Below are 134,446 nucleotides of genomic sequence, written 5' to 3' on the forward strand. Positions count from 1 at the left end.
TGGGGAGGGGGAGGGGTAGGGGTAGGGGTAGGGGTAGGAAGGCTAAGATGGAAACACCTGAATCGGACGAGGAGGATGAGTTGAACAGAGATGTATTTGAGGAGGTGGAGGTAGAAGAGGTGGAGGGAGAGGAAGATGAAGAGGATTCTGATGATGCTTGAAGGTTGACTCCAGGAAATCGATCAAAACTGAAAGCTTTGATTTTGTTTGGGATGGATGGATTGATTACATTGGGTGGACTTAAGGCATACATGTATCCATCACATTAAGTACATGAGTACCTTCACGCCTAGCCATAGCCTTTGACTAGTTTTCTGTCAAAATCACAAACGCGTTAAACAATACTCCCTGTCACGCTACCAGCGTACTATACCTTACCGTGCTCAACAGCCTTGAATGCCGAGATTCGAGACTGAGGCAGGTTATTAAACGAGGCACTTAAGACGCTGGTGGGAATGGCGGCATATCTATTAATCATTAAAACTTCGAAGGTTGCTGGTATTAATAACTAAGTAAATAATCCCAGTGATAGTGTTAACCAATTCCAACAAGGGAAGGGGGGTTCTGCCCCTATTACTCGCTTAACGAGGTAATAGTGGAGTGTATATCGTTTTCAGGGGCTAGGTCGCTAAACCTCCAGTGGCTTGAGGATCCCGAGCCCGAGATTTCCACAACGAAATTTGCCAGTGTCTCACACAAACACCAAACAAATGGCAAGTTAGAAAGTGTACAATTAGACTGTGAATCTGGCTACTAGTCATAATACTTCTGATGCACTCCAGCAATTATCTCAGTCTCTCTCGTCTTCGCAAGGCCAGCCCGAAATCGATGATCCTTCGCGATCCTCGCTCTAGCCCACTCTTCAGCAGTGACACTGGCAACACCCCCCTCAGTCTCCTTCTGCAAGCCCAACCTCTCAAGCAACGGACTTTTCACTGGCTCCAGCTTGATCGCCGCCTCTGGCCTTGCAAAATAAATTAAGCTCAGTCTTGGCTTCTCAGCCTGGTCTGGCGGTGGTCGGATGACCCGATGCACGGTCGACTTGAGATATCCGCCACTGAGGAACTCAAGTGCATCGGCGACGTTGACGATTATTGAGTCTTCCTTGGAACGTACGTATCTCCAGCCCTCTTTGGTTTGGACTTGCAGACCGGCGACTGGTTGGTGGAAGAGAAAGGTGAGGGTGTTGTAATCCGTGTGCCCGATAGCCCAGAGATCTTTTGGATCCGGGTGGTATTTCATGTATCTGAGGTACTCCAGACCTTCAGCATCATATCGGTGTCGGTTGACGAAATAGTCTTCGTCGATCTCCAAAGCAAAAGCGAATATTTTGAGCAGCGGAAGAAGGATCTTGTTGTGGATGTGCTATTGTCTGTTAACGAACCATGAATAATGTGGACACATAACGCTGCCAGGTTACGAACGAGGGAAAAGTCTCTGATCTCTTTGTAATGATCTAGGATTATTTCAGGATGAGGACGTTCATGTTCTGGCGTAAATTTGGGAATGTTATATCTTTCGTCATTGTCTTTGCCCGCAAGTTTTCCCGTTGCCTTTGCTTTGTACCCGCGGAAGTCGCCAGCTGCTGTATTGGCAAGATACTTGGTCTTTTCTTCTAATGGGAGCTCAAAAAGCTCATTTGCAAGCGCATATTGGCGTCTAATTTGCTCGTCCGAGAGGCCGTGCCCGGTGACATAGAAGAAGCCTGGAGTTTGTGAGATTTTAACTAGCGGTAGGATATGCCAAAGGAGAGTCTACCATTTTTGTCGATGAAATTTAGGACTTGAGTGGCTAAAGCTTCCTTGCCGCCGGGTTGTTCAAGTTTTGAGATGTCTAAAGCTTCGAGATCGGCCCACTCAACTGTTTTGTGCAGTCAGCATTGAGTTTCGGGAAGTCAAGAGATCGATTCAGACTTCTCACGTTTCTCGTTGGTTTGCTTAGGATATCTATAGTCTGGAAGTTCTTTCGATGACGTAGTCGGGGCCATTGTGTCTATTCAGTACATTTGAATTTGAAATGGTCGATTCTGAATTTTTAATGGAGATGGAAATCGGACGTTTTGAATTAAGACAAATATGCCTTGTACCTGTATCTGGCTAGTTGATCACCCCGCACTGACCAAATCATATTCCACCTAGAATCCAAATCCCATGGGCAACTTCACTGAAAGTGGGATGTGAATAACGATTCGGTTGATTATTTGAGCACGTCTTATAACATCCAAAGCACCTCATCAGAACACAAACGAGAATTATCGCAATTTCAAAGGCTCTATTGGTTCTTCTGTCCGGTTCGTACTCTGCACCCAGCGCTAGTGTTATATGAACCAAGAAGTCTTGTCGTAAGAAGCTCAAATCTAAGTCCATATCCACGTGACTTATGTACATTTATCATGCAAATGCTCGACCATCTATATGCTTCGTATCTATTCTCCACTTTCTACTCATGCAATCAAGATGTTGCCATTAATGCTTGCAGGAGCGTGCTCGAGAGACTGTCGTCGAACAAGGTTCTGAGATGCAGATCGAGTACATCTAAGAACCACGGCAGCGGTACCTTCCACTCCAACCTCAGGAACTCGATAGCTTTTGCTGAAATGTCTCATAGTATCCAAAAGAATGGCATCCAAGCTGAGGCCACAACTCCTGACTCCAGCTCACTATCTCCATCATCTAAGAAGACGTCTCTCCGGCTTCGAATTCGAGAGATAGTATGGGACAGCTTGGACCGCTCACCAGAAGAGCGGAGATTAATCTTCAAACTTGACATATTCATACTGTGCGAATTATCTTTCTTATTCCTTAAGCTTCGCTAACAGCATAAACAGCACATGGGCAGGCTTTACCTATTTCTCCAAGAATCTCAACTCCAACAATGTCTCAAACGCCTACGTTTCCGGCATGAAAGAGGACCTCCATGTCGTGGGAAATGAATACCAAACCTTCACTACAATGTGGACAATTGGTTACGTGCTAAGCCAAATCCCTTCTCAAATAATCATCACTCGTATTCGGCCTTCCATCTGGTGTCCAACCTGGGAGTTGATCTGGGTTCTGGTCACATTTGCAACTGCTGCTGTAAAAACTCCTCATCATCTTTACGCCTGCCGATTTTTCGTAGGGTTCGCGGAAGGAACATTCTATCCTGCTGTTCATACGATTCTGGGAGGGTGGTATACGAAAAGAGAGCTGGCTAAACGGGCTTCTATCTTCTTCGCTTCTGCGTTTGTGGGGTCGATGTTCAGTGGGTATTTACAGGCTGCGCTGTATAAGGGTATGAATGGAACCGGTGGTTTGGAGGGCTGGAGATGGTTGTTCATCTTTGACGGGATCATCACTTTTCCCATGGCCTTGTGGGGTTTGTTTCTACACTTGAAGGGAAAGCTGGATGCTAATTTCTTCTTAGCATATTATGCCCTTCCGGACCTTCCAAGCAACACTCGGGTACGTTGGTTAACCCAAGAAGAGAAACAATTGGCTCGGCAACGAATGATAGATGCAGGAAAAGGGCAAGACGAGCCTTTCACCTGGGTCGGCATCAGGAGAGTCCTCTGGAAGTGGCATTTCTGGGTCTACACAACATACTACACGTGAGTCAGGTCCTCATTGAGAGGTCCACCCATACTGAACTCCGTAGGTTCTTCATCTGCAGCGAAAACATCGGACTATACATGAACCTCTGGCTCAAATCCCTCAAACACTACTCGGTCCCCCAAGTCAACACCTACCCCACGGTAATAAACGCCATCACAATCGTCACCACCCTCTCCTACGGCTGGACATCCGACGCCCTGCAACTCCGCGCTCCCATCGTCTACTTCTCACTCACCGTCTGCCTCTTCGCGGCCCTCAACCTCGCAATCTGGGACGGCGTCCCCTTCGGCCTGAAATGGGCTTCCTTCTACCTAACGGGCTTTGCGCAAGGCTCTGGTCCCATATTCCTCACCATGGTGAATGAAATGTGCGCCGGCGATACGCTGGAGAGGAAGTTCATCCTAGGCACGACGAATTCGGTGGCTTATGCTTTTAATGCGTGGATCCCGCTGCTGACGTATAACACGACGAAGGCGCCGAGGTTTATGCTGGGGAATTCGGTTACGGTGGGGTTAATTGTTTGTGCGGCTGTGACGCTGACGGTTGCTGTGGTGCTGCAGAGGAGAGATGCGTAAGTATTGCTAGCAGGTGTTTGGGTTGCAGTTACTGATGTTTGGTGTAGTAAGAATGAGAGCGATTCCGAGAGCACGGGAGGTGAGGATGGTGTTGTAAGAGCGTGGACACCGAAGACCCGGGTATGAGAACGGGGAGGGATCGATGCCAGACAGCATAGTATTCCCACCCTTTGTGGACGGCGCGTTCAATTGGATCGAAATCAATATCGAATTCCGTCTTTTTGTACGACCCTCGTAACATTGTCTCTACTTGTCGCAAATTCGACAGCTTGATCTTTACTTGCTGTGCAACTTGCCCTCGTTACCTTATGATGGTTGTCTCTCGCTTAAACAATCAACAATTCACTCCCCCCTTAACATCCACCTCCCACCGCCGACCATACTCCCACAATTCACCGCTGGCTAGGTCCCCAGATAGGCAAGTATATTCCAATTATTCGTTGCACGTCGCACCAAGATGTCGTTGAAATAAGGTTTTGGCAAAAGCTTAAATGATCAGATGAAGATATATTTATTACCAAAGATGGAAAGGCTGCAGCATCCGCGCTAGGGATTGATATCAAACTTTAATTGCAGTTGCAATGAATGCATAGGTGGGAAACTCAAGGGCGCTAAGGAATGAATCGTATGTATGATAGCTTTGGAAAGTAGGAAAGTGATATCAAGTTTGCGAATATTCAGCAGGATTGGGTTGGATATATGGAAAGCACAGGAAGCTCTGCACTCCCACTCCAGTCTACGCATTTGTTCGACAAACTGAAAAGTAGATTATACTCCGATTCATCAACCTATCTTGATTACTGTAGATACACACACAACTCAATGTCCACCCCCAACACGATCCACAACGCCCCTCCCCATATCCATACCCATCCTCGCACACACCACCACCAGAACGCCCAACATCACGGCAGCCAAAAACAGCGCCGTGACCTCAACCGCCATGCGCATTCTCTTCCGCCGCCGCACGCGGCTTTCCTGCACGCCCCAGTCGTGCGCTAGCAGGCCTTCGTCGGGGTCTTCGCTGTGCTCAGGAATGGTGGAGAGGGAGAAGGGGAAAGGCTTGTACCAGGAGGAGGTGGAGGTGGAGGTAGAGGTAGAGGAAGGGGTGGAGGTGGCGGGGGAGGCGTGGAAGGGGGAGGGGAGGTCGAGGTATTCGGAGTCGAAGGCCGTGTCCATGAGGCGAGATTGGAATTTGGAGGAGTGGAAAGGCATTTTTGGCATTTGTTTGGTGTTGTGATTGGTGAGATGCTCTAGGATGTTTGAAGGACTCACGTTTGGGGTTTTGGTATGGTAGTGATTCAATCTTGTGGTGATCCAAGATATTAATGAGGTTGGGTGCGAGCCCTTTGTTTGACCAGAGCATTTTGGATATCGGGAAAAACAACGGGTTTGGAACAAAGAATCTGTCGTTTAAAACCATCGATGTTCTCTACTGTCTGCATTTGGCAGTGAGAAGTGAGACATGTCGTTCCTTAAAGGAACGCCTGCCGCCGAAGCGCATTTACTCCGTCAACATCAACTCCTCGCCCATTCTTCTCGCTTCGCCTCCAGAAACTCCCCTTTCTCTATCCAACGTGTTTCCAACCATTTTGACAATCCCGCATCATCTTCTGGGAGTTCGTCTAACGGTATCCTCTTTACGTCCACGTGGAACTTGTATCCCCTCTTGCCACTCAAATCTCCACAACAGATAGATTCCCATATTGTAGGCGCCTGTAGAAATTTGTGGTGGTGCTCGTAAGCGATCGTCATATCGTAAACGGCCTTCATATGCTCTGCCTTTCTTAGATGTTGTACTGTCGTGACAAAGCCCTTCGTTCTTGGGTAAAGTAGATGTTTCGGAATTGGTCGACCATTCCCCTTGCACCACACCTTTGCTTCCTCGTATTTCTTCGGTGTGAATCGCGTGCCCTCAGTGAAACTGATGAGCCCTGTAGCAATTAGTATTTGTATCTCTGCAGACGGTCTTGCACTCACATGTAGGCCATTTCTTGACTACCACGCCCGCAAATACCCTATCCAGCTCCGCCCTGTCTTTCAACCAATTCCTACTAACCATAGGCATGCCCATACCCCAGATACCCCAGCCCAGCAATGGAACCCATCGGAGCTCTATCTTGGAGAACCAGCGACATCTTCCTAGCATGCCCGCACGAACAGCCAAGGCTTGTATCATGTAAAAGTCGGTCCAGCTGACATGGTTTGCAATAACAATGGCGGACTCACCCTCTGGTAGCACGTCGCCAGAGATCGAGATCTTGCCGCCGTTGAAGATCTCAAATATGCATTGGATCCAGTTCCAGCAGGTGAAGGCGACGAAGGACGAGGCATTGTAGACGAAGTTGGGGAAGAAGTAGCTAACGGGGAGGAGGGCTGAGATGATCAGGTCCATAAGAATCAGTTCGATAGTCCATGGTGCGATAATCAATATACCTCGCAAGGTGATGAAGAAGTCGGCGATAGCCATGTGAATATTTGGGTGAGGGGTAGACAGACAGGGAAGAAAGACTGGTACTCGTAACGGACGGTCAGAAGAAGACGCCCGGAAACACAAACTTATGCCCCACTACCTATGTACGTTATTCACCCCCTGTACAGCCAGGTCCAGCCCCACGGGATTCATCCTTCCCGACGGCCTGTGCCTGACAGAATAAAGTACCGTAGTACGGTCAGCACCTAGGGGACTGATGGACCAGTTCGGCCGAAGTCACGATTGTGGTGATGCGTTTAAACCATATTTTGTGAAGCATGACGATACGAGGTACCGTACTCCGTAATCCGAACTTCTAGGATGTGTAAAGACTTATATTACGATCATATAAATTATATGTCGGAGATTGACCTCGCCGTCTCCGGCAGTTGTTACAGTAGAACCCTAGGGTATAGGTACATAAGTACCTACCTAGGTAGGTAGTATGTATTCGTACTCAACAGTACTCAGAGTTTAATTTTATATCATTTTAATAAGTAAGATCTCCATTGGGTCTATCATAGCCCTCGGAAAGTTACCTATACTTTAACTTACGTAGTAATATTATAAGATACGAAGTAATCTTCAACTCTGCTCAGTGCTCAGTGCTCAGCTCAGCTCACATGCATCGTTGTGTGAATGTATTATTGGCTTCTCCCATGAAGTATTGCGTGTCTATGGTGGCTCCCCTTCTTTACCCTGTATGTTGTTAAGTTCTTAATAAGCATGCCCTGCATATCGTAAAAATCACCTACGTATTTCGTACTGTATCTAAACTCTTGAGATTCTGAGGGCACTGAGCAGCTGGTGAACGGGACGTTGTCGCTGCTGGATCCATCCCATCGGCACAGCCCCACTTGAGCCCATTACTCCCGGACTTGCCTTACTTCAGCCATTTCCTAACCTCACCTCTACTTTAGTGCGACATCTCCCGCATCTACTCTAGATTCAACACTCAATCGCAAAGCTTGATCCTCATACAGCCTGCAATCCATATACTCAATACCCAGAGACTTGTCTCTTCAACGTTACCTACCTTTCCATCGCGCAATAGCTTGTCTAACCCAGTGGCGGTCAAGCCTTTCAGCCAGGCTTACGCACTTTTCAATTCCAAATACCTCACCCCCCCCCGCATAACAGTGATTCCCCACAACCCACAACCCAAAACCTAGCTTCAAGCAGGTCCACACTCTTGGGTAAGTCACAGCTCTAGATACGCTGCGAATCGCTCTCCAGAAAGGTGTTTCGTCAAACCAACCTACATCGTTCCACGTTGAAACAATGTGCCATGGCAAGGCTAATCGGTGACCGAGCAGATCAAAAAACGCCTTTCGTGCACGATACCTGGCCGTGCTTCAACCTACTCTCCAGCCAGAGCCTGCAGCCATGTCTTTAGCATCCCCCGTCGACCAATACGGCAATAAATTGAGTGGAAGTGGATATGGAAGCAGTGGCCAGTCAGATAACGGCAAAGGAGGTAGCCCTCTCTCAATGAGTTTGGGGTTTCTGAAGAACCTGACAGAAAAGAAAAGCACTCGGGGTACGTTTAATTTGCATTTGATGCCGACTCGGGAGTGCTGACGATTATTTAGTTGATGGACAGCCACCGAAAAGAAGAGGCCCTAAACCTGATGCTAAGCCCGCTCTCACCAGGAGGCAGGAATTGAATCGCCAGGCCCAGCGGTAAGAGATTCGCTCCCATGCATCGATATTTACATTACTGATGTCAAATAGCACGCATCGTGAAAGAAAGGAGCTATATATCAAAGCCCTCGAGCAAGAAGTCCTCCGCCTGAAAGAAAACTTCAGCCTGGTGACACGGAATAAAGACAGCCTAGCCGAAGAGAACCGCCAATTGAAGCAGCTCCTTGCCAAGCACGGCATCCCCTGGAGCGGTAGTGGTGGTGTTGATGAGTTGGCCCTACCCACTAGCGCTGGCTATACTTCCAGTGGCAGCATATCAGGATCCTATGGCCCAGGATCTCAAGGCTATAGCCCTCCATTGACGAACTCATCGAATTCAAATCCTCAACGTCAAAACCCATCACCCTCAAACGTCCCAATGAACGGCAACAATGGTCGCAGCATGGCGCAACAACAGGTTCAGACAGGAGTTGACTATGATCAAGCTGGCATTGATTTCGTCTTAACGTACGCCGATCCTTCAAGAGCTTACATGTCGCCTCCCCCGCATTAACTGACGACAATTTCGACGTAGTCTCGAACGGCCCTGCATGGATCATCTGCAGTTCCTCGTTGAGCGAGCCAGTGAATCAGAGGGCGAATTTTGCGGTCATGCTCTGATGGCTTCATGCCCTCCGGCACCAGAACCAGAATCCGAAATCCCGTTTGGACATGGTCCCAGACAGAATGGAGATGCACAAAAGACTTGGGATCTGTCGAAATCGGATCTATCGAATTTGCTAGACTTGAGCAAGAGACTTGACCTCGATGGAGAGATTACCCCTGTTATGGCGTGGGGTATGGTGTTAAGCCACCCCCGGTTTGCCGAATTGAAACTTGAAGACTTTGAAAGAATGTCCCACGAGCTGAAGACGAAGATTAGGTGCTATGGGTGAGTTTGTCCTGCTCTTCACCTACAAACTTGCTGACTCTCTCCAGCTTTGGTGCCGTGCTAGAAGAATTCGAGGTTCGCGACGTGTTAGCAAGCGTATTCAATGTCAAGTCAGAACTTGATATGGTCTATTGAGGGCAGTGCACCTATAGTACCTGCATGTGATTTGGTGGTTGAGTAATGATTTTGGACTTTGGATCTGTTTGAAATTGTACAAGGTCCCTTGACGACTTACTTGTTTAATAAGTGTAAAACCCGATTAGCACATTCAATTCAATGATATTAGAAACTCCCCAATTCTCAAACCCTTGCTTCTCATATATCAAATTTCGTCCCTGGTATATGTCAGCACGTGATTAGTACATAGTGCAGGGATGGTTGCGGCTTTGCCCCGCGCCTACTCCCACAGAAAATCAAATTTGAGAGCGCCGTCAACGAAATTCGCAACTTCCCCCTCACAACAAACCGCAATCATGGCATCACTATCTCTCTCAGATATAATTGCGGCCCTTCCGTCGGGCGACTCATGGGGCCCCCCAACTTCAACAGAAACGACTTTGAACGGAGTTCCCTATGCTCCCTACTCCAAAGGCGACAAATTGGGTCGCATGGCAGACTGGACCACCGAGGGCAAGGATGGACGAGATGGCAGAGGTGGGAGACAACAATATCAAAGAAACTACAGAGGTTTGATCTTATGCCTCATATTTAAACTGCCATATATTACTACTCGAACAAATATGACGGGGCGAGAAAAGGACTGACTTTTAGAGTAGATCAACAAGTCTACGGCGCTGGCACATCTTCGCTTTTCGCTGTCCAGGTTGCGGAAGACGAATCTTCTTTCTCCGTCGTCAGCAATACTCGCGATTCGACAAAGACAAGGTTTGGACGTGGTGGAGCCTTCGGTCGAGGAGGACGGGGCCAACGTGGTGGGCGAGGAACCGATACGCGAGGCGGGCGCGGACAGTTCCAGAGAGTTGGAGGACGAGGTGGCCAACAAGGATACAACAACTACGATAACAGAGGAGGCCGAGGTGGTGCGCGTGGGGGACGACGATTCGGATGGAAAGACTATGATAAGCCGCAACGCAATAGGGATGCATCGGTCAATATTAAGCCTGATTGGAAGATGTTGGAGGAGATCGATTTCAACCGTCTTGCTAAATTGAACTTGGATACCGACGACGGAGAAGATATTGACAGCTACGGTTTCCTTTACTATTACGATCGATCATACGACAAGCAGGCCGTTAAGACTGCAGAACGCAAGTTGAGTGTCGTTGACCGGGCTGCCTACAACGTCACTACCTCCTCCGACCCTGTCATCCAAGAGCTCGCTGAGAAAGATGAGGCTACTATTTTTGCAACAGACAGCATTCTTTCTATGCTTATGTGCTCGCCCCGATCCGTTTATCCTTGGGATATTGTCATCGTTCGACAAGGCAACAAGGTGTTCCTCGACAAGAGAGACAATGCTACACTCGACATGGTCACCGTCAACGAAAATGCAGCCGATGCCCCTATGGATGCGTCTGAAGGCAGTAAGGATGCCATCAACCAACCTAGTGCGCTGGCTGACGAAGCTACTTACATCAACCACAACTTTGCAAACCAAGTCATGGTGGAGAATGAGAACCAGAAGGTTGAGATGTCCCACGAGAACCCCTTCTACAACCCCGCCGAAGAGACCGAGCCAGCTGCTAGCAAGGCTTACAAATACCGCCGCTTTGATCTTTCGCTCAATGATGAGGATCCAGTTCACTTGATTGTCCGAACCGAGCTCGATGCAGTTCAGAAGAACGCCATCAGTGGTGAGGATCAATACATCACAGTCAAGGCTTTGAACGAGTTTGATCACAAAGCTCAAGGAAGTGGAGGTGCTCTGGATTGGAGAACCAAGCTGGTCAGTCAGCGTGGTGCTGTTGTGGCTACGGAAATGAAGAACAACAGCTGCAAGCTTGCTAGATGGACTGTTCAGAGTATCATGGCTCGTGCGGATGTCATGAAGCTTGGGTATGTTGCTCTACTCAAACGAGGTTAACTTTTACTAACATTTCTAGATTCGTTTCTCGCGCAAACCCAAAGACAAACGATAAGCACGTTGTCTTGGGAGTTGTGGGCTGGAAGCCAAGAGATTTTGCCTCTCAAATGAACCTGAGCCTTTCTAATGGATGGGGTATTGTTCGCACCATCGCCGACATGTGTCTCAAGCGCGAAGAGGGTAAGTACGTCTTGGTCAAGGATCCCAACAAGCAGATCTTGAGGCTGTACGAGGTCCCTGCTGGCTCTTTCGAGGATGATGGCGAGGGTGAGGTCATTGAGGAGGTTGAGGAGACCGACGAATAGATTGTGTATGAAAAGCAATGATCAAGAATCTTGAATTTGGGGCTATGGAGTTAAGATGCATAGCTTAGATGGCATTGCAAGGTTATGACCCTTGAAGAGCAAAAGAATCCACAAAAATTATATTTCCAACTTCAGCGTGTTTTTGGATTTGCAAAGACCCACCAAGAGAAATGCGTTTTAATAACCTGTCATGCAACCTCACGGCTACTGAATTGGCCTGCGTTTCATGCATTCGCATTTTCTTATAAGTAGGCTTCGTCGCACAAAAAACGCCTAACCAACCAACTCGCTAGACCTCATCTGCAACCCCTCATCCACAGCCTCGCTCGCACCTGTCTCTCCTCTTATTCCAACATGACTTCTCGCACCTATTTCAATTCTTCCTCTTCCTCTACGATCTTCACTTCAACGAAATGTCCAAAAACCACACTTCCAGAAGCAGCTCTCCCCCGCCTGCCTACACAGAACGATCACCCCTCATCCAACGGGATGCTGTCGAGGATGTTGAAGCATTTACAACCATCCCCAACCGGCAAATAATATGGCGTGATATAATTATGACTTTCATATCCGATATGTTGGTTCTCACATGCTCGCTCGGTCTTTTGTTACTGCTTATCACGGGCTGGAATGCATGGTTCGCTTCTCCGCCCACGGCTCCTGCGCCGACAGTGCGGGAGGAGAGTATAGCTGTTATAGGCGCTGGGTATGTACATATTATCTCGTTTTTTGTTCAGGACTTGACCGGATAATGAATTCAATGAATGCTAATTCTCGAACTTGCAGTCCCGCTGGTATCAGCACTGCGTACACACTTGCGAAACGCTTTGAGGGCAGGAAGGATGTTAGGGTTAATATCACGGTTTTTGAACAGTCAGACAAGATAGGTGGGAGGATGGTACTCTCTCCGAGTCAGGAATTCGGGATAGCTGTGCATGCGGAGGATGTCGCGGGTGGTTGTTTGGGACATAATCGGCTTTTTGCCAAGCGAGCGAGCTCGGGTCTCGGTGTGAAGTTTGGGATGAATGGGGCGAAATCGGTGGCAGGGAAGAAGGATAGTGTTGGGTTTTGGGATGGTGGGAGTATGGTTACTGAGATGAAGAGACCGAGGGTGGAGATCGGGTGGGAGTTGTGGGCGAAGCTGGTTTGGAAGTATGGAGCGAGCTTTTGGAGGGCTGGGGACTTGCCCACGGGGACTATGAAGGGATGGAAATCGTTCTTGAACAAAGGCGACGAGTTTAAGGGGCTAGGTGACTGGATCTCTGGAAGGAGCGTGAGTGGAGCAGTAAGTTTGAGTGCAGAAGAGAGGTTGGAGAAGAATGGTGTTGAAGGCGATTATGTGCGGGATATCTTGCGAGCGCAGGTTAGAAGGCAGAGTGGTTGTGAGGTGGAAGAGATGAGCGATTTGGCGCTATCGATGGCCCTGGAGAGAGAAGACGAGGGGTTTTGTGTTGAAGGGCAAGGCGGTAGGCTCGTGGACGTCTTGGAGAAGTTCCTCGGCGAAAGTAAAGCCAAAGTCAGACTCGATACCAAAATCACCAGTTTGAAGAAGGAATCTATACAAGAGAGCAAAGAAGCTTGGATTCTCGAACTCAACGGCACGGGCAAAAAAGAGATGGCCTACGAGGTCTTTGACAAAGTCATCCTCGCAGCACCTTGGAACACGAGCTCGCTCCTATCCGCAGATGAAGCAGAGGCGCAGGAGCAGATCATTTACCACTCCCTTTGGATTACTCTCGTCTCTTCAACGTCGAAGCTCGACTCTTCCAGATTCGGCGACTCTACCTCCTTACCCTCTCAAATCCTCCCTATTCAATCATCCAATTCCCCACAAGATATAAGCGGCATACACGAAATCACCCACCTCCGAAATATCTACACTCCAGTTCTCCCCTTTTCCATCCACAACTCGTCTCTCTACCGAATCTTCTCCTCCAAACCCCTACCCCTCGAAACTCTTGCGACACTGTGGGCTGAGGGAGTAGAAGAAATCTATACGCAGAAGATTGAGAACGCTTACCCTATGTTGTATCCAAGGACCGATGGCTTTGGGAAGTTCAAAGTTGGCGAGGGGTTGTGGTGGACAGGTGACATGGAGGCGGTGGGAAGTGATGTAGATGGGGCTTGGATTGTGGGAGAGAAAGTTGGAGCGTTGGTTAGTGGTAATATTGAGGGATTGCTGAAGATGTGAGGGGTCTTTGGAGATGGGTATGTCATGTGTTTTTTATATTTCATGCTCGTTCTTTCTCAAGCAACGGTTAATGTTTTGGGCGGCGTTCTCTATAGTAATGAACGAATGAACGAACTTTACTCTTCTTTCCATGTCATCTCTTCTACTATTCTCAGGGAAGCGAATATTCTCAATGTAAGATATCACTTGACCCCTTTTATTACCAGTTTCTAGTGAAAATTGCCTAGGTGGGAGAGAAGTTAGTTGCCCTATCCTGCGTGGGTTCCCATTGATTTTCTATCTCCACACTTAGGACTTTCGCCCGCTACATCTATCGCTACACAGTCCCGAGATATATAATTAAAATTGAAGAGCTTCTAATCTTAGTTTCATGATTCCAAACTAATACTATGCTGGCTAAGGCGTGTAATAGTGAAGTGTTATAGGTGAAGCCGCGCTTCGCTTACAGTAGTGACCCCTATTTCACGAACTGTGGTACACTAACAACCTCGCAACAGTGAAATCTTCATTTATTCTCTTGATTCTTTTTGATGCTTGATACTTGATATCTAACGTCTGATGCTCGATGAAAGCTAAGCAAAGATGTTAGAAATTCCAATGATTGAAACAGGATTAAGTTTTCCCTTCTCCCTCAAACACCAGACATCGATCAGACAGCAAACACAAACAACAAGTAACCCAGCACACACCACACACATTCACAAAGTCAAAGATGGCCCCCAGAGTCTCATCACCAATGGACTGGCGAACATTGAAATTAGCTCGCCATCAACTCTACCTTTACCTCCAATACTTCCTCAAAATAGCCAGGAGGTATATATAGCGCCTAGCTTTGCACGAAATCAAAAACCCCCGACATCCTCAATTCTAGCATCGAAGAGGATGGAAATTCCATATCTAATCGGATTGAGACGGCTAAAAACCCTTCCCAACGGACTTCTTCAACTCATTGGAGAGCGTTTATCCTGTTATTCGGAAGCTTTGCTAGCACTATGTTCAAAAATCACGAAGTCGAAACTCGGCGACATGGTTATAGCAAGACTCAATTTCCCTGCTCCAGAAGTCTTCACTTGGAAAAGCTTGAATTTCCAAGGAACGAATTTGCAATTTCAGCCTTCTAAATACAAAAAGAACGATTGAAGCTTATCGAGTTGCTTCGCATAGATTTATGTCGGGACGCTCCGGCTGCCATGACAATCTGTCACTATTGCCAAACCCTGCACAAGCCCGAGATATACATCGTCTGGTCTTCTAATGGCGACAGATCCGAGCTCTCAAACCGTGGTGCTGCATTAGCTTACGGTCTGCTTTTCCCATTCATACAAACATCGCTCGAACGGTGGGCGACAACGCCATTCTCTCAAAGTGCCGATATTCAGGTTTTCATCGACGGCTTTCTGAGCACCTGGACGTTCAAATCCTTTGACGGGAATTCAGTCTATACGAGAAAACTCACCGGCTACATTGTCGACGGTATCTTCTACCTTCGAACTCAACACCTAGTATTTCTCCCCAGAGCGCTTAAGAAGCTTGGTTCGGAGCCGCCAGCACTGTTTAGAAGCATCAAGCTCTGCAGCGCCACGCATTGCGCAGTCCTTCTCCGCGTCCGGGAAGCGAAGCTCTGGAAGCGTCTCGGGTGTCGTCTCAGCCACGCAGTGAAGAACGAGGCGCCATGTTCGATTTGTTACGCGGTCCAGGGATGTCGAGAGTGTAATACTGATTCGCAGGTTGGGATCGTGGAGAGGGAGGGGGTGCCGTGGCTTTCTGTTACCACGTGGGAGGATTTTGCGGAGGGGACAAGTCTGTTCATGAGCAAGGTTGCGAGGAGGGGTGTTGGGAATGGGGAGGAGACTGTGGATTATGATGTTTGGTTTGCACCGGGAGGGATTAAAAAGGTATTTGATGGGGCTCATGGAGCTAATGCGACGGCGTCTTGAGATGGGGAGGGATGAAGGGTGGGAGCTAAATTGAGAAATGATGGAGGTTTGTGGAGGGATGGGGGAGATGTATATCACTCTTGAATAGGGATTGGATGATTATACCACTGCTTCCAATGCGCCACAGCTGATGATTGCTTGATTGAAATACATTCAAAGGGTATTCTTCAATTCTAAATGCTTCAATGCTTTTATTTAATAGGGTACGTACTTGATGGAACACCATAAACGCAAATGCTGTCATGTCACCCCACAGTCTATTTTGCTGTTGGTCACTACTTCAGACATCAGCTGGGTTGAGCCTGAAAAGAAGCTAATCACCACAGTCCAATCGATCTAATTACTCACCGAACCGTTGGATGTCTCCTGTCCGCCTTCTACTACTTTCTTTCCCGCATTTTGGTTCTGCACGAGACGTAGTAAATTCCTCAGCAGAACAGCGATCGTGACCTTTCCAATGGCCGGAATGTAGATGCTAGCCTTCTCCTTCACTGCAGGGGAATCAAAGTTCTTCTCACTGCTGAAATTCACACACACAGCTCCGTCTCGAACAAGGCTCAGGTCCACCTTGTATTTGTCCCCGGGCACCCCGCTAATAACAACATCGCTAATTGGTAGGCAATCTTTGATTGTGAAACTCTCATCCTGAACATGGACCTCGTGGTGAGACTTCTTGATTCCCTGACCCCGCGTGAAGATTTGGACGCCGTCCAAGTCGACCGAGAAGACCTTCGCGCCGTCGTTCGCTAGAAGAGCGGCAAGTGGTCGGCCAACCACTTCGCTGCGGTTGATAACTGTGATTGTTTTTCCGAAGAGGCGGTTTCCGTAGGGAAGTATGGAGTTGTAAATCTGCAAGTATTCGAGAACTTTGACCACTGCGAGGGGCGTGCAGGGCAAGATTGACTTGAGCGAGTTTGTGGGGAGATCCAGAAATCGTATGTTTTGGTACATGTTGAACACGTATCTATGTGAAAGACCCTCGACATCCTTTTCTAAAGCAACAATTTGCTGGATGTATCTGTCTTGGCCAGACGGGCGTGGAAAGATTGGGTAGTAGACGATTATGCCGTGAATAGTAGAATCGGTATTAGCTGCGAGGATGCGCTCTTCGATTTCCTCCTTGCCAACGATTCGGAGGTCAAAATCAAAGCCACTAAAAATATCAAATTAGCCTATCATTTACGGAAGTGTATGAGAAATACTGATATATTACTTTTCTATGCATGTCTTCGCCGACCAGTCGGCGTACATTCTAGCTGCCGGATCATCATTGGCTAAAAACCCTACGAGCTTCGGCTTGGTATCAAGTTTGGAGAGCCCTTCTGCAACCTCTGCCAGTAGTCCCTTGGCTATGGTTCCAGCCAGAAACACCTTGCAGTTAGGTGCTGGTTCTTTGGATGCCATTGTGGAAATCGTGTGGCCGAAATTCGTAGGAGTTGGGACGCTTTGGAATCGAATTGGTTGCGTATAAGTACGAGTAGCAGGACAGACAGGGAATTTCACCCGCGTCTGATTCAATTTTAGAACTACTAGCTGAGGAGAGTACCACTCAGAAGTCCTGGGGTGCAGCCAGCCCCCAAAGCAGCTTCAAGGTATTTGTGACAAGGTATTTATTCCTGGATGACTGAAAAACAAAGCGCAAGTAGTTTTAGAAAATTTCCCGATAACGATAAGACGAGGGGCAAATTTTCGAGGGGCACCACACTCGGTTAAACTTACTAAAGAAGCATCGCACTCGCGGGAAAGGGGGCGGTGAAGTGGCAGAATTATTTTCTGATATCCATCCTATGAATCTCCGCTTCGTCCTCTGCTTCTGCTTTCAACCAGATCCTTGCACAACACCCAGGACATTCTTTTAATCTACCTGGTACACTCCTTGCTATTGGCTTCTATTGTCTCTTTGCAACATATATTCTAGCGCCAAGCATAGACGTCTATACGAACTTACTTTTACTGGCAGCCGGCTAGCATTATTACTCTGTAAGTTGTTATTCCCTTTCTCACTTGAACTCAGCGACTCTTCCTTTGAAATAAATGCAATACCATGGACAATTCTGGACTATATATCACCGAAAAGTCTGAATTGCGCTCCCGGGCGCGAACATTACACGTGCCCAGAAATGAGTGCTCTACTATCATCATTCTCCACCATGGAAGACCATCTTACCTGCTTTGCATGAATGACTTCCCTACCAAATAATTGTATTGGACACTTTCCAAACCTTGACAGGATTCCTTGGCCACTTGTCATTCATCCCCCGCTTTACTCAACTCAAAAATATCTTGTTCTTGCGTATCTAAGAATCACACTTTGACTTCCCTATCAATGCCTTCTTAGATTCATATTATCAACTTCACCAAACAATCTTGCTAATAAACCTGCCTCACAGTGCTCGTTTGAGGCTTTGCCTTGGAATTAGTCAAGCCTGCCCAGCATGGCGAACAAAACGGTTCAAGATTGGATGGTTGCAACGTCAACCGAAGGACAAGCTCATGCAAAGCAGGAGATAATCAGAGATATGGCTGGCAGTAAGACTGATGACGAAATCTTAGAGTCTTTGCTGATCACAACAGGTATTGATCTTGGCATTTTAACGATCCCAAAAGTAATGTCGGATATGGGTCCATTCCTCGGACCAGAAGAAGACCTGACCATTGTTGCTCGAGGTAAACGTCTCTTAGACAGATGCTTCTCCAGTGACTAATTCTATAGCTTTGGAACTATTCCCTGCTTTGTTGAAAACTATGCAAACACAACCAATATCGAGACAGGATGGTAAGTGTTACGTTAAATAACCTTTTTCAATATGCTGATTGGAATAGTGCATGCTCTCACAGAATACTTTTGTGCAAGGCTCCAAAACAGAGACTACGTTCCCAGCTATCATGCTGGTCTCAAAGAAGTTGCTAATTCGCTGTCAATTCTGGCCGCCTGGAGAAATTTCCCACCTGGAGATGCAGCTGTGGTTGCACAATCGGTCTTTGGGCTGTGTCAGGGTCAAGGCAACATATTCATTTCACAAAAACCAGATACACGTTTAGCTTTCTATACTCTCATTTCACTTCTATTTGAAAAGTTCAAGCAGCCATTAGAACGCGATCTTGGTCTGCCATTACTTGTTACTGGAATCGCTGATTTGGCGGAGCTTGAGAAAAATCCAGCTTGTCTGAAAGTTCTATTTCTTCTTTATGCTCATATCAGCAAAGACTGGGCTCTAGAACCGGTCGAAAGCAATAAGTTATGGGAGCTTTTTGTTCGGTACTTCCCGATTACTTTAGGAGGTACTGCTACGGACCCCAACAAACCATCACCAGAAGAGTTGAAGAGCCTACTGCTGCAGTGCATCACCTCCAGCGACAAATATGCCGATGACGCCTTCACTCTTCTTCTCAGCAACATAGACACTGATCAAGCTGCTAACAAGAAGGTACGTGGCATCTCCACGACCATTGCTTTTCGCTTGCTAATGAATACTAGCAAGAGATCATGTCCACCATTTACGAATGCGCCATATCATTTTCAAGCCCTACACTTTTAAAGCACGCTCCAGAGATATGGTCTGCAATCAAATATGAAGTCTGGAATGGAGAAAGTGAAGACTTTATCGAAGAGTCTCTGCGCATTCTCAGGGGTCTGTTCCATTCCTTGGGAACCCAAGCTGGAGAATTGGATGAAAATACTCTTGCAAATCTGGTTTCAGATATTTCAAACGAAATATTCGACAAGATGTCTGACAACAGACAGTTCTTGAAGCCTAGTGGAAGAATACTTCGAGCGATTGGTTCGAGCTCCAGCCACATATTCCTTTTGGTAACAAAGGCTATCCTACCAAAGATAGATGTTCTCGCACAATCAGTGGAATTGCCGTTAGAGAAGAAGTCGCTCCTTAGTGTTTTTAATAACCTTCTCCAAGCAAGACTTGACCTCGAAGAACAGGCCCTCCTATTAACGACAAACGGTAATGACAAGCCAGAAGTGGCAATTTTCGATGCTTTCCTCAAATTTCGACAAAGTATCGTTGATATTTACTTCGCGGCCATGTCCAAAGTGGAAGATGGCTCAGGTTCCGTCTTTGGAACCGCTGCGATAGAGGGTCTTGTGCTACTAACCAAAATCCACGAATTTTTATCTCCGGCAGAGAAAGCAATGGTCTTGGAAAAGATCGATGCAGTTATGCTGAGTTCCAGCCGTGAGCAGGAGATACACGTAGCGGCTCTTCGTGCAATCGAGGACATGTCCAGTCGAGATCCAACGATATTTAAAGATACAACTTTGCCGAAACTCATGAAAAGTTTCCCAGAATCACTTTCCACGAGCCAAGGAACGTCACAGATCACAGAAATCGTTGATTTACTTCAGGACCTGATAATCGTCTCCTGTTCTTCCTTTACTGGGCTCAATGAAGTCCCAACTCCTGGATTCCGGCAACGCAACTTCGATGCGTGTATGGAGAGCCTCCTTCAGCTATGGCAAAACGTGGTTGGTCAAAACGGCGGGCTTGAGTACTCCAACGCGATCCTCGCCGCTATCTTCCGAGGCATGGAATTGTTTGATTCTGCTGTCAGTCGTTCTAAAATTAAACTTGGTTCAGATGTCAGTGATCTAGGAGTTGCACGATACTCTCAAATCGTCTTGCCGCTATTGGCTCGTCTTATAAAGCTGGAAAACCACACGAATGTATCGTCGATGCCTGGTAACCTGCATTATATCGGACTGGCGAAGCCCTACGACATCGATCAGATCACTCTCAAGTTGGTTGGAAAGATTGCAACATTGGCCGTTCGCTCCGAATCAGCCCATCTGACACGAGAAGATAACTTTTTGTTATCGTGGAATCAACACCATGAGCCTTCTGCTATTTGGTCTCTATTTTGTCCTTCGGCTGAAGGACTTACTCTTCCGCAGGCAGAGCTACGCTTCGGTCCCGAAGAGAAATGTTCGGTGAACGTTCTCTCTGTCTCTTTGCTCGCCGGAATCAAGCCTAAGGTAAATAACTATTCTTAGTAATTATTTGATAATTTGCTAATATCTCCAAGGATAAGGCGAAGCTAAAATTCCGAGTTGGGGATACCGCGTTAGCGATGCTACTCAATGCCCTGAGCACTGATAATAATGCATCTATACTCGCACGCACCTCAATGCTGTGGTTCCTGCAGCTGCTTGTCAACAAGTTTGGTGCTTTAGAAGAGCCCCTTGAGAATGAATCTCGAACGCTGGTTCAAGTTATGGTGGACTTAGTTGAAGGGTCTTCTCCAAATTCAGAAGCAGAAGTCGACAGCATTTACCGTGCTTTAGCATACTTCACAGCAGCCACCGTCGCTGCTCACAAGCCCCAATCTTCGATTCTGCTGGACGTCATGATTAAGGGAATCTCTAATACTCGCAACGGCCGAAAGGTTGCTCAAAGCTTCCGAGTTCTTCTTGCGCCTTCGGAGCTCATGAACGAGCAGAATTTTTGTTTCGTCCGCCGCCTTCGCAAGCAACGAGTGTTTACCATCGCCGTTACCCCTCTCGTAGAGCTATGGCGAGCATCTGAGACAAAGAAGGCCAAGGAAAATGCTTTGCTTGCTCTCGCTGGTCTGCTTGCCTTCATGGAGCCCGCAACTTTGAAAGATAGCGTTGAGTCTCTATTGCCACTTGTCCTTGAGGGCACGAATGTGCAGAATGACGATTGGGCCAAGCATTCGTTTATCCAAACAATCCTAACACTACTTCCACTTTGCCCCGAAGTTATGGAGAGCCATTTGGATAGTCTGATCAACCGGATGACTGATCGCACACACAACACCCTCGACTCGCCTTCCGATAGCTCTGTTCGCTGCCGTGCGGCCGCATTGGATGTGTTGGCCCTGCTTGTCCAGCATATCTCGCCTGCTGTTCTCACTCTTCGCAAATCTAAGCTGATGTTTGAACTGGATGTTGCATTGAATGATTGTTCAAGTACTGTGCGTAGTCGTGCCGATAAATGTAAGATGGCGTGGTTCAATCTCGAGGACTGAATCATATGGTGTATTTAATTTCTGTGGGAGTTGAAAGAAAGCATAGCGTGGTGTTCGGGTGCATTGTCTGGCGCTCCTTGGTCTCTAGATTTGAATTACTAAAAAGGCCGAAGCCTAGATGAATAGATGACAATAATTGTTGTTAAATTCACAAGAGTTTTTTCGATATAACCGCCTTACTTGTGGCGTAAGCTTTCCCCCATGCACGGAACTCCTCGTATTAGGAAACCTAAACGCCTAGCAATCCTTCACTTATGGACTTTTATTCGCATCGTAGCATACAGTTCACCATCCAGCCATCTAAAACAACAGACTAAGCCTTCTTTGCCCTTCTCTTTCCCTTCCCCGGCGTAGGTGTGCTCGTACTCGCGCCATTGCTCTCAGGCTCAACAACCACATTCCCCGCACTCTCCGCAAGTAAACTGGCCCACTTCTCATCCATACTCCTATTGTCCTCCACCTTCTCCTTCTTCTCCTTCAACGGGAAAGCATTCTTTGGATCCACCTTCCCTATAGCTGCCACACTGCTAGCCAGCATCCTCTGAAATGGCTTCGTGATAAATGCCCCCTTCTCATCAAACCACTCTCTAAACTCCATCTTCAACTTTTTCGTCTCCTTCTTCCCATCCTTGCTCTCCGTTGTAACCGTAAGTTTGTACATGGGTACAAACTTGTCCGTCCTACTCTGAATGGTGATCTTGTCTCCGGTCTTGGAGTTCGTGCCAACGTACACGGTGCCTTTCTCAACGCCCCAGATCCAGAAGGTGAGGGCGCCGTTGAGGAGGCTGTAGAGGATGACGGCGCCGAGGGTCAGCAGTTTGGTGGATTCGAAGCCGTATGTGTAGTCCCAGTAGAAGGTTGCGGCGCAGATGCCAAAGGCTGTGTAACCTAGAGCGAGGCGAACATCTGTGAGAGTGTGGGATTGGGCGAAGGAGAGGGAGTTGAGGTAGGCTGGGAGGGCATCGTCGCTGGTGTTTTTGAGGTCTAGGATGGGTATTAGCTACTGTGTATCTTGAGGAATGGGACATTTCAAAAAGAGAGGGTTCCAAAAATAACACATACCAGCCAACGAATAAACCGAGATTTTCTCTTCCGAAGCCATCTTTGCTGTAAATGTTGCAAAGAAAGACAATTAAGGTGTAGGATAGCTTCAGTTGTCGCGTATAGAAAAGGGGAACCGTGTCTTGTTCCGTGGCAGGAGTGATCCTTAGATGTGTCAATATAAAACCTTCATCCTACATCCGCACCACCACCATCAACGTCGAGCTTCACGCTCCGTAATTTGTGCCAGCAACAAGAATACGATAACTACCGCAAATATGGCGCAAGTCCCTGTGCAAACGATCCATAGGGATCCCCAGCTCTTGTAAGACTTCAACGATGGAGAAATGGGAGATTAGTGCTGATGATGAATTCCTAGCTACTGGATTCTGATCCCCATCACAGTGGTCATGGTAAGCTCTCCACGCCAGCATCACCTCCTCATTACAGCTGTTGATATCTATAGATCTTAACAGGTGTTCTCCGCCATTATGCAACGGTTCTCATGGCCACAGCCCCGAAGAAACAAGAACTGCCAGCCATCAAAGAACAGCGCTCCCTCCTTCGCGGCGTCAACCTCCGCGCCAACGCGAATGTCATCTCCGCTCCCTCATTCCAAGCTCGAAAAGACTACCTTGTCGCAGCATATGAAAGCGGGGCGTTCTTAAAGGAACCAGATAAGAAGGGCCAGGCTGCGCCGAATCCCATGACGGATCCGGCGGCTATGGAGGGCATGATGGGTATGATGAAGGGGAATATGGCTATGATTGTGCCGCAGACATTGATTATGGGGTGGATCAATGCTTTCTTTAGTGGTTTTGTGATCAGTGAGTCTTCCGGGTTGAGACTGGCAATGGGTCATGCTGACAGATATAGTCCGGTTGCCGTTCCCCTTGACTATTAAGTTCAAGAGCATGTTACAGGCAGGTGTAGCAACCAAGGATATGGACCCGCAGTGGATGTCTTCCATTTCCTGGTATGTGCTGTGTATCTTTGGATTACAATCGGTGTTCAACTACCTTCTGGGAAGTGACAATGGTAAGCACTGTCTTCGAACTCATAGTTGAACCATAATTAATAGTGAAATTTAGCTGCAAGCCAAATGCAACAGCAGATGGGACAGATGGGTCCAGGTGCTGGAGCTCAGATGTTCGGTCCAGGTGTCGATCCTGACAAGCAGTTTCAGGCCGAGATAGAAAATCTGAACGTGTTAGCTCACCACTATACCTTGGAGGGCGTTGAGGATAGACTGTTGCAGACGGTGGTGGTTTAGGGTTTGGTATAGATTAGGTATGCCAGATAAGCCCGTGTAAATTTATATGTAGCGCTGTTGTGCTTAATGCTCGTCTCTGTTCCATCTTGTTCTTGTAAAGCCACCCAGGAAAGTTCCTCACTTCTGACAATGCACTACTGTAGATTACCTTCATTTTGCAAAAGTTTCATCTCACTTCATGTTCTTTTAACTGGAACCTCGTGCATCTCATCAAGCACCTCACTTCCAAACCACCTCGACCTACTCTCAAGATGATTGATGCATTAAATGTGTCAGCGTTGAAGGTAACACCAAGGACGGAGGAGTAGAAGCATGTTGAGGTGGTATAAACCTCCTTTTGATTCTGCTATGGACAAGGCTTGGGCCAGTCTAGTCTTAATATGAATACAATCGGGTTGATTTCCACCCAGATCCTGTTTTAAACTGAGGTCACCTCGAGTTTAAGTCTTTTTAGAGGCCCAAATCTGCAGTCGATCCAAGCTGAGTATAAATTGTGCAAGCCTTAGTCGTGGGTCAGGATTATACTTTCGGAACCTTTGCTGGTCTAGCGAAACTTTTAAAAGAGCAGGCACGATCAGTGAACCTTTGAGTTGCGTACTGTTAGCCTCCCCGTAAATCGCATTCACCTCAAATAATTACGTCCGTTATTCTCGGGTTCACAACCTCTCAGTCAACACAAGGTTGGCTTTGAACCTACACCAAATAGGGCTTCAAACCCTCAAGATGGCAACTAAGACCGAAGAGCGTCCGTATAAGAAAATGCGCCTCATGGGGTGAGCTCGCAATTTTCCACACGAACAAAGAACTTGAAACTGATCACATGTCACACATAGGTCCCTTCACCAAACCGTTACTCTTGTGGTCGGTGATGAAAAGCAATGCTTCACGGTACACCAAAACCTACTCTGCAATGCGAGTCCGCTCTTCAAAGCTACCTGCAAAGCTGCCTGCAAACCTTTTTGGATGAGTCCAGACTACAGGGTTATAGAGCTTCCGGAGGACGACCCGACAGCCATTCAAGTCATGGTTTACTGGATGTGCCACGACGAGATCTGTGTACCTCCTGCGGTCGTCAATTACGAGGCACAGGGCAACACCGAAGAGGATGCAATGAAAGATATTGAGGGATTATTCGTGCATCTCTACGTCATTGGTCAGAAATAACAAATCGAGGAATTGCGGAATGATTCTATTGATGCCTTTCTTGGGCTTCGCCAGGGGCGATACCTATTGTTTGGCGTTATACCCTACGTGTACCACAATACACCGGATGGCTCGCCTCTACGTGGTGCCCTGGTCAAAGCTGCAAGGTCCGAGATGTGGACACAGGAACTTGATAGTTTAAAAGGCGTTCTATGCAGCCAATCTCTTTTTGATGTCACAAGATTGTTTTTCGGTGATAGAGACGGATTGTCTACATATAAAGATGAGGAAATCTGCAAGAATTTCCATGTCCACGACAGCGGCAACAACCAAGTATGCCAAAAGTCGAAGAAGGTTACATACGCTGCTAAAGAAGACTTCCAGTTGCTAGGGTGGAGGCGAATATTTCCAGATGAGGCATGGACAACACCATGTGAAAGGGGACCAAGTTCTTCATCAACGTTAGTCGCATTCAGAACGGTATACAACACTTGTCTTGCAGAATTTCATACTTTGTACATATATCCTTCAATCAGTTTCTTATAATCCAGTGTGCATCCCTCGAATTGCTGCACCTGCATGTACCTTATTGCAAAATATTATTCGGGTGATTATTCAGATCCACCGTCGTCCTTATTTCAGCCAAGAACGTGGGCTTCTTGATGGGAGGTTCCTTCCTCATCAAGAAATAGGGATTCAGAGAACGTCGCCAGCTATTGCGTGAAAATTTCACTTCCTTATTTTCATCCCGCGTTTTCGAAATCCCGTCTATTAATTAGTATTGCAATAGCAAGATATCAGGTCCGTTCTAATGCTCAAGTGTAAAGAGAGACAGACAATCGTAGTTTGGGTTCAGAATGGTAAGCAGCTATGTCAGGCACAGACATCACGTCAACGATAATGTGTGCTCAGAGGCTGCGAGAGTCCGGCTGCTTGACACCGAACCTGGTCAGACTCCTCAATTCCAGTACAATCATGCCATAACATGAAAACAAATAATATAACTCAAGAGATATTAGGAACGACCTTAGCAGTTTGAATCAAACCCCTAGGTAGCATTGGTGCAAGCGGAACAAGTGAATGACACTTAAAGTGTTTGCGAAAATCGCAACCACTTAGGACGAAGCTGCTAGTCCTTCATCGAATATTTACCCCAGACTGCCTGTTTGAAGCAGCTTCCATCTTTCTTTTTCTGCAGCTCTTTGCTAAGTAACGGTTTGCTTGTGTGGAAGAAAACCGTGTCTGATTGCATGGGTTTCACAGATACGATCTAACTTAGACATATGCCTCCTCTCATCCATATTGAACGTTGACAATGTTTTCGAGAGCAAAGGTTTAATGAAACAAGAGTGTGAGATGGGTAAAGATGTGTAACTGAATTGATGTGCAGGCGGGCTTAGTCTGTCTTCATATGGATGGGCAAATATAAACTAAGATTGAAACCCAATCATGAGAAGAGTCAGCGACTGCTCCGGGTCCTGTGCTCACTTGAGAGGGGGCGTTGTTGATGGGAGCGCATAGCTGGCAACAGTAAAACTATTTCATACAGAGACTGTACTTGGTTATTCTATATGTGAAGGGGTTGCGGATATCAAAATAGCCCGCGAATTGACCCCAGTTGCAGTTTTCCATGTCCATCCATACTCCAAACACCGGTTTTATGCAGACAGACATACCACGTTCTAACAGGAGACATAACTCAAACCCGCTTCGGCTTCTTCACAGGCTCCTCGTCGCTGATCACATCTTCCATCTCCTCATCCTCTGAATCTGCGATGTCTCTACTCCTCTTCAACCCCTTCATCTTTCTGGTTTGCAACTCTTTCAAGTCTTGCTTGCCCAGATGTATCCTACCAATCTTATCACCCACGATATCGGTCGAGATATTCTTCTTCGGTCTCTCTAGGGTATTCTTGGCTCTCCGCATTGCCTCCTTCAGCATACTCTCGTCGGCCTCCTTGACTCTGCCCACTCTGAAGTCCATTCTGGGACCCATCTCCTCGACCTCAACCCTTGGTAACTTCTGTCCAGCCTTCTTCGTCCGGATCAGGTAAACTCTCAAATGCACACTTGGCTTCGAATCCTCTCCCTCTACCGGTTCTCTTGCGCTGATAGACACAATGTACTGTAATCCCATCACATCGACCTTATCGGCGGGCTCTCCCTTGAAAAAATCTGTAAAGAAGCTCTTTACCAACGTATACTCATTCTGTACTGGGGTCTCAAATGGTGTTCCCGCAAAAAGTAACATGGGCTTTAGTCCCACCGCACACTTCTTGTTCTTGAATTGATTCAATCGTCTGAAACTATCAGGATCTAGATACAGCTCCAGCATGTCAAGCACCTTGTACCCAAACGTTCGTACTAGGTTGAGGGCATGCGGGCGCTTCTTGCTCGAGCTTCCAAAGACTAGAAGCGAGGCATCATTTTTCTCAGAAAAGAATTCGAGGGATGTAGCATCCTCAAAGGGGTGGATCTCGTTCTTCTTGGTGAACTTCTTGGCGAGGGGAATGCGCAGTTGATTGAGGTCGCCGAGAGCATCTTGTACGATTTGAGAGCAGGTTGTGTAGCGGAGGAAGAGGGTGGTTTTGGGGTTCTCGATTGGCTTTGGGGCTTTTTTGTCGAGGGCACGTTTGCTGCGCGCATTGCGAGGTTTGCTGGAATATCATTAGCATTTGAAGGAAGACATATTCCAAGAAACATTACATTTGTCGCAACATGTTGGGTTACTGGCACAATTGTGAAATTGTGGTTGTGGTGGATAGATAGCAGCAACTTTTCGGTGGAGAAAAATAATCACAATCGATAAAAAAAAGTCTCCTTATGTAAGCACGTAACAACCTTCTTCCGTTGGCTCCGATTCATCACTCACAATTACATCCACATCTCACATGCAAAACGAAAGTATGGCGCAAGGCTACTTTACAGATCCCTGAAATCGTGGGGTACCAGTACAAAAGCCCAAGACGTACTTCCCGAGGCCATTCCTCCGGACTTCAACCCTTTACTAAACCAACCAACCCCCCAGACAGTTACCTCTTGCAGCTTCACCTTGATAGAGAAGCTACATACACCGATGATAATACGGCGGTAGCATAATTTACCCTTTGTGCTCTTGCACTTCTAGGAGTTCCTCCCAGCGCGTTGCCGAGGCCGAGGTTGGAACCGGCAAGATGTCAGGAGTCGAAGCTGTAAAGGTACGTTTGAATACCCTCACCAGGACGCGCAAATATACTAATATAAATGCTACATAGAAAGCACTCGAAAGTGTCATATTAAACCCAAAATATGCGGATTGTTTAGCTGTACTGAAAGCTGCTCGCAATGGCGCAGTCTACGGAGCCAAAGTTCGGTTTCCGCATGCGCTGGTGTAAGTCCTGCTCAACGCTCCCTTTCAAGAACAGGGAGCTTTTGCTAATCCAATGCGAGTCTAGTATGATAGTTCTATTCCGCTCGGGCACAATACGAGAAAAAATCTCCTTGGTATTACGAGCAACGAAAACACATGCCCAAAACTTGGCCAGATACGCGACGGTATACAAGTTGACGATGCTAGCATTAAAACATATGGGCTCCAGTCCAGGGAAAGAAGGGCCATATGATACTTTCTTTGCTGGATTAATGGGAGGATATTTGGTTTTCGGCAGACGGTCGAAGAAAGGACATGTTTCGTCGGTCAGCAAGCAAATCGTTGTTTTTGGTAAGTTCTGCTCGGAGCCTCTAAAAAGCAAGCTGTTAACTGATGTCGCCGTTTAGTATTTGCACGAGTGTGTCTCTCCCTAGCACAGCTGTCCGTCATGCCCCAGGCAGGAATTATAAAAAGCCACAAGCTCTCGAGGCGGATAGAACACGATGCGTGGCCGGTGTTTGCAGCTTTAAGTTGGGGCTCGGTCATGTGGCTGTTTAGGTGGTATCCTGATACAGTGCAGACCGGGTTAAGGAGTAGTATGGACTATATATACGTCCAGAGTGATCATTGGGATAGCTTGAGGAACTTTTTGATCTTTAACAAGTAGGCGTTTGCTTGGTCAGGCCAGCGGGTACTCGCGGGCAAAATCGTATAGATTTGTGGCTAGCACTCGTTATAGTCGCTAAATGTTCAACTCGGTTTGGGACATTGTAAGTCAGTGCCGCATCCAGACGATGGGAATAGAGACGAGGAAATATAATACACGGCAAGGTATGTGTAGAACTCTTGCATTGCAAGCGGACTCTAGGAGAGGACCTATAGAATACACGATATCATGATTTCATATCAGTTTTATTCTGCTTGCATACGTTGTCCCACTTTCACTCCTTATTTTATCTTCTTCACATACTTATCGCAGTTCCATCTTTCTTCCAGCGTCCAACGTCCAGCGTCCAACATTTTCAACAGTTCAAAACCTTAACACTTCAACACCTCTGACGCAACCTCCTTCCCCTCAATCTCACATCTTAAAATCAACATTTCTTCTCTCTCCCTCCCGCCCCCTCTCTTACTCTTACCCTTACCCTTACAACACCACCCCTCCCTCACAGCATCCCTCACACACTCCCACCAGCCCGCAAAGCAATCACAATCCGTATTCGCCTCCCCTTCCCCCAAGTTCACACATCACCTCCTCCAACCCTTCATAACACACATTCACCAAATACACCCAATCCCAATTCCTTGCTTCCTTCCGACACACAACCTTCACCCTCCTTACAACACCCCATCCATCTATTTCCGCCGCGAATCCCCGCATAGCTTTCCCCGACGGAAAGGAGAAAGTACAGCAAGAGTAGAATAAGCTAGCAGGGACATCGTACTCGAAAAACGGCGATGCTAGTGCGAGTGGAGTATATAGGTGGTACCTATACGGCGAGTTGATATTCGTGTTTTCAACTTCAACGTTAAGAGGCGGAAGACTTTCAAAATAACACGCGTAGATTTTATGCCGCAGCTCAGGTGGAAGGCGGGAGATTGAGAAGGATGCTTGCTCGTGCTTGTTCGTAGATACCGAAACGACCGGGTGTTGGGAAGTGGTGCTCACGCCCTTTTTCATAATGCCTTCCGTTGTTGTTGTTTGCGTGATACTCATTTTTTGGGCTCTTTGACTCCGTACTTTATTCCTTTTTCAATGTGTAGGATAGATAAAAAAATATAAATCGGTGTTTTGCTTTTACATTTTTTAAGGTAAATGGAGAAGGGAAGAAGAGAAGAAGAAAAGAGAACAGCAGCTGATAAATATGTTTTTGATTAGATGGAGCATTGGAGTTCCACGGCGTATTATTTGAGCAAGTTTGCGTTAGAATCTTCCCAGGAGGTAATGATGTGACTAGTCTGAGCATATATCATGCAAAAATGGCCTCAAGCCAACAGAAAAAACAAGAACAGAGGATTCAAGTACGCAAGGTAAATGAGAAAGGGGGAATAATACTGTTGGATAACCCTATGTAGACTTTTGGTTTGTCTCGTCATCACGTGCGCAGGCTTGAGGGGGGTATCAAACTGTATCTCTCTGCAGTGCCGCATCCTTACTCAGGATAGCAAAGAGTGATGATGACTTACCTCCTTAAACATTCAAGCAAGCAATGAGGGGACAAGGTAAATCAATAATGAATTATGGCACAGGAACACAATGCATTATACATACTCAACCCATCTTCTATAGGCGAGGCAATCAATACACAAAAGAATCATGAACGTGTAGCAATCGCTCAAATACCGAGGGAGAATTCCACGCCAACATCAATGTCACGAGCTACTTTTGTCAGCAAGGGTCAAATATGCAGCCAAGCGAAACTTACCCATCTTCACAACCTTTGAGAACTGCACCGCCTTCTCTGCCGCGCTTTGTAAATCATCAATAGAGAAGATCTTAAGACCAGCCTCGTTGATCAACTTGTGTGCTGCTTCCATGTTTGTTCCTTGTAGACGAGCAATGATAGGGATACGGAGATTCATGCTCTCGACAGTGCTGATGAGACCTTTAGCGATAGCATCACATCTAACGATACCTCCAAAGATGTTGACGAAGATGGCTGTGACCTTAGGGTCGCTCGTGATGAGTGTAAACGCCTCCTTGATAGCTTGAGGAGTAGCTCCACCACCAACGTCGAGGAAGTTGGCGGGTTCGCCTCCATTCAGCTTGATGATGTCCATGGTAGCCATAGCAAGACCAGCACCATTTACTAGACATCCAATATCACCTCCAAGCTTGATAAAGTTGAGGCCTGATTCGGCCGCGCGAACCTCTTCCGCATCTTCCTGAGTAGTGTCTCGCCATGAGAAAATATCCTTTTGACGGAACTCTGCATTGTCGTCAAAGCCAAGCTTAGCATCCATAGCGAGCACCTTGTGGTCTGAGGTCTCAGAGAGAGGGTTGATCTCAATTTGAGTGGCATCCTTCTCCATGAAGATCTTGTATAGCTTCTGAATGGTGTCCTTTGCGTCTTCGATGCATTGTTCGCTAAACCCAAGGTCAACTGAGATCTTTCGGGCGATATCGTCGGTAACACCCTTGTGGATGTCAATATAGGTAGTGGTGATAGCGTCGGGGCTCTCCTTTGCAACAGTCTCGATATCCATTCCACCCTGCGATGAAGAGACGATAACGGGTCCTTGGGAACCACGATCCATAAGAATAGCCAGGTAGAATTCCCGACGGGCGAATTTGCGCTCACAGATATAAACAGAGTTGCAGAGACGGCCTTGAGCACCCGTCTGCTTCGTAACGAGCTTATGTCCGATCATCTGGTCTGCGAACATCCTAGCCTCCGTGGGAGAGTAGATAACTCGGACACCTCCCTTAAGGCCATTGTCGAATGTACCCTTTCCTCGACCACCGGCCAGCACCTGTGCCTTGATAACCATATCATCTCCACCAATCTTCTTCGCAATAGCTTCGGCTTCCGCGGCTGTTGTCGCAACTGAGCCTTGGGGGACACCGATATCGTACTGTCAAGGTATAAGTTTCATAGCCATCGAGAGTAGTGATTTCAGCATACTTTTCTTAAGAGGTCAGCAGAGAGGTATTCATGGATGCTCAAAGCTCTCTTCTGCTGCGCAACGCCAGCCAAACGGGAGGGCGAGGAGATCTGAAGTTGTTTTTAGCAAGTTATTTCCAGATAGCTGGAGGTAAATATTCTTGTACCTTGGTGGCGTTGAAAGCAGCCGTGAACGGGCGACTACGGGCGAGCTTAAACATGATGACGGGAGGTGTATAAGAAACACACAGAGCCGTCAATTGCAGGGAGAATGAAGATGTTTTGAGAGTTGATTTGGGTTGTCCTTTCGGAGGAAGTCGCGATGCAGAGCTTCAGGAATACGTTCCCCGAGAAAGACCGATGATGCCGCACGTGCCGAAGTTTAAGTCGGTCGGTTTTCTTTCCCCCATCAACAACATGTGAATCAAGGACAACACAATATCACTATAATGGCGCCAGAGGAGGGCAAGAGCAAGAGTGTCGGGCTCTCTCTCGAAGAGCTAGACATACTCGACAACAAAGTCGCAATCGCTTTATCTAGACATGAGGAAATCGTTAATGGATGGATCAAAGCCTCCAATCGCCCACTAAAACCGCCAGTTATGACCGACGAAGAGATCGAAGCACAAATATCTAATTATGGCTTTGGTACTGGAGGAGGAACTTCAAAAGAGAATGCCGCTGAGCTAGGAAACAAGTCACTTCGTGCTAAGTTTCTTCCTTCTAAGACCCTGCAGGCAAGCAAGGCGCGGGATGCAGAGGAGAAAGCTGCGAGCGCAAAGAGGGGCTTGATGGTTGAAAGCAGTGATGAGGAAGAGGGAAGATCAAGCTTGGGGAAGGCGAAGAAACACAAACAGAAGTTGGAGGTCCAAGAACCCATCCAGCCTGTCACCATCGAGCGTGAAGAGCAGAAGCCAGACCTGGACCTCAGTGTAAGGGGAACATCTAAGAAAGTGCAAGCGGGGAATGGCAGTCAGATGGAAGAGGACAGGCCGAAAAAGTCAAGAAAGCGAAAACACCCATCTGTAGTGGAGGAGTCAGTCAAGAAAACAAAGCAGGAGCAACCGAGTGTCACGGAGTCACAGCTGGATACCGCAGTAGCTAAGGAAGACAGCAAGGACACGATTATGGCAGAGGGTAATGAATCACTGGGGCACAAAGCAGATGTGGGGGACGGGCGGCGTGGAAAGGAAGATACAAAGAAGGAGACCAAGCGGTTGAAGAAGCAGCTCAAAAGGGATAAGAAGAGAAAATTGCAGGCGGAAGCTGCAGGTTTGGCCTTGAAGGTCTAGGTTGATACCCATATTGCTTTGCTCCGTACATTAATACAAAGAGCTTCTGTTTACTCTTTTCCCTTGAGAGCATTTACTACCTCGCAAGTGTAAAGCTTGACTTAAAGCTAAAAGTTCATCTGAGAAGTGTGATTGATTATCACATCTCAGTGGAAGAAAGTTATAGCTGTAGAAAGGCATCATATAAGTAAGTTATATAGGACGTCGTCTCCCCTCCTGCATTATTCTCTCCCTCCAATACCTAAGTATTACTATCCCTCTCCTCCTACTAGACCATACTAACCTGTTTGTTTAATTGCGCTAGCACCTTAACCCGTGCTTTACTTTTACGTCCAATTAGCTATAATAGATATAATACTATGAATAAGTGCTGCTTTTTGTATTCGGAATAAGGCAGGCCAGGTCTAAATTTGTCCTCGGCAGTCGGGCGGTCAAAGAGTTTCTGCCACCAAAACCTCAAAAAGAAAGACAAACCAAAATAATTTCACGTGCTTCCTCCTCCTCGCCATCAAAATATGTCTACTTTCAGTTTCTCTTTCGCAGGAGACGACATAGAAGAAGATGCTACCACTTTGAATCTTCCACATTCATCCCCACCCTCAAAGCATGCCGCAGAAACGGGATCCCTCCGACAAGCCCCCAAACCAGCGTTCCCAGTCACGGGCCAGCCCTTGCTACCACCTCAAGAACATGATCTAGAAATCATGCTAAAAGCACTTCCGTCCAAAATAGCATACAGTACTCTGGTTGTCAAATTGGATGACGGACAAGTCATATCTATTCCAAGGAGAGAACTTTGGGATGTTAGAGTACAGCTGATGGCTGAAGAAGATGATGAAGGCTTGGGAAACTTAGGTCAGGACGACGTGAGGACGGGAGTTTATGAAGGCGGTTTCAAAAGCTGGGAGAGCTCAGTTGACGTAGTCAAGGAACTACACAAGAGAAGTCAAGAGATTTTAAAATCTCCAGGGCGTGTTCTAGAGGTACTATAATATCTGGTTTTCCCTCTTTGTGTCGAACACGGCTAATTTGGAGTAGCTTGGATGTGGAACTGCACTGCCATCTCTAGCCATCTTTCAATGGATATTCCAGAATTCCCCGTCTGTGGGAGGTTTCGACCTTGGTCTTGCCGATTACAACCCTACCGTTTTGCAACTTGTCACGCTGCCAAATATCCTATTATCGTGGGCACAAGCGACGAGAACAGGGTCATGGGAAGCTGAAGGAGAACTCGAAATCGATCCTGGGGTGCTGGAACATTTCCGTGCCTCTTTAGAATCGTTCGGCATCAAATTGTCTTTCTTCTCTGGTGCGTGGAGCCCTGAATTTGTGAATCTAGTGGACCAAAACTTGATGTCACGTCCTTCGAGACTCACTGTCATTGGGGCTGAGACGATATACTCACCAGCTGCTTTGCAATCATTTGCAGAAACTCTGATGAGTCTACTGAGGAAAGATGTCTCTGTTGGGAAAACAGCTTTCATAGCAGCGAAGAAGGTTTATTTTGGAGTAGGGGGCTCCATGGAGGATTTTTGTGATATCGTGAGTGCAAAGGGAGGGGTCATCGAGCAAATCAGGGAAGAATCAGATGGAGTGAGGAGAGCCGTTGTCGGAATCACAATACCGCCTTGACAAAGCTGATACCGCCAGTTCAAGGAATCCCTCATATTTTTGAGTGAGAAAGTAGACTCTCAAGGCGACAAATCCTCAAGAACACGGAGAAGACGAAGGACCCAGGGTCCATCTGCACATTTAGTCTACATTGGCTAGCAAATACACGCTTGACCTTGCTCTGTTAGACTCAACAATCCGATAGATGGTGGTGTGTTTGTTACTTCTTATACCCGAGGCTACTCTGATAGTTTTACCTAAGCCCCCGCAGAAGGCTGTAGAGAAAGGAGGCTGTTGCTCATTACATCTAGCTAGTTGTTGTCTAGAATCGGGAGGGGCCAGGAGATCGTGCTCTTGAGCTCATTTATAGGTAGGTTGATTTGACATAGCACAATGACAGTTAGGACCAGCATATGAAGACAAACCACGATGTCTGCTATTTTCAGTTCTCTAGTGATGTTTTTGATTTCTCTATCTATGGTATCTGAAACAGTCACACCCATCCGTCCGTTCACTCCTCATTTGGCCTTCTTGGACCCACCATTCTTCTTCCACGCACTTGCCCGTTTTGCCCCTCTGTTTACCGGCTTTCCACTTTTCTTCCCTTTCCCGCCCAATTTTGGTTTGTTAGCAGAAGTCGCTCGGTAACCCTCGAATACAACCTTCTCCGGCGTCTTCAAGATACCCTCAATTCCGCTTGCCTTCCCTTCTCCTCGCTTCCCAAGTACCATGTCGTTAGCGCCGCTACCCTTACTATTCTTGAACTGGGCAGCTCCTGCTCTTCCCAACAGCTTCCCAGCTCGGCCTTGCAACGAGGATTGCTCAGCTGGCATCTTGGGATTGTAAACTCGGTCTTTGCCAGGAGCCTTGAAATTAGATGAGCGGGAGCTCGAGGCAAGGGCGGTTTTGCGGACAGCTTTTGCGCGGACGACTCGGAGGACGCGAGGCAGCATTGGTGGATACTTCTTCTCGTGAAAGAGAAGAGCAGCTTCTACTGCATTTGCATCCTATGATTCAAGTATTAGTAACCAGTTCAATAATGCATAATTGGCAATAGCAAAAGAAAATAACTGACCTCGAATTGCACGTAGGCAAAGCCTTTTCCAACACGAGTCTTCTCATCCCGTACCACGCGCACACTCTCCACTTTTCCAGCCTTGTTGAATTGCCTCCATAACCCCTCTTCGATGTCGGATGGGTTTTTAGAGCGCTTTCGCTCGTTCTCGCCACCTTGGTCAAGCATGCTCTCGTCATCTACGAAACCTAAGTTTCCAACGAAGACGCAGCGCCGGTGATCGGTCTTGGCGGGATGCGCAACACCGTCAACTCTAAGATGTCTGTCCAAGACCACTGTTCCATTCAGACGCTTCACTGCTTCTCTTGCGGCATAAGCAGTTGAGTACACGACATAGGCATTTGTGCTCTTAGTCGTAGCAGCCATCAGGTCTTTCTTGGCAAAAGCGGCCTTCTTGGGTAGAGATGTGCCTGCATATGCAGTAGAACGGAAGCGTAGAGATTCAACTTTATGAAGTGGTTTCCCTTCTGGTGGCGCGGATAATGATTCGATGAACGAGCCCATATGTGTCATAAGGGTCTTCTTGGCGGATTTTGATGAAATGGCTTCTGTCGAGACATTGGCAAGGAAGACTGTTCGAGTTGCTTTCTCAAGCTCGGTGGTTTCTTTGCTTGGTGCCAAGGACTCGTGCATGGGAACATCCGAAGGAAGAGAATTTTGAGAATTTACTGCCTCGTCCTCTGAACCATCTTCACTGCCTGAACTATTCTTATCCTCGACATCTTCCTCTTCCTCCGACATCATATCATCTTCCGTTGCTGTCGTTCGTTGGCGCTTAAGCCGTCTTTCGGCCTGACGTTCCTCTTCCTCCCTTTCTTCTTCCCTGGCCAATTTCTGCATATATTTGCCCTCTAAATCCTCTTCATCGGCCTTTCTCTTTCGTTTTCGATCCGGTTTTGGGGCAGATGCTTCAATGATCCTGTCTAGATTTGGCTCTTCCTCTGATCTCTCGCTCAAGTCCTGGTCTTCATCATCTGATAGGACCATCGCACCACCATCTTCTAGGTCTTCATCCACACTACTCAATTCCTCGTCCTCGTCACCAGAATCGCTATTATCGTCTTCGGACGTATCTTCAGCTTCGGGAATTGACTGCTTTCTAGGAGGTGGGGGTTCTTCATAGCGCGCCTTTGGGGGTGCTTTTACAGGACCAGCCTATTGCATATCATTCATTAGTAGTTGCGTTTCGGACAATTAAAGCTTGTTCTTACACTTGAAGCAAAGAGGGCTGCTAAGCTTGGATCAATAGCCTTGTCGTTGGGTAATAAGGAATTTTTGCTGTGACTCTTGCTACTGCCGTTGTTTGTGCTCTCAGCACTGTCGACATTCTTGTGACTTCGTTTCCCCATTTTGATATGTAATGAGAGATTTGGTGTGGAAGAATTCAAAAGCTGGGCCATGTCGCAAACATTTTGAAAAATATTGTAAATACAAGCCGGACCGGAGTTCACCCTAGCGGGCCTTTTCTGCCACTCTGAGAGCGGTGTGATGATCTTCCCCATGATCTCAAGCAAAGAGTTCCAGCTTTGCTTCACTCTTCAACAAGCAAATCACACATCCACAGCATTCCCTCTCCGAAGGAAAGTTCACCAACGCCCAGCACCAGCTTACGAATGCCCAAACGCCTACCTACATCCAAAATCCCGCTCTGCAACAACTACCCCCCTCAGCAGCCACAGTCGCGCAGATCATTCTCCCACACGAACCAAGTCAACATCCCGACACACGAGGTTATGTGAGTATCACAGTAGGAAGAAAGACAGCCTTGGAATATCAACACGCGCAGTATGAGTGTTACAATGGACCAAGGTGCCGATGCTTTATTGCAAGCCGCCGGCGAAGGAAGTTCTCCGGACGAGGAGTTGAGCGAGGTTGACGTGGATGGAGACGGGTCAAGTAGCTTGAGCGACATTGAAGACAAAGATGCCGAGCATGACGAAGACCAAGACGGATCGGATGCCCTTAGCAATCCCTCTGACGATGAGAATGACTCTGAGGCTGAGACTGAGCGGCTCGAAGAGTCTCCTCAGAAATCTCGACCACACCAGGACGTCGTCCTAAGCTTACACAACGACATTCAACACACGCCAAGCAAGCTTCACAATCAAATTACCGCAGACGATCAAGACGACGAAGAGGATGACGATCCATTGTCTGACGCCGAACTCTCCCTGAACGAATCTCCCGAATCGCCCAAAAGCTCTGTTCACGACGACGCAGCAGTCGACCCTCCAACCGCCCCGACATCGCTTGAAGATGGGGCTATTGAGAGCAAGAATCTATTATCAGTGGTCGAGGCCGATACGAGAAAACGGAAACGTTCCATAATGGCAGGTAGTGGGCTGGAGGACGATATCGAGGAACCCTTGCGCAAACGCACAGGTTTTATAATGGGCACAGGCGATGGGTATGCAATCGAAGAAGACAACCACCACGACGAGGAAGTCGATACATCACATCCGATCAGCGGAAACATATCTGCGGACGAAGGTGGGGCAGCGCAAGAAGAAGAAGCCACCGAAGAAATCGAGGAAGAAGTCATCGCCGAGAGCGAGGCTCCCGAGGCAGTCAATATACTTGTTTCACCGAAGAGAAGAGGCCGTAAGAAGAAGAAGGTTGTTGAGAATGGTGTTAGTACCCAGGACGGGGACATTGCTTTAGAAGCAGTGAATGGCGACGACGAGGCCAGAAAAGCCGAGGATGAAAATGCAGAGAATGAAGGAGATGATGAAGCAGAAGCCGCGCAGAAGAACGAGGAAGAACGTAAGTTGAGAGAGAATTGGTTGTTGCGATGGGATGCTGATTCAATCTTAGTCGAGAGGAAGAGGATTGCGCTGGACCAATTGAGTTCGATAGAAAGACAGTTTTCCACGTTTAGAGATAGGTTAGTTGTGAAATTGCCCAGATAAATCCCGTTACTGATTCAAGACAGACTTCACGAGGAGCGTCTCGAGCAATTGAACCGAGAGGAAGCGATGCTTCGACAAGACAAGCCAACACACCCCGAATATTTAGCTATGATGCGTTGTATAGATGCGCGACGAGACGAACGGGTTCGGGTTGCCGATACCTTAGAACAGTACCAGTTAAAAGCCCTGAGTAATTATGCTGTTGCAAAAAGGAGCCAGATTCTTACTCAGTACAAACAAGAAGTACGAGATACCCGAGAAAAGAAACTCGAACAGCTAGGGAAACATTGGTATGAAATACAGCATGACCGAAGGAGTTACGCTGGAAGCGTACCGGACTATACATTGAAGTTCCCAACGAACAAGCAACAACAGATCAGAAATCAAGTGGCCTACAGCAACGAAGTATCAGTTCTTTCCGGTGTTGCGAAATACGTGGGATTTCCAGCTGCTCCAGCAATGGCTTCAGCTACGGCGGCAGAGCTCGATGATGATCTCGAAAAGATGGGTGTAAGTTCACAAAATTAACTGCAAATTTGCAATATCTGACTCGATTTTAGCGAACAAAACACGCTCACCATGTTCCTCCAGCAGGCTTGCCAATTCAAGAACTTGCAGCCCTTCGTACAGTAGGGTCTACTTCACGATTTAAACCTGCTGAAGAGCAATTCATCGAACAAACACCATGGGCGAACCCTCAACACCCTTCACACGCGCACCTTCTTCAAAGACAGACCTCGGCTCAACAAACACCACGAACAACGAGCCCTTTCTCCCAGATGCAAGCGCAACGGCGACATTCGCATCAGCAGAGCTCAGGTGCTCCAATTTCTGGTACATTTTCAAGTACTTCTTCATCATTACTTCAGCAATCGAAAGGCATATCCATGTCTGGCGGCCGTATATCACCCCACAATCCTTTCGGAAACTCTAATCATTCCCATACTATTGCTCCATCACCATTAGGAAGCCGTCAGACATCATTATCACCACAGCAAAACCGTCCACCGCCTGTATCTGATCAACATAATGTATCAAACTCAGACGGTCATAAGACCAATGGAACTCAGCAATCGCCACCAGGAACTAATCTAGACGTTCCACGCGACTTTCCACAGGAAGCGAGAAGGGAGCACGCAGCATTGGTTATGGGCCGTTTTTGATACCCAGGTTACGACCTAGTTTATACGATTGATGAAGGACATATGGGCGGGGCGTTTCTAAGGATATTCGGCATGGTTGGAGTATATGGAAAGGGCCTCGCACGCTTGCATAGTCGGGCAAACCATCCAGATTTCGGCGATGGTTATTATTTCAATTGTACCTATAGTGTAGAGTACTTGGCTCCAATGAGTACAGATCAAACATTAATATTCCGATGAAGCCCAATCGCGCCCTGAATCGCTGATGCTAAGTGACACATTCTAGGACCCTTATAATAAACCTCGAAGAGAAGGACAGAAAGGTCTTGCGAGTGGTGATCTCGTCTCTTTCATTGTATTCCGCGACCTGCTTTATTTGCCATAACGCGAAGTAATCCACCTCGGACAAAATAGTCCCGTCAAATGTACACTTCGCCAATGCTTCCCATAATACACATACATCATCTCCTAACGTTGACACTGAGGCCCATAGCTTGTTTATTTCGCAGCAGGTGCGCTCGTACTGGTGCTGGCGCCAGCGCGGGGTGATTGTTGCGTAGTTGGTACTTGAACGTCCTCGAACTCATCTTGGGAGACGGCTTTGATAGTGTAGGCGTCTGCGAGTGATTGTTAGAATTGGAAATTGCTGCCACAGAAGGAATAATCACAGATGGATATTGTGAATGCAAAGAGTCCAAGCCCGGTGAGAGTATTCTTGATCAAATACGGCCTTCTTGCGCGAATCAGAGCAGCGCTCTGTTTATATTGCGCATCGTAGTAGGAGGATCTTGGTATGCTAAGCAGTATTAGAATCAGCACAATAAAAGGGGAATCCGGAACTTACAGTCCCATTTTGAATGTTCTTGTCCTTGGAAACTATGGAAGAACTTAAGAGCTTCAACTCGAACGACTTTCGGAACTGGATGGAGACTAACCTCAAACGGAAAGGCGGGAACCCTAAGTCATTGAATGCACTACACTGCACCTTTCGCGATCATGATGGCGGGCGCGTCTTCCTGATCGAACTCAACTTTAAATCTGCCATTATTATTCTCTGCCAGACATTTAACATTGCGCACGCAGAATGAGTTACCGTTCTCATCCTCCATCTTCCGGACCACCCCTTCGATAATCAAGATAAACCATCCCCTTTCACCCGCAGCTGCAGCAATCCCTCGTAGATCTCCGTTGTAGCTATTGAAGATATCCAAGATGGCCGCCCCCACACTGTCGGTCGAGCAGCAAATACAACAACTTGATGATGCGCGAAAGCTCGTTCTGGGCGATGTCACATACTACCAGCCAATCATTCAAGGGATTCTTCCTATCATAGGTCCGTCTGCGAGAGTTGAATTGAGGAGATGGGGTGCCGAGTTTCTAGCAGAGACCTTTGCGGCTCCCAGAGTGCCGGCGCAACAGAAAGAGACTCTGAGTTTGCTTGTATTGGACACTGTCAAGGCTATGATTGAGAATCCCCAGGAGGATGCTGCCGTCGTGAAGAGCATAGTCCAGACCGCTGCAAGCATATACCCGCTCGTATTTAGATGGATGTACGTTGACCCATTCTCTCCTACTCTATGCAATGTAGCTCGATGATACTGTTGTGGTGTATGCTCTCAATGGATGCTGTACGGATGCCACTCCCGGTTCAAAAATATAGGAATGCCGATTTCGATTCTAACACGTCTCTCTGCATAGTATCAATAATTCATATGATGGACAGACATGGGAACGAATGCTTGCTATCAAATCAAGGATATTTCGAATATGGGACTCTGCTGCTTCTAACGTCCGAATATGCTGCATCAAGTTTGCACAGAGAGTGGTGCTAGTGCAGACAGCAGGTCCAGATGCTGACCCTAGGGTATGGATGCCCTCAATATACTGGTTGCTGGGACTAACTTGAGGTTGCAGCGCGGAGACCCTATGGAAGTATCTTTGAATATGGTTCCTCAAAATCACCCTCTTCTAGCTCCTCGAAATCTCGAAGCAGAGGCATCCGGGTTGTTGGACAGGATGTTGGGTGTCTTTCAAGAGAGCACCAGGTAAGTACGAAGTTCATTACCTTTATACACTGACTGACAGGTATAGTGATGCAATTTTGATTGATGCTACTTTAAATACCCTTTCCATTCTAATCAGAGCCCGCCCACATATTGCAAATCGGATCTTAAATGTTATCTTGAACTTTAATCCCTTGAAGCAAGCCAATTCGCCAATGACCCCCAAGCTTCGTGTTATGGTCAAATCCATGGAAAAGACCACTAGAGTGCTGCTCATTCATATCAACAAGCGGTATGCCGATTATGTATTGCCAAACCCGTCCAATGCTGATAGGTGTAGTGATCCGCAAAACCCTCTTGCAGGCCGTATTCAACAATACGTTGAGCGAATGATGCGCTCGAGGAACGAGATATTCGATGAAGCTAGCCGAAAACGGGGGCCTCCCGAGCCAATCGATGGTTTGGATGCTGCCAAACGACAGAAGCTGGCAGCTCAAGTACCGTCTGCAACACCGAGATTTCATGTACCCCCGCTAAAGCCAGGACCATGCACTGTCGCAGAGCTCTTTACGGTTACTACAGATGAAGGACTAAAGGCTTTCGATGTTTCAGTCTTGACGCAAGATCTAGTTACCAAAATCGGCATTACCATTCTGCAGAAGCTTGATGCAAATACGCTAAACCAAGCAGTTGAGGTTTGTACTGGTCTTCATTATTGTTTACATTTGCTGATGAGTGCTACAGGGAGTTCGTCAAAGATACAAGTCATTAGCAGCGGCACAGCCAGAAGAGTTAAATCCAGCGACCGCACCCCTAGGTGTGGATGAGGATGAGGATGATGACTATGAGCCAGACTATTTCAATGCGGAAGACACGGAGCAAATCCTAAACAAGCTTGACAATGCTCCACCCCCTGAAGAACCAAAGATAAAAGTTCCAGATGTAGCACTACAGCATTTCACTCTCCCTCCGCCTCCTCCCTTAACCCCAGATCAAGCTGTGCAGATCGGCCAAGGAACGGTGACTCGAGTTTTCGGGGTGATGCAAACCTTAGAAGAGCCAGCGAAGAAAATAAAGTCAGGAATGAACCGACTTGCAGCTAGCGCCTACGACCGAGATGCCTGGATTACAATTATCACCCGTCTAGCGACACGTGCCTCAGCTGGATTAGAAGAGCTAGCTACACCTGTGAAAATGGAATTCAATGGAGCGGATTCATCCTCACTCAGCAACACTATACGCGAATCGCTCTATCTCTATGTCATAGAAGATTTCCGGAAACGCATTGACATTGCAGTTGCATGGCTATGCGAAGAGTGGTACAACGATAAAGTACAGATGAAGCTTGGGGAAGAAGCAGTTTTTCATTATGATAAATGGGTGTTAAAGGTCTTGGACGGAATTGTGCCATATCTCGATGCACGAGATAAGGTCCTGACGAGATTCCTCAGCGAAATTCCAGGTTTAAGTCTCGATGTGCTTACGAGGGTCAAGGGACTTTGCAGAGACCCAGCTATGGTCAACCTTGCATTAACGAGTCTTTTATATCTGGTTATGATGCGGCCTCCAGTCAGGGAGGTTGCTTTGGATGCTGTGGAGGACATTTGGAGTACTTGTAAGACCTCGCTCTCCACTTCAGTTCTTTTCCTATGCTAACAGAAAGTAGATGAGGATGCGAAACCCATAGCAGCGAAATACCTCACGAAATGGCGACCCGGCTTCGCTGAACGACTAAAGACAAAAAGCGACGAGGAAGAGGAGAAAAAGGGGAATGGCGTTGCTGCATGATATATTCGGCAATGCTTGTAATCTAGGGAGTATATGAGCATTCATTGGTGGCGTTTATTGGTATACCTCGGAAACATTGACCTCGGGTATTTTTCGTCGGCTGGTGTATTAAAACAAGGGCATATGCTGTGGCTTGCACAGGCTGGTGAGAAGAAACGGGATATGGAACAAGAGACGTTGTTCTACACTTAGCTTCACGGTTCTACTTTGAGATGAGCCGTTGTTGAACAATAAAGCGAGGTTCCTTGCTAGTACTTTTGCTTGCCATAAACAGTGCAATAGATCAGCACATTCCACCCCTTTTTAGTTGAAGGAGGTGGAGCACGTGACGTCTTCCGAGATCCTTCCTTCCTTCGTCGCTGCAACAAGGCGTTTAAACTCCCCAATTGTCTGAAAAGGTCTTCTAATTTCCCAGCCGCATCCTAAACCGTGAATCTGACGCGAGGTCATGCCCGACACGAGAATGAACCCGTGGCTGTGATGTCAGCCGCTCAGCGAGCCTCTCACTTGCTTGTGCAGTGTTCTGAAATGCAATGAATATGAGTGGCTATGACAGTGAGGATGAAAAGCTGCATGGTGCAAGAGAAGGTATAGGGCAGATAGGCACATGAGAAAAACCCATTCCCAAATGATAAAGCCCCTTTTGAATCTTATTCATTGGCCCTAGATGTCATGTCATGCCAGTCAGTATATTAATATCTTCGCCAGAGGTTTGCTGGCAGAAACAGTATGCAGCCAATAACCCGCCTCATCTGGCGCTACAAGAAACAAAAGTTGCATAGTTTCAGATTCATTGATCTGCAGGAACCCGGAATGGTGTGGTGTGCTGTACTGTACAGTACTCCCTCGTAAAGTTCCATCCCTGAGTCTCATCGCTTCATCCTGATGATGCAGGGCAACGACTACCCGTGTTGACCCATGCTGGTTGCCTAGGAGCTCATTCGCTCACAGGCGCAACACAGACCCGCGACTGATCAATTGTCAATGCGAGCGCACTACTGTACTGTATCTACTCTATTACAGAAGTCTTTTCACTCCGCAATCTACCAGTCCATTAAAGGGGAAATACATACTCGATTTTAACTCGCCGTATTATCTGGTATCTTACAATCAATTTGTTCATGACCATAGGTTTCTGGCGACATAAAGGCGCAAACAGCAGCCAACCAACAAACACTATATTGGATACGCATTTGCCTCAGACATGAGTGAGCATGAGCGTTCGAGAAAGCACACATCTTCCGCCGGTGACGTCCTTCCAGCGGGACATTCAGGTTCATAGAGACGGAGCTTGTAAGCTGTTTTTTCTGCTGTCCATGCGGGCCCTTCTCTGCCCGGCGGTGATGTTTATTGAAAATGCATTGCACAAAGGAGTTCACACTGCGACGGGCAAACTAAATCTCAGCACCATGGATTCATCAGACTCTGAAAATGCTGACTCCTTTGTTGCAGTCATCGAGAACCGACTTCCGGAGCGAGGCATTGAAGGTCCTATCGATGTGCCTGTCCGAACACTCTCCCCAGCATCCGCAGCCACCCTGAATATGGGCTCAAACCCACCCTCCGACTACAATAGATACGCAGAAAGGAAGAGCCCCCAACAAAGTACCATTCGATCCGTAAATTCTGATTACATAGCGGACGAGGCGCAACGTACCACCCAAACGCGACCCAGCACCACAACCATGCCTCATTCTACGAAAACATTACCCAACTTAGGCAAGATCTCTACATCTACGTCGCATCCGCCCCAAACGCATCAAACACGTCCAAATGGGTTATCTATCGGGAATGGCTTAACGCGGACGATTTCTTCCGAATTCGGCTTGACTAGGTCATACTCTAATAATAGCTTACATCCGGCAGATGATAACCCAGCAAGCAACATTGACAACGATACGACTTCTCCAGAATATGTTCCAGGGACGCCGCAATGGAGTTCTGCTGTAGGCAAGGCAAGGGAGGGGAAAACTGGCAGGGTTATCGAGCGGTTGATGGGCGAGAATGACATGCTGAAGAGAGATCTCAATATTGAGAGGCTACGCGCCGAGGAATCGAGGCAGTCGGTCAAGATGGCGGAGGAATCGAAACTCTCACTGGCCTCGAGATACGAGTCTGAGCTGCACGACGCTGCTATCAACAAGACGTTGCTGAAACGGAAAGAGCGACAGCTGGCGGATCTGAAAGCACAGGTCAATATCGAGAAGCAGAGGGCTGATGGGGCGGTTGAAAGTGAACGGTCCTGGCGAGACGCGATGGATAAGACGGAGGAGGAGAGTAAGAGGAAAGTGGAGGAAGCACAACAATACGCCGCGTTGATGGAAGGGAGGGTGAACACCATGACAACTCACTGGAAGGACCAAAACGCAGAGGTCGAGAGGAAAATTACGAAACTCTCCAAGGAAATCAAGGATTTGGTGGAAGTCAGACAGAACGACGACCGGAAAATACATACGCTTCAAGGGCTATGCGAACAGCAAAGGGAGATGCTCGTAGATCTCGAAAGGAAAAAGGAAGCCATCGGGCAAGCATTCGAAGACTACAAGCAGGAGCAAGAAGACGGCTTGAAAGCCATCAAGTACAAATCACGAGACCAAGAGGAGCGGAACGAGGCTGCTATCACGGAAACATTAGAGGCGCTGGGGACATTAAAATGGGCCATCAACGTCAACAAAAACGTCAATCTCGACAAGGATTAGAATATTTGCATACATGCAGGAGCGTAGTATATGGCTGCGTCACATATCTGTACAATGTGTATAATGGAATGGGCAGCAAGACAGGACATGATATGACCTTTAACGACCAGAATTTGGAGCATTTTTGGAAGGGTTGGATACCCTATGGCGGGCATTTGCAAGCGAGCGAGCGAGCCCCTTGTATGGTGTACAGGAGTTTTTTTTTCTCTCTAATCGCTTGTACATTATACAGTTGTTATTTTTTTGGTCTACATTTTGTGGCGTGGCGGTGATGATTCATGAAGCTGTTTTGTGGGCAGGCGCTTTAGCTGAGCGAGTGTGTTTAATGAGAGATGGTCACTTAAGGTCGGTGTTTGTGTGAGCTGTGCCTACCCGAGGTACTGTACTTTTGTGTTTCCTCGTGAGTGTGTGGAGGGAGAATAATTCTGAGCATTAGGTCCATTGAAGGGAAGGGAAGGAAGTATGTACGATGGGTTTCTCGAGATATCAACCCGGCTAACGAAATGGCGATATCCTATACGATATCATACCGAATTTGACGTACGTATTAACACACCTTCCACGGACAGTTAAATCGACCTCTTGTGTATGAAGAGAGAGACGGTTTCGAATCGGAAAGAAGCTAGGTCCAGAAGAAACTTCTTTAGGGGTAAATTATCATATGAGAAACCCGCTCTCCCTTTCCTGATTTACAGTAGGTAAGTCATCGATTGTATGGTTGTTCTCGTATTGTTATAACTTATAATGCATGATGAGAAAGAGTCTAGGTATGAGTAGTAATGATGTTTAATTTGATTTGATTTAATTTGGAAATGTTTGTTTCTGCTACAATTTCACTCGCGTCTTCTTGTGCAGTGTAGAGAGATGTTTTAGTGATTACCGAAGCTTTTATCGAATTCATTCTATCCTGCTTAATTAACTTTATTTGGATATCTGAGTATCAAAGCGAGTGATATAGCTGGTTCTGTTGCGTGCCGTTTGTTGTGGGGGGTGTTGCTCTTGCTCTTTGTTAGCTCTGAGTTTGATAAGAAGGCGCAGCGGGTGACACTTGCACGCTGTTTAGGGAATGTATAGCAGCGGAAACTTGGCTGGGAATTGTGTCGGTGCAGTTTTCTTCGACACGAATCCCTCTCGTGGGGCATTATAGCAGTACCGATACAGTAGCTTTGCTGCTGCTGAGGGTTATTACTTCTCGAGTGTATGTATACTGCTTCCCTACCTGTACCTGCCCGCGTAGGTAGGTAACTAGTTATCTGAGACTCCCTTGCAAGTTGAGGCTGGTACGGAGTAAAGAGCCTCTTGACCGAGACTCAGGGGCAGCTTATTACAGCTCGGATATAGCTTTATCCCCCCCTCCCCGCCCCGGCGCTACGTCGAGGCACCCCCTTCCGTTCTCCCCTTCCGAAGCCATTTCGCACCAACCATCTTTATTACCTGTCGCCGCCGATACAGGTAGACTTGAAAACTGTCCCTCGACTGGCAATAAGATCGGCGGCTTGAACACCTCATGTCATACCTCTATGCACACCAACATACGCGATGACAATCGCAAGGAGCATGGAGGATTTACAGTCTTCTATGCTCCTGGCATGGTTCCTGTACCTATGTTCATCTCTTTTCTCCCAACATGTACGTACACCAGTGTCTTCTCCTCCTGTGTCTGCTGCTCCAATCCTTGCCTGCACTTATACGGCTTTCTTCACCAGATATTCGACTCTCAATGCCATTTGAGGCCCTTCAGTTCGTTCGTTGGCAAATGGGTACTTGATTCGATTTTTTCTTCTCTCGTTTTTTCTTTGGCTGTCGGAAGGACCTTGGGACGTTCTTGCTTTTTTTCTTTCTGCCAACTCATGCAGCCTTTCCATGCTATTGTTGTTCGCTGAATGGGAAGTAAATAGCATCTCCGGGATCGCACTTTCCTTCATTTCCATTCCTTTCCCAACACATCTCGACCCGGCACCAAGATCGAGATTCCTCTCCTTCTGACATCTCCACCATCACGATCACTTCGCATTCTCACAATCGTGAATCCACCACTGACTGCAGGTGTGAAGCAATGTCAGTAGCTACTACCATTAGCCTACGGACAGGTAGTCTGGCCACTTCATCCTTCGCCGACGGCTCCTATTTCGCTCAACTTAAAGAGTTGATCTTCATGACCGAGTATGTCCGTTTAAGGACCCACTCTCGCTCTCGGGACTCTTGCTTACTCTCTTAGATGGTACTTTCTCCCCGAGGGAGTCGCTGACGTCTGTGCGCGTTTTCAAGACGCTCTGGCCAAGAACTCAATGGTTGGTACTCCCTCTTTCCCTAGCCCCTTGGGAGCCCATGGCCGAAGCGTAGCTGCGTATCTAGAACCCTGCTAATAGCCTCCATTCTAGAAGGCTGAGCTAGAGTGGCTCAATTCGAACTGCGTTTTCAAAGTCAAATGCCTAAGGGGCGAGGTCCGATACGTCGGCCCATTATTCCACAAGGCTCTCCAGAGCATTATCCGGGAGGAGGAGGAGTTGAATGGCATATGTGAAGAGGATAGAGATGACTGTGACAGTGAAAGCGAGTTTTCTTTCGATGATGACTTAAATACACCCACGGAGGGTACGGGTGTAAGATTCTATATATAAAACGTCCAATTTCCTTTGCTAACGCGCTTGATAGATAAAGAGCAGGAAAATCCAGCGTCTCGACATCTGGAAAGCTAGTGTTCATGACCAGCAGTCTCCAACCCAGCACACGACCGATCCTGATGATCTTTTGACGGTTAGTAGATATTCTCTTGCGACCTACAAATTCTGATATTAAAAGGGGGAAATTGAACCCGAAGTTGTCTACCCCACCTCTATAGAGACTGGAGAGTTTAAAGCTCCTTCTGATTTGCTTGACTGCCCAATCAAAGGTTTTACTTCTTCTGCCGCGACGATCCGTAAGCCCTTCTATTACTACCTTGTAGTCGCACCGCTGATTGTCGCTTTAGAAGTCCAAGCACCCTGGGATACGGCAGTGTTATATGAACCAGCATTGAAGGCGATGTCAGGTATCGAAATGCATGCCCTTGCCGAGAACGACATGCTTCATCAACCCGCATTGCCGTCACGCGTCGCCCGTCCAACTCCAGATACCAATCACACAAAGTCTAATATCAGGGATCTCGAAGAGTTCTTGAATCCTCCAGAGCAGCAATCTCTGATCTAGAGGCACTTTTAAGAGAATGGTATACTCTGGATATGCATAATTCCTGCCGTACATATTGTAACAGAATCCAATGAATCCACCCGAGCAAAGTTGTTGTTCTTTCAGGCAAGGTCATACTATACAAGTTTACAATTTTAGTCTTGTCTCTCCTCGGTATCCTCCATCATCCCCAAACCCTAGCCCTAACATAGAGACTTATAAATTCCTTGACTCAAGTACATTTCAATCTTCAAATTGCCATACCAGTTTGTTTCCTTGATTTTCTTAGTCATTGCTGTCATTAATCTAATCATGACTCTCGAGTCTCCCTCCCTTCTACTCAAAAAACAGAAAGCACAGAATTTTCAAACAACGGCTAACAAACATGGTGCTATTGCAACCTGGACTTTCACCTGCCTAGTTGAAAGACTGGCCCGGTCGCTGAGGTTCATTAGCAAGTATAGCAAGGACTCATAGTTGGACCAACTTACTGAACCGCCCACCACGGGGAACCATTAGTATATACACCGGCTCGTCTGGCTTCACTACTTTCCTAGGCGATTCAACCTCTGGCCCCGGCAACCACCGCGCAATCCAGAGTGCCATGATTGCCGCCGTCATCAAGTCCCACTGGAAATTCCTCACAGTTATCACTATCGTTCTGACCGGGAACACGACGCCCCAAGTAACAATCAACTGGATGAGTGACCACAGGCGCCGTACAAATTGGCGAGAAGATTCAGCCGCTGTGCTGGCGGCGGTGCTTAGGTACGCCTGCGTTGCTAGGACGCCGCGTTGGAATCTCGGGTGCGTGGGCGGGGAATCGTGGTGGATTGCCCAGTCTGGCACTGGTCCTACCCAGGGTCGAGCGAGCTCCTTCTGCTCTAAATAGTACCTGGTTTGGAACGTTTCCGGTGCGGGGCGCATCGTTCGATGGGAACTGATACTGCTATTTGCCCAAGGCTGCCTCGCTCGGCTCACATACGAAGACTGTGCTGACGACCACTCCATACCCAGAGAATTCCTGCCGATATTGTGGCCTGTGAATATAATGCAATCTTTGAACGGGGAGGCGAGGTGTTTTTGGGGCTCGACGACTAGGTGGAAGACTTTTTGGCGAGGTGTTAGGGTGACGATCTCAGGAATTTGGGAGCTGGGAGGTGGTGATTCCATGATCAGCGGGATGATTGCGGTGATGAAATAGATGAGGGTATTGAGGAAGTGTGTGCTTGTGTGAGTTTGACTTTGAGCAAGTCTCGGATGATTGGAAGGACTGGTAGAGGTTTGATGATTATGACAAGGAAGTTTGGAAGTCGCTGCTGCATCAGACAAACTCCGCTGTTCTTTTTGTCGTCGCGCCTGAGTCGAATCTCGAAACATTTTCACAATCACTCTCTTCATTTCCCTTTCTGCTACTCTGAGACAATACGGAGTAGCAAACACTTCATAATGGGATCTGGTTTAGGAAATAAGTAGGTCCGTGTTTTAATTTCCGTACTGTGGTTTCAGGAAGGAAAGCTCAACAATGAATATTATTTTCTGTGGGCATCTTATTGTATTGTACTTTTCTGTTGCAGAGGACTGAGACCTATTCGCCTAGTCACGGGAGCATCATGTGATCCATTCTTTTGCCTAGTTTGCAACAGACAGTTGCACTTACTGAGACAGAAAGATTCTGGTGAGTCATGCGGGGTTTCTATTTGCATCTATTTTATATGGGTCGAAGTCTGGGCCGTATTTTCAGGAGTTGTGAATTTAGCAGCTCAAGTATACCTAGGAACATGCTGGTGATACTACAAAATTGCCTGCAAAACAAGTCAGTGAGTGATACTATCGTTTAAGAAGTTTGATGCTCGTAGCTGACGGATACTTACCACCATCAGGGTATATAACCTGTCCCTTCAAAAAGGTGCCCGCAGACCCCGCGAGTCACAATGCACAAGCCGCCGCCTGCATTCTCACAAGGTAGAGGAAAGCAGCTTGGGATGCAGAGTATGCAAATTTCCCGTTGGATGACCCTTTCATGACCCCCGGGATGGAAGGGACGCGATGTTGAAAATGCTGGGCGTGAAGGAGGACGTGGCAGCGCTAGCGAGGAGGCAGCGGAGACGAAGAAATGGGAGGTTGAAAACTTTGGTCTCGAATGTTGAGGCCCAAGTGTCGCGACAGGGTCGGACTTCCTGAGATCGATGTTCTGAGATCGAATAAGCAGACTAGGTAAGTAAAGACGAATTTGAGTTACTTACTAGTGCTCGATTCGATCAACATCTTGCAGGGGTAAGTTATACATTACTTACCGCGAAGTCATGAACTCCGTGCGAATACTGGTTCTTGTCATCTCGTGCAACATCAGCGTTATTGACAAGCAGACGAATGCCCTGAGGCTCTTGAGATTCAGCTTCTTGCACCGATCTCAGGATCTCGGGCAATGATAGGTCGATACATTGAGGACTCGTTAGGCTGGGGGGCAGCATTATCGAGGTTAGATTCAATTGATCGTGCATGGAGTTAGGTTGATAGTTATTCTAAGGGAGGCAATGGGCTCATAATGATGGAGTAGGACATACAAGATCGCTCTGCAAAGCCGGATGTGTATCTAGTGCACCGAGGAAACTAACGAGATAGTGATGTTGCAAATCATTCAATGCTTTCTATTCCGATTCTCTACTCATACAACTATCTTACGACACTATTTGGCCGGAGGTGCGATTTTTTCTTCAGAACTCCCATTTGAATAACTCTTACCTCCCGTTATGGTCCTCCCAACCCCCTCTCCAACGACTTGTCCGTCCTGTCCTGCATAGTGGTCTACGGGGACAGGAGGACCTGTAAAATTCTTTCTGCCGCTGATGATATACCAAATGAGACTGATGGATGCAAAGCCCATGAACACCACCGATGCATAATTCATTGAAACGGGCGTGACGGGGATGGCTGTTGGCATACAGAATAATATTATTGCCAGCGAAATCCAAACAACCGTGCATACATTGATGAAGAAGCCAAACTTCCCCAACGAGAACGATGAGTATTTCACGGCTTCTCGACCTCGGATCAGGGATACCAAGATAGGAATCCCGTACGAGACCGACAGACAGATAGTGGCTACTCCGGTGAAGGCGTTGAAAGCTGAGGTCGATCCGAAATAGATGCATCCCAGGATACAGTCCACGACTGTGGATAGAACCAGTCCCCATAGAGGTATGTCGAATCGCTTGTCAACTCTAGCCCATAGGGTAGATCCGGGGATAGCTCCATCACGAGCAAAGGCGTAAGTGCAACGGCTAGCTGCTGTCAGGGCACCTACACCTGCGAAGAACAAAATGCCGAGAATTAAGAAGAGCAGAGCGAAGCCTCCGCCGGCGGATCCAGTAGCTGTCTTGAAAACAAGACCGATAGGCTGGCCGTTTGCAACTGAAAGAAGCAAAGTAACGTCCGGGAGAACGAATAAGATAGGGATCAAGTAAATGATACCAGTAATTCCCGCTGCGGCTACAGAAAGGACCATGGCTTTGGGCACTTCTCGTTCCGGCATCTGGACTTCTTCGCACATTGACGCAACCATGCCGTAGCCGGTCAGAGTATCTTGACCACATCAGTTACTGAAGTAAGTTGGGAAGATAGAAACTTACATGCAGCTTGAAGCAGCCCCACGAACCAAGCCCATCCTGAAGGCCATCCGCTTGCAGAAGCATCGAAATGAGAGAATACAAATTCGGCACTTCGACGATCATCTGACATAACTAGAACCGTGACAATGATTATGATCACAGACGCTCCCGTCCAGTAAATGCATATCTTGTTGATCAAGTCCAGATACTTGGCTCCAAACACGTTCACCGAGAATGCAACTGCCATGACAGCCCAGAACATGAGAACGGTCTGCCATTGTGAAGCAGCAAAGTCCTCGTTCCAAAGTGAGATGGCTGATAAAATCAACTGCGCGCCCGAGAAGTTGATGCTCAATGTGACAGTCCAGTTGCCGACTAAGCCTAACCATCCATCTACCCAACTCACGATGGGTGCATATTCCTTTGTGGAGAGCATTGCCGACCAGTAATACACACCACCGGCAGTTGGAAAGACAGCACAAATCTCGGCCAAGGACGCTGCTATGCAAAGCGAGATGATGGAGACAAATACCCACCCATAGAGTACAGTGACGGATTGGCCATCCGTTAGGGAAATTGCCATGGTAGTAGACAATCCAAAGGGAACAGCCATGATAGCAAAAGACCTGTCAGAAGGATTAGAAATTATATCAAGGCTGCGATGTTGACATGGGCGAAGTGTCTAGAGGAGAGCTAGGCTCAATGGCCCTAAATCACTTGATGAAGCTGATTCCTCGAGGAAAAGCAGCAAATTCCGCAGGCGTTCCTTCAGTATACCAGATCATCCACTCGAGATGAGGCATATGTTCTCTCCATGCTCAACCAAAACAACAAAACGTTTTTAGAGAAACTTACAAGCCTAAAATACTCATCATGCTCAAAGATCTTGGCAGCTCGCTTTTGTACCCCATATTTTCCAGAGCGGAATCCGGATTGGCCGGGCCATCATGAACGGAGGACCTTCGGTTGGCCATGACTTGGTCGTTGATTGAAGATGTCTATACGGAACAACACAACAATTCCGATGTCTAGTATATAACAATATACGGTATTCTTGAACTCCTTGTCGAGCAAAAGCACAGAAGGGGTATGTACTGGTATGTATATACCAAGTACTACCAGCTACTCTATCACTTGGCGTCACACACAAACACACACGTAACATAGCCTACGATAACGGGTAACGTGTAAACGTCGGGGAATATAGAAGGGCGAGATACGGAGAGACGATGATCTTGTGTCAATCGCACCTGTCAAAGCTGCTAGAGGAGCGAGAAAACCATTTCCATTCGAGAAAAGCGGAGACTTCGTCATAGTTTGCTACTAAAACTTAAGAAAGAGAACCAGGCGACATTACTCGTGTACTGTATGTACATGGACCCAGCCCAATATATCAAAACGACTTCATTGATCTCTTTCAGTATTGTGAGGCACGACCGAGGTTCTCACTGACTGAAGATAGGCAAGTTGAAGAACAGTCCGGAGACGTCAATAGCTTCCACTTCACTTCTTTTGAGAGCAATGGATGTGCAGGGCTATCATTGACTTCTATGTACTGTAGAGACTAGACGGGTGTTTGAAGGTAGCAGGGTTGATGATAACAGATCAATATCCTAGGAAGCGAGAAGCAATAGAAAGGTGTGGTGTACTGTACAGGCCTGGGGGACACGATTACTGTAAGTAGTGAAGAATCTATAAATTAGTATTTAGTAATGCAACGATCAAATAGGGGCGGCGGAGGCTCAACTGAAACGCGAGCTAAGTGAAACCGTTTAGAGAGAAGTAGGAAGGTGGTGTAAAAGAAGTGTGTAATATTTACTCGAGTACTCCACACCGCAGCTCTACTTAACAAATCCAATGAATCCTGACTTGTGTAACTCACAACCTTACCCCCAGCTGCTCCCACCAACAATTGCTGCATAAGTGAGAACAAAGTAAATAATGGGATTGTTATGATAATAAGAAGCTTCCACCATCAATAAATCTCCCAAAGAATGTCCCCAAGAATATCTTCGTGGGGCTGGGAGTCATGTGATCATGTCTGAAACCTCGCAACTTCTGGCCTCGCTTGTGATCACTCCATCATTTGGGGTACAAGACAAGGTATGCCAAGCTCAACACATTCATTATCCTGTTATTGTATCCTAGTTTTGCCGTCATTTCACTATGTCTTCAGCAACAAAGTCCCATGCAAATGGTCGAAGGCCATCTGCGGCATCAAGATCAACAGCCCCTTCGATCATGACGATGAACGGCCACTTTGCTGCTGTCGGTGAAGCCCCAACAAAAGAGCAGTATGAGCTCGGTATACAAGTCATTGACGAGGAACAAGCATTCACGTATGTGAAATAGACCCTGTTCTGCTGGGCTCATGCTGATAGAGAGTTTGAAAAGGCCACATCTTAATACATATCTTCAGATCACCGGCGCGGCCCAGTCTGGCTTCAACTACCACCTTATCTCAGTCTTTGGATCGCAGTCCACCGGAAAATCCACCCTGCTGAACAACCTCTTTGGGACGGAGTTTGGGGTTATGTCGGAGACCGAGCGGCGGCAGACTACAAAGGGAATATGGATGTCCAACAACAAGCGGGAGGGAGGTTCGGGGCCAGAGAAGATGGCAGAGAATATTCTAGTAATGGATGTAGAGGGTACGGATGGCCGAGAAAGAGGAGAAGACCAAGACTTCGAAAGGAAAAGTGCCCTATTTGCTCTGGCTACCAGTGAGGTTCTTATTGTCAATATTTGGGAACATCAAGTTGGACTATACCAAGGGGCGAATATGGGGCTCCTGAAGACAGTATTTGAGGTCAATCTGCAGCTCTTTTTGAAAGACAAGCAGTAAGTTTTATATCCTCCAATCGAGTCCGAGTTGCTAAATATTTCAGGTCGAATCCGCGCTCCCTCCTGTTTTTTGTAATCCGCGATCATATCGGCGCAACCCCTCTATCGAATCTCCGAAACACCCTCATCGCAGATCTAACGAACATATGGACAAGTCTTTCAAAACCAAAGGGTCTGGAGAAGTCAAAGATTGAGGATTATTTCGATTTCGCGTTTGCAGCATTACCACATAAAATTCTACAACCGGACAAGTTCGTAACTGAGGTCGAAAGATTAGGGACAAGATTTCGAGTAGGGCATAGATCTGCAAAATCACATGGTCTGCACTCAGACCACGAGCTCGAGGGGGGAGTCTTCCTACCGGAGTACCACAGACGGATACCCGCGGACGGTTTCTCAGTATATGCCGAAGGGATATGGGACCAAATTGTCAATAATAAGGACCTAGATTTGCCAACACAGCAAGAACTTTTAGCCCAGTTTCGATGCGACGAGATTTCACGAGAAGTGTTGGAGGCTTTTGATGCCACCATTCTACCGCTCGAGGAGAAGCAGGCTGAGGGCGTAAGACTTGGGAAGCCAACAGTGCTAAAGAATCTCGGTATCTCTGGAAAGGCTGCACGGGTAAAGACCGTCAAGGCGTTCGAAACGGAGGCTAGCAGATATCATAAAGGAGTCTACACAAGAAAACGTGTCGAGCTCGAAGGCAAGATTGATATCAGACTCAAGGCTTTATACCAAGGTCAGCTCACAGCAGCGCACAAGTCGGGGGTTGCATCATTCAGCGACGCTGTGGCTGGTGCTGTTAAAATCGGACAGAAAAAGGGAGCATCCTACGAATTTGCTGATATCGTGGAACGCGAGAAAGCGGTTGCTCTGGAGCAATTTGAGAGCGAAGCTAAGAGTCTCGCAATTGAGGGTGTTCCGTGGAGTAACTTCAAGCAGCAATACAGCTTGTACGAGAAGGATCTAGACGAGGTCAGTGCACGCTTACGAAAGGAAGAGATGCGTAGACTCGCAACTCGAGTGGAAAGATGGGTCAGATCGCGATTGGGAGAGTCCGTTGGATTGGAGTTCAATAAGCTCGGCTCCGGACGAGGTGGAAGTGGCGCCCCAGAAACCGGCGAGAAACCTCTGACAGAAAAAGATCTGTGGGACAGGATATGGAACGTCTTTATTGCTACTGTCAAGGAGGCTGAAACACGCTTCGTAGAAAGAGCAAAGAGTTTCGACGCCAGTCAGGATGAGATTGATGTCGGATTATGGAGACTACGACGGAAAAGCTGGGGAGTATTGAGAGCGAAGATTGATGAGGAAGTTATGGAAGGAAACATTCTTCTCAAACTGCGCGAGAACTTTGAGGACAAGTTCCGATACGACGAGGCTGGTGTCCCAAGAATTTGGCGGCCGACAGATGATATCGAGGGCATGTATACGAAAGCAAAAGAGTCAACACTTACTTTGATACCGCTGTTATCAAGGTTCAGGTTAGCCGCAACATACGCACCTCCCGAGCTTCCAGACTGGATCGGCAATGCGCCTGCGAGCGTGGATCCAAAAGACGAAGAAGACCTGACCCCAATTGGTGGAGTGGATGAAGAAGAGGGCAAGAGTCTTGAGGAAGAGATGACGATTCTCGGCGAAGCCAAACGCCAGGACCTCGTAGTGAGGTTCAAGAAGACGGCCGATGGGGTATACGTGGAAGCAAAACGGAGCGCCATTGGTGGCGTTGCCCAAGTTCCTTTGTATTTCTATGGTCTACTACTGGCGCTGGGTTGGAACGAAATCGTTGCTGGTAAGCCCTCCTTCTATCCTGCATTCCCAATATACATAGCTAATGTGATTTCAAGTGCTCCGCAATCCCGTCTACTTCATCTTCCTCATCCTCCTCGGCGTCGGCGCCTACGTAACCTACACCCTCAACCTCTGGGGTCCCATGATCCGCATGGCCAACGCAGCATCCTCTCAAGCCGTCGAAATCGGCAAGGAGAAACTACGTGACTTCCTCGAAAACTCCGAGACCGGTCGCCAGGCCATAGGCATGAAAGCCAGGGAGGATAGCGATGGCATTAGCTTGAACACGCTGGATAGCAGGGGTAATAAAAAGGATGCTGAGGACGAGGACGATGATGATGATATTTAGGGTAGAGTGGCAATGATAACGACCCTCGTTTTGTATTTTGTAAATTGGCAGGAAGTGCGCTAGCTACATAGCGTGCGGGGTTAATGGTTGGACGACATTACAGATCGACAATGAAATCCTTAAAGTCTAATCCCATGGTTCTTTACCGTATCTCTCTCGATATTTTCTATCGACTTGTCATAGCGGTTCTTGCTTGTGATCTCGTAAGGAAATGCTAAAAACAAGTCTGGACTCAGCTATTCGGGGAGGTTATCCGAAATGAGTTAGACGTGTAAAGGTAGTTTTGTTGAGGTTTTAGGGAACAACTAGAATTCAGTTAGTGCCGCTTCTATCCAACAACGTATTTTACGATGAGCGAAGCGAGCTAAGAAGAAAACCGACTATTACCCATGCATAGGACATTCACAAGGAAAAGTTAAGTCACGGCACAGTTATTCGATTCAGATAGAAAGGCACGTAAGCCTGTTCTTGTAGTTTATGAGCATTGAAACGTTAGTATATGAATAAAGCTGTCCAGACCCCCATCAATAAGGACATTCCCAGCATTGTATTTACCCAACTCCCACCCCATCACATACGCCGAACTCGAATTTGTAGAGAAAAGAACATGGTATTGACCGGAACACCAAATCCCTATAAGTAAAATGTGCACAAGAATAGGATATAATTGGAATGGAGGTCTTTCGCGAAAGACCTTACGCTTCGAAGGCAACGCCTCTCTTGGCAGCAGAAGCCTGGTAGACCTTCACCGAGTTGATCAACCAGTAACTGCTGGCGAATTTCGCCGGATTGGCCGCAACGTAGGCGTCGCAAGTGGGAGCCAGAGCGCTGCACTTTGTATTTTGACTCCAGACTTTACCAGCCCATTGTCCGCAAAATGTCGTGTCGAAGATGAGGTTGTGGTTCATGAAATGCTGGTCGATGTTGCAACCGCTGCCGCTGAAGGCCGCGATGGGCGAGCTCCAGCTTGTGGGGTTGGGAGACCCAGAGGTTATGTCGCTGGGGATGCCGGCGGCGCGAGGGAAGAAGAAGACTTTGATGGCTTGGGATGTCCATTCCATGGCGTAGACACCGCCGCCTGCAGCGTTGAAGCCCGTGCCGTAGTTCGAGGTGTCGTTGGTGCTCATTCCGCAGCCGGTGTCGCTGCTGCAGTTTCCATCGTTGAGTTTGCTGGATGCCAGGGCCCCTGTCGACTGCATGGTGCATCCGGACGAGGTGTGTAGCGTGGCGCTGTTTGTGACACTGTCCGAGATTCCTTCCATAATATCAATCTCCCCTGATGCAGGCCAGTTCGGACCCACGGTCCAGAATGCTGGCCAGACACCACATTCCGAGTCCGGCGCGTGAGCCAAGTCGGCTACGAAGAGTCCGTGGGTATACGCTTTATTCGATGTGACCCTGACAGACTCCCGACCACCAGTAGGGTTCATAGTTGTGTGATCAACGCCGAGATAGACAGCGTTGTTGCTGTACCCCGCAAGGCCCGAAGTGTTTGCAGCGGCTGCCCCCACGTACTTGACGAAGCCTGTAGTAGGGTCGGCGGCGGTGAAAAAGTTGAAATCTTGGAAGAAGTTGCTTTTGTCGAACGTATCCGTGAGTGTGTAGGCCTTTGCTGTACCGGCAGCAAGGCAAAGTGCCGCGCTGAGGCGGATCAGAGAATTTGAAGTATGCATTGTTCGTAGATTGTTGTCTTGAAGGTGGTTTGAAGTGTAGTTGAGAATACAATATGATTCAAAAATGAAAAAGTTTGCTATGGGAAGATATAGAAAAGCGCCGTGAAAGGATTGCAATGAGTGTGAGGCCTTGTTCTCTGAATGGGTAAAGATAAAGGTATTGCAATAACTGTTCTCAATGCCTGACAATCAATGCCTTTGTTATTGTCCAAGAACAAAGAATAGGAACAAAAAGGCCCGCGTAATGAATGACGGACTAGAGAAGTGAATGTGAAAGCACAACTTCAAAAGACCCAGAAGGGGAAATGGGCAAGTCAAGTACTCAGACGCAGTCTTCTCAGCTGCTCAACCAGTGTGAGGACAGGCCAGGGGCTTCTCTTTGTTCTCTGGGGTCTGTGAAAAGTCTAGCAAGCTCAAGGACGGCATGGCATGAAGGCACAAGCTCTTGTTCCTCCATCAACTCCAAAGAAGACATATCCCCGTAAGGGTTTCCGGCAAACAAAAACCAACAGCTCTACCTCTCTCCCTACAGGCCACAGCACTTGTTGGAGGATCTGGGGACCGGAAAAGACAAGGAGCACTGGATGGAGACGAAGCCCCTGATACTCGAACGAGTGGCTGAAGGTGTTTGATGCGGCGATGTTTGGACTACAAGGGAGCCACCCCGCCGGAGATACATTCCGTCTGATCTTCAGAACAGGACAAGACAGGACAGGAGATGAATGAGAGGCCAGGAACAGGGCCTTCCCTATCTGTGTTTGGCGTGCAGTGTTCATGGCGCTTCGGAGCCAGTCATTCGCAGCGGCAGAGATCGATGTTCGATGTCGCACGCGCGGACCATCTTTCCGGGAGAACGTCTCTCCTGTGCTGAAACACGACAGAGGAAACAACATTCTGATTGGCTGTTCGCGTCAGCTGCAAAGCATAGGGCACTCATCACTTGCAGCTGTGAAACTCGTGATATTTCTCTGTTTTGTTCGTTCCCGCTTAGGAGTACAAGTGGTGCACGCATAGATACAGTCGGCAGATACAGATAAAACTGGTAGGATTTGATGTTGAATAAGCCCCCACCCATTATTGGGGCACTTTCGAGCCACATCCACATCCGAGATCTCTCTCGTTGATATAAAGTTAAGAGTTAAAACATCGGTACTATTATAGTACTCCCGGGAGGATCAAACCAGCAGAAATCGATTGTCTCAAGGGGTTTTGTCCCTTTCCGTTCCTTGCCTTGCCGATCACCACTAGACGATCTGATCTGATTCTGCAAGTGTTCCGCTATCAAAATGTGCCGATCGAATGGGACCTGCCTCCGAAGCATAACTACCATTACAATCCTCAATCCTAAATTCCGTTCAAGTAAGAGCGTTGGAACCCAACATATTATTTCCGAGGCAAGTGCCGACGAGATCCTTCGAAGAATTCTGGTTGTATAGGACAAGGAGTATAAGGTCAATTGCATAAGACCAGGCCTCGTACTTTGAAACAACAGCTCTAGTACTTTTAGATAATTATGAGAAACCTTCAGGCTCCGTTTACTAAGCAACTCATTCTAGCATATTGCATGGATCTTTTAACCTCTGCTGTCCCCTCTTCAGGCTGTCTGAGCCTCCTTTAATAAGTTAGAATTAGATGAGGCTCAATAAATCTTCGATTTCCAGATGGACAGGATTAGAGGTCCTTTTAGAACGTCTCGACTTCAAGGAGAGTTTAGAGAGAGCCGTGCTAATTCCTCTCATGATATTCTTAGTCCGAGATTTGTAAAGTTGACACTTTCATTCTATCTATACCATGAACGAAATCTTATCTTGCTTCTGTTTGTAATTATCACGGTTCTCAAACCAATTCCATGAACACTTGTGCCACATCCAGCGTCGTCATATAGTACATACATCATCCTTCCCTTTTACAAACTCCATTTTTAGCATGCAATGCCAACTCGCATCAGTGCAAGCCACCCAAAATTGAAGCCACGGATTATCTATGCAATGCCAACGAGGGCAGGCATAGCACGTGTGTGATAATATCATACAAGAAAGCAGGTAGGGTATTTCGAGTACATGTGCGAGGCATGGCGCGCACGCCCGAGGTAAACAGCAGCAGAAATTTCAAACGTCGACCAAAGCCACCCTTTATAGCTTGACCTTATGTCCCGTGATCTTGAACCAGATTACCGCTACTATTTCCTCCTTGAATAGCTCCCACCAATTTCGGTTCAAGTAGTTGCTCAACTCTCGGTAGTTGTACATTTCTCCCCAGCAATCACGTCCCCATTCGCAACCGGCCATATTTACTACAAAATCTCGGTCTTTCTCATTGTAGTGGATTCGATCATCGTTGCCGTTCTCTGAGCACGCTCCTGGTGGAAAGCTGTTGATCTTTCGTTGTTCGATGAACGCCGTGTGGGGTCGAATCCATGGCTGGTTGATGTACAGGAATTCCAGTGCATCTTGTTCCTTGTGCTCCCATTCCATGTGCTTTTGTTCATAACCAACGGGGTCCCACCACACGTCCAGGAGTCGGTCGGTCCATGCACTCCGCTTGATGAAGAAGGATCCGAGGTTGAATCCACTGCAATCCTGGGGGACTATCAGATTAATAGAGGAGTCTTTTCCATCCCCATTAACGCTAAGCGCCTCTTCGTCTAAATAGGGCGAGTCAAATGGGTGCGTGATGTTTAAAGGGTTGTATTGGTTGATGTCGCGGTAAGTGTTGGCCGCAAGATTGTTGAAGATGTGCGATTGTAGAGAATAGGAAGGCTCCATCACGAACGTATTGAGATCCATCCACCAGAACCTAAGATAATTAGAATCTGAAATACTCGGAAGGATTTGGGTGAACTCACCATTCAGCATCTGGGTACTTCCGCAAGCAGTTTCGAATTGTATCGACCTTCTCCCAGCTCTCCCTCCATTCATGTGCATATCGTTTCTTGGTGCTCATGTCCACAATCTCTAGCTCGTAACCCCATCTTTTCGCGTACTTCCGTTTGTTTCGTACACTGTCGCGCTCGATCGCCCATTCTCTGGGGCCTTTCCACTCCATTACACCGCCGCCCTGGTTTGCCGCCAGAATGATCACATGCTTCTTGCCACCTCCAAGATGTTTCGCCCTGCGCCAGTAGTAATGCAATGCTGTACGATGTTAGCAATATTCCTGGAGCCTGTTTGGGGAGTAATGCTTACGCGTCGTGTAGAATATTATTATCAAGACAATGACTGCCAGTATAGCAAGTAGTCGCAACCGCATCTTGTAGCTAATGCGTCCCAAGAAGTTCCCTAATTTCGCTATTTTGCTTCCATCTCTTGATGACCACCGTCCACGACCAAGCTTTTCCTTCTCCGCGTAGCTCTTCTCGGGGCCCCTTCTGCAAGAAAAACTGTCAGTATAAAGTCTAGGAAAATGCGCCAATTGCTCGAGACAAGATAACGTTCTTGGATTTGGAACTCAATTAGGCTGAAATCGGATAATTGAACTTACCCCATGTTGAACCGCGGTAGACTATTTGATATCGTGCGATAATGCCTGGTAAAGAAACCATTGTTCTGTGTAGAGAAGGACGGGTAACTATTGACACCTTCACTCTTGGCTTTGGCTGATTCCCAAGTCACCGTGTTCGCACCTGCTCCATTCGTTCTGTAGGCTTTCCCGGGGCTTGAGCGCCCACTAACATCCACATACGGGGTATTGAGGCCAGGACTTGCCCATCCGCCCCCAGGCTTTGGGGACGGACTGCGCGACAAAGACATAGGTAAATTTGGCGTCCCAGGAATTGTAGGTAGAGTCCCACCTTGCGATGCAGTGTCCAGGTCACTGCGAGACGCCTCGTGAGTATTTAAGCTTGAAGGTGCTCCAGTACTCGATGCGGAAGACCGTCGTCTGCGGTGAGAGAAGGATCCGCCGATAGAAGAGGAAAATGAGGAGGGGTTTAAGGACGCCAGATTCGAAATGGGCGGTCCAGAAGGCAGAGGAGCCGTCTGGAGATTCTGTTCTGATGAGAAGAGGGGGCCCGGACGATGTACACGGCGGAAGGTTGCAATTATAAGCGCTCGTATAATATGTCGACTCTTCGGGATGCTTCAACCACTGCAGCAGCGCGTTCCTGCGAGAATCTTGGGTTGCGTTGGATGTTGCGCTACGGGGATGAATGATTTGTGGAGGAGACCAGTGAGAGCGGAAAGGCGCGGCGCAGGCTTAGCTCTTGCTATCAGCCGTCAAACACGAGTGACAGATGCGGTGGGCAATGCGGTAATATTACCGTAATGGCTATGATACGGGAGAAAGGCGTGGAGGAGAGGAGGGGAGAGAAGAAGGACAGATAGACAGACAGAAAGGTGAGAGAGAACAGATAATATTCTCACGATGGGGATGTGGGATTTTGAGGAGCGCGGTCGAAATAAGGCGGCGTTTTTTTGGAAATTGATAGCCCCTATTGATCTCCATCTCGCTTTCCTGCATAGAGGTCTAGCGTGTGCACTTATCGTAAGGCTCGACTGCTGACATGAGATTGAGGAGATGATGCTGTACTCGTGCTCGTATTATATTTATTATATTGAGAAGGCAAGTAAGTTAATACCGTATATGTAAGATACCATGTTGTTATTATTCGGCTTTCTCAGCCCTTCAAATCGACATTACCTCCTCGTACAGTACTGTATATCAGGATATCACGAAATTGGTCCTGATACTGTAGTAAGATTACCGGAACTGTACTCCTACGGGTACCTAGACTAGGGTAGGGTAGGTGTAGGGTAGGGCTAAGTAGGTAGGTATGCATTAAACCGTGCCATCCTATCCTGAGAAATACCCCATCCGTGCAGCTACGGTATATGATTGGCTGCTAGGTCCGAAGGTATTGTACTGCACCTGTACAGTAGCTGGTTGAAAAGAAGTAAAGTAGGGTTGGCATTTGCATTTTACAGATATGTGGTTTGAAACCATCTCTTGCTGGTGAGTTGAGAGATGTTAATAACAACGTGTCGTGGAACCATCACTGCGCACTCACTGCACAAGGGGAAGGGGAGGTTGTCCAACAGCAGAACTTTGGTTGGCCCACCCCCACCCCCACCCCTCCCCACCTTCTCGTAGGTCACCAAAACCCTCTTGTCCGTCAGTTCTCCATCGTCAGTCGAGTGATTTGCCTTACCATATACCTCTCTTTATACCTCTCTTTACACCTTTCCTTATACCTCTCTTTGTACCATTCGCGCCCACCGGGAACTCTTAATCATATGTTGTTAGGCTGCTCGCGTTTCATTGGCTTCGGCGGCTTCGAAGCGCCACCCAATGGTTCATTTGCATGGGCGCGTATTGCAACAGTCGTCCAACGAAAAACGACCGTGACAGGTTTGTACAGAACCTCAAAATCATCTATTTGCGACTGCTGTCGAATGAGAACGTTCCATCTTATTTCTGGCTGTCCGGAATCCACCGCCTGCCCTGGTAGTCTGGGTCTGCGGCAGACATGGTTTGGGTTTGGTCGTGCAAGCAAGACTTCAAAAGCCCATGGCCTCGAACCGATGGCCATCAACCCTTTGTTTCATTTTTCTTTCTTGTTCAATACGTACTCTCTTTTCGTCTTCTTGTCGCATGTTCTCCGGCTTCGACCGATTTACTGTCCTTCCCAAACTCCTCGATTCACCAAGACTTACACTCCTTATTGTTCTTTTACTATTGTCCCCACCAGAATAGCTGGGTAGTCTACATTGAACCATACGATGCTTCCTGTCCATATCTCATGAAGGTTGGATTCATTCTTAGACTCTCGCGTCCTGGTCTTTCCTTCCCCCAAGTTCAACTTGACCTACCAAACTCAAAAACGAAGATACCCGCCTCAAACCAACCTTCACATTCAACGACCCGCGAAACACCCACCATACCCTCCAGATCCCTTCTTCCCTTCGATTGCAGCCTCGGACTGTTTCGATATACGATCTTAGCAACATGGCTACCACCAGAGGTACACAAGCAATACCAAGTACTTCGAAAGACATTCCTTCCACAAAATCTATAAGCAATCCATTTAATACTGTTTTTGATGGCGAAGAGAGTGGTGATGAATCCTGGGATGAAGAAGATAGCTCGTCGGATTCAGACAAACACCTAGAACGAATTACACAATGGCCCAGGCCTCCAGATAGCGCTGTTGGTGGAGTGAGTACCGTAGCCGCAAATCGGACAAATACGAGGAAACCAGATAAGAGATATTCTGTACACAAGCCAACCCGAGACAAGTCAAGAGGCAGGCAGAAGAAGCAGAATGCAAAAGCTGGGATCAAACTGGTAACAACTTTCACAAGACATCAGGATGCGTCTCCTCCAGTACAGGTGCAGCCTTCAAAGACGATGCCACAGAGGGGGTATTTTGTTGATTTGGCTGCTCTTCAAGCGCTGAACGGGGAATCGACGCAATCACAAGCATCGGGGAAGTTCTGGAAGTCAAAGTCAAAAAAGACCAAGGGTTTGGGTTTGATAAGAGCTCCAGACACAGTGCCTTCCATCCCAGCTGTGCCTTCCGGAGTTGCAGTTTCTGGAGCCACATATGCGACGAATGCCTCGCAAAAAGTGCCGTCAACTCTGACGGCTTCTCCTCTCAAATTAAGTGATGACTTGAGCCCCAATGATAGGCCCATCATGATTGGTCTTTCGATTCCCTCCTCCGACGTCTCCCAACAGTCCTTGAGTCCTCAGACAGCTTCTTCAGACATATCGAATATAGTCCGAAGTTATGACCGAACACACCATACGCCAGACACTCCAACTATCATCATCACACCTGCTCAAGAAGTATCTGATTGGTCACCTTTGAAGCCCCGTCCTCATCCAGCATCAAGTATATACTCCCAAGCCGTCAACAGCGAAGAAGTGTACACAAGTCAGAACGCACCACCTATTCCCAAGGTACCAGATTCTGTTCTTAAAAAGGAACAGCAGAGAGTCGCGGCTCAGACGAGTTATTTTTCTCCCGATTCTGACAATGGCACGTCCTGGGAAGATGATGAATATACCTCAGATCACTGCAGGTCCCGTGTCGTTTCAACCTGTACAGTTTTCGAGGAGGATGAGAGCCCTATAATCGCCAGGACGGCACGTGCGGTCTCAGTGACTGGGGCAAATAACGCCGCCAGGCATGCAAGCGTTAGTACCGTTGCAACTCGGCGGCGCTCGAAAGGGTGGTGGAACTATATTACCACGCCTTTCTTAACGCGATCGAATACATTTGCTACCCGGAGCCCCGAAGATCAACACCCACCCGCTGTTCCTGATCTTGCGATTGCTGCTGCAAAGGCTCAAGATGCGGGGAGAGAGGGAAAGTCCTGGGAAAAGCAATTTTCACCCTTGACACCAGAAACATCAACAACTATTCAATCAGACCCGTGGTGGAATGTTGACTCGAAAGATACAAGACCGATCGGGCAATCCCCAGTACTTCAGGAGACCAGACACAAAGTCCAGGCATCCACAGGCACTTTACCAATCGTCCTATCCGAAGTTGCAGGGTTCGAAGCCGCCTCAACAATGTCCAGTATAGCGTCAAGTGATCTTTCTCGCTTCAACTCTTCCAGGTCAACAAACGAGATCTCGAACGACCGCGCAGTTCCTGTCTTATCTGATGCGCCCAATTCGAGAGGTTTACAAAGCAACAATCCTTATGTACAGCCTCAAATTGGTGATGTTAACGATATTTCGGGTACCAGCCACTCTGGCAGTTTACCAGTAATTCAGCATGCTCAGATCGCAGTTCTACAGCGCGCACAGCTCCCGGTCCAACGAACTCAATCCCCTTCTACAACTCCACCACCCCCACCGTATTCACCTTCGCCGTCTCGCAATCCCAGGTATCGCGCAGTCTTCCCACCTGGTCATGTTCGTACTCTTCAGCAACCCGCGTCCCCTGGACCCATATCGCCCGGTATGCAGCAAGCAATGGCATCTCCAGGGGCCATTCAAATGACCACTGCACCTTTAGCTCACCCTAGCCGAAGGCCGATAAACCTTAACTCTTCATACCCGGCTGAGTTACCACCAAGGCAAAACGTATTGCTTGTCACAACCGAGCATGTCCAGGGCACTTCCAAAAAATCAAATAAATCTGAAGCCAAGCGTCGACGACACGAGAAGGAGGATGCTGTAGCTCATAAAGCTGGTGGATGGTGGCGAGGGCGTGGATGCATTCCCAAGAGAGGGTGCTATGGCCGAGGGGGCGCTGAAGGTCGCAAGAAGCGTCGGTGCACCCTAGGGCTGGTCATTGGGCTCTTAGCAATGCTTATATTAATCGTTGCCCTGGCCACAACCTTGTCTCGTAAACCAAATACGATCATTGGGCCATCCCAGTGGGTAAATTTGACAGGGTTTCCTCCTATGTTTACCGGACTCTCAACAGTAGTTGCTCCAACTAATACTGTAACAAATACTGGGTGTGTTTTCCCGGCAACTCAGTGGAGCTGCTCCTTGCCCAAAGAGGTTCAGTCATCGATTGCTCCCAATCAGGCGAACCAACCGAACTTCCTTCTCTACGTTCAGTGGGATAATAGTAGTTCAGCAAACGATACTTTCAAGAATGTTACTGGAAATCCAACTCTTGGGGCTCGCGCCGTTGGTGGGAACGCTGTGTCTGCGGGACAACTTATCAAAAGCGTTCTTCTCAAGGCTCGGGATATTGTTACTTTTGTACCTTCACCAGCACCTCCATCATTTGCAGATGACTTCTTCTTGGGAAACACAACAGACAATATTGCTTCCAGCAACAAAGCGGGAGAGCCGACACCTTTCTTCATATCCTTTTTGCCATCGTCAAACTCTACAACGAGTAAGAGGAGCCTGATGGAGCGCCAGTCTCCAGACAACTCATCCGACATGTTCCCTAATATCTCCTCCATCATTCCCGCACCGAGCCTGAACTCGGATAACACTGCCGCACCGGCAAACCTGTTTCCTCTTCCCACCCAGCAACCCATCCGGCTCTACGACCGCGGTCTCCCCACAGAGCACTACGGCTTCTACACCTATTTCGATCGATCCATCTTCCTCAAATCCCTCGACCTGGATAACTCGTCTAACACAGATAGCGGCGCAGTGCCCGATGACGAGAATGGCGGTGCTCGGGAGTCTGAGGCGTCTTTCCGCTGCACCTGGACACAGACGCGCTTCTTGGTGCAAATGTGGACTCGCATGAACACCACCGCTCGACTCCTCAACAGCACACATACTATTAGCAAAGATCCCGCGCATGACTTGTCCCAGCCTGGATCCTTCCCATATCCTATCACGATTACGACAGATAGACATGGTGGTGATGCTGATACGAAAATGCTATACTGTTACTCGATGGACGACCGAGAGGGTATTGAGAAAGGCAGTGGGATAATTTTGAAAGAACAGAGGGGCTTCGGAGGGACGCTGATCAATCCGGCAAACTTACTGTTTGGTGCGAGTGGTCCTTCGGATCCGAGTCTTGGTGGCTTTGATGGAGGCACCGGAGGCTGTGGGTGTCAGTGGCAAAACTGGCAGGGAGTGGTTGGTGGATAGGGGAGGAAACGAATTATGTTAAAAAAGAAGCATAAGAAAGCAAAAATATGGGAGGAGTTTATCATTGCTTTGAAAGCATCTTGATGGGGGCTTGGATATTATGTGACACTGTAGTAATGATTAATTAAATGTATAAATCTTACATTGGTCCTGCCTCCCCTTTCCTAAGCGAAGTGAGAGAGAGCAGCTTCTCATATCTGCATGTAAAAGGTGCCTTGCTAAATGATGCCACCTCTTAGAGTCTCAACTATGAAGCCGCAATTAATTCGAGACGGTGCTAGGGCCCATGTAGGGCGTTATAGAGTTCCATAGAAAGCAGGGTATAATTGTTGGACAATTAATAGTACTTTGGTATATTTGATTTTTGATCAGTTCATCTGACTATCTGATCATCTGATACTAAAGTTTTTCATATAACCGTCTAACCAAAGTAACACATTATGAATCCTTATGCCGGACTGCGGTATATTCAAATTCGGTTACGACAATGTTTATTGTTCTTGTTCTTGAGTGAGGGTTTGCTTCAGGGATGAGTTCAGGGCGGGCAGCGGCGGGGCGGGGGGCTCGGCCCTAGCCGTCCCAGATCACCGTACCTAGTACGTATAAGGTACGACGGCCTCTGTCTTCCACCACCAACACCATCAGTCTCCAACCTCCTGCATCTTCCGGGTAATAACCCGATTCCGTTCATTTCTGGACTTGAGCCTACACCGAATCTCTCCTGTTCATTGCTTCTCCCAGTCTACCGGTCCTCGCCAGTTCTCTACCGATAAGCTCTGGCAATCGCTGTGCATCCATTTACCCGCAGCACATCTCCAGTATAGCAACATCAACAAGCGCTATGCCCTCAATCGCCCAAGCACCAGTTTCGCCTTTAAACAGCCGCAAGCGGAGGAGGGAGGATGAGAGTACTAGTGAAGTGCAGATGAAGATTTCCAGGTTCGTTCTTTTAGCCAAGAGACTTCGGTGCCTACTAATATAGTTACACAGCCCTCATATCGCTCGACACACGGATATTACATTCCCAAACGAAGTCAGAGAAGAAATACAGCATTCAGAAAAGCGGCATATTCTACCAGCTCCAAAACGATTTCACGACAGCAAGAGAATACGCGTTGAAAAGGCCTATGTCTCAAACCCCGATCTCTATCAGCTTCAACTTCCACACTCAAATGCCATACACTACGAAGCCCTGTCGCCCAAGAAGAGCGTCATACTCAGTCCTTGCCACATCTGCCGCCGGAAGCCAACCGTTAAATCCGAGCTTGATGCTTTTGCCGATTGTGAATGCTGTGGGAAGAGAACTTGTTATATTTGTATACGGGAGTGTTTAGGTTCTGCTGTTGCGGTGAGCAAGGACACTGAAATGATGGATGCTCTGTCTTTCTCGCTGCAGAAAGAGGAGTGTTTGAGGAAAAGTGGCGACGATACGAGGAATCAGGACAGAGATTGGGGTACAGGGCATAGGGGTATGGTATGCAGCAGATGTTGTGTTGAGAGGGGAACAGAGGGAGAGGTATTATGCTTAGGATGTCTGCGGACCGAAGAGACGGCTTGATGTCGTTCTGGGTATAATGACTGCACGAACTTTGGCGTTTGGGGATCGGGGGAGAATAAGCATTGGCATTTTGATGATGCGTTATATTATAATTCTTTGGGATTGTACGGATACGTTCATTGCTTCAATACCCACCAGGCCTTTTGACATCGCCGGCTCGCCCAAGTGGCTCTTGCCTGTAATTCAACGCACCGTTTCGATCATGTTCCAAGATACCTTTGGTCAATGTGACCCTTCGCTTCGCTTGTATATTTAGACGCTCAAAGAGAAGCCAGATCTTCTTCGATTATCAGACCCATTTAGGAATTGGTATCATGCTAGGGTAGGTATACTCTACAGTGCAGTCTTGAGAGAATCCTAGAGAAGGAGTGAGGACATCTTGTCACGGAGGATTTGAGTGCATTTTACAACAGTTGGCAAATCTATCTACCTAGCTCTCGCCAGTCTTTGAAATATGTTCCGGGTTTCAGATGTGGACTTGTCCTAGTGGGATCAAATGTGCATTTAAATGACAGCAGAGGGAGAGAAAGTTCTCTTGTATTAGAGAATTGCGTTTATTATTTGAACCCTTGCTTTCTCCTTCGTCTGCGAGACGTGTCTACCTTCGTCCGACAACACTCGGAGCTTTTGTGTATCCTCAGATCCGGTCACAGTCCAAGCGTGCTGTATCCTACTTGTTATAAGACACCTCACTCGCCATCACCAGTCACTAGGTGAGAATAATGTGGCAGAGGTGCGGCAGCATCATGTCACCCACATGCCGTACCCACATCGTACAGATGCGCCTGCGATTAAGATCTCCTTCTCTTGTATTACCTTCGCCGCTCGATCTTCTGCCAGCATTCCCTCCGTTACAGCTGGAAAACAGCCCCCCCCTCCCCCCCCCCCTACAACTCAGTATGACCTGACCCCTCATACAAGGCTGTTGTGTCGACTATAGGCGATGCCTCGCAGCTAGTAGATCGATTTCTGCATGCTGCCGTACCCGCCAGTCAGGCTGTGAGTTGGCTTTCCTCTCAAGTGATGTGTACTTGTTTGCTCCAAGTGGCGATCGATGAGGGGTTTCTCGTGGCACTTTGGTCAAACCAGACCAAGCGTCCCTCTACTATAATAAAGTACCTTGAGAATTCTAATATATCTTTTTTTTTCTGTCTCATTTGTGGGTCTAAGCAGTTCCATCTGCATTTTGGCCTGCGTGGCAAATTAGCTTCCATCTCTTTCATGCTGGAAAGCGTTATCATCGACTTTACATGTCCTACTTCGCCTGACACATCATAAATTGGTGCCGCTTGCTTTGCCAACGGCAAGGGAGCAACATGCGACCCAACGAGGGACGAAAACGGAGGGGAAAGCAACCGCAACCGCCCAGTCGCTTCAAGCTGCCTTTCGGGGGTAGTAGATCGAGCTCTGGGTCCTACTCAAACCCTCAACAATCACAGCCGGCTGAAAATAGTCTTACTTCTTTGGTAAGCCCTCCAGAGGCTGAAACTCAACAAGTACGAGAGAGAACATCTCGCAGCAATAGTCAAGGATCGAGTAGAAGCACACCAACTTGGGAAGCTTGGAAGTTGTTTCGATCATCGAAAAAGAAAAGTCATGGCGAGCTTCGAGGTTCAACAGCGAAGATCCCCAAAAGCCAGAAGTGGAAAACACCACGATCGTCAACATCTTGTCAGACTTACGAGAAGAGCGAGGGCTCACCCCCAGAAAACATTCGGTAAGTGACCTTTTCGAAGGGAATATTTCCTACTTCGATATTTGAGCAGTAGGTGTAGAGGTCGACTACTCCTGAAGTATTATCTTAACTCCCGTGGAACATTATTTGGACCCCAAAGACCTGCCATATCAAACAAAGCTGACTCTGAACTTATAATGTAAGACAGCAGTACACACCTGCTCCTGCTTCTGCTCCTGCTCCTGCTCCTGCTCCTTCTGTACTTACACAGCTTTTTGAGACTTGGGATTCGGCGAACATAACATCTTTCTACTGCTCTGCGTGCTCAGGCAATGGATTTTTCCACAATATAGGGGGTGGGACAACACACCACGACTCGTTTGAGCCCAACGACGAACGAATATCGTGCTCTATGCCCGAAGTTATGCTGAACAACATTAATATGCTAGAGAGGAACCTTGGCAATATACGCCTCGGTGGGGTATTCTCCAACTATAGAAACCTCCCAACTGAGTGTATGCTCGAGCCACCTTTGAGTTATGCGGAGGAGGCCGGTCTTGATACTGAAATGGATGTTGACGACTCTGCCTATTATCATCTGAACTCTCGCCGTCTTTCCGGTTTCTCTACTACAGGAGTAGCAGCGGCATACGGGTACTCCAGCCAGCCAAGAGTGGATTTCCTCATGGATGTTATGGGTCGGAACGAAGAAGGAGCATACATAGATGACTTTGAGGCTATGGAGGCTTTTGATGAGGAAGACAGTTATGACATGCACCATGATTTCTTCAACCCTTACATGCAAATTCCTCCTCACCACTCTCGACAAGAAACCGGACCTGTTGCCTCGGATATTAAGCTTGTATTCATAGAAGCTTCAAAACAACTCGCGCTCTACAACACCCGATGGACAGCTATCCAGCAATTTACAGCAGTTTCACTGCCTCCAAGTCTACCATGGCCCTCACAAGCACCCTCCTTCTCACGAGAAGACTTGCTGGCGGTTGATATGCAAATCGGGCTACAACCTGGACACCGGCCCAAATACACAGCCCACAGATTCTTCTGCCACGCCTTCGGTCTCCACCCAGTCTGGGATTTCCAAGACGATTCCAGCTTTGGGATCGGGGCTATCGCCAGAGAAGCAAAGAGCACCACCGTGCAGAAGATGAATGGACTGAAGAGCCAGTTGAAGCTGGAGATGGTCAGATGGCACGAGGATAAAATGAAAGCGGTGTTCGGGTCAGGAATTACAAGTGATGAGTGCATCAAGGAAGTGTGGAGTGTGGTGATAAACCTGAAAGGCCAAGTTGAGAGGGAGTTGGAGAAGCTTGGGGTGTGATCATGAGATGAGAAGTGGTGTGCGTAATGTAATACTGTATAGGCGTTCGTTCAGCAACGCCAATGTTTCAATGTGTCTTGTCTTTGCGTAATTAATCCAAATACTAATTCAATTCTCGTGGGAAAGAAAGTCTGTCTCAGTTGCTTGCTCGCCATGTCTCGTAGGTTTCCGACGAGAAGGGCTTCGTCCACTAGGAGGGAAGGAGATGTGCGTTGCACTTCGTATTTAAGTTTGTACGAGTGTTTCATTACTCGAACAACCAGATTCGTGGCCAAGGGATCTACATTTCCCAGAGCCAGAGAGCCGGGTGCGTAGAATCGTGGAACATGGACACATGCACCACAAGAACAGCAACGTCCAAAAAAAATTAAAATCATCATGCCTTATTGGTAGTACTAAGGACCTTGCCTCGAGAATACTATATTTCCGAGATAATATTGCCCAGATGTAATCACATACTCATTCATCCAGACTCTAGAGTAATTATATCTTAAATTGTATTATATTATTAAGACATTCCATTCCGGCTCAAGCATATATTAGAATGCTTTTGGTATCCTCACCCGGACCAACCAGACCAGACCAGACCAGACCAATCATAATAGTCTCTCATACCCACATCATTCAATTCGGGTTTCGAAACCCCCTTCAACATATCGTAGCTGGTAAATTTGCACCAGCCTTCATTCCACCTTGCCATTGTCCCCAACCCCGAGTCCGCATTACAGAGGAAACATGAAAAGGTCCTTCTACAATGCAAATGCATCCCTTCGCAGGCCCATGTGATGTTTTACGCTATCGTGGAAGTGGTACAATAAATCTTAGATCAAAGCCACCCAAGACCCAGTCTCCGTGATACGATAATGACAAAAGAGCCGAAACAGAAACCGGAAGGATACCCAAGAAACCTCATCTATTGCAGCCGTTTCCGCTTCCGGTCTTCTTCCCGCAAGTCGTCTTCATGCTCTTCGTCTCTCTCAGCCGTTTCTGCTGGGTTTAGAATGTGGGCCATGCTACCTCTGCGAGTAGGGGGTCCAGAATTATCTTTCAGAAGGCCCGAGGGCGTCTTATCTCGAGCTACACCCCAGGACCAGCTATTCAAGTGGTCTTGTGTGTTTCCGTTTGAGAAAGGAGGTGTGGTAGGTCGGGAAGTATCTCGGCCCTGAGATGATGCGTTGGTGAGGGAATAGGAGCTGAAACTATCGCGGATGCGTTGATCCTCGTTCATAGTAGTTGCGTTCCTCTTGGGTGATGATGGCCATTGTGAGGATGACTGACCAGATCCAAATGGGGATGTATTTGCTTGCCAGCCTTGAACGTTGCGTATGTCAGCTGAGGTGTGGCGTCGTGGAAGGTTCGTTGGGGGCGATTGGACAGCTGCAAGCGGATGTGGTGGTGGAGGCGGAGGTGGGACCTGTGACCGAAGTGAGCTTGGTGAGGATTGTGAAGTATTGGCACCAATTGAACCATATCTACGAGGTGTGATGGAAAGATGTGATGGTACTGGGGGTCGGTAGAAGTTTTGTCGGGGTGGTACGCTTAGATTTGGTGCACGGCGAGGGTCATCTTGCGGAATTTGTCTGGGAGAGACCGGCGCATTATCAAGGGAGAGATTGGAAAAGTATGGTCGACTTCCTGAAAACGGGGGCTCAGGAGGTTCCTCCATCGATCTAATGATATCTACCTGGCGTTGGATCTCTGTCTGCATGTTTGTAACTGCATCATAAATTAGCCTGAGCTTAGTCGGAACCTTGGTACCCATATTCCTTACAATTTTGATGGAGTGCTGTGTCGGGGTTAGGAACAAGTGTCTGCACAGCTCTCGACATCTCGTGATTCAGCTATTAATAGTAAGTATGGATCCAAGTATACCAAATCCAATGCAACGCTGCTCGGCTATAGCCACGCGGACAGGAAAATGCATGGTCTTACCTGAAGCGAACGAGAGAGTGCGTCCATGACGATCTGGTTCCGAACATGCATAAATTGGGAATTGTCTTCACTCCTCTGGAGCCGAGCATGCATGTCGTACAGAGTATGCTCAAGATTAGTCAGTCTTGACTCTGTTGAATCTTGCATTGGGTGCATTGGCTCTGCTGGAGTGCCAGGTTGAGAGATGGGCGGCTTTGGCGCCGAATATGAGTCCCGATGAACAAGAGCATGCCGAGATGCTCGACGCTTGATCTCCCTCAGACCAACGAGGTCTCCTCTCTTGAAATTGCCATTGCCATGCTTGAATTCCCACAGAGGAGACTCGGGAGAGCCAGTGTGGAAAACATCACTGACTGGCCAGGTATTAGCGAGGACTCTTCCATGTGACCAAAGCTGGTGATACAAACCCTTGTGGAATCCATACATGTTCAGCTGTCGTACGAATGATGAAATATTCGTGTGCTTGAAATATTGGCTGTGATGTGTGAGCGAGGCTATCGGGATTGAGGCACCCGACTTACGCAAGAACTTTTGAGAAATCATTAGATGGGGACATGACGAAGCTCTCGGCCGAATTCGACCAAGATATTAGATGTTGTATGCTTTGGTCTTCTAACATACTATTAGTGCATTAGCAAGTAGAGCCGCAGACAGGGCCCAGGTTGTAACATACTTGTACAGCTTATGTATAAAAGCAGTCTGTACTACTTTTGGCTGTTGCCCACCTCCAGCTGCCGCTGCAGCAGCAGCAGCGTTTGGCCCTGCCAGACTGCCAGTATTTGGTTGATCACCCATACCCATGCCCATGCCCATGCCCATCTGTTGATCGTGTACGCCGTTTGTCTCGTTGTCCGGGCTTGTTCGTGATGGGGGAGCCATCATGGACGAGGTAGTAGGAGTCACCTCCATTGGATCTCCAAGAGATGGCGCAGATGTCTGTAGAATGGGCTGAATTATAGGCACAGTCCGAGCTGTTGTCTGAGCTGGATTGCGTTCGTTCAAGAAGAGGCCCCGTTGCGCTCGCTGATCCGTTGGATCCATCTTCCCGTCACCTGTAAACTGATTAGCACTTCTGGGCACAATCGCATCGTCTAGCTGCGAGGGGTAGGCGCGCAATGATCGCTACATTGGTAAGGAGGAACACACCTCATTTCAGGCAGGCAGATGGCTATTTTCGGGACTGGACTGCGATTTCCGATGATGGTTGAAGCTCTTCTTTGTCCAATGCCACTGTTCATGCACGAGGCCGTGTTCCCCTCAGCCTCGCTACCGAGCGATTATCTGAGATTGGGCAATTGGATAGATAGGAGAAGGGGTATATGCAGCGGCGATTGCTGCTCGATGGCACCTAGGAATTGGCGCAGGCAGAGTATTCTGGATGTTTTTAAGTATTGTAGAGCAGTAGTCGGATTAGATCTGATATTGATCTTGATGTAATAGGTTATAGCTGTACAGTAGTTAAGGCCGTGCGACGACACGTCTGGACCCCAAGCGTGAAGGAGTGGAGTGGCCGAGCTTGTTGAAGGTTCGTCTCAAATTAGTGCAATGATAGGGCACAATAGGTGCTATTTAATATCCCGAGGTACTACTACCTACTCAGGTACCTAGGTAGGGCTCAGTAGGCCAATACTGGGCATGCAGTGCAATATTAGTATTAGTTCTGGGGTGGTATTCGTTCCTCAAGCGGGCAGGTATTGAGCTGATCAGGGGGGTCATTGGGGGTTTAGGGGCCGAAGAGTTAGAATAGAGAACATGGAGGCCAGCTCAAGGCCAGCTTTTGATACATGATTGGCAAGAGTAACAGTGCTTCCACCATTTCCAGCTTGCTCCAATCCTGCAGTTTCCAGCTTCCAGCTCCTCCTTCTCTAGGCTGCATTCCGCGAAATAAAAATAACTTCCGACGGGATGAGATGGGATAGGAGAGGATAGGATAGGGGCACTGAACATTGAACAGCATCCATGTGCACTACCTGTACGGTGCTAGACCTAGCATAGCTCTCATTCTGGATCGGAGGGAATGTAGCCACAGAATAATAGCAACCTGCAGATACCATTCTAGAAGAAGTCTAAAGGGGAGGGCTTCCAGAGGAGTTTTAGAGCAAGAGCTCAGCTGGTAGAAGGGGATGATATCGACACCGGGCTGTCTTTCACCCAATGCAGGTGCAACGGGGGTGTTCTCACACATAGCGAGATCCGGGGAGCCTCGAGCTTGCAAGTAAGAAGTAAGATAGGATAGCTCGGATGACGGACTATCGTATCAGCTAGTCTCGGAAGTTATGCAGATTAGTGAGTGCTCCGCGTTATTTTTCTTCTTCTGTTGAAATTGTCACCACACCATTACTTTGCGAGGACTGTTTCCCCATGTTTCAGCCCCTATGCAGAAGGATTCGTGCCTTGGATTCTAGGGCAGCAGAAAAGCAAGTATATTCCGGAGTCATGCATGCATGCAAGCGTACTGTACTTTAAAGGGTTCCAGAAGCTGAAGAAGATGGGAGGTACTCGTATTTACATGTGAATAGAACGAACGGGTGGGGTAGTTGCATCTTGAACTCGCAACCTCGCACTCGAATTCTTGACATCGGACTTGAGGCTAATAACTCCAACCCAACCGACTGTTTGGATTAGAAGCGTGACTGCAGAAGGAAGGAACGAAATAAATCTTGGAGCTGCTCAGACAAAATTTGTCCCAAAAGAGAAGGGACTATCACGAGTCAAGGTCGCCATCAACTTGAAGGTAGGTGGGTAGGTCTTACTACCCACCTGTACAGTATCAAAAATCCAACAAATCCGCACGTACAGTAGCAACACTAGCCCATCAGATCAATTCCCTGCTATCGACTGCAGCTATCTCGACCCATCCCATCCTATTCCATCTATCTGCGTTGCTGCGGGCTGATCAACTTCCCACAACACGTGAAGAGACGACGCAACATGTCCTTGAGACAGCATCTCGAGTCGCTCCGCTTGGAAGATGGTCGCCCTGATGTCCAGGCACGGAAAGCAGAGTGAGTCTTCCCAAAAGATCCGATGGGCCATGGTTTGGAAACAGGAGTGGTGAATGTTGAGGCATGATATCTCCATGTGGCATTTGAGTGGAAAGCACAACTTGATTGGATCGAATACCGCTTAAGGAGCTCTTCGTTCTACAGCCTATGAGTTTGCTTGAATTCTCTATAGCGAATACCTTGCCATCTTATCCTTAGTAGCGAGATCTCTCTACTCTCCATATCTTGGGTCAAGTTGATATGGTAGCCATATTTCCTAAGTTCCTTATTCCTCGGCTCTACCTTTTGCCTGTGTGGTTTCTGATTCAAATTCCCAAATATATGCTCTGGGACTTCAGAACTAATTATCAAGCTGTAGATTGAAATCTCTCTTCCAAACGCTGACGGACAGCGAAACCCGGCACTTTCGTTCCCAGCTGAATGCCAAAAAATTTCAAAAAGACATATGCGGAAGCCTACCACTGGAACTTCTGCTTCATGTTTCTCAATCCCTTGAGCTCGAAGATCTTAAAAGGGTACTTTCGGTCTCCCGTAGGTGGAACGAAGTATTTTCAAGCCCAGAGTTCCACCTTGGTATCGTCAAGCTACACTTCCCATCCGTATGGGAGACAAGTTATAAAGGCTTAAATACCAAGCAGCAAAGGGCCCGCAAGCAGGCTCTGCACGAGTGGTTACCAGGTGCGGCTATGAGGCGAATCAGAAGCACGCATGGTTGTTACTATTCCACGTCAACATACCACTATTCCTGGGATGGCCAAGATGTCCCGCTTCATGAGCGCTCTGAAAAGCCGCAATACTGTAATGGGAGAATAGCCTACACCGTGAAAGATGGTATAATTGTGGTTAGAAATCTTCGCACGGGGTTCTCAAGGGTCTTCACAGACGAGAATCGTGTTCCACTTCCGATATACCTGCTGGCTGATCAATTCATCTTAGCCCACATAGCAAGACCGTGAGTAATGTTGCTTGTTTCTATCCTTTGACCAATTGTTGGTCCTTTTCTGGAACGCATGCTCGAGGTGGAATGGAAATCGGACTGTGCTGACTTTGGTAGGGCCATCCTGTTAGCTTGGCCTCTTGATGCTCATGGAGGTAGCGAACCGTACAGGATTCGATTACCAAATTCCATCCGACATATGTCAGCCTATCGGAGGCAGGTCGGAATCATTACCATATCAAATGAAGTTCTGATTTGGCAAATTGGGGGAGGACTCCAGTCGGTTGTCGTTTCAAACGCGTCAGCAGACTTCACAGAGCTCACCAACTCAGGGGCAAAACCTCTCGCAGTGGGGTTCCATCCGGACGATGAGCGATATCATTTCGTTGTATACACGGCATTGAATGCAGTGCCGCCTACCATTGTGGTGCAGCAATGTAGAGAGGGCACCTCAGATGCATTTCATACTTTTCACTTGGTTTCTTCCCAGCTAGACGTCGACCTTCGACCCCGCTTTGTTAGCCTAGAAGACGGACACATTGGGATTGTAGTGACCGATGAGGTCTTCTACGAGCAAGAAACAAGGGAAAATTCTATTACATCTCTTCCCTCTCCTCATCCATGCAAGCACCAACGGAACAATCCCAGCGAAGGAGACAATAATAAGCCAAAGCTTCTACTGGTGGTAAAATTCGATATGCGTAGGAATGCCTTCAGCACCGGATCCTATCATCTCTCAAAAGATCTCCAGAAGTGCCTGTCGATAGCATTACACGATTGGTTTGGTCTCAATCAACTCCATATCTGGCGCGATCAAACTTTAGTTCCCGTGTACAAAATCGATTTTTCAACTGCAAATTCAGGGCGACAATCGGACCAGATTCTCGCCATAGGCATGAAAAAGTGCTCCGAGATACAAACGCCTAGCCCCATACCGGTTCATGGGAGACTGGGGCCCGAATGCACCCATATATCCCAGACTTGGAATGACTGCTGGCTCGCGGAGTGTGGCGCGGCATTTTGCTGGATGAGAGATATGCGGTCTACTAAAGATGATTCAGAAATCCTCAATACACATCTCAATCAACCCCTCCAGCCGTTTTCGCACCCGAAGAGGCGAATTATGAAAGGCGATGACGATTTCGTGGTTCTATTTAGTGGCGGTGGGTATACCGTTTGGAGCTTTGACAAGGACGTGAGCCTCCCAATCACTTCTTCCCTACTTGGATGCAGCCCTGCAAGGGTTCCAGATATCACTGCCTCCTTTGAACCCCGTCGACCAAGGATAGATGGCAGATGAAGTGGCAATTAAGATGAAATAAAATTCCATCACAAAGGCGTGATTATCAAGCTCCTAAGTTGAGTTCCTAAAGCATTCCGATGCCAGGCTTCTCAGTTGTGTAAAGTAATATAAGATATTGACATCTCTAGTGGTCTGTAGCTATTAGTGTGCCCGGGAATTCATTACTAAAAGGGTGACATTCATGATCCTACAGCGTGTATATGATGCGAGTGTTTATAAGAATGGTAAATGACTAATACCGCACCCAAATTCTTGTTTATGACAAAGACCGCACTCTCCACTAAAAAGTATATCCTCAGCTCTAGATCTAAGGTTATATTTTGGAGATTTAAACCCATATATATGCGGTAAAATTAATACACCTCAAATCAAACTTTGTAAGTACAACTATAATATAAGACCCTGAACTTTAATTATATTTCTATTCCAACCATTCTATGCTAGCGCCATACCTCCTTAGTAATATGCATTGCATGACCGCTATAGATATCGATGATGACAAGCACCCTTCTAGTGATAATAAGCAACCTCCTAACAAATCTCCTGCTGTCAAATCTCCTATTTCTGTAAATGAGATCTCTGCAATTATTGCTATTGAAGTATTGCGTTCTAGCATAGAAATTTCTCCAAGCGGCGCGTGTCTTTTTTTTTTTTTTTTTGGCGCGTGTCGCTATATATACGAATTTGGACACCTTCTGGTGGAGAGTGCGGTCTCAATTATAAACAAGTTATGGGTGCGGTTTGAGTCATTTGCTGTTAAAAGATCACGAGCACCAGAATGGTAAATTAGCGAGTCCCAAGTCCCAAAGAGAGAAGATCATCTATTCTATAGCTTTTGTCGTACCGGTGATTCATGCTCATCATGTACGTTTTATGAGAGTCATGTAAGGATTTTAATCCATCACTTCATTTACTCCTCCGGGCCCCATCCCTCAATAGTTTCATTCACGCTCTTCCTGTAAGCCTGCTGCGTTCGGCATTGATCTAAGAACACCTTGTACTTGATATCAAGCAGCTTCTTCTCATTTGCATTCTTGCCTGGCTTGGTAACCTTGCCCGGCTTGCTCATACGGTCCATAATGCTCCACAGCTCCTCCGTCTTGCCCTCCCTGTCTGCACTTGCGGCCTTGGCGCCCAGCATGGCTGCTCCGTGAACAACGGCTGCGTGCACGTATCGTGGGATGACGACGGGCATGGCACAGGTAGTCGCCATTAGCTCCATGAGGATCTTATTCTGGCATTGAGAGCCGGACATGAAGATGCTGGTGATGCTGTGGCCGGATTCGTTCATCGTTTCGATGATTTGGCGGGTTTGCATGGCGATGAACTCCATGGTTGCGTAGTAGTAGATGGCTAGGCCGTCCATGCTCCGGTCATTGGTAAGACCAATTACTGAACCAGTCATAGTAGGATCCGCGATTGGAGAGCGGTTGCCCCAGAGGTCACCGTAGAAGAAGAAGTGACGGCCTAGGTAGGAGATGGTGGGTGCGTTGATCTTCTCCTTCAATTCGTCCAGGTGGGAGTTGAGGTAGTCGTAAATGCTAGTGTTGAAGGATTCGGCCATTGACATGGTTTCGTTATAGGCAGGGTGAGTCTCAAGAACATGCTTGAGAAGCTCTCCAGTAGCGGACTGTCCACCTTCTGCCATCCAGAAGTTTGGTAGAAGCACATCTCTGTAGGGTCCCCAAACACCGTCGACGAAGACGGGCTCCTTGGACATAGCCAAATGGCAAGTTGAGGTTCCGGCAACAGCAGCCAGTCGGCTGAATGCTTGGGAAATGTCATTCTTGGGATGGCCGGCATCGAGTTGTTCAGCACCCAAGTGGACCTTCGCACCAACAGTACCAACCCATCCTGCGTAGGCATCGATGACTCCGCTACCTACCGCAATTCCAGCAGGGAGACCAAGCTGACTGGCTGCCTTTTCACTAAGAGTGCCGACTAGTTCTCCTGCACTGAAATATTTTCCGTTCTATGAAGACGTTAGAAAAAAGGTCAAACTGAAAAACACATAGTGATGAAAAGGCTTACTACTCCGTCCACTCCACCCATCCGAAGGAAATTGTCCTTTGTAAGATCCTCCAATCCAATTGCATCGTAGAAGTCTTCCTGCCATCCCTTGACGCTTCCATCAACACCAACAGGGACAAAACCTTGCTTGCAGACTGTGCTGCAGAAGCTCCTGTTCTCGTTTCCCGTAGCCAAATGGGTCAGAGCATCTGCAAGATCGTAAAACTTGCAGCGCTCGAATTGCTCAGGCGTCATGTTGTTCTTCAGCCAGAGTACCTTGGGTATCTCCATCTCAATGCTCATCTTGCCTCCGACGTAGCGTAGAAGGTTGTGTTCCGTCGCATTAATCTTGGCCGTTTCCTCGACTGGTCTGTGGTCAAGCCATAAAATGACATTGCGATCGTTTCCATCATTTTTGAAGTCCGGGCCAGTGACAGTCTGCGGCTCATCGGTATCATGGGTGAAGACTGCGAGAGAGCAGGTGGCATCGAAGCCTATACCTCGAACAGTGGTCGGATCAATGTTGTGCTGGTCCAGAGCTCTGTGTACACACTGGCAGATGCATCTCCAGATATCGGTCGTAGATTGCTCATAGTATCCTTGCTCGGGCTGCCAAAGTCCAATGTTCTCTGTTGCAACTGTTTCGAAGTCAATTGGGATTTCAAAAAAGATGGTTGCTCCGGGGACTTACGTGCTTTGATATCTCCAGAGCCGTCGATGATACAAGCTCTAGCACTGCCGGTTCCAACATCGATACCGATGTAGTGGTCAATGTGCGGATTCAGATCATTGTGAGGGCTATCCATTGTCAGCTAACTTTGAACTCTCGAGGGTATAGGTATGGATGGGTCGAGGATTGAACGCACTCCATAGAAGCTTGCCGAGATGGCTTGCGGAAGTTCTGGCGGAAGGGGAGTTGAGACATGGTGTAACGTTGTGACGAAGAGGCTTTTCTTGTTCTGTTGCTCCGACTTAGTAGGGAAACCAGGTACAGTACGGGAGAATCTCTTGGACTTGGAGTGGTGTTTGTCACATGCGGGGTAGTTTGTGATAGACACAGAAAGGGGACCACTTAGAATGTGCTTGGTGGAGTAGAGTGGTACGTTCAAAGTTGACGATAATGAGTCCAATACCGCCTTTTCTGTGTATTGCGAGGGTACAAGTAGGTGGTGCACACAACGAGGGGCAGAGAGAGATAGAGCTTGAGAATGAGAGCTGCTTGCTTACGGCACAGGGGAAGGGAAACCCGGAGCTTTGCTACACAATTCGACGACAGGAAGTGAAGATCAAAAGGCGATGGCGATGTTGATGTGTCAAAAATTGTGGTGGATTGAAAAGTGAGATGTCACAGTACTGGAGTAGAAAAGAAAGCAGGGCAACATGAAGGATTTAAGATCAACCTTTCGTTAAATCCCCCCGCCTACCTACCCTACCTTACCCTACCCTACACCAACACCGACCCCCAAATCCCCCCACACCGTCATGCCCCCGTTTTTCTTCTCCAGTTTTCGACAAATGAAATCCAGTCTATCCAAAACTATCTCTAATCCGGCCTCTTTACATCTGCACGGAGGCGTGCGTGCATCAATATTGCATTTGTGAACTACACCGCCTGCAAACTTGCCCAAATCCCTTTCTCAGGATAAGAGAATCATGCAGAGAGGTAAAAGTCTCACGATACCCACTGGCAAGGTGCGCTAGCAGTTCAGTGGGGAAATCGTGTGGCCCCAGGAACTTTCTTTTGGCTGGCCCGGCGTCTTCCATTGTATAAGCTAGCGTAAAGCTTTGCTGGCAGTCAATTATTAATAACGTGAGCTAAATACAATGCTTTTCACAGTATCTCAACCTCAACATACTAGAGCACAGGTAGTAGGTACTGTAGGTGTGCAATTTATCTTCTATGCCTTATATGCCTTAGATATATTTCACGGTAGGCTGCTAGCGCACCTTGTACTTTGATAGTTTCTACGGTTTCTTGCAGCACTGGAAGACTATCAGAGAAAAGGCGGGGAACCTTTGAAGGCTCGTTTCAGATTTCGGGAGCGTTGCAAGGTCATAAAATTACCATGTCCATTTTGACCCAGGCCTTTGGCTGTTGTACATCTTGAATAATCCCTCTTCCCCACTTCCCATCTACTTCCATAACCTATTTAAACAACTTCCCCAGACTTACTTCCTTGTCATCGTGCTTGTTTAATACCTTTGCTGTTGCGAGCTCAAAGTCGCTGTTTGTAACATGGATTCTGCGTTCCCTCAGTGCGTACATGCCAGCTTCCGTGCATACACCCTTTAATTCTGCTCCAGAGCACCCGTTCATCTTCTCGGCGATCTTAGTCAAATTGATTCCTCGAGTCAAGTTCATGCTCCTGCTGTGGATTCGGAGAATATCTGCTCTAGCTTCAACAGTTGGTGGTGGGAACTCAATCTTTCGGTCGATACGTCCAGGCCGTAGTAGTGCAGGATCTAATATGTCCAGACGGTTCGTAGCCATGATGACTTTGATATTCTTCGTAGGTTCAAAACCGTCAAGTTGGTTTAGTAATTCCAGCATGGTTCTCTGCACCTCGGAATCGCCACCAGATGATCCTTCTACACGAGATGATCCAATAGAATCGATTTCATCCATGAAGATGATGGATGGGGCGTGCTCTCGCGCCATAACGAACAGCTCCCGAACCATTCTTGAACCCTCTCCAATGTACTTCTGCACCAACTCCGAGCCCGAGACTCTGATAAACTTGCAGTCTGTGTGATGTGCTACAGCTCTTGCCAATAATGTCTTTCCTGTTCCGGGAGGACCGTAGAGAAGAACACCCTTTGGTTGTGATATGCCGAGAGATTCGAAGAGCTCGGGATGTTTGAGACCTAGTTCAATGACCTCCTTGATCTCCTTGATCTGTTGGTCCAGACCACCAATCATATCATATGTGCTGTCCGGTACCTTCTCCACCATCATTAGGGAAACCAGGGGATCGACGGAGGATGGGAGCATCTTTTCGAGTTTGTAGGAATCGGAGAGGAGGGTGACTCGCTTTCCAACGGCGAGCTTTGTGATGTCGACGTTATCGGAAATATCCACGACTTGATAGAAGTCAGCTCTGAATAGCAATAAAACACTTATTCTTCATACCATATTTGCCCTCTGGGTGAACCTTGACTAGAACCTTCTTCGTGCCCATGACCTTTACAACCTCGCCGACATACGATCCAGGCTGCTGTAATAAACCCAGCTCTTCTCTAAGAAGTCGTACTACGAGAAGTTAGCAGTATGCAGATGAAAGAGCGACAGGTATCATCACCTCTAGAGTTGTAGTCGTTTCTTTGGGCTTCCAGTCTCCGGAGAACAGCTTGGCCCTGGATGATCTCGAGCTTCATGCCCTCGATCTTGTTGTGGAAGAAAGTGTCGAGCGCCATGGTGGGGGATGTGTATGGCACGATAGATGGGTTGCGCGGAGGAGGGGTGGACTGTGGAAGATGGTAGTGGTGGAGTTGTGGTGTTTTGAGACGTTTGATATATTGGCGCTGCTGGCTGTAGGTAAGGTAGCTCTGAAAGGCAACCTTAGAAACGCGTTGATCTAGAAAGGCGCCAAGTCCAAAGCGGGAAAGCGCGGCCGAATAGATAATGCGTGCCGAAAGATACAGTACAGTACGGATCCCTCACCTCAGCCAGCCAGCCCTTGTTTCCGGGGTACGTGCACATACATGCCATGCCTGTGAATGACCTCGCCTCGTGGACTCTGATCGACGCGCTTTGCTGTGCTGCGTTGGGTTGGTTCCAAGTAGTGAATGTAAGGTAAGGTGAAGGATCGGATCCCTCCATGAATCCCACCACCTCCATACAACATCATCTTCAACATCAACATTCGAGTAAGCACTTTGTTCTGTCGTGTGTTCACCTACTCCCACTCCAACGTCAAGTTACCTTACGCATCACCGTCTCTACTTCTGCGAATGCCTTCTGCAAGCTTCCTGTCCTTTCATCCCTCTGTGCATGAGCACCACCAAAACCATCAACACGGACGGCACCATAGTACAAATTAGTAGATATCGTACTGCTCCAACAGGCCTACACCTCCACGGCATTTGATCCCTTGCACCGATGCGATTTTCCCTATCGTGGGTCACGACATATACGGATTTGCAAATTTAAAGCGTCATGTCTTCAGACTCAGGAAGCACCACAGGCTCTGCGAGGGAAGCACGGGAGGGCCCGCCTCAAGTGTCTGTTCCTACATCTCCCACAGACACCCGGCAGCATCCACTGGCCACAGTAGAATCGATCTCACAAAAAGATTACGGGCTTTCAGAGAGTTTCCAATCTACTGATACTGTTCGGCGCAGACCGGAGCCCATGTCATATGGTATGCAGCTATTCCAAGCTCCTATATTGGCAATCTATTGTTTGTATCTAGCAACACTAACCTCTCTGTGTAGGATCCATCCAGCCACAATCAGCTTCCCAGAATCAGCCCGAGCATAGAACTAGCGAATCCTCACAGGGCGCCCATAGCCAGAGCATGGAATCATCTCGGTCGACACTGCAACCTATCCCATCCCCCATACTTGGCCCAGAACGTGGACGTGGGGGCCAGAAACCAAAGAAGCCTGGAATGGCTCGTCGAGCTTCATCTAATGTACAAGCACCCCATCGTGGGCAAGAGTTCTCTGTGGACGATGATGTGGCCGAGGTGGAAGGTGCTCTAGCTCGGCAAAGTGCTACATCTGGATTTGGATCAGTGAGAAATCAGCCCTCGACCCTCAGGCGCCGTCCAACTCAGCAGCCAGCCCTGCCACGTGTAGATTCGTCGCCTGAGGAGGAAGCTAGCTCGGAAGCCCAATCTGAGATGGCTGGTGTAGTGGCTGATGAACAAGATACACCAGAAGTCACTGAAGAAGTTCAGGAAGTAGAAGATGAAACTCCAGATGACGAGGATGATGATGGTTTGAGTGATGCCGAGAGCTTCACTCTAAAGGACCGCCAGGAAGCAATCAACGAAACGCATCCATTCGGTATCCGTATTTGGAAGCCGGCTCTTTACAAAAAGGACCGATCCGTCCAGAAGACTGCAGAAGGTGACATCCATTCATCACCCGGTGGTAGAGTGCATACTTGGTTACTTTTTTTTAACATCGTGTGGACCATCTGCTTCGGCTGGTGGCTCGGACTTGTAGCTTTAGCCGGTGCTGTTGTATGCTTTATATTTGGGGCTGCACCTAGCGCTGTCGAATATGGCCAAGTCCTTTGGGGTCTCGCAGGTTACCTCTTCTATCCTTTCGGACAGTTCGTTCGACTGGAGCAAGATGAAGCATATGCGCATGAAGATGAAGGTGAAGGACGTAGTATCACGGAATATGAGCAATGGCAGAGTGGTGATATTGAAGACGGCCGCCTCTTCTTCGGTCCACATGGGAATCGTTCAATTGTTGGGCGATCAAGACGGAGTATTGACTCTTTTGCTAGTGAGACCGACAGCCTTCTTGGTCGCACTATGCGTGGGGCACAGCGCGAAAGTTCCGAACGCCCCTTCAAGAGAAGACTCTTCGGCCGTGGTCAATGGAACACTGGCCGCGTTATATTCTTTCTCTTCTTCTATGGGCTGATCACTCCGCTCTTGTTCATTGTCTCCGGCGTATGTTGGTTCCTAGTCTTCTGGATACCCATGGGCAAAGTCACCATGCTTTTGTTCTATCACCTGCGAAGACATCCATTAGCGTTGTCATTCGAATCCGATACCGATTACTCCAGAGGCGCCAACATTCCTAATTCGTCCATCTTGCTTTGCACTTACCGTGCAGTAGGCCTTAAATACTGGAAGTACACGATTGATGGCACCAACATATTTCTCATCAACTTGATGGCCGTTGTGCTGTTTGTCATCTTAGATTATTGGGTGCTGGTTGAAGCCCTAGACATGGAACTCGCTATTACCCATCCAGCATTCTTGTTTGTGATGGCCCTATTCTCAATTATCCCACTTGCCTACTTTATTGGCCAAGCTGTGGCGTCAATTTCAGCGCAATCGTCCATGGGCTTGGGCGCAGCTATCAATGCCTTCTTTTCAACATTGGTCGAAGTATTTTTGTACTGTGTCGCTCTGAATCAAGGGAAAGGGCAACTTGTTGAAGGGAGTATTATCGGTAGCATTTTTGCTGGTATACTCTTCCTGCCCGGTCTTTCGATGTGCTTCGGGGCTATAAAGCGGAAGACACAGAGATTCAACGTTAAATCAGCAGGTGTAACATCCACCATGCTACTTTTTGCAGTCATTGCAGCGTTTGGACCAACACTGTTTTATCAAATCTATGGCACCGTGAGTCAATCCAGTACCCCCTTGTTTGTGGCCATTACTGATAAACCCCTTAGCACGAGCTTAACTGCTTAAGTTGCGTTGATACTCATGATGCCGATCCCAGTCGTGACTGTCAACGCTGCTACTTCTCTCAGGTTCCAGCTCTAAACGATCGATTCTATCTTGAGGCAGTCCGCCCATACTGCTGGTTTGCCGCTGTTCTGCTCTTCTTCTCATACGTGATTGGTCTCTGGTTCACCCTGCGGACGCATGCCGCAGTTATTTGGAATAACGAGGTCGACGAGAAACGTCACCAGGACACTCATAACCAGTCTGCTTCTCAACAACTACTCAGTGGTACTCCGCATGGCCGACTGCAGAGAAACGCTAGTACACTGAACAGCACCAGCGAAGCAGCCCACGGCGCAGAAATTCGCGAATCTCAGCTTTACAAGCGGATTCTTGGACAGTCTCTGAAGCACGCTGGCCTGAGCCCGATAGAAGATGCGAGCAAGGATAACGCAGCGGAGTCTCAAGGACCCAATGGCTCAGCTCAAACACCTCACATCCCACCTCCCAAAACCAGCAGCGCCAGTGCGAGATCTGTGCAAATACCGGGTCTTTCCGAGGCAGAAAATACCAGTCTCATCAGGGAGGTTGCGGAGATGGCTGCAACGGCTGCGACTATTGCTGCTCGTGATGCAACCCGAGGCCCTCGAAAAAGCTCTGTTGCTACTCATAAACCACCTAGAGCCAGTGCCATCCAAGAGCCTGATGAGCTGGTTGTTGCAGAAGCCCACGGAGCTGCTGGTGGAGGGCATGATGCTCCCAACTGGAGCAGGATGAAGAGTTCCGTTGTTCTCTGTGGCGCCACCATTCTGTATGCTATGATCGCTGAGATCCTGGTCAACACTGTTGATGTTGTCCTAAAGAACGTGGCGATCGATGAGAAATTCCTTGGAATCACATTATTTGCGCTGGTTCCAAACACTACTGAATTCCTGGTAAGTTTCCAAACAGGCATCATCTACTACTTACGAGCTAACATGTCATAGAATGCTATTTCTTTCGCCATGAACGGTAACATTGCATTGTCAATGGAAATTGGATCTGCGTACGCTCTGCAAGTCTGTCTACTTCAAATTCCTGCTCTGGTCCTATTCAGTGCTATTACTGGACAGTGGCTTGAAGGGCCTGAGGTGGCCGACCGAACCTTCAGCCTTATCTTTCCTCAGTGGGATATGGTCACAGTGATTTTATGTGTGTTTTTGCTTAGCTATATGTATGGCGAAGGAAAGAGCAACTATTTCAAGGGCTCCATTCTCCTTCTGAGTTACTTGGTCGTCATTGTAGGGTTCTATCTCTCTGGGATGACTGACCTCGAGTCAATGGGAATGAGCCGGTTCGATATCATGGAAGCTGGTGGTAGCAGCTACAAGACCATTGGCAGGAAAAGGTCGGGTATCGCCTTTCATCAATAAGCCCGCATCACATTTAGTACGCTTAGCGATAGGTACACTTTTCTGTTTGTTTTTAAAGGGTCGAGCGCAGGCGTTGAAAGGTGGATTTTAGCCGTCTATTATAGATACCAGTTGCTGGACAGTTTCGGGCTGTATTTCAAGAGAGCAACAAGAGAGACATGTAATAGTAACGAGATCAGATGGATGCAGTACCTGAAGTTAACCGGAGAAATGGATAATCATATACATACTGATACAGTACATACCCAGCTGGTCCGGTGAGTCTGGGTTCGGGGATAAATCTAAGATCGGGTTTAATGCTAGCTTAACTTAGGGCGGGGCAGATGCGATGAAATTGGATAATATACAGTAGTACCGTAGTATATGTACGTACCTAGGTAGTCATTGCATCCTCATTCCAAAAGGCGCCATTATTCTTCTTTCGAATTTTGATTATCTAGACATCCCCAAGTCAGCAAGCAGAGACAGAGACCCAGCTATCTTCACTTCAATTTCAACAGAATGAAGGTCTTTCTGAGCGGTATGGAAATAAATACCCCACTAACCCCCCACCATTACACTTCAATTCATACTGACAACTCCCCAGGAGGAAGTGGCTTCATCGCCGCCCACGTCCTCGACATCCTACTCGAGCATGGCCATACTGTCATCACCTCGGTTCGTTCCCAAGAGAAAGCCAACAAGATCAAAGAGGCGCACCCCAACACGCCTGCCTCCCAGCTCGAGTTCCGGATTGTCAAAGACATAGCACAGGAGGGGGCCTTTGACGAAGCCATCAAGATTGACGGCCTGGAAGCGGTGATTCACACAGCCTCGCCTTTCCATTTCAACGTCACAGATGTCAAGAAAGACTTGCTTGACCCTGCCATAATCGGCACAACAGGTATCCTGAAAGCCATCAAGAAGAATGCTCCCAGCGTGAAGAGAGTCGTCATCACGAGTTCCTTTGCCAGCATCGTCAATCCAAGTAAGGGAAACTCCTGGACCGAGCACACGTACAGCGAGGAGGACTGGAACCCCATCACGGAAGAAGAGGCGGTGCTGAACCCCAGCAATGGATACAGAGCCAGCAAGACGTTCGCCGAGAAAGCTGCGTGGGAGTTTGTCGAGAAGGAGAAACCAAACTTTACGTTGAGCACTATGTGCCCTCCTTTAGTTATAGGTAAGTTGCATTGCTCTGATTCATTGAAAGATGCGATGCTGACCCGACCCCACTACTAGGTCCAATTGTCCACTACCTCAACAGCCTCGATAGCCTCAACACCTCTAACCAGCGAACCGCCAACCTCATGACCGGCAAGAACAAGTCTGAAATCCCCGACACCGGTACCTACATCTGGATCGATGTGCGAGATCTCGCCCTCGCCCACGTCAAAGCCATCGAGCTCCCAGAAGCCGCGAACAAGCGATTCTTCATCACCGCTGGTTACTTCTCCAACAAGGAGATCGCTGAGATTATCCGCAAGAACTTCCCCGCGCTCGAAAAGGAATTGCCGGCGAAGGACGTCAAGGGTGGAGATTACCCGAAAGAGGGATTATATAAGTATGATAACTCGAGGACGGTGAACGTTCTGGGCATTAAGTTCAGGAGCCTGGAGGAAAGTGTGGTGGATTTGGTCAAGAGCCTGCAAGCTGTGGGCGTTTAGATCAATGAGTTGAGATCAGACTAGATCACATCATAAGTAGGAGTGATTGCTGGGCAAAGGCCTGACTTTTTGGGTACGAGGTGTAGACCTCCATAGAGGGAAGACGTCTCCCCAAAGGATCAGGTGCTTACTCGATAATCAATGAAAGTTGGGTATATGATTGGAGCAGGAATCACATCCTTAAAATTGCCTATCTTGACTGGAACATTGTTAAGTAATAGGGAGTGAAACACTTGCTAGCCATGTAAGCTAATAAGTCTGCCCTTCCATCGATCTTTGTTTGTTTTGTCACTCTGTGGAGTCACCAGCTCTTATAAACTTTCTTCCTTATCAACTTATGGCTCGAACATACATCCATGGTCCTCATAGCACTCACTCCTTTGCGGCGATTTTTCATTGTGCCACCTGGTTTGGAACATTGGAAATATAAAAATGTGACCCATGAAAGCTATATTACTCAAGATGCGAATAAATCTAGATTTTTACATTTTAATTCTCTTTAAATGTTTGAACCGCACCCGTCATGTTTAGCCCCACCCAAAGACTAAACCTCTTATTTAATGCTTATCCCGATTTTAAATCCAAACACCAATATATAATACAACCAAAAGTCAACGCCGCAAATCTAAGGCCGCCTATCCCCATCCGTTTTCAAGCGATAAGTATCATGTAACCCCGGGAATGCCTTTGCAAAAGCAGGGCCCAAACTCCAGTTTTCGAGGCGGCGCAGGTGCCGCTCGAAGACTGGATTTATCATTAATTCGTCACTTTCGGGACTGCTTAGCAGCGTGTCAGTTGGCTCGTACGGCCAGTTCAAGCTAATCGTTGTGGTGAACGGTATGAACCACTTGTCGAAGAGGTAATCTCGAGGGTTGTAATCCCGTACCAGGCGGTCTCGCATCTTGGGGAATGGGAGATGATCGATCCAGGCTGGGTGGGGGGTGAAGAGTTGAGAGGGACGTGGGGTTACCCAGTCCGGGAGGCGGTCGTAGTTTTCTTGGGTGGGTGAAATTTGCCAACGCATAATGAGAAACATTATGTAGAGGGTTGCAACCTTTTCAGGGAGTGTCGACAGGTCGGGGAAGGTAGCTAGGATGTCGGTGAAGACTTTCGAGAGAGGATGAGATTGCGCGCTCTTCGCGGGGTTGAGCAGGGAGGAGACGCTGGGATAGGCGGGCCCGACAAGTTTGGGCGTTGCTACACCGTCTGCTGCTTGTACCTGACGTGAGTGAAGGAAGTCGAGGAGCAGACTGTCTAGAGGACATGTCGGGGGGCTGTTCCGGATGGGTATAGCATGCCCCATCATTTCGACGCCTGAAGAGCCCGGGTTGTAGTTACTGCTCACAGAATTGCTTCTGTTGTGTCCCGGGCTGCCTCTTTCTGACCCCCCAGCACCGTGCTGGAAGTTCATGGATTCCTGCGGCCCACTTATACCACTGGGGATCTTGTTTATCCGTTGTGTACCATCCAGGAGGAAATCAAGTCCCAATCTTTCGGGCCCCATATCCAAATTGTGTGCCATGTCATATCTCTGCTGGTTCAACTGGGTCTGGGTACTTTGGACCTGGGTGTAGTTACGATGTTCATGATGGCCCATTGGGGCATTCGGTGCCTGCCACGAGCCAGCAGCAGGAGATGTTGCACGGTTTGGCGTCGATATATTGCGGCTTGAAGAGCCAGGTCGATTGGGAACATACGGCGGGGCGGGAGGGGTAAAATTGGGAGCTTCGAGGGCTGCTTGTTCATAGATTAGTCAATTGCCAAGCCACTGCAGTAATACATCAGGCATGTTCAGTTACTGACTGTGTGGTCCCAGGACTGGCTGGATTATCGATAGTACTGAAGCCAGCCTCTTTTTGATATCCGCATTGTCTGCTTCCACCAGCTCTTTCTGGCGGATGACATGCTGCAATTCCTGGTAGGGCTGCTGCGAGGTCAAGTCTCTGATTTTCCTTTCGAGATTCTCGATCTGGTTTTTTGTCCGCTCGCGAATTGCCCGCTGTGCCTCTCTGTCGTTGGCGCGTTTCTTCTGGAGTTGTTCGGGGGTGAGGTTTGCGACGCCTCTGGAGGAAGTGGAAGTGGAAGGGCCTGTGCGACGTTTCTTATTGTTGGAGTTGGAGTCGGAATTATGGGCATTAGTAGGCGAATTATTGGATGTAGACGCAGCATCTTCCGAGAAATCACGCTTTGGATGTTGGGTTTGGGTTTCGGGTTGGGGTTGTAGCCCCTCGTCGCCACCCATGCCCATGGCTGCGACTACCCGTACATGTACCGTAGATTATCGAGATACTGTAGCAAGCCCAAGCCCAAGCCCATGCATACAACAGACAGATGCGGCGGGGGTACGAAGTAGTAACTGGGCACGGCTGGCCAGGTGCGTTACGGACAATTGATTTATTTGCGGAGGGGCGGCGGGCAGTCAGTCAGTCAGTCATGTACTGCCAGAGACCAGGGGGCAGAACGAGTCATGTAAGGTATGTTAGTTATAGGACGATCTGGCTGGTGGATGGCGTTGAGATGACACGGCTCTGTTGGATTTGAGAACAAAGCAAGTAAATAAGTAGAAATTAAATAAGTAGTAAGTAGTAAGTAAGTAGATATCCTTCGACTGCTTCTTCCTGCTTAATAAACCGGAGTATAACACATTCCCTAGCTACACCAACTAACTGATTTAGCTGTTTGACGATCTGCCGCATTATTAGCCTGACTCGGGGAATCTTCGACTACCACCCCCACCGGCACTTGTTGTTTCTCTCTGCGCCCGAAAGGTGGGTCTCAAGTAATAATATGCTAAAAGACATAAACAATTATGACTTGGTTCAAGAGAAACAGTGCAAAGAGATCAAAAGGCAATTGTGGTCCGTAGACCATTGCCAGCTACATATCCTCATTTTCGAATCAGAATCAGAAGCACTATCAAATCCATAGCTCAGGTATCATGCCGTCAATATCTCTCTCATAACTATTCAAGTATCTTCATCATAAACTAGAGCGCTTTTGCGCACCCTACGCCTTGTACTATACACGCTTTTAATTACTCCTAACTTCCTTCCCATCAACAGCTCCCATTCACTCCGATTGAGCTCTCGCCAACGCCTCGTGCACCTGTGATGGGAATCTGTATCTCAGCTGGCTGGTGTATGTCGTCAAGTCCATGTTCTTCTGTCTCATATCATCGAGCAATACCCGGTTAGCGACTGGGTTCGCACTGAATTTACCCGCCGTAAGTCCGCCGCGCATATGGTTGAACATCAAAATGGCCCACATCAGGAGGTTGGGTACAGTGCTAGCGACGGCTTGCGGTAAGGACGAAAACTTTGTGGCATAGCGACGGATATCACTTGCATTTCCATGGCATTCAAGAGGGAGAATATCAAGATCTCTCATCATCTACATCATAATCTAGTCAGTGGCAATTTTGAGCTGTAAGAGTAGGGGAAACTCACGTCCAAGGCCTTAGGGTAATCTCCTTCCTCAACTAAACGTTTTAATTGGACTATGTTCATCAGAGCTCGACAAGCGAGCATGTTGACGCTTTTGATCTTGTCCATGTACATCCTGCTCTGCCCATAGATGGCTGTGAAAGCGGCTGTGAGTGAAACCGGATCATCGAGGGACATAAGACTGAAACTACCTGCATGAATCTGGGGTACATTGGGGTCTTCGCGTGGCTTGAGTGGTTGTAACCGCAAAGAGTCTTGGCCGATAGGCACAGCAACGAATTCGCTGAGTGCCCGATTGATAATGACCATCACGTTGTCGTACTCCCCAGCAAGGTGATAAAGTAGTACTGCATCTGTCATTCGGCTGTTGTCATCAGCAGCGCTGGCAGCCTGGATGGTAATGGTGCGCATGAAATCGTCCGTCTCGCTCAAAGCAATGAGCTTCATTCGCTCTTCGATTAAGCCCTTGATGCGCTGTCCGTTGTCCTGAACATCGCCTAGAAGTAAGGCAAACTCCCGGCTCTCTAGAACAAGCTCTCTCAATGCATCGTGGCAAACAGTGACTTGGTTGATTCCCGCCTGGCCAGGCAAATCCTGGTTGAGGCAGATGAGAACAAGATAGTCCACAGCGGCACTGACATTCGCAGCTCGGAAGTCACGAGTGTAGTAGCCAATCATGCGGCTGAAGTTGATCTGAGGATTCTCCCTAGTGGTCCAGCTCAGTAAATCCTCACCAGCGACGTTCGGGTCCGATGCTCTTAAAAGGCCGTAAAACTCTAGGGAAGTTGCTAAATGAACAGCATCGGTATACGAATAGGGGTAAAGATACGCCACAGCCTCCTCGAACATTCCGCACGCGACTTGGAAGAAGACGAAGGTCCCAAAAGAGAAGCCGGCATCGCCACCTCCTTTGACGAAGAATCGAGTGCCAATTTCTCGCATAGTCTTCTGCAAGTCTGCAAGTCCATAAGACTCACTGGCAATCTCGTCTACTCGGTTGAGCTCACGCGCAAGAACAAGTTGAAGCCAGACAAAGTCTTCCACATCGTAGCTGATACCTTCAAGTTGACGGGACTTGAGGTCACAGCGGCCTATGACTTTGTAGCATGCCATCCTGTATGGGTCGATCGAGTTCTCTGGTGCTATCAGTAGACGCTGGGTGTATTCGCCATTGATATTATTCTGAAGACCACTTTCCAGTCTCTTATCAGGGCTGCTGTTGTAAGACTTGATGTAGGCAGAGAAGCGATTATCGATAGCACGAAAGGCCGCTTGATTGGCGTCGACATAGTCAACGATCTCTTGGGTATGACCTGTTCGGAGCAGATAATATATCAAGGCCCAGACATAGTCGTCACCGAGCATCTGTAGGTCGATATTGTCACCGGCAAGGCTCCTTTTAGAAGCTAGTAGTCGCACATATGCCTTCACCTTACTCAACACGTTTGGTATGCCACCAAGGTTAGCCTCCCGAGGGTTCTTGTTGATAAAAGATTCTATGTTCTCAAACGCCAGTTTCTCGAGACACCGAGTACCACCTTTCAGGATTCTCTTCTTGATCGCCGTACTGCTGGGTGAAGCTGGGGTCTCGTCCAGGTACTGCTTTGCAAATTGCCGCTCCTGCACGGCAAGAGGATCTGACAAGAGCTCAACATCCGGGTCTTCAGAAACAATCTCTATGAGGGCCTTGTAAGCTTTGACCACTTCCGGGCCATGTTGTTCGCCTGTCTGCCCAACAACAGTCGCAAATTCATGACAGACAGGATAGCAGCGTTTCTGTAGCCTCGCGAGGTTCAAGTTTTGCACTTTCTCTGCAAACCGCCCTTGCTTGTCCCGTTGAAATCGATCGGTAGGGACAGCTGCAGAGGCACCATTTGTTTCCATCTTCTTCTCCACATCAGCAAAAGCTTGTTGGCTGGTCTTGCCTGCTGAACTAGCAGCTCCGATTGCTGATCTTTGAAAATTCGATCTTCCAAAGGAACTCGCGCCAACTGCTCCATTAGCCCTTGATCCAGCAATTGATGCTGCTTTGCTGCGCCTAGATCGTCCAAATCCGCCACCCTCACCAGCACTCGAAACAGCTGGCGCAAAGCCGGATGATCTTCCCCCACTAACAGCTTCCCTAGGCTTGATTCCAAAGTGCTGATATATCCTCTTCCGTTGCGCATCCCACTCCATCGTCACATTATCTTCCAAGAAGGTGTCGAAGTCGCGAACAGAACGCGCCAGTCCGTCCGAGATCATGCTTAAAGTAGTCTGAGTTTGTAAATTCGCAATATACCCTTCCACGTCTAGATTCGCTACTGGGGCAGGCGCTCTATCACCCAAGCCTGTTGCTGCGCTGAAGAGGTTGAGGTCTCTGACTGCGGCTCCCGGATCAACACCTGATGCCGCAAGTAGATAGTGTGCTTTGCCGTCGACATTTCGATCTGGTGTACCGGTACCTAGCCGCTTTATACGCTGGCGCAGGTCTCCAAGGCCAAGTTGGAGTTGTGGTAGGTCCTCCCCTGCCGACTCGCCATACATTCTCTTCCGACTCTTCTCCAATATGGTATCAAAGTAGGCCTGGTTCTGTCCGTTCTGCTGGGATTGCTGAAGGGGGGTTTGGGTTGTAGAGGCTGCAGCGGGGTTCTGTTGCTGGGGTTGTGTCGTTGCTCCAAAGAGACTACTGGTTGTTTGCTGTGGCTGCGATGTCGCACCTCCAAAGAGCCCACCACCTGTATTCGATGTTTGCGTATTCGTCCCTAAGCCTCCAAATAGACTACTACCTCCGGTTGCCTGCGTTGTGCTTGTCCCAAAAAGGCCCCCAGATGTTTGCGACGTGCTTGTTCCCAAACCACCGAAAAGGCCGCCAGACGGTGCAGGTTGTGACGTTTGCCCTGACCCAGGGGTTGGATTATTGAGACCGGCAAAGAGTCCTCCTGACATGGCGACGTATGTTGTGTCTGAAAACAGGTGAGAGAGGTAGGCAATGGCAATGGCAATGGCAATGAAAGGCCTAGCGAAGCCCAATGCCGTGGTTTACGCGATTGTTTTCTTTGCTTGGGCGCGGCGCGGCATGTGCTTGAGTGACGCCTCAGGCTAGAATATGGTCGGATTTCACGAACATACGTTGAAATTCAATTCTTTTATGGAATGGGTTTGGAAATGGCTGGCGGCTTTTAGGTTATCAGAGGCCGAGAGCTCTCTTTTAGATACAGGTACCTTAATCTGTACCTAGCACTGTATAGTACTTTAGCCGGCCATCATTAAAGCTCACTATGTAATTTGAGTATCTAAAGGGTTATTTATTTTACTCCTATGTTCCTGCTCACTCCACCACTTCCCTCAAGTAAGACCTGAGCGTATAACCAAGCATAGGCTTATACTTTCTTGGGCGGATAGCCTAACATGGGCTATAGTCCCCATCAGTCCCCTGTGGGTGCTCTTCCCCCTAGAGATTATAAGCCTATAGGCATACAAAACTAGCAACTGGCAAACCAAAAGCCAGGGCATGGGCGTATCAACCCATGGGGCTTATATCCTAATTGACATGGTACGCCCAAACTTTCACAGAAACCACCTAAACTCAGGTACATCTGGTCCATCCTTCAACATCTCAGTTGGGACCTCCTTGATATCAAGCTTCCTGCCCAACTTTTTGTCTCTCCGCTTGTTATCAACTATCATGAACAAGCTTAGAAGCCCAGCAATCACAGCTCCTGTAGCGCCAAAAGCAGCGGTTGTGGCAAGGGCAGGTATATATTTTGGTGCTGAGCTGGGGAAGAATATATTGCTTGAGACAAGACCCATGACGTTGGCAAGGGGAACACCGACGGAAGTCATGGTAATGCGCCGGCCTTCGTGTGGAATATTATTCTAATTTGAGAGGTAAGTATGGATATTTGGCATAACGATGTCTAGGATCCTACTTACATTGTACCAAGTAGACAAAAGCACCGAAGGAGCGGAAGTCCCCCAGCACATCAAAAACGTTGCAAAGTATGCCACGTGAAGACTATCCTCGACGTCGATTGCGGAGTAGATGATCATCCCAACAAACGTGAATGTGAATCCCAAGACAATAAAGGGGCCTCGTCTCCGCGTAAAATCAGATGTAAAAGCCAAGATCAAAAGCATAACTGCTCCTGTAATATTCGGTGCCACGGTGTAAAGATTTGTCTTCACAGTCGAATACTTAAGCCGTGCTATAATTTGGGGGAGGAAGAGGTTCACAGATTGGAGTGGGACACCTAGACACATCTCAATGGCTAGGAAAGCGTATGTTGTGGGCTGGCGGAAGATTTTAAGGGAATCTCGGAGGTCAAACTGCTCGTTCACAACAGAGGAAGAGTCGGCCTGAATACGGTGGTAGGCGAGTTTCTTCTCGTCTTCATTGAGGAAACGGGCATCTGCAGCGTTCTTCGGGAGATAGAAGAATGCGAGGACAGCAAAGAGGACCGTTAGCGATCCTTCGATAAGGAAGAGGATACGCCAGCTGTAAATGTGCGGGTTATGGATGTGAAATACACCAAAGGCGAGGAGGCCAGAGAAGGCATTGGCGATGTTGCTCGCCGCATAGAAAATAGCTAGACGACGAGCCAGCTCCCCTCTTCGGTAAAATGTTGTGAGGTAGTAGATAACAAGGGGGAAGAAAGCAGATTCAGCCGTGCCTAGTTATATTTATTTAGTATGGAGCAAGCATCGAGGCTGAGGCGGGTAGATTACCTAGGAACCATCTCAAAGCCATCATTCCACCAAAGTTGTGGGCAGTGACTGTTCTATTAGCTTAGAATATATCAAAAATATGTTTGTTCTTTGGAGCGAAGAGGAAGCTTGACAATCTTCCATCTTGGATGGAGAATGTGGATCAAGAGCCCAAGAGAAGGAAATCACTTGAATTGGGTGTAAGGCTTGGAATCGCAACTAGGACGACCTCAACGCGACGTATATCCACCAGCTGCTCTCGCAAAGTCCATATGAAGCTAAAGACGCAATGAAAGTACTGCTCACCGGAAAGCATGGTCATAGAGCCAAAGCAGAACACTACATGAAACTTTAGATCTTATGTTCAGAAGATATCCCCGGGACTCTCTTACTCAAAATCGGCAGGACTCTCGCTGGACCATATTTCTTCCCGAGCATTGCCTAGCAGATCATCAGACTAAAGCACGGAAACGACAACTATCTAGACGTACAATTGGGGGAGCGAACAAGACGTATGGAACGTAAAATACACTCAGTATGATGTTATACTGGTTACTTTTGAACCCCAAGTCCTTGTCGAATTTGGCGGTCTTTGCATTTCCAAGATTTCCTTTATCAAGAGCATTGAACAGGTACATCAAAGCCAAGACTGGAAGAAGGCGAAGATCGAACCTCCGACATAGTGCTCGCTCAGCGTGGTGATCAACGACATAGGCGGGTTCGAGACTCGTGTCTATTTGAGTCTCGGGGGCTTCGATGGCGTAAGGGGTCTTGAAATCGTCCCCCTCTTCCCTTGGTGAGTCTGAGCTAGACGTCTTGACATTTCGGGCGCTCATCTCGTCTGCTGTGATCTTGCTGACCGTCGTGGGGTTCCGTTTAAGGTATACGGTAATTAAGTCCCGGTAAAAATAAATATGTATGCAAGTAAAGTTTGAAGAGGATATTCACAAGACAGCAGACGAAGATATAAAGGAAGATTGAAACTTTAATGTACAATTGATGATACAGTACTACAGTAGAAACCGTTCGTTGACCCGGCCCACTTAGAGCTCTAATTAGAGGCGATACCGAGTCTTAGATAAGGTTCTGTAGGCTCGGAGCGAGATACGATACCATGTCAAAGGAGCTTCTCAGGTTTGTCGATCCCCTGACGGCAGACCATGGCCGCCAATAGTAACGTAACATGCAAAGGTAGGGGGCAAGAAATGGGGTAAATATCCCTCTGGGCAGTATGCAGAGGGTACCTACAGTGGGGTGTCCAAACTTAGATCTATAGATAAGAGTCTAAGGTGCTGACAAGAAGAATGGGATACTCGTAGAATGTACAGTACAGTACAGTACTTGGCGACGGGCGACGGGGCTGGCCGCCTTTCCTTTCCTTTCCTTTCCTTTCCTTTTTGCAAGTCTCACCTCACACTGTCTTGTCTATAGCCGATATCAGGTGTTAGAAAATAGCAAAGAAAGAAACTTACTAGGTAATGAAAGGTCGCGCACGCGAGATACAAATAGATGAATGAATGAATTGCTTACGGAGGTAGGAAGGATGGAAGGCAGGTCGCGTAGAATAAGGTGAGGGGAGAGGGGTTCGGCCAAAGCACTCTGGCACTTTAAGTAGTATCGGTATAAGGTATGCCGAGGCCGAGCATGAAAATGTTCCGATCCGAGCCGAAACAGATGATCAGTGTTTAGGTAATCTCTTAAGATACATATATACCTTAGGTATGAATATGAATATGAATATGGATATATTTAGACACCGCCAGCATCATACCATACCTAACTTTGCCCCATTGTCGGAGAGCATGTGACCTGCATGGCACGTGAGGATGAATGACTCGCAGGGCTTGGCTTCATGTTCGATGACGTTTTGTCTAGCCATGCCATGCCAAGTCATGCATGCCATGGTCAATGGCTTGATGACAGGGGTATTGCTTTATAATCGTACGTTTGTCGTAGCAAGTCGCCGCATGTGATGTGGTACAATAGCAGGAGGTTTTACGGAGTAGTTATTAATTACCTACGGTAATGGCTGATTAAGAGGATAGAGTGACAGTATATATTTAATGGCCAACAATGTATTGAAGGTGTGTAATACCTAGGTATATAATATAATCAGGTGGGGATGACGCAGTTGTGTTACCTCCGTACGGTATCTGACGGAAGCGGTGTGTATATGCATGTGGCTTGTTTGGTCGGATCATGATGATATATCCAGCATCCCATTACTCAGCTAAACAAATTCACAGTACCAGTTCAGTACTCACTCTCAAGGCAATACAATACCTAGGTATACTACGCTTATCCAGTGAGGAAAGAAATGGTGAAGAATTTAAAAGACCCATCTTGCAGAGCTCTCTATCCTCTCTATCCTCTCTATCCCTACTGTACCCTATCAACCATCTCCGTTTATCCTCCTCCTACCAAAAAGGCTGGTTGGTGTGTGTTTTATCAGATTGTACGGGACTGTTTCGTAGCCTGGTCTCGCCTTTTTGCCCTGCCCTGCTCTGCCCTGCCCTGCCCTGTCCTGTCCTGTCCTACCCTACCCTACCCTACCCCTACCCTACCTCCCCTTGTTTGACAACTCGATCTCCGCCTCACATCGTCATCAGCCCGCCTCCCTTCATGTTCCTCTACCTACCTGTCTTGTGCACGCCTCCACCTCCACCTCTACATCTATCTACATCTACTCTTTTCCGCAACCGCACACATAACTTCCACCTCACCTCCTCACCACCAATTCCATCGCAGCCGTAATCACAACCGATATGGATCCTCAAAGATGATACCATCCTTACGACCCGTTTAAACAACTCCCCCACCACGCAACAATAAAGCGTACAACCTCACAATGGTTACAAAGGCTGCAACAAGGCCGACTCCTCGGTCTTCCCATTCCCACTCCCACTCCCACTCCCATCGAACCTCTGCAAACCCCTCGATAACTCCCCTGAGTCCCACTTCGCGAGTCCCCCATTCCGTTGGACAGGCCCTTCCTCCTCCCTCATCATTGCGATCGCCAGAGCATCAAGTCGAAGCACGAACACCCAGTCCCAACTACTTCGGCTTGGTCGTCGATCCTACGACTAATCCTCGAGACTCAGCTGTGGGCCCGAAAGATAATTGGAGTCCTCCTACCTCGTCCATAGCCTCTTTCGGAGGCGCCTCGCCGAAGCGCATATCGATAGAGACACATCCAGATTTTGAACTGTTCAGAAGGCGGACTGAGGAGGGCAATGCCTTCAATCTTGGCCATGGAAACCTATCCCATTTCGCTGCTACCCCGGGAGACCATACACGTCCGAGACTCGACCGGAAACATACACGCCCAGATACAGAACAATATTTTCCACCCATAGCTCAGTCAGTTAGCCGCAATGCTACACCTGACCCAATGGATCTTGATCGAGGACATGATCCTATACCTACCAGTACCCAAGATCTTAAGCGAACGTCCTTAGGAGCGCCTTCATTTTTTGATATTCCTCGTCAGGAATCTCCTGCTGAAATAAGTTCTCTGCACCCCTCAACTCAGCGTAGCGCTCTCTCAAATCTCGATGATAGACATCCCCGTCTTTCGTTACCTCAGTATAGACTTGATCCTCCATCGCCACACGTGAAACTACAGCAGCGTGGGGAGCATCAGCGCGCAGAAACCCTTCCTTCTTCCTTGAAAGAAGGGCCTGCAATGATCTCGCCAGCCAAGTTACGAGATATCTTGGATCGACTTCCTTCAAGTCAGGTCTTACTATTAGACCTGCGCGTATTCCCTCAGTTTTCAACATCCCGCTTAAAGGGGGCTTTGAATCTCTGCATCCCTACCACTTTGCTGAAACGGCCGTCATTTACCTTGCAAAAACTTCAAGAGACCTTTGCAAATGACGGTGAGAAAGAAAGATTTGCTGCGTGGAGGTCTGCTCAATACATCGTGGTCTATGATGCATACTCAACCGACAAGAAAGATGCCCTCTCCGCAGTGAATACTTTGAAGAAGTTTGTCAATGAGGGTTGGAAGGGTTCTAGCTATATCTTGAGAGGTGGATTCGCTGAATTTTCCACAATCTTCCCGGAGCTCATTGATAATCGGTCAACCCAGGCGCTTCAACCCTCGAAGATCAATTTATCTTTGGGGACTTCGGCTCCTGGAGTTGCACGGGTTGCTGGGGGTTGTGCGATGCCTGCCACAAACGAGCCCGCGAATCCATTCTTCAGCAACATCAGACAGAATCAGGACTTGATTGGGGGTGTAGGGCAGATGGATATCATGTTGCCAGAGGATCTGACTCAAGATATTCAAAGATGTCTTCCAGCCTGGCTATCCAAAGCGGCCGCCCAAGAAGACCATGGGAAACGAGTGGCAGACAAGTTCTTAAACCTCGAGCTTGCTGAGCAGTCCAGAATGAAGAAGGCCCTTTCCTCGGATGTCTCATATGGAACTCCGGCTACAGATGCCAAACATATCCAGATTGCTGGTATTGAGAAAGGAGGCAAGAATAGGTATAATAACATATGGCCATTTGAGCATGCCAGGGTCAGACTCCAAGGTCGTCCCACGGGCGCTTGCGATTATGTCAATGCAAGTCATGTGAAGGCATCGCGGAGCAATAAACGGTATATTGCGTCGCAGGGTCCACTCCCGACTACCTTTGGGGTCAGTAGTTCTGAAGATACATACTGATCCACTAGCTAACAGACTTGCAGGACTTCTGGAGTGTTGTCTGGGATCAAGACGTTCGAGTAATTGTAATGTTAACGGCCGAGAAAGAGGGTGGTCAATTAAAGTGCGATCCATACTGGTCAAGTCAAGAGTATGATAAATTAAAACTCACAAAAATTTCGGAAAAGAAGATATCCTTGGGTCCGAGGAACCACCACCACCGTTCATCATCAAGAGATGGCAACGATTCTGGCCGAAGGAGAGCCAATACTACCACTGAAAGTGCACCCAGACCTCAGTCACCCGAGCAACCGCATGCTATCATTCGAAAGTTCACACTCAAGCACTCTGCTCAACCTTTCTCTCCCATACGGGAAATAACTCAGGTTCACTACTCTTCTTGGCCGGACTTCGGAGCTCCTGCGAACCCGAATCAAATACTTTCCCTCGTCGAACTAAGCAATTCAATACAGCGGTCTTCCTCGTCCCCCAGCCAGACAACTCGCTCTAATGAGCCAGAATTGGACTTATCTCCTCGGCCGGTGCTGGTACACTGCAGTGCAGGGTGTGGCCGCACGGGTACCTTCTGTACAGTTGATTCCGTGATTGATATGCTAAAACGACAGCGCAAGGAAATGAAGAGTGGAATTGAGCCAATGGAGATCACACCCGCTTCAAATAGTGGCGACTATATAGGCAAGGGGAAAAATGCTGCGCTCGACAAGGATTGGATATTCGATCCAGATTTAGATCTTATTGAGAAGACGGTGGAGGACTTCAGGGGTCAAAGACTCAGCATGGTACAAAGCTTGAGGCAGTATGTATTGTGCTACGAGACTCTGCTAGAATGGATTACCCAGCAAAGCATCGGGACAACCAGATCTGGTAGAGATCGAAGTGGCAGCCATGGTAGCGCCGTTGAGAGGACTTCTCGTGGTGGCTAGATGACGAGGCGCATGGCTTGGTGTCATGGGCAAGCAACAGGGTGGAGCATAAGCATAACGCATGGTTACGAAAATAAACTTTCATGTACAGATTACGCATGATGCAAGAAACGACATCTGATTTTCTTGCATAGCGCGGCGCAGAACAAACAGGATTGACTTTACATATGGGGAAATGGAATGGAATGGGACTGTTTAGATGAAACCATGGAAATGAGAATAAGACTAAGATGAATGAACCAAATTACACTTAACTAGCATGAGCTCCGCGTTAAGAGTATGACTCCTGAAAATATTTGGATTCAGCGTTCATGTGATCAGCGATAATAACTCCCGATGCCTGGTTTCGACGAAGAAAGCAGCTATCTACGCCTCCGGCCCCTTCCCAATCCAATGCCACATATGCCTTTCAGCCTCCAGCTGTGCACGTATAATACAATCAAGCCTTAAACATCGGCGATCCTTGGACCACAAAGTCATTGATCGCATCATGGTCTCATAACTCATTAGGCGAGGTAACCCCTTTCCATTTCCCTTTCCCGCTCGCTGCCCATTCAAGTACTCATTCATTCATTCATAAGTCTTCATCTTCACGAACGCCATCTACGAGAATGGCGACGTTGACGCATGCTGCATATGCTTCGCGAATTGCACATGCCATGCTGAAGAGGAACCCCAGATCAGTAAGAGTCAAATCAAAGACAGCATGGGGAAAGGGGATTTACCAAGTCTTCTCAATATCAGCGACAACAGCACTCAAACCCCAATGCGAGCACCAAGCCCTCGCCAACACCTCATTATCACTAACGCCAAACGCCTCTACGACTAACACCTTCTCACTTTCATTATCTTCATCTTGCGCCTCTTTCCCCAGCCCCGATGTAGATGGTGTCGCCGCCCCCGTGCTAGAGGTAGCTCTAATGCTCGCATTCGCATCTGGCTCTCCCCAATGCTTAATCGTGAGTATCTCTTCCACTTTCACGGCTTTGTATATGTAGTCGAAGAACAGCGGGTGTGGGCCGCGCGAACAGGGACATGCAGAAATGAAGGAGACGTCGTATGAAAGGCGTAGAGGCCAGGAACGGCCATCGATCGCAAATTGCACGGCTGCATCATAGGTTGGGATTTTGACCTGGGTATCGGAAGAGGATGGCGCGGGTTTGAGAGCGAGTTTCTCGATGCGAACTGTGTTCAGGAAGTCCTCGGCCTCTGGATGGAGGAGCTGGTATTCAGAGATGGGATAGCTTTCTGACGGAGGGCCGAGGGGATCGGACCGTTCCATCATACTCTCTACGTCGCTGGGAGTGAGGACTTGTTTCGGACGCCGTTGCCGGATTCGTGCAACTTGCATGCGAGACAGGTCTGGTGCGGGCCTTGCTGGTCCCACCCAGCCGCCGATTTCTTGGCATTCCGGGGCTAAAACTTTGCCTACTATGGATGTACTTGACCAGTAAGTTGTGCCTTTGTATTGGAATCCAGTGTTTGGGTGTATCTAGAACATTAGGTATTAGTCTACATCCTTGTTTGTAAAAATTGAAAACATTCTGGATATAAAAGCGCTGCAGAGAAACGAAGAGAAACGAAGAGACAATAATATAAACTGTGAAGGCTCCAGAACAACTTGTTCTGACCGGAGTATGGCAATGGCGGAAAGGAAGAGGTCAGAACTTACATGTGTTAGAGCAGCCAGAGAATTCGGCCCAACATCATCATCACAATCAACCAGGGTATTCATGATTAGCCAAGGAGTTGTCCCTCCAGGTAGAATCATTCCTGTGAAGTAGGACATTGCATCCGAGCTTCGGTCTTCCAACGCTTTGGCATCAGGGTCCCTTTCTTTAAGAACATTGTCGACCTTGGCAATATTTGGCCATTTCATTGCTCTCGCGAACCTCCTCAGGGCCTTGACTTGCGACTTCTTGGCCTTGAGATGAAATCTTACTATAGATGACATAAGCTTGGGGGGTGTTTATACTATGTGCGAGGCCTACTCTGTTCAGGATCACTGCCAATTTTGAACTTCTCAATGCTCATACATTCGCGCCACTTCCTCGCGAGAGCTAAGTCCCAAGCAATGCAGGGTGGCAGCTGAGAAAGGAGTTTCTCCTTTGCCCATTCAGCATGGCGTTTTGAGTGAATCCGAAAGTCCAACTCTAAGCTGAGGAGTAGTTGATGGAAGAATGTCTTATATCCCCCATTATCGGTATAAGTAGCATTGGCGAAGAACTTGGCTACAACCTGGTTCCCCGGGAGGCTGAAGTCGATCCATTGTCTCCGAGTCAAGACGACGATAAGGTCTGCTATCTGCTGTTCCATGCCCCTATGTGGATTGCGGGATTTATCGGGGTCCCTGAGGAAGTTCTTGTAGAGATTCTTGTACATCAGATCCTCGTAGTCCTCTTCAAAGCCTCCCTCTAGGTAGATCAAGCGTTCCAAGATGGTCGAAAGCTCCACCTCCCTTGGTTTAATATCGGGCTCTGCAAGCTCTATGTCTAGATTCGGCTTCCCAAATGTACTCGCCCAATGATTCAAGGTAATTGTACCAGGCCGAGTTCCGTAGCAAAACGCCATGCTGGGCTGCTCCAGAGTTTCCCATGGATGCTGTACAGGCCCTGGATCTTGAGGCCGAAATGAGCAAGCAGTAAAGGCCGCATTGAAAGGTATGGCACTGTCACTTTCGGCATTCCCCCCAAAAGTCGCATACAGGTGATATGCATCGGGGAAGTTGGGGACCGGGCGTCGCGACCCTTTGAAAACCGGTGTACCAGAGGCAATAAGTTCCATCGCCTTTCCCTGGGTGAGACTCCCATCTCTTGTGAAGCCCTCAGGCGGCCATTCCGTCAGCGCAGGGAGGTGGTGGGGAGAGGTAGAGACATGAATGGCAGCCGACTCCCTCACAGCTGGTTTTGCGACAGGCGAAGAAGGTGTGCCTTGAGATCGCGGTCGACGGCTCCGCTGAGATTGGGTAGCAGATGGGCGTCGGGACTTGCGGTCTCTGTCGCGCTGGCGGGCATCAGATTAGCAGGAGAGCTCAGACACTGTACAGTAATGTAGGACTTTGTACATACACCTTTGGAGTCCTTGGAAGTCCGGTCTGAGGAGCCTGGAGAGCTACGGGTCCTGAAAAGACCCAGGATCTTTCTTTTGGCGTCACTCATTCTTGCAAATCAGCTTCATGTTTTAGCTCCGGAAGTTGTCGTTGTTATTGTTGTTATTGTGCTGGTGTCTTGTAGCGGGGGTGCCGCGTTCCTTCTTTGCGAGGCTGAGTGAGTTGGGTTTGTCTCGGAGGCGCAACTGCCATTAATTTACTTCACATAGGTGGGCATGGAAAGAATGATGACAATGACAATGCCACCATTAATGACCATGATCTCCTTCGGGTGGAGGAGGGAGAAGAGTGAGAGATAGTATGGAGCTCTGTTCAATAACAAATGCAATGCCAATCGAAGTGAAGTGTCAATGTCTTCAGCCTTGCTGGTGACACGTGCGCATCACAGCACATGCATGACATGCAATCTTTACCCAAGGTAGATAAGGGACTGGTGATCGGTAGTCAGAGGATTATTTGATTGCTACCCCGAGTACTCAGACTAGACAAAACAAGAGCTCATGTACAACAAGAGGCCGCTAGCTGATACTTTATATAATACATGTGTAGACAGACCTTCCTGTCTTTTCTATTTCCTATAACCCCTCCTCTATCTGGAACTCCAAACGACTTTTTGTGTTCGTTGTCTCGATTACTTCACGTCAACTCAATTGTCGGCTCTAACTTGCCTGCGAAGATCGTCGAATTCGCACCGTCAGACCCGTTAAGCTTCTCAATTGCTGCCCGGTACTACCACTCTGTTAGCCATCACTGGAAAATCCAGGTAATTGCTAGGGAGTTCTTACCTTGAAGACGAAATTCAATATTAAAGCGACCATCAACGCAAAGCTTACAACCATAGGTCCAATTATGTTATCAAAATCCTTCCCGCTCCTTGCAACAATCATTTCTCGTCTCGTACGGTGCATATAATAGCCCCAAGCACCGGCAAAGAAAGCAACTGCGAGGTACGCAATCCCCATGCCCAATCGAAGATTGTCGTCGCCAGCAGAATTGTAAAGGGTGATGGCAAACCCGCCAAGCAAGAAACAGATATGTTGCCACTTGAGATATGTACGCTCGTTCGCCAGCCACACCTTTGGCTCGACCTTTAATTCTCCAGAATCCTTAATAAGTTGTGTTGGCTTGGTTACCCCTGGAGGTAGTGGGGTGTTCTTCTCCCTGCGTGACTGAGCATATCTCGAGAGCGAGAACGATGGAAAGATGGAAGAAAGTGTACCATAGCCACCGCGAGAACTGGATTCTTCACCAGGATCTTGCGAGTTATCCGTGCCTTGAGAATTTTCTTTCCCACTGGGATTAGAACGTCGGCCTATTCTCTCACCGACATCATTCATGTATGACTTGCTCAATGGCGAGCTGACAGCTGGTTGAAAACTCGGGCTTGCCTTGGACGTCCCGAGGAAGCTTCCAACAACGAGCTGGTCCTCCGCTTTCCTGGCCTTTCTTTCTTCCTCCTCGTCGAAGGCGGTTTGCGGGTCCTTGCGAATGTCCGTCTCAACCTCACTGAGCCAGAAAGGAAGATTATTCACATTATCTTCAAATAGCGTAGCAACTCCATGGGAAAATTTTGAGAAGCGGGGCGATTTGTGCACAAGATGGGATGCCATCAGATCTTCAACCCATTGCGGATGTTTCTTCCCCTCAAATTCCTTGACTTTGATCTCTAGAATGGCATATGGAAACCGGGAGATTTCCCCTTGATTAATATTAGGAAACGGGTATTCCATGGGGCCATTATCAATGTCAAGTCGATGCCATGCCTCGGGATTTCTACAGGGCCGATCTGGATCTATCGAGTCTTCCCGGATAAATGCAAGATGTGTGTCGATAGATACTCTAACTTTGTCGTCCCGGGGCTTCTGAAAAGCCGTGCGGGTATAATTGGCTCGTAAAACTGGTTGCAAATCGTTCTCGAGGATACACTTCTGAATGCTGCTGACAGCGCTCTTGAAATCGTCGATTTTGGCTTGTGGCTGGCCTTGCCGTTCCATTTTCTGCACGCTCTTTTCCATCTTATACTCGCCCTTAATGAACGCCTGGATGTACTTCTCCTTAATGTTAAACCGCTTTTCTTCGCTGCTGCCATTCTGATGGGTGATTTTCTGCTCAATTACAAGTTCTGGGCCCGACTTCAATTGGCCAGCCCACCGGATTCGAATCGATGACGTGTTTACCTTTTGCTCAACTTTCTGATTATATAGGGTAAATTCAGGGCTATCAAAGTACAGAGTATTGAGTGTTGGGTCGCCCTGAGCATCAAGGCCCTGGGAGGCCAGTTCGCTATAGACGAGCACAGGAAGTCGACGCAGGATGAACGTCCTCACTTCAAGAAGATTATCCATATGCACCCAGACTGATTTTCGTGTTAGAAAGTCTCACACATCTGGGGGTTTTAAATACTAACATTTGTAAACCATGTGCTTCTCGCCATTCTGCGTCTGTGATTGAGCATCGGTCGGTGGAATTGCTTGGTCGGAAGACTCATCCAACTGCTGGCGGACCACATAGTACATCGTTGATAATCTGTTGAGCAATGGGGCATAGCCCTGCTCGGAATTAAAGGGCCTGCTTGATAGGCGCTGCTGCATCATAGGCCTAATCTTGTAGTTGTTTCCCCGCTTGCGATCATGTTTCTTGACGATTTTGAGGAAGCCAGTATAATTGATGTTGCTATACTTCTTCAATTCCTTGGTCTCGTTGATTATGGCGTCCAACTCGTCTTCTATTTCCTTGAACCTGCTGACTGTGATGGTTCCTTTAGGTGTTCCATCTTCTGGAGCCAGCTCTCGCAGCTTCTCACCGGCCCTGTTTGCTCGATCTTCCAAGCTCTTGAAGGCGGACGATTGGAAGGAAGCGACTTTCTCCAACTCGATGTTCACCAATCTGTCTGAGAACTTGTTCTCATCATCCTCGGTCCATCTGGGGTCATCTTCATCGTCGCGCAGAAGTTTCTTGAAAATAATGTATTAGCGGACCAGTCCATAATGCTCCGGACGATATCCAGAATTGCCTACCTTGAGCTCGGAATAGTTCATATAGTTATCCTTCCATGGCTCGTAGACCGAGTTCCGCAACTTCCTCCCAAAACGCATGTTGAACGGGGGGGTGGTAGTTGTCGTATTGATTCAATAGCTAAATTAATCAGACAAGCTACTTCGTGCTGCGTAGATGGAGAGGTGGGAGGGCGCAGATGGGTGAAGTGTCATGTATCGCAGTAGGTGGAAGTGAGAGGCACTGAAATTGACAAGCTTTGTTCTAATTAATCCGATCAGATTAGAGCTTGCGATGGGGATGCGGGGTGATAATCGGATCCTACCTGCTCATACCAGTAGGAAAGTTAGCTGAGAAGGGGAATTGGTGCAGCAATGATGTGTAGTGCTTGTTGGGCGAGCGTCAGGGTCTGTTAAGAAAGAAGAAAGACAGAGAGCTTGGGCTTGGTGGGGTGCAGTGCAGTGCAAGTGCCTCTAAAGACTTCAGTGTACGCACGTGCACCCTCTGATTGGCCATTAACAAAGGGCCCCGCTAGTACGAGTATAAGTATTTACATTAGAGGTACTTATACACCCTAAGTACTTACTAGGTAACTTTAGGTTGGTAACACGTTATCACTATGTTGTTGAAACACGTACTTGTGTATTTTCAATGACCATTGGCTTTGCCTGTCACCTCTCAACGAGTCACTTCAGTCTACGCAGGTTACGGAACTGCATGTCTCTTATGTCACAATAATAATAATCAAGTTAATGTGTATGTACTGGCATCTTAATTTTATGTACACGAAATTCGAGGACCGCACGCCGACTCCTAGAAACCAACTAACTGCCATGAAGACCCGCTGAAATCAAACCATCAATCCAAAATATCAGGAGTACAAGCACGAAGTGGCACCTTCCCGACGCGCGCTCAGGCCCTGTGCCACAGGCAGCCTGGCAAGTCCTCCACCATCAGTAGCCTCATCTTGACTGGTGCCGCTTCCTGCTGGAGAAGTAGAAGTACTCGCAGAGGGCCACCAATCATGCCTTCTTCAGTTCGCTGCAGCAGTGACCTGAATACTGACCTCACCGGCCAGGCCTCGGCCGAAGATCTCCTGAGCAGTACGCTTCACGATGCCACCAGTGACTGGGAGGCTGGTGGACTTTTCAAGATAGAGATCGACCTCACGTGCTGACTGTCGGCCTTCGTTAATGCCCCTATGTTTGATTAGCATTGCAAAATCTATCAGAGAGTGTATAACTTACCAAACAATGAGCGATTGGCCACGACGGCAATCGCCGGCTGCGAAGACGCCCTCAACGTTAGTGTGGTATTTTCCAGGTGGCGTCTTGATGTTCTTGCGAGCATCTTTCTCAATTTCGTCACCAAGCACTCGATCTTCCGGGCCAAGGAAACCCATAGATAGGAGTACAAGCTCAGCTGGGAAGAATTGCTGCGAACCATCAACCTTTTTCATGTCCCAACCGCCCGTTGCAGACTTGGTCCATTCCACGCGGATGGTGTTGATGCCCTTGACCTTTCCAGACCCGTCGTCAACGAACTCTTCAGACATGACACAAAACTCGCGAGGATCCTTGCCCATGTGCTGCTTGACCTCACTGTGACCATAGTCGACACGATAGATTCTTGGCCATTGAGGCCATGGGTTGTCACGAGCACGATCGTTGGGAGGCTGTGGCAGCAGCTCAAAGTTCGTGACTGACTTAGCACCGTGACGAACTGAGGTCCCAATGCAATCATTTCCAGTATCACCACCACCAATGACAACAACGTTCTTGTCCTTGGCCGAAATATACTCCCCATCGGCAAGTTCAGAGTCAAGGAGCGACTTCGTGTTTCGGTGCAAGAATTGCATAGCGAAATGAATCCCTTCAAGGTTGCGGTTCTTGATTGGAAGGTCACGAGCAACTGTAGCACCAGTAGCAATAACGACAGCATCATTTTCAGCCTTGAGACCTGCAAGGGTCACATCTTCTCCGACAGCGACGCCAGTCTTGAAAACAATTCCTTCGGCAGCCATGAAATCTGTGCGCCGCTTGACAATCTTCTTATCAAGCTTCATGTTGGGAATTCCATACATGAGAAGACCACCACACCGATCGGCACGTTCATAAACGGTCACCTGGTGACCGGCTTTGTTCAACTGATCGGCGCAAGCAAGACCTGAAGGTCCAGAGCCAATAACAGCCACGGTTTTCCCAGTACGAACCTTTGGAGGTTGGGGAATCATCCAACCCATGTCAAATCCCCGATCAATAATTGCGCACTCAATTGACTTGATACCAACGGGGTCCTCATTGATGCCGAGAACGCATGCACCTTCGCAAGGAGCTGGGCAAACACGTCCAGTAAACTCTGGGAAGTTGTTGGTCATTAGCAGGCGGTTGAGGGCTTCTCTCCATTGGTTCTGTCAGAAACGGTTAGAATATTTCCTTTGTCACCAAAATGCCACAAAAAAAAAAAGGAGATTGGGGCTACTATAGGTGTCACGAACCTGGAAGATAAGCTCGTTCCATTTGGGGATGATATTGGATATTGGGCAGCCAGAATCAGATTGGCAGAAAGGTACACCGCAGTCCATACAGCGCGCAGCCTGATACTTCAGTTCATCTTCATCGAGTCTCTTCGAAAGCTCAGCCCAATCGCGGGTTCGGGTCTTCGCGGAGCGGTATTTCTCGGAGCGGCGCTGGTATTTCATAAAGCCCTTAGTCTTGTCCAAGACCAACGAGCGCTTCTTCTCAACCGCAGAATCACCAATAGTCTCCTCGATATCTTGAAGGTCCGACTTCTTCTCGTGCTTCTCCTTCGAGCTCTTTTCATGGAGCTCACGGACGGGGTTGCCAGGGAGAAGAGGGAGCTTATACTCCAAGCGTTTAGCTTCGGCTAATTTAGCTGCCTCTTCGTCCAACACTCGTTTGTAGTCAACAGGTAGGACTTTGACGAAGCGAGGCAGAGCTCGGTTGAAATCAAGAAGGATACGAGCAGCAAGTTCGGATCCAGTATAGTGGTGGTGGTCCTCGATCAAGCCACGGACAAAGGCAATTTCGGCGGGATCATCAATGCCCGAAGCTTCAACCATTTCGGGGTTGAGCTTGGATAAGAAGTCTTGCTGAATGTCGAGAATGTAGGCAATTCCACCAGACATACCGGCAGCAAAGTTTCGGCCGGTACTGCCCAAAATGAGGACACGTCCTCCAGTCATGTACTCACAACCGTGGTCTCCAACACCTTCGACAACGGCTGTTGCGCCGGAGTTTCTCACAGCAAATCGCTCTGCAGCCACTCCGCGGAAGAAACAAGTTCCACTAGTAGCGCCATACAAGCAGACGTTGCCAATAAGAACGTTCTCTTCCGCCTTGAATACAGCAGCACGGGGCGGGTAGATGATCAGACGGCCACCTGAAAGACCCTTCCCAACGTAGTCATTGGCATCACCCTCCAATTCCAAAGTTATACCTGGCGCACAGAAAGCTCCGAATGATTGCCCAGCGGATCCCTTGATGTTGACGTGAACGGTATCCATTGGAAGCCCCTCTTCACCATATCTCTTGGAAACCTGGTACGAGAGAGAAGTCCCCATGGCACGATCCGTATTGACAATGTCGCACTCAATCCGTGAGGGCAAGCCCTTGTCCAAGGTCAACTCGGCCTCGGATATCAATTTGTTGTCCAATCTAACGTAGAGACGGTGGTCTTGTTTTCGGACGTTGAAGGTAGCAACACCGGGTCTAAGCTTGTGTGCTGGTGTAAGGATTAGAGACAGGTCAATGTTCTGGGTCTTGTTTGAGCGGAGGTCCTCGCGAACTCGCAAGCATTCGGCATGGCCAACCATCTCGTTGATAGTTCTGAAACCAAGCTTGGCCATAATGGCTCGCAGTTCGTTAGCAATATAGTAAAAGAAGTTAATAACATGTTCAGGAGTCCCCTGAAATTTCTTTCGGAGCTCAGGATCCTGAGTCGCAATACCGACTGGACAGGTATTTAAGTGGCACCTAAAGTTAAGATATTAGAGTCAGCATTGCTTGTTCAGTAGTGTTCCAAGGATTCGTGGGGAACACAAAAGCGGCCATCAACATGGCCTTTTTAATGTGCCATGCGTTGTAACATTATAAACCAGTGCCTCTTTTGCTGCCTAAGACGAGGCCAACCAACTATGGTTCGCAAGTGAATGAAAATCCGGGCCAAGATGTCCCAGGGAAGATAGATGTCTTAAAAAACTTACTTTCTCATCATGATACAGCCCATAGCGATAAGGGGGGTCGTGGCAAAACCCCATTCTTCGGCTCCGAGGAGACAGGCGATGGCGACGTCTCTGCCAGTCCGAAGTTGACCATCAGTCTGCACAACAACACGACCACGGAGATCATTCAAAACCAAAGTCTGATGGGTTTCGGCAAGACCGAGCTCCCAAGGCAGACCGGCATATTTGATACCGGTCCATCTCGAAGCACCAGTTCCACCATCGTGGCCAGAGATCAAAATGTGGTCGGCCTTAGCCTTAGCGACTCCAGACGCAACAATTCCCACGCCAGTCTCGGAAACAAGTTTAACAGAGACTCTTGCACGAGGGTTGGAGCATTTGAGATCATAGATTAACTGTTTCAAGTCTTCGATAGAGTAGATGTCGTGGTGGGGTGGAGGCGAGATGAGACCAACACCAGGCGTCGAGTGGCGGGTTCTGGCAATGGACTTCGAGACTTTGTGGCCAGGGAGCTCTCCACCTTCTCCAGGTTTAGCACCTTGAGCCATCTTGATCTGAAGCTCGTCCGAATCGGCCAAGTAGTTAGACGTAACCCCAAATCGACCCGAGGCAACCTGCTTGATTGCCGAGCGCATAGTATCACCATTTGGCATTCTTTCAGATCTCTCGGGGTCTTCACCACCTTCACCGGTGTTGGACTTTCCACCAAGACGATTCATAGCAACGGCTAAGGTTGAATGAGATTCCATGGAAATTGAACCATATGACATGGCACCAGTACAGAATCGTCGCACAATTTCTGTCCAAGGCTCGACCTGGTCGATCGGAACTGGCGTACACTCATCGAATTTGAAGTCAAGAAGACCTCGAAGTGTGCAAGCTTTGATCTGCTCGTACTCGGCGAGCGAGTATGCCTCATATGATTTATCATTCTTGGTCCGAACTGCATCCTGAATGTTGGCAATGGAGGTAGGATCATTGATATGTGGCTCGCCGCCATCACGCCAGTGGTATTCACCAGATTCAGCAAGACCTGGGATACCGACAGTGTATCGGGAAGGAAAGCCCTTTTCGTGGAACCGGAATGCATCTTCTGCAATGAGCTCAAAGGTGATTCCCTTGATTCTAGTGGCAGTACCCTTGAAGCACCGATCCACGACAGTATCATCAACACCTAGGGCTTCGAAGATCTGGGCACCCTTGTAACTAGCCAAGGTAGAGATACCCATCTTGCTCATGACTTTCAAGATTCCACCATCTGCAGAATACTTGTAATTACGAATGAGTGTATCATCACTTAGCTTTTTCCTGATCAAGCCCTCACGGTTGAGCTTAAGAATACACTCCATGGCGAGATACGGATTTATGGCATCTACACCGTATCCGACTAACACGCACATGTGATGGACTTCACGGGCTTCCGCAGTCTCAACCACCAAAGCTGCGAGTGACCTCCATTTGTTGTTGACCAAATGATGATGGACCATACCAGAAGCAAGTAGAGCAGAAACAGGGACACGATCGGCAGAGGTGGCACGGTCAGAGAGAATAATGATACGGTCCTTGTTCGCAATTGCAGCAGTTGCTTGGTCGCAGATGTAATCGAGATGATTGATATAGCCATTGACGCCTTCGGATTTGGGGAATGTCAAGTCAATGACCTTCACCGTCCACGAGGGGTTGAGCTTGCTGACGTTCTTCAAAGCGTTGAACTCGGGAATCGACAGAACAGGCGTTGGTAGCAATAATCGAGCACATTGGGATTGGTCCATTTCCAGTAGATTACCTTGTGGGCCGACATAACACTCCAAGGACATGACAATGGCCTCTCTGATAGGATCGATTGGTGGATTGGTGACCTGTGCGAAGAGTTGTCGGAAATACTCGTAAAGCAAGCGAGGTGCTTCAGCAAGACATGCTAGAGGAGCATCATTTCCCATAGATCCAAGGGCCTCTTTCTCGTCAGAAGCCATAGGCCCTAAAAGCAGACTGACTTGTTCGAATGAATATCCAAAGGCCCTCAGCATAGCATCCTCTTGAATTGCTGCAGAGTCAGGCTTCGCAGCGAGATCCAGGGTTCCATCGGTGACCAGATCTTCGTAAATCTTGGGCAAGCTGATAAGCTCTTTGTGAAGCCATGATCGAAAGTCGTGGCGGTTGGAGACCGTACTCTTCAGCTCGGCATCGTCAATGATTCGGCCTGCAAGCGTGTCGACAAGCAACATCTTTCCCGGCTGCAACCGACCTTTGAGAACGACACGCTCGGGATCAACTTGGATGGTTCCGACCTCCGACGCACAAATGATTCTATCATCATCCAGTACATAGTATCTGCAGGGCCGAAGACCATTTCTGTCAAGATTTGCACCGCAGTATCTTCCATCCGCAAATGTGAAGAGGGCTGGTCCATCCCAAGGTTCCATTTGGCAAGCTGCCCATTCATAGAAGGCAGCCTTGGCTGGATCCATGGCAGCATTGCCTTGCCAAGCCTCGGGCACCATAAGCATAACAGCTTCAGGCAATGACAAAACCCCATTTACAGTCAACAACTCCAGGACGTTGTCGAAAGCAGCGGAATCAGAGCCACCATCTTCAACAATGGGATAGAGCGATTCGAGCTCTTCGCGAAAGACATCAGACTGCATGACACCCTCACGAGCACGCATCCAGTTCTTGTTACCTCGCAGTGTGTTTATCTCACCTAATTAGGGTGTTAGTGTAAGCACGGCATGGGGATTTACAAAGTTCCATACCATTATGAGCTGCCCATCGCAAGGGCTGAGCACGATCCCACGAAGGAAAGGTATTGGTAGAAAAACGGGAATGTACAAGAGCAAAATGGGCTTCGTAATCAGCGTTTACCAGATCATAATAATACTGATAAACCTGCACGGGTGCAAGCTGGCCCTTGTAAACAATATTCTTGTTAGAAAGGGAACATAGATAAAACCAATTGTGAAGACCAATGGTATGGGTCGCACGCTTTCGCAGCACGTAAAGTTGTCTCTCGAAATATTTCTCATCAAAATGATCAGGATCTGTGGTCTCTGGCGAGTTTCCTGGCCCATAGGCAGATGCTAGCACAACGAAAGGCTGCAAAATAATAGGCTCACGAGAAGCAGCGGCAGGGCCAAGAAGAGTAGAATCTTTAGGAGGCTCTCGCCATCCCAATACCCTCAAACCCAGTGATTCTGAGATATCCTCTAATTGTCTCTTTGACTCTTGTAAGGTCTCCTCATCTGGTTTGAAGAAAAGATTGCCCACTGCATATTGACCCATAGGAGGAAGCTTGATATCCGTTTCGCGTTCGAAATTCTTGATGAAAAACTTGTGAGGAATTGATGTCATTACACCCGCTCCATCTCCGTCTCGTGCATCTGAGCCCACCGCACCCCGATGGGTCATGTTACAAAGGAGGTTTCGTGCTGCGTGTTTAACATGTCAGCGAACACAGATTCAAGGTATACGAAGGTCTGGGCATACCATCGCTGACGATTTTGTGGCTCGCCTTGCCCTTTATGTGGCTAGAGCCAATGTCAGTTCTCGCCGCATTTGCACAGGTGATAGAGCAAGTGTTACCATGCAAAGCCCACTCCACAGGCATCCTTCTCCAAGCCGGGATCGTACAACCCTCTGTTTGTTCTTGTCAGCGCAGGCTCTCCATGATGGAGGTGGAAGTGGAAGAGGTCAACTCACTGCTTCACGGGCAGAGCGCCCGCCCATGACTCGTTTTTCTCGGTCTGATATTCATACTGATGGTACGGTGCGTTTTCGGCAATGATCTGGGTTTTTCTGTCGTCGAATTCGTCAACTTTTGCCATGGCAAGTTGCGGCGACTTGGTAAAGCGGGGCGCTCGCTCTATGTTTTGTGGGAGACGTGCGACAAGGTTTTCAGAGTTGGTCTGCTCTCTGGTTGCCTTCACATTAGTTAGCTTTGCGCGAAGGGTGATGCGAAAGCCCGGTGCAAGTAGTGAGTAGAAAACGAGCGCTTGCAGTATTTGTATTTCATATGGGACAATTATCAGACCTGTTGTGCCGTGTCCAGATTGACATGGCGAGTAGCACGGACAGCTGGGAATGTAATGACAATGAGACACTGTGTACTGTCGTCTCCTCTCGTCTCCAAAAGGCAGAAAGGGCCGTATGTGCGAATTGAGGGGTACAGTACTAACAGCAAGGCATGGGGAGGGGAGAGGAAGAGCTTACAATTTACTTCGGGATCAGTTTGTCGGAGCAAAGCTGCGACAGTGACAGCAACGGCGACAGCAACAGTGAAAATAGCAGGTCAGATTGAAGATGACTTGCCTACCTGTGAGTTAAGAAGAAGGTTTTGTTTTTCTGGTGGGGGATTTATCGTTTTTATAATAATGGCGCTAACGAGACTTAGTCCGATTTACTCCTCTTCGGCGGGTAACTCCGGTCTGGAAGTCGAATCCCTTTGCAGTATTTTCCCTTTTATTATTGCTGCCATTGTTCTTGTTGTTATGTTATGATTGAATTACACTTGAATAAAGGGCTGTCTACTGTATCTCTATAATCAGAATGTCATACTATGGTCCTCAAAGCATTCTTGCTGGGTAGGATGCCTGGGTAGGTAGTCAGTCATATAAGAATCATCGCCCGTACTGGTACTCTTTCTCCTCTCAGTGCTCCCTCTCCACTCCCAGGACCCCGCACAGACAGACAGACAGACAGCTGCATGTCGTGTTATGTGATGTACATGTCGATGCAACAACGTGAACGTGCAGCAGAGATGGCCAATCAGCGAGCATCTAATGTAGCCTCAATTTTCCGGGGGAACAGTTGAAGGAATTTTTCTTTCATCCCAAGCCCGATATCGGTAAAGCAGGGTCGGGGTACTTTATACGAGTGCTTCCAAGAGGTAGAGGGTGAGGGGGGGGTTGCTGCAGTACGAAAGGAGTACTGGTAAGCAAGGGCAAGCTTAAGGATGGGGTGAGGTGGGATTGCTGCAAATGCTGGAATAATAATATCCATGCTCTCATTGGTCGTGCCATCCTCAAATGACACATTGGAAGAGAAGCTTTGGCCAATGAGATGTCTCGGATAGTGAGCTCCCTTCCCTTGCCCCGCGCCGGAACGCAAATAGGCCCGGCGTGCTTCTGGTGCACTGCATCAGGAAAAAAGGTGAACGAGTCTCGAGTGTTTGACGAGAATAATTACAAACCGAATTATCAATAATCTACCATACGGTACTGTACGTACGATCACCTCTCCTCTCCTGAGAAGGCAATGCAATCAAAGCAGGCCCCCAGCTAGCCTCGTCGCGGTCCTAACGCGTACTTTATGTCCGAGGAGATTGCAATGCAGTCAGGACTCAGGACTGAGGAGTAAGAGGGGAATCTATATGTTGCATTGCAACAACAGCCAGCGCACCGCACCGCACCGCAATACTGGTACAGTACATAGAATAAACGTACAGCATTCTCGCTGCGTAGATGTACCCGTATGTGTAGCACCGTAGCAGCCTGTGTTCTGGATAGAATCACCCAATCTGGGTTGCCCATGCATTTGCACGGTGGTGCATTGGAAAGCCTTTATTGTCAAAATACCTACTAAACTAATAGGACATTTGAATCCGAAAATTCTCATCCAAAATGCGACTGCCTGGAGATTCATACAAGTACTTAAGGTATATACTATATTTAGTTATGTGCTTCTTTTCAAGTCGTCGTTCATCGTATGTTACACGCGTTTTAGGCTAGAACAAGGCTGGATTTTAGCCCTTGGATGCGGCATTGTCAAATAATAATTAAGGGGAAACTGATGACTTTTAAGCCATCACACGTTCAAATCAGAAAAATATCACCACTTTACAATATGAGAGCCTTATTAATATGTTCCAGTCAACTCCGTATACTATCATACGACCGTCCATAGCCTTGAGCAAGTTGCTACCCCAGGCTTAAATCCATAAAAGCGAAAAGCATAGTCTCTCAGAGACTCTATTGGAAGCATTATAGTGGCCTCCACCTCGGGAGAGATACCGAAAAGGCGGAAACTGCTGACTTAAGAGATCGGTTGGAAGAGTGTAAAGCATCGCTGTTGGAGGTAGACAAAGTTCGATGTTGCGAATGCTACCGAAAAGATGGAGAGAAAGCCGAATTTATAGAAATGAAGGAGGGTTTAATTATATTTGGCGGAGAGGCTGCAAGAGAAATGGAGTTGGAAGGGCTCGCGGTGTCTGGGGCTCCTGAGACTCCTGAGTCTGGAATGGAAGATCAAAAAGAGAAAAGATGTTACAAGAGCTCTCTACCTGAGATACAAATACTTAGTTTGGGAGAGCAAGGCTGGCAGAGATACTACGTGGAATTACTCCCTCTTTGAGGTTATAGCCAAGGAAGCAGGCGTGTGCGTTAGGGCTAGGGTTAATTCTCGTAGAGCCAAGTGCGCATGGGTCATAGGCCTGGATCGTACTTTAATCAAACTGAATTCTCCAAGATTCAAATGCAACCACCAGTGGTGAATCTACCTTAGCTGCTTAGGTATCTAATTTATATTTATAATTAAACTTATACTTAAGTGGAGCCTATAGCAGTGGGGGGATCCTTGCCTTCCTCACACGCACGGGCCTCGAGGCTGCATTAACTACCAACCTACTTCATACGATAACAAGGCTGGATCATAAGCAAAAGCTGACAACACCATCTGCAAATAATTATAGCACTCCTTTCTTCATACACCTATAGGGGCTTGCTAAACCAAACATAATGTTCTCCCTACCAAGTCTCGCCCCTCAAGATGTACGTCCAGGCCTCCTTCTATACCCATTTATACTTATTTGCTCCAGTCGCATAGCATCTGGTATACGTCCAATTCTACCCATATCTCTCAACCTAGGGACACACTTCCCGATCACCATGGTGCTTCCGCCCAAAATCAACATGCAGGGCAATCCCATCGGCGACATCTTGCAGCCCACCGCCATCCTCTTGCGCGACTGCGTCTGGATGAAGAATACATAGAACGCCGGAAACAGAATGTACAGAATTATGGGAACTCATGGATCAAACCTCCTGGCATCCCCAAGTCCTTATACCAGCTACGAGAAGAAAAGCGAGAAATGGAGGAACATCAAGAGGCATTAAGACGCGAGGCAATGGCGCAAGAGCTGGCCGAGGCTGAAGCGGGAGATGTAGACGGGCTTTTGCAGGGCGAAGGCATGGACGGCGATATGGAAGAAGCAAGGGATCTAGATGACGATGTGCCAGAAGCAGAGACCACTCAATTAGAAGCAGACGAGGCGGAAGATTCCGACAACGAGGATTTGGAGCAGGATGAGGGTGATGAGATCCCAAGAGGGATACTTGCTTCACGGCTGCCAGATGATGTCTACAGAGAGGCTCTTGTTCGTGGTGAAGAGGTTGGCACGACACGCTTCGGTGATGAAGGGGGCTCGACCATCGATGGGGATGAATCGCAAATGCTCCAAGAAGAGGATCTCGTTCAGTCAGGAGCAGGTCATCAGGATATGGACATGGACATGGATGCAGATCTTGATGCCGAAATCCCCGAAGCCGGAGGTTACGAACATACCGATACAGAGGCCGAACTGAGTAGTAGTGATGATGATGATGATGATGAGAGCATTGATGCTGGTGTACTTCCCCGTTATCAGCCAGGCGCGAGCATGGTCAGAAGCGATGGGACACAGAATAGTTTGGACTTAAGCAGCATGCTATCAAATGGAAGTAGCCAAGTAGGAAGCAGTCCGAGGCAAAGGTCAGCTCGTCGAGCACGAGCGTAGGGGGCTGGGTAAATTAGTTTTTATGAATGAAGACAAGACTCTCTAATCAATCTGGTGCCAGTATCCTGTAATATCTCCAGGCCGGGTGAGTGATTAATGAATTTTTCGCAGCTATGGTAGTAAACAATACCAAACACCCCTCTTGAACAAGACAAGGAGTTTCAGCAATAATGTTTCTCGAAAACGCAAGTGGTATTAACATAGTCAAGCCCCACGGCTACCAACAATTATGCCCTATCATACAAGCCATCCCAAACGCCCAAACGTATGCATATGCTATCCATCATCCTCTAAAGTCTGAATTCCTTCCAAAGTGTAACGAGCCATGATCTCAAAAGACCCAGACGTAGAAGAAGAGAAAGCCCACCGCTGCGAAGAAAGCCAGCCAGACCTTCCACCCCACGCCGGTTTTTTCGGCCATAATCAGCATGCGGTTCATGGTTCCCCGTAGCCGCACCCTCGTACCGTCAAAAGATTCATTCATCTTCTCTGCTAGTGCAGAAGAGTCGCGGATCTCGTCGCCGATTGCAACAGTCATCTACAGGACAAAGTCAACACCAGCTCTTGTTAGACAACATGGCATACTTACGTCCTTCAGCTGTCTGACTTTGCCCAGTATTCCCTCGACATGGCCGTCATTCTGACTCTCCAGTTCATTAAGTACTGCGTCGCTGTATTGGCCTCTGTCCGTGATGTATGAGCTATCCAACCTCTACGGGTCATACTCCCCGGCCCACCCAGGACGACAACATACCTCGAATTTGGTGTAGCAGGTCTATAACCCGGTCTATCTACTCCTAACCCACCACCGAGACCTGCGGAGCCATTCGCAGCCCCAGAGTAGCCGTATCCACCTCCATACCCCCCCGGTTTGTTCGGGCTTGCACTGCCAGCTCGCGTCTGATCGCTCGCGCCGCCGTTATAGTTCTCAAAGAGCGCACTCCTTGGATCCCGCTGGTGGAGTGACGAGCCGCCGAACCTGCTATGGAGAGACTGTTAGCAGGTAGGAGACAAAGCAGTGCGGGAAAGAATATCTTGAGAGACGTGGCTCTCATATCCTCTCCACAAAATGGGCTATCTGACGCGAGCTGATATTGCAACACGATGCCAATATAATAAGTTGATAGGGGTAGAAAGCTAACCTTGATGCCATTACGGTGTTCAGCGTTGGGCCTTTGGATGCTCGAGAATTCAAGGTCTACGTAGCTTGTAATTTGACGAAGGAGTGTACTGTAGCTGTAGTCACTAGAACTAAGAACTTTCATTGAATACCTTTGTTGTACAGCTGATGTCGCAACCTCTTTTGGTGCTGCCCATGTGGACGTTGTATATTATGCAAGTTGTTCATTTCAGAGTAAAGAATATACAATTGTTTGGTGGGTGTTCATTTATTTCTGTTATTTCCATATCTAAAGTTCAGCCTTGTTAAGGCGAACAAGCACTGTCGTATCCATGTCCAATTCATAGCATCGTATGCCCAACATCTTCAGATGCCATGCCCCAAGGAAGAATCTTTTGCTGATTTAACAAAAGATACCGATGAATTGCGTATGTTCGATACAAGAAAGGGAACCCAAGCGAAGGCACGACGAGTATTGGCGAACCAAGGAGCCAATGAGTACGAAATTGTCCATAGCTCAGCCCTAACACTCACCCGACACGGCTTCGACAATCTATCTATTCCTCCATCTCGTCGTCAGGAGCCTCGAAATCCCCATCATCTTCGGATTCTTCGTCCTCCTCCGGGTTCTCCTCCGCAGCCTTGGCAAAGTCAATCTTGCGGCCACGAGTGCGACGACCATCAGAGATGATGTTTTCAGGGTCGATCTCCTCCATGTTATCGTCATCGGGTTCATCCACTGGTGTTTGTGAACAAGTGCGCAGAGCGATCAGGTAGAGGAAGAAGCTTACCAACAGGTTCATTCTGCAAAATAGGTCAGTAAATGCGATCACGAGGAGGCGGGATGCTGCGCGCAACATACATCATCAACTTCTTCTTCGCTGGAGCTGTCCTCGCCTTCCATGTTCACTTCACGGGTCTCAGGTTCAGCCGCCTTGCCCTTGCCCTTGGCATCGGAAGTAGGGTTGGCTGCGCTGCCATTCTCTTGCAGAGTCGCTGATCCATTTTTATCGGCCATGTTGACTGTTTTTTGGAGGCTGGAAAGGTATTGTGGTGTGGTGACTGATGTATGTGTATGTTGTTTGTCCTGAGAAGTGGGTTGTTTGATATTGTTTTGGAGAGTCGCGTTTTACGCGTGCCTACCTAAGTAGGTAGAAGCGAGCTATATTAGTGAAGGCAACAAAAGCGGTCTCAAATGCCAAAAACAAAACGTAACCAGTAAGTGTCTTTGTCCATACCACAGAAAATACAGTCGTCTGAATGACTTTTGCGCTGTCTACTGTAAATACTGTCTCTCCAATTTCTACTGTGGAGCCGTTGAAGCGACGATGATGTCAAAGTACAAAGAGGGTGAAGATATTTGGAATGTTTCAAAACAGGAATGCCATTAGAAGGGGAAAGGTCTAGTCTATCATAAGGTGGTCGTTCGATAGACAGGGCATCAAGTCAACTCAATGGAAGCGGTTGAAACAGGTGCTTCAAGTGGATTCACCACCTTTTGAGATACTCACCGCATGCATGCAAGTCAAGTATCTACTCGGATATTGACAGCGTATACGCCAGTGATTAAACTGCTGAAGTTCTGGCTCAAAATTGGTACAATGGTAGACATACATTTCAAGTCTGCAGGTATCTTCATGCCTGGGTAGGCAGGAGTCGAAAAACCGCAGGCGTTCATCTAACTAGAGGCCCAGCACTCCGTACTGCAGCATCCGATCATTCTCCTCCTCCAGTCGACATCAGAAGCATGACGCCGCCAAGTAACACCCACCAGTACCTACAGCCCAAATATTAGTCATGAGCGTTCCCTTACAGGCTAGTTGACTTACTTCTGTAGCATTGTCTTCTCTGGAACAGGCTCCTCCAGTTTCCCTTCCGGTGATAGGACAACAGGTCGGTTCAGCTCAGGATTCTTTCCCTTCCCCATCCGCAACACGGTAACCTTTGGCCCGAAATCCCTTGTCTGCCCAGCATCAATCTTCGCGCTTTTGCAAGTGACCCCTATGATTCCACCTTGTGCATCGAGGGATAGCACCAATGTCGGCGAGTACCCTTTGGAAAAACTCTCCGCGGATGTCGTAGACGTGGAAGACTTCCAGCTTGAAGTTGCAGCATCGTAGACGCCTAGGCGCAGAAGCTTAGAGTCTGATGAAAGCTCTGGCGACTCGAAGGAGAGCAGCTCTGCGGACAGCGTGGAAGGATTATAGGAGACCACGGCGAGGGTATTTATTGGCTCAGATGACGATCCAACTGCCTGGATGGAGATTGTCGTGCTATCGGTCAATTCGGACGAGGCGATGGCTCCGAACGCCTGGGCACAGAGTGCGAAGACAAAGTATAGGTTCCTCATTGTCGTTGTTGTATTGGCATAGCGCTCTGTTGGGAACAAATGGTATCTGTAGAATCAGACGAAGCTCAGCCTTGTCATCTTTCGGGGGGCAGCGCGCGGAAGTTCCCGATTCGTTCGTCCTACAGTTCACCCCGCCTCTTCACAGTAACGAAGTTTTCCTCTTCCAGCAAATAATAGTTGCATATAATTATCACGAACACGTTCTTAATTTGAAGCGATAAAGCTTCCGCACGGATCGGTTCTCATCTTCGATCGGGCAAAGCACTTATGCCGTATCACGCTCCACCTTTCTCTATGTGAACAAACCGTCAAGTAGCATATATCCCAAACCAAACGCCATTTTCCTAATGCAGCCATTTGATGAACTAAAAAAGACCCGGGGTATCTCCATTCTTGATTCCTTCATGATATTCCCTTACTGCTACCAGCATCTGCAGCACCTGCTTTGCGCGTAGAAACGTCCTCCATCCAGGCTTTCCACTTTACATCATTATCTTCTTCTGACTTTACCTCTGGGCTCCCCTTGCTCTGAACGCTTTCTGCATCACCATCTTCTTCATCCTCTGTTGAGCTTGAGTCATTCTCCAGCTCGTAGCCGTCAGAACGCTCGACTAGCCCTCTATAGTAGTCGACTAGCACCTCCGGGTTGGGAACTATCTTCCAATCAACTCGATAAAGGAAGTCGAGTTCAAGCAGACCTAGCTCCGCTAATTTGATTCCACCAACTCGAGCATACGTGGCGTTGTTCCAGAAAGAATCGGAAAGGCCTTTTGCAGCTACTGTTGCAGCTGTAATCAAGAATCGATGGACTGTGAGAGTAGTGATCGTGAAAGCGGGATAAAGTGAGCAGAGTCTATCTATGTAGTAAACCATGGAAAGAAGTAAGGGCGGAGTAAGGGTTGCATGTTTGGCAAGCCTTTGGAGATAATCAAGCACGGAAATGCCAGGAGGAGTCCTTCAAGGCGTTAGCTCGGCGTATAACGGCAGATATGATTTGTCCCTCACCTTGAATGAAATCGAGTGAGCACTCCACTTCGGAGAGGAAGACCATCATTTGTTTGAATAAGCTCCGATATCATGTTGGCTATAAGTATAACCATATCTTCAACTTCGCAGAATTCATATTTAGGTGGTAAAACCTTGACTTGAGCCTGGGCCGACTTGGCACGTTTTGGCGCTGAAATCTGACTGTGGTTGTGCGATGAAGCATGCCCATCTCGAGATTGCCGTCTTTTCATGCCAGGAGACTGGGCCTGTAATCTTGGTCTGGACGGAGAATGGGGTGGTACGCTGGCGACAGACGACGAAGCGGCCATCTGTTGTGTCTGTTCTCGCTCAGCGACATCCTCCGAAGGCACGCCTTCCAGCTTCAAATTCATGACGGGGCTTTGCCACTGTGTGCTAGCGTCGACATATTGCACTCGGCGGGGAGTAATTGTTCTCGGGGCCGTAGATTGTGGTTTGGACGTGGCGGGGTCTCTTCGTGACAATGGAGGTGGTGGCAATGACTGCGCGGCAGGCGCATAGTGAAATCTGGGTGAAGACGCAGGTGATTGAGGATGCGATAAAGATTTCAGCATGATCCTGAAGGTAGAATCATGATCGATTGACTATATGGTCTCCTGGAGTTTCGATGGCGACTAGAGAGTGGGGTAGAGTTGGATTTCCTTTTCCAAGTCAATCTACTAGTACTATAGGAATTATAGAAAAAACGTGTAAGGTGACGCCTCTGGGAGACTAGATGTGAAGGCAGGGGGACTCCAGCCTCCAGCCCTTCATCCGCTACTTGTGTGTTGTAGTATTTGGGAGTGGTGGAAATGCGACTGGGCCTCCGTCTCCTTATATCTGAAGTGAAGCGGTGGGAGGATGCGTGGTGTCGATAAAGTGTCTTTATGTGGCGATACTTGGTAGTGGGTGCGCGATTGAACGAACAACTGAAGTGAAGATCGGGGCAGAATGGAGAATTTGAAGCTTGTGGGATTGCATCTATTATCTAGTACTGCACTATACTGTGTTGTGAGGCTAGGTTGGATGGGGTTGGCGGTTGGTCAAAAGAGCGTGCAAGAATCCTTGTTTTTGCACCAGAGAAGAAAAGCTCAAGCAAAGATGATGGCACGGACAAGAATAGGGAAGATAAGACAAGGCTGAGGATCCACCTCTTGCGGAGGCTGCCTTAGCGCAACATTTCAACCGGCGGACTTTACAGTACATAACCATTTATACTCTCACTTCATCATTATTACACTCTCCCAATCGCTCATTCACTATACAACAGTATTGCATTGTACCATCACATTTGACTACATTCACCAATTCAACCGCTGTCACTGCTCAATTACTCGGTCTACGCTTGGTAGCCACACACACCTAGTGTACTGTATGCCTCTCGCGAATAAACCAATATCAATTGCATCTCTGCCAGTTGCCTTTGCCTCTACCTCTGCCTAACCACATCCACGCCCACCTCCATTCAGAACCAGCCTCCTCTACTTCTGCCTCTACCTCTACCAATACCACCAAGTTTCCCGCCATGGCTCGACAGGCTTGGGTATCGCAGATTCGCAACGCCAAAACTCCCGCCGAGCAAATATCCATCCTACGAAACCTAAAGAACGAAATCATCGGCCATCCCCTGAAGAAAGAATTAGTTGTAAGCCTGGGAACACTCGATCCGGTTGTACGTCTAGCATCAAACAAGCTCGCTGCTAGGCAAGACGGCAAATCCCACCATCACAGCTTTGCATATAAGCCTCTGCTGGAGGAGGAGACGGTACGACTACAGGGCCTGCAAGTCATAGCCAGCATTGCTTTAGGTATCACATCGAATGCGTCTAAATCTCTTGGTTCTTGATCTGGCTAACCATTCTCATCAGGAGGGCCCGCCTTTCTTCCCTTTCTACAATCCGCTTCTGCCTTGCCAGCCATTCTTTCTAATCTCTGTCCATCGAACAACCCCGCGCAAATAGTCCTGGCATCTCTTCGGGCTCTTTCAAATCTGGCTGATTCGTCCTCTCTGACTTCTGGCACAACAGCAGTGGGCATAGGTGCTATTGCCGAAGGGCTGTTCGCCCACCAATATCTTACTTCTCTGTGTCGTATCTTATCCCAGACCTCGACTACCTCGATTGTCCAATGTCAGATATCGATTGCAGCATCTTTAATTGGGAGGTTATGTCGGGAAGAGCGCCACCAACAAGGATTGGCAAGCTCGGGCGTACTCGATGCTCTTGCAACGAAACTGGCAAGCTTCGTATTAGCTGAAGGTCTGGTCATACCCGGTGCTGAGACTCTAGCTCAACGGGATGGCCTCCAGGAGTTTTTTCCAACCACTACCCCTCCAAATGCAAGCCTTTCGGTGGTATTGGAGGCGATTTCAGTTGTTATTGCCAATTCCAAATTTCGGGCGTCACAGCTCTTATACTCCCCAAGTATTCTAGCCGTGTTTCCCCCCACTCCAGCTGAGGAATTTGTAGCTACTCAGAATGCACGCGCTGCTTGGAATGCTTTCAACATAGCCGGTCTAAGTGCCCGGCAAAGTCACTTGAACGCTATCGACTACCTACTGCCATCCATGCCTCTCCACCAATCGAAGAGTACCAGCTCTCAAACATCTGCATTCCCTCCGCTGGGCACTTCCGGTTCTAGAGAGCAACTAGCGCCAAATGACCGCTCTGGTCCAAATAAATACAATAGCGCCTCCCTTCCATGCTGGGGTGATTCATCTAATCTTGATTCTGGACCAGTATCTCCAGACACGCCTGTATGTAGCCCGGAGGAACCGGAGAGTCCTTTGATCGCGTACCTCATATTAACTCTTCGAACACGAAGTGGCAAGGAGAGACTAATGGCTGCCTCGGTCCTGACAGTGCTCTATAGAGCTGGGTTAACCAAGAAGGCCAGGGAAACTACCATCGGCCTGCTAGTAGTGCCCATTCTAGTCCAGATGTTAGACGAGATCGCTACTCCAGTCAAGTCGAAGAACAACCTTGCAGATGATGAAGCAGTACGCGTTCAGTGGGCAATCAAAGAACGCGCACCTGCAATACTTGCATTGCTTATCACAGATAGTGAATACCTTCAAAAAGCTGCGTTTGATGCTGGTGTGGTGAGCAAGCTCTCGAAAATGTTGAAGGTTTCCTACGATCCAGTCACTGAGACGTCGAAATCCCGTTCCTGGTCGCCAAATTGCAAGCAAGCCGGCAAAGTGGGAGAAGGTTTCGAACCTCACAATTTCACCCACCCGGGCCCGACGCCACAATTAGTTCATAAAGTCACGGTCAGGGAGAGTTCTTTGAAAGCCCTTGCCGCACTTGTTCCTTTCAAGGACGAGTATCGGAAGGCGATCGTGGATCAAGGCATGATACCTTATATCGTTGAATCTATGAACTCCAATCCTAGTAAGCCGTCATCCAATATCAGCGACCCGGCAGAAAGAGTCATCAACAACTCGAACGCAACTAGGATTGGGCAAGGATACGGAGTGAACTCAATTGATGTTTTGATCGCTGCATGCGGCGCTATCCGAGCTCTTTCACGTTCGGTCGGTATTCTCAGAACAACTCTGATCGACAACGGCGTTGCTATGCCTGTATTTCGACTTCTTCAGCACCCTGACATCGAGGTCCAAATTGCAGCTACCGCAACTGTTTGCAACCTAGTGACCGATGTCAGCCCCATGCGTGAGGTAAGGCAATCCCAGTGTCCTGTTCATAGAATTCAGCTAAACCCCACCCCAAGGCCATCGCTGAAGCAGGTGTTCTGAAGATACTTTGCGAGCATGCGCATTCCATGAATGCAAAACTAAGGCTCAACGCCGTATGGGCCCTGAAGCACTTTGTGCAATCTGTCGGCAATGACTTGAAAAGATTGTGTCTCGAGGAACTTGGCCAGGGTTGGCTAGTCCAACTTATTTGTGACGATACCGAAGATGAGGCCCTTTCCTCGTCAAGAGGGAATGACGAAGGTGGCCCAACGTCGGAATCGCATGATGAATTGGATGAGGATGTTGATATGGACCAGTTCGAAGATCATCTGGACTCTGCTTTCGCTGAATCACTGGGCCGGCCCAGCAGTTCGCGCCCGAGTAGTGGGCGTAGCAAGTCGATCCTACAAGCCGAGCTTCGACTTGCGGCATTGAAGGACGCAGAAACAAACCCCGCAAGGAAGGCCAGGAAAGATGACATAGCCGTACAGGAACAGGGCCTCGACTTCATTCGCAATCTTATAGGGGGTGCTGGTCACGGCAGTACCTCCGAGACCACAGAGATGATTGATTTTCTGTTTAGCGCGTTAGGACAGGACCGGGTGTTCGACATTCTGGCATCCAAGCTACGACCCAAATTTGCCAACCCGTTCAATCGACGAAACACGTCGTCACCCAACTCCCAAATCATCCCCCCGCAATCCGAGATCATCACCGCTGTTGGTTACATCCTTGTACATATGGCTGCAAGCATTCCTCGTCACCGTCAACTTGTTATTGCGCAAACAGAATTATTAAAACTCCTAGTACCACAATTTAACAACCCTACCGTTGAGGTTCGCCACACTTTATGCTGGTTGGTCACCAACCTCACGTGGGTAGATCATACAAATGATACACAGGCTTGTGTACAGCGAGCGAACGAATTGAAGAAGCTTGGGTTCCTTGCGAAGCTAGAGATGCTTGAACAAGACCCGGAATTGAATGTGAGAGAGAGGGCAAAATCGGCGGTGTGGCAAATGAAGCAAACTTAATAAATATAAACCCGGTTGAATTATTATAATCACATAATATATGCCAATGATTAAGACATAATAGTAAGATGGATGAATTATAGTATATAGTATAGGTGGTAAAAATAGTAGCTTATATTATAATAACTCTTTCAAATTCACGAAATCACTTATAACTTTTTGATACACTTGTCTAAATTGTCTGATTGTGTTGGTACATATGTCACGTGTCCCACGTGACCTTATTCTTGATTTATTTATTTATTTATTTATTCCATTAATATCCTATGTGAGTCTAAGACTATATAGGACGGCGCTAGCCTAATGCTAGCGCGGGCTAGTGATATAGTTAAGAGATATATTAATATGTTTCCGGTTAGAATCTGTGGGACTAAGTCTAATGCGGACTAGGTCTATAAAGCAATAACGCTATAATAATAAAATCCCTTAAGGCCCTAAAAACGTATAATATAAACTTTTCCAATTTTACAAATTCACCTATAACTTATGCTATAACCATCTAAATTAAATAATCGCGCTAGTATATTAGCCGCCTTAATCTCAGCTTTCTTTTAAGCCTACCTTTATAGTTCTTACTAGGAAAATAAGTAAATATAGGTTATTTAAAGGGTTTTTAACTTTAAAGGCCTTCTAACTACCTCTCTCTCTCTCTCTCTCTCTACTTTCCTACCC

At 48.0% G+C, this 134,446-nt stretch overlaps 42 protein-coding genes across 42 annotated transcripts; 16 read left to right on the forward strand and 26 right to left on the reverse strand.

The window, feature by feature from the left end:
* Positions 1-753: 753 nt before the first annotated feature.
* LHYA1_G005213 (UPF0676 protein) lies at positions 754-1,987 on the reverse strand (the record flags this gene model as incomplete). Its single annotated transcript, XM_031150162.1, has 4 exons — positions 754-1,365; positions 1,425-1,705; positions 1,759-1,860; positions 1,921-1,987. The coding sequence occupies 4 exons, from the start codon at positions 1,985-1,987 to the stop codon at positions 754-756; spliced, it is 1,062 nt and encodes a 353-aa protein (XP_031004687.1).
* A 609-nt stretch (positions 1,988-2,596) lies between these two features.
* liz1_6 (Pantothenate transporter) lies at positions 2,597-4,294 on the forward strand (the record flags this gene model as incomplete). Its single annotated transcript, XM_031150163.1, has 4 exons — positions 2,597-2,778; positions 2,819-3,589; positions 3,637-4,164; positions 4,216-4,294. 4 exons carry the CDS (start codon positions 2,597-2,599, stop codon positions 4,292-4,294), a joined length of 1,560 nt encoding a protein of 519 aa, XP_031004690.1.
* Positions 4,295-5,686: 1,392 nt separating this feature from the next.
* AGPAT4 (1-acyl-sn-glycerol-3-phosphate acyltransferase delta) lies at positions 5,687-6,638 on the reverse strand (the record flags this gene model as incomplete). The annotated part of the gene is made up of 2 exons (XM_031150164.1): positions 5,687-6,102; positions 6,149-6,638. The coding sequence occupies 2 exons, from the start codon at positions 6,636-6,638 to the stop codon at positions 5,687-5,689; spliced, it is 906 nt and encodes a 301-aa protein (XP_031004691.1).
* Positions 6,639-8,027: 1,389 nt separating this feature from the next.
* Positions 8,028-9,351, forward strand: LHYA1_G005216 (uncharacterized protein; the record flags this gene model as incomplete). The annotated part of the gene is made up of 5 exons (XM_031150165.1): positions 8,028-8,181; positions 8,234-8,324; positions 8,376-8,792; positions 8,860-9,216; positions 9,264-9,351. 5 exons carry the CDS (start codon positions 8,028-8,030, stop codon positions 9,349-9,351), a joined length of 1,107 nt encoding a protein of 368 aa, XP_031004688.1.
* A 338-nt stretch (positions 9,352-9,689) lies between these two features.
* Positions 9,690-11,565, forward strand: LHYA1_G005217 (Eukaryotic translation initiation factor 3 subunit D; the record flags this gene model as incomplete). Its single annotated transcript, XM_031150166.1, has 3 exons — positions 9,690-9,903; positions 9,993-11,232; positions 11,280-11,565. The coding sequence occupies 3 exons, from the start codon at positions 9,690-9,692 to the stop codon at positions 11,563-11,565; spliced, it is 1,740 nt and encodes a 579-aa protein (XP_031004689.1).
* Positions 11,566-16,029: 4,464 nt separating this feature from the next.
* On the reverse strand, positions 16,030-17,202 carry mtd1 (Methylenetetrahydrofolate dehydrogenase [NAD(+)]; the record flags this gene model as incomplete). The annotated part of the gene is made up of 2 exons (XM_031150167.1): positions 16,030-16,846; positions 16,907-17,202. Coding segments are annotated over 2 exons (1,113 nt in total), but the record flags the coding sequence as incomplete, so codon positions are not given.
* A 4,804-nt stretch (positions 17,203-22,006) lies between these two features.
* On the reverse strand, positions 22,007-22,795 carry SPC2 (Signal peptidase complex subunit; the record flags this gene model as incomplete). Its single annotated transcript, XM_031150168.1, has 2 exons — positions 22,007-22,677; positions 22,756-22,795. 2 exons carry the CDS (start codon positions 22,793-22,795, stop codon positions 22,007-22,009), a joined length of 711 nt encoding a protein of 236 aa, XP_031004686.1.
* A 217-nt stretch (positions 22,796-23,012) lies between these two features.
* LHYA1_G005220 (ER membrane protein complex subunit) lies at positions 23,013-24,007 on the forward strand (the record flags this gene model as incomplete). Its single annotated transcript, XM_031150169.1, has 5 exons — positions 23,013-23,059; positions 23,114-23,147; positions 23,201-23,561; positions 23,611-23,772; positions 23,826-24,007. The coding sequence occupies 5 exons, from the start codon at positions 23,013-23,015 to the stop codon at positions 24,005-24,007; spliced, it is 786 nt and encodes a 261-aa protein (XP_031004718.1).
* Positions 24,008-26,849: 2,842 nt separating this feature from the next.
* LHYA1_G005221 (Ribosome production factor 2-like protein) lies at positions 26,850-27,870 on the reverse strand (the record flags this gene model as incomplete). The annotated part of the gene is made up of 2 exons (XM_031150170.1): positions 26,850-27,807; positions 27,857-27,870. The coding sequence occupies 2 exons, from the start codon at positions 27,868-27,870 to the stop codon at positions 26,850-26,852; spliced, it is 972 nt and encodes a 323-aa protein (XP_031004717.1).
* A 453-nt stretch (positions 27,871-28,323) lies between these two features.
* On the forward strand, positions 28,324-29,166 carry PXMP4 (Peroxisomal membrane protein; the record flags this gene model as incomplete). Its single annotated transcript, XM_031150171.1, has 4 exons — positions 28,324-28,347; positions 28,405-28,520; positions 28,585-28,850; positions 28,907-29,166. 4 exons carry the CDS (start codon positions 28,324-28,326, stop codon positions 29,164-29,166), a joined length of 666 nt encoding a protein of 221 aa, XP_031004716.1.
* Positions 29,167-30,835: 1,669 nt separating this feature from the next.
* Positions 30,836-32,325, reverse strand: tca-9 (Succinate--CoA ligase [ADP-forming] subunit beta, mitochondrial; the record flags this gene model as incomplete). Its single annotated transcript, XM_031150172.1, has 4 exons — positions 30,836-30,879; positions 30,926-32,075; positions 32,126-32,215; positions 32,272-32,325. The coding sequence occupies 4 exons, from the start codon at positions 32,323-32,325 to the stop codon at positions 30,836-30,838; spliced, it is 1,338 nt and encodes a 445-aa protein (XP_031004715.1).
* Positions 32,326-33,911: 1,586 nt separating this feature from the next.
* On the forward strand, positions 33,912-35,028 carry HPM1 (Histidine protein methyltransferase; the record flags this gene model as incomplete). Its single annotated transcript, XM_031150173.1, has 2 exons — positions 33,912-34,379; positions 34,435-35,028. The coding sequence occupies 2 exons, from the start codon at positions 33,912-33,914 to the stop codon at positions 35,026-35,028; spliced, it is 1,062 nt and encodes a 353-aa protein (XP_031004714.1).
* Positions 35,029-35,525: 497 nt separating this feature from the next.
* On the reverse strand, positions 35,526-37,431 carry NOP12 (Nucleolar protein; the record flags this gene model as incomplete). The annotated part of the gene is made up of 3 exons (XM_031150174.1): positions 35,526-36,014; positions 36,083-37,237; positions 37,294-37,431. 3 exons carry the CDS (start codon positions 37,429-37,431, stop codon positions 35,526-35,528), a joined length of 1,782 nt encoding a protein of 593 aa, XP_031004713.1.
* Positions 37,432-37,881: 450 nt separating this feature from the next.
* dep1 (Transcriptional regulatory protein) lies at positions 37,882-40,154 on the forward strand (the record flags this gene model as incomplete). Its single annotated transcript, XM_031150175.1, has 3 exons — positions 37,882-38,966; positions 39,015-39,501; positions 39,552-40,154. The coding sequence occupies 3 exons, from the start codon at positions 37,882-37,884 to the stop codon at positions 40,152-40,154; spliced, it is 2,175 nt and encodes a 724-aa protein (XP_031004712.1).
* Positions 40,155-40,631: 477 nt separating this feature from the next.
* Positions 40,632-40,985, reverse strand: COA3 (Cytochrome c oxidase assembly factor, mitochondrial; the record flags this gene model as incomplete). The annotated part of the gene is made up of 3 exons (XM_031150176.1): positions 40,632-40,750; positions 40,802-40,929; positions 40,978-40,985. The coding sequence occupies 3 exons, from the start codon at positions 40,983-40,985 to the stop codon at positions 40,632-40,634; spliced, it is 255 nt and encodes an 84-aa protein (XP_031004711.1).
* A 360-nt stretch (positions 40,986-41,345) lies between these two features.
* Positions 41,346-43,924, forward strand: pta1 (mRNA cleavage and polyadenylation specificity factor complex subunit; the record flags this gene model as incomplete). The annotated part of the gene is made up of 6 exons (XM_031150177.1): positions 41,346-41,669; positions 41,857-41,997; positions 42,048-42,178; positions 42,276-42,831; positions 42,881-43,751; positions 43,803-43,924. 6 exons carry the CDS (start codon positions 41,346-41,348, stop codon positions 43,922-43,924), a joined length of 2,145 nt encoding a protein of 714 aa, XP_031004720.1.
* A 1,409-nt stretch (positions 43,925-45,333) lies between these two features.
* Positions 45,334-46,623, forward strand: LHYA1_G005229 (uncharacterized protein; the record flags this gene model as incomplete). Its single annotated transcript, XM_031150178.1, has 1 exon — positions 45,334-46,623. The coding sequence occupies one exon, from the start codon at positions 45,334-45,336 to the stop codon at positions 46,621-46,623; it is 1,290 nt and encodes a 429-aa protein (XP_031004719.1).
* Positions 46,624-52,480: 5,857 nt separating this feature from the next.
* Positions 52,481-54,376, reverse strand: TPO5 (Polyamine transporter; the record flags this gene model as incomplete). The annotated part of the gene is made up of 3 exons (XM_031150179.1): positions 52,481-53,376; positions 53,424-54,028; positions 54,258-54,376. The coding sequence occupies 3 exons, from the start codon at positions 54,374-54,376 to the stop codon at positions 52,481-52,483; spliced, it is 1,620 nt and encodes a 539-aa protein (XP_031004692.1).
* Positions 54,377-55,568: 1,192 nt separating this feature from the next.
* sey1 lies at positions 55,569-58,389 on the forward strand (the record flags this gene model as incomplete). Its single annotated transcript, XM_031150180.1, has 4 exons — positions 55,569-55,741; positions 55,797-56,243; positions 56,291-58,041; positions 58,097-58,389. 4 exons carry the CDS (start codon positions 55,569-55,571, stop codon positions 58,387-58,389), a joined length of 2,664 nt encoding a protein of 887 aa, XP_031004693.1.
* Positions 58,390-59,084: 695 nt separating this feature from the next.
* Positions 59,085-60,062, reverse strand: LHYA1_G005232 (Endo-1,3(4)-beta-glucanase; the record flags this gene model as incomplete). Its single annotated transcript, XM_031150181.1, has 1 exon — positions 59,085-60,062. One exon carries the CDS (start codon positions 60,060-60,062, stop codon positions 59,085-59,087), a length of 978 nt encoding a protein of 325 aa, XP_031004694.1.
* A 2,132-nt stretch (positions 60,063-62,194) lies between these two features.
* Positions 62,195-63,811, reverse strand: MNN10 (putative alpha-1,6-mannosyltransferase; the record flags this gene model as incomplete). Its single annotated transcript, XM_031150182.1, has 4 exons — positions 62,195-62,858; positions 62,908-63,196; positions 63,248-63,429; positions 63,543-63,811. 4 exons carry the CDS (start codon positions 63,809-63,811, stop codon positions 62,195-62,197), a joined length of 1,404 nt encoding a protein of 467 aa, XP_031004695.1.
* A 2,194-nt stretch (positions 63,812-66,005) lies between these two features.
* LHYA1_G005234 (uncharacterized protein) lies at positions 66,006-69,590 on the forward strand (the record flags this gene model as incomplete). The annotated part of the gene is made up of 1 exon (XM_031150183.1): positions 66,006-69,590. One exon carries the CDS (start codon positions 66,006-66,008, stop codon positions 69,588-69,590), a length of 3,585 nt encoding a protein of 1,194 aa, XP_031004696.1.
* A 5,488-nt stretch (positions 69,591-75,078) lies between these two features.
* Positions 75,079-77,138, reverse strand: LHYA1_G005235 (uncharacterized protein; the record flags this gene model as incomplete). Its single annotated transcript, XM_031150184.1, has 3 exons — positions 75,079-75,867; positions 76,098-76,529; positions 76,719-77,138. The coding sequence occupies 3 exons, from the start codon at positions 77,136-77,138 to the stop codon at positions 75,079-75,081; spliced, it is 1,641 nt and encodes a 546-aa protein (XP_031004697.1).
* A 5,114-nt stretch (positions 77,139-82,252) lies between these two features.
* Positions 82,253-84,277, reverse strand: YDR109C (putative sugar kinase; the record flags this gene model as incomplete). The annotated part of the gene is made up of 4 exons (XM_031150185.1): positions 82,253-83,314; positions 83,374-83,990; positions 84,044-84,150; positions 84,219-84,277. The coding sequence occupies 4 exons, from the start codon at positions 84,275-84,277 to the stop codon at positions 82,253-82,255; spliced, it is 1,845 nt and encodes a 614-aa protein (XP_031004721.1).
* Positions 84,278-85,498: 1,221 nt separating this feature from the next.
* RPT6 (26S proteasome regulatory subunit 8-like protein) lies at positions 85,499-86,766 on the reverse strand (the record flags this gene model as incomplete). Its single annotated transcript, XM_031150186.1, has 3 exons — positions 85,499-86,433; positions 86,483-86,602; positions 86,652-86,766. 3 exons carry the CDS (start codon positions 86,764-86,766, stop codon positions 85,499-85,501), a joined length of 1,170 nt encoding a protein of 389 aa, XP_031004698.1.
* A 739-nt stretch (positions 86,767-87,505) lies between these two features.
* On the forward strand, positions 87,506-91,123 carry VNX1 (Low affinity vacuolar monovalent cation/H(+) antiporter; the record flags this gene model as incomplete). Its single annotated transcript, XM_031150187.1, has 4 exons — positions 87,506-87,713; positions 87,787-89,663; positions 89,717-90,646; positions 90,698-91,123. Coding segments are annotated over 4 exons (3,441 nt in total), but the record flags the coding sequence as incomplete, so codon positions are not given.
* A 501-nt stretch (positions 91,124-91,624) lies between these two features.
* Positions 91,625-92,997, forward strand: azaE_1 (Ketoreductase; the record flags this gene model as incomplete). The annotated part of the gene is made up of 4 exons (XM_031150188.1): positions 91,625-91,643; positions 91,710-92,285; positions 92,345-92,666; positions 92,991-92,997. The coding sequence occupies 4 exons, from the start codon at positions 91,625-91,627 to the stop codon at positions 92,995-92,997; spliced, it is 924 nt and encodes a 307-aa protein (XP_031004700.1).
* Positions 92,998-93,394: 397 nt separating this feature from the next.
* LHYA1_G005240 (uncharacterized protein) lies at positions 93,395-95,023 on the reverse strand (the record flags this gene model as incomplete). The annotated part of the gene is made up of 2 exons (XM_031150189.1): positions 93,395-94,506; positions 94,573-95,023. Coding segments are annotated over 2 exons (1,563 nt in total), but the record flags the coding sequence as incomplete, so codon positions are not given.
* Positions 95,024-95,838: 815 nt separating this feature from the next.
* On the reverse strand, positions 95,839-99,209 carry NIC96 (Nucleoporin; the record flags this gene model as incomplete). The annotated part of the gene is made up of 2 exons (XM_031150190.1): positions 95,839-96,159; positions 96,216-99,209. Coding segments are annotated over 2 exons (3,315 nt in total), but the record flags the coding sequence as incomplete, so codon positions are not given.
* Positions 99,210-99,761: 552 nt separating this feature from the next.
* Positions 99,762-101,734, reverse strand: LHYA1_G005242 (putative transporter; the record flags this gene model as incomplete). The annotated part of the gene is made up of 6 exons (XM_031150191.1): positions 99,762-100,070; positions 100,128-100,864; positions 100,920-100,967; positions 101,205-101,237; positions 101,291-101,339; positions 101,390-101,734. 6 exons carry the CDS (start codon positions 101,732-101,734, stop codon positions 99,762-99,764), a joined length of 1,521 nt encoding a protein of 506 aa, XP_031004708.1.
* A 2,012-nt stretch (positions 101,735-103,746) lies between these two features.
* pyp1 (Tyrosine-protein phosphatase) lies at positions 103,747-106,496 on the forward strand (the record flags this gene model as incomplete). Its single annotated transcript, XM_031150192.1, has 2 exons — positions 103,747-105,546; positions 105,597-106,496. The coding sequence occupies 2 exons, from the start codon at positions 103,747-103,749 to the stop codon at positions 106,494-106,496; spliced, it is 2,700 nt and encodes an 899-aa protein (XP_031004707.1).
* Positions 106,497-107,070: 574 nt separating this feature from the next.
* On the reverse strand, positions 107,071-109,654 carry LHYA1_G005244 (uncharacterized protein; the record flags this gene model as incomplete). Its single annotated transcript, XM_031150193.1, has 5 exons — positions 107,071-107,158; positions 107,222-107,988; positions 108,169-108,437; positions 108,488-109,499; positions 109,565-109,654. The coding sequence occupies 5 exons, from the start codon at positions 109,652-109,654 to the stop codon at positions 107,071-107,073; spliced, it is 2,226 nt and encodes a 741-aa protein (XP_031004702.1).
* A 721-nt stretch (positions 109,655-110,375) lies between these two features.
* Positions 110,376-112,700, reverse strand: vtc2 (Vacuolar transporter chaperone; the record flags this gene model as incomplete). Its single annotated transcript, XM_031150194.1, has 3 exons — positions 110,376-111,961; positions 112,013-112,559; positions 112,623-112,700. The coding sequence occupies 3 exons, from the start codon at positions 112,698-112,700 to the stop codon at positions 110,376-110,378; spliced, it is 2,211 nt and encodes a 736-aa protein (XP_031004701.1).
* A 932-nt stretch (positions 112,701-113,632) lies between these two features.
* glt1_1 (putative glutamate synthase [NADPH]) lies at positions 113,633-116,467 on the reverse strand (the record flags this gene model as incomplete). Its single annotated transcript, XM_031150195.1, has 3 exons — positions 113,633-113,798; positions 113,847-115,009; positions 115,097-116,467. The coding sequence occupies 3 exons, from the start codon at positions 116,465-116,467 to the stop codon at positions 113,633-113,635; spliced, it is 2,700 nt and encodes an 899-aa protein (XP_031004704.1).
* Positions 116,468-116,820: 353 nt separating this feature from the next.
* glt1_0 (putative glutamate synthase [NADPH]) lies at positions 116,821-120,208 on the reverse strand (the record flags this gene model as incomplete). Its single annotated transcript, XM_031150196.1, has 2 exons — positions 116,821-119,504; positions 119,557-120,208. The coding sequence occupies 2 exons, from the start codon at positions 120,206-120,208 to the stop codon at positions 116,821-116,823; spliced, it is 3,336 nt and encodes a 1,111-aa protein (XP_031004703.1).
* A 287-nt stretch (positions 120,209-120,495) lies between these two features.
* Positions 120,496-121,274, reverse strand: LHYA1_G005248 (uncharacterized protein; the record flags this gene model as incomplete). Its single annotated transcript, XM_031150197.1, has 2 exons — positions 120,496-120,874; positions 121,201-121,274. The coding sequence occupies 2 exons, from the start codon at positions 121,272-121,274 to the stop codon at positions 120,496-120,498; spliced, it is 453 nt and encodes a 150-aa protein (XP_031004710.1).
* Positions 121,275-123,531: 2,257 nt separating this feature from the next.
* On the forward strand, positions 123,532-124,568 carry LHYA1_G005249 (uncharacterized protein; the record flags this gene model as incomplete). The annotated part of the gene is made up of 2 exons (XM_031150198.1): positions 123,532-123,564; positions 123,612-124,568. The coding sequence occupies 2 exons, from the start codon at positions 123,532-123,534 to the stop codon at positions 124,566-124,568; spliced, it is 990 nt and encodes a 329-aa protein (XP_031004709.1).
* A 331-nt stretch (positions 124,569-124,899) lies between these two features.
* BET1 (Protein transport protein) lies at positions 124,900-125,721 on the reverse strand (the record flags this gene model as incomplete). Its single annotated transcript, XM_031150199.1, has 4 exons — positions 124,900-125,106; positions 125,158-125,251; positions 125,323-125,547; positions 125,711-125,721. 4 exons carry the CDS (start codon positions 125,719-125,721, stop codon positions 124,900-124,902), a joined length of 537 nt encoding a protein of 178 aa, XP_031004683.1.
* Positions 125,722-126,245: 524 nt separating this feature from the next.
* chz1 (Histone H2A.Z-specific chaperone) lies at positions 126,246-126,706 on the reverse strand (the record flags this gene model as incomplete). Its single annotated transcript, XM_031150200.1, has 3 exons — positions 126,246-126,427; positions 126,480-126,492; positions 126,551-126,706. The coding sequence occupies 3 exons, from the start codon at positions 126,704-126,706 to the stop codon at positions 126,246-126,248; spliced, it is 351 nt and encodes a 116-aa protein (XP_031004684.1).
* A 698-nt stretch (positions 126,707-127,404) lies between these two features.
* Positions 127,405-128,038, reverse strand: LHYA1_G005252 (uncharacterized protein; the record flags this gene model as incomplete). Its single annotated transcript, XM_031150201.1, has 2 exons — positions 127,405-127,465; positions 127,518-128,038. The coding sequence occupies 2 exons, from the start codon at positions 128,036-128,038 to the stop codon at positions 127,405-127,407; spliced, it is 582 nt and encodes a 193-aa protein (XP_031004681.1).
* Positions 128,039-128,440: 402 nt separating this feature from the next.
* preg (Nuc-1 negative regulatory protein preg) lies at positions 128,441-129,618 on the reverse strand (the record flags this gene model as incomplete). The annotated part of the gene is made up of 2 exons (XM_031150202.1): positions 128,441-128,993; positions 129,044-129,618. 2 exons carry the CDS (start codon positions 129,616-129,618, stop codon positions 128,441-128,443), a joined length of 1,128 nt encoding a protein of 375 aa, XP_031004682.1.
* A 950-nt stretch (positions 129,619-130,568) lies between these two features.
* LHYA1_G005254 (Uncharacterized protein) lies at positions 130,569-133,774 on the forward strand (the record flags this gene model as incomplete). The annotated part of the gene is made up of 3 exons (XM_031150203.1): positions 130,569-130,851; positions 130,912-132,722; positions 132,776-133,774. The coding sequence occupies 3 exons, from the start codon at positions 130,569-130,571 to the stop codon at positions 133,772-133,774; spliced, it is 3,093 nt and encodes a 1,030-aa protein (XP_031004680.1).
* Between the last annotated feature and the right edge of the window lie 672 nt (positions 133,775-134,446).

The sequence above is a fragment of the Lachnellula hyalina genome (genome assembly GCF_007821495.1).
Source record: "Lachnellula hyalina strain CBS 185.66 chromosome Unknown contig00082, whole genome shotgun sequence".
Lineage (NCBI taxonomy): Eukaryota > Fungi > Ascomycota > Leotiomycetes > Helotiales > Lachnaceae > Lachnellula > Lachnellula hyalina.